This window comes from Aythya ferina, assembly GCF_964211825.1.
Source record: "Aythya ferina genome assembly, chromosome: Z".
In the NCBI taxonomy this organism is placed as follows: Eukaryota; Metazoa; Chordata; class Aves; order Anseriformes; family Anatidae; genus Aythya; species Aythya ferina.
This window is the reverse complement of record NC_140299.1, coordinates 5366346-5471345: the sequence shown is the minus strand read 5'-3', so window position 1 is coordinate 5471345 and position 105000 is coordinate 5366346. Positions and strand designations below refer to the sequence as shown.

General features: G+C 37.4%; 1 protein-coding gene across 2 annotated transcripts; it reads left to right on the top strand.

Annotated features, from left to right (window-relative positions):
• The first annotated feature begins 4539 nt into the window (after positions 1–4539).
• PIK3C3 (phosphatidylinositol 3-kinase catalytic subunit type 3) lies at positions 4540–76350 on the top strand. Of its 2 annotated transcripts, XM_084504286.1 has the most exons (26): positions 4540–4813; positions 6649–6837; positions 7369–7512; positions 9597–9726; positions 12577–12663; positions 14069–14164; positions 21856–21927; positions 22387–22476; positions 23065–23169; positions 23621–23713; positions 24379–24564; positions 25818–25972; positions 27206–27293; positions 28458–28525; positions 32053–32158; positions 32972–33088; positions 34076–34207; positions 36306–36434; positions 36759–36828; positions 37467–37531; positions 42719–42803; positions 44944–45018; positions 55909–56077; positions 59899–59989; positions 72409–72534; positions 75554–76350. In XM_084504286.1, the coding sequence occupies exons 1-26, from the start codon at positions 4746–4748 to the stop codon at positions 75566–75568; spliced, it is 2751 nt and encodes a 916-aa protein (XP_084360412.1). In that variant the 5' UTR covers positions 4540–4745; the 3' UTR covers positions 75569–76350. The 2 variants fall into 2 exon arrangements, with proteins under 2 accessions (XP_084360412.1, XP_084360413.1); XM_084504287.1 differs by lacking the exon at positions 22387–22476.
• Positions 76351–105000: the final 28650 nt, after the last annotated feature.

The following is a 105000-nucleotide window of genomic DNA, read 5'->3' as shown; positions in this document are numbered from 1 at the left end:
CTTGTCTCAACCCTTGAGCCCTTTTCACATATTTTCTCCCCATTCCTCTTTGAGGAGGGGGAGTGAGAGAGCGGCTGTGGTGGAGCTCGGCTGCCCACTCGAGCGGAACCATGACAGATGTTTACTCCCTGCTCTATATGTTCTAGATCTAAAGTTTTATTAGCACATTAAAGGGGAACTTTTGTTCCAAGGCTAGAATTGTGAGAAGGGTAATTTTTTTCTGGACCAAAATGATGCTCCAATAAGTATCTCTGATAATGATACCTATTTTGTAACACTTAACTATTTTTCTACATGGGTATTTACAATTCTTAAATATCTACAGTGTATGAATTGATGGCACTTTCACGCATCTATAAATAAACATAAAACATACATTTGAGGAAAGGAAAGGTCTTTTCTTAAACCTGCTTCTTATCCGTTTTTAAAGGACATATGATAATCACTCCTGTGTTTCCAAAGACCTGCCCATCATTGTGGTTTTCAAACAGCAGAAATTCTCTTAGTTGTATATTCAGTATGTAAAGTCTTTCTCAGGATATTACTAGAGGGAAAAAGGCTGTTGCCTATTCAGTTTTGTTACAGTTCATTAGTGACTGAAAGTCATTACCATCTGACTGATGTATAAAGGGTTATATATAGTTTTCAGTCCTGTTTCTAGTGGACAGATGTCCACACTCAGAAAGAAAGAAATACAGCAAGTCTGTCAACTCAGCTACCTTCAGCAACTTTGCTGAAAGTCTTTGCCAAGAATGTGAGACCTGGCTGAACACCCAAAATGATCAATTGCCCTGCTTATCATGGTAGTCCCACTAGCAAAAGATAGATGGCATATGAGGAAGCATGCTGTTCTCTTGCAGATGGTATGTATTTCTTACCAGGACTGAGAGATGACATATTTATCTGCGGCTATCAATAGAATATGGACTGCAAGTGACACTTTTGCTTCAAAGCAAGGAAATAGCTGCATTCCCTCCAAAGAGCATCATGTCAGCAGCAGTGCTCTCTACTGCTCCCATTGTTTTCTTGATGCTTCACGTCATCAGGCCTCAGGGACCTCTCAGGGAAACATCAAACTGAGAAACAGAAAAACAAAGGAGGAACATTTTAATGCATGAGCAAAGTAATGAAGAGCGCCCATGGTTTTGCATCGCTTACTACAGGTTTTCCAGTGACAGGAAAGACACAGCAGCAGTAGGTAACTAAATCTAGGCATCACTAGACAGTTCCTTATACTCTTCATGAGAGGAACAGAATAGGTTTCTCTTTATTTACCTTTATTCAAAAAATGTGTACATGCTTCCATGCATAAATTGGTGTTTCAAGACAAAAGCACTTGGGTAAACCTAGCTGTTGCAGAAAGCCAGGGCCTATCCCACCACCCTGGCCAGTGAGCAGGCCAGGCCAGAGGGCAGCCAGAGCAGCCACAGGCATTAGGCACCCCCTTTGGGATGGGCCAAGGCCAGGCCAAGACACCAGTCCATGAGTCCATGACCTCATTTAATGAAGCCCATGGCTCAGCCATGGACAAGCCGACATCTACGAAGGGGTGTCCTGGGCCATTGGCAGGGGAAACTGGTGACCATTAAGGCCTTTTTGTCCCTCAGGCCTATAGTTTCACCAGAGGTCTAGAAGTAATTGATGCCTTTTTTTCTGTTTTCTGTTGGCATGATGAAAGTCAGAGTTTGCTACACATTGTGCTTAGGACACTGAAAATCTTGATCCTCCAGTTTACCTCCAGAACTTGATCATGCTATCACTTATATGCATATATACATTTCCCTGAACAATATATATGTTCATGTGGAAACCCCAGTAGAATTGCCAGGATAGTTTGCTTATGGGTGTACTGTAGAGTAAAAAGATGTGCCATGTTTGATACCTAGTGTTTGGAAAAATCCTACACTATTGTAGTAGGACACAAATACTTAAATACCACAGTATTTCTTCATGCCATGCCCTAGATGTCGTGCTATAAAAACAACCTTCCTGTATGCTGCAAAACAGTTCTTACACTACATTAGGCACTTTGAGCTGAAAAAACACATACAGAAATAATTATGTCTTTTGGCCACAAGAGTGGCCATCAAAACCTAGAGAGACAGGCCAAATATTATTGCATTTGGGATACCGATGGTCCAGTCTGCAGGGGTCAGGTCAAGATAGGGTAGATATGAGCCCCATGTGCTAGCTGATGCAAAGGCAACAGCCTACAGTAACTGTTTTCAGCAGCACAGACATTGCCATCAAAGCTGAGAGCCCTGAAGGATCCACAAAAGTAGCAGCAGAATGTAAACGGGATAATGTCCTTATCTAGCTCTGCATCTGCTCAATACCAAATGGATATGTTCAGCTTTACTGTGTTACCCCAGTTGTAGCAGTATGTATAGACACTGTAGACACTGCACCAGCTTAGATACATGTATGTCATCTCTGGCAAGCTATGTTTCAGTGGTGTAGACAGTGATGCACAGATATGCATGGTATGTTCATTTCTGCATCTTTATAGTCTTTTAAGATCCTTCAAGATGAAAAATACTCTTTCTGTCAGCCTCTATGTCATAATCCCCATCATAGCAGTATTTGAGAACTTCTAAATCTAAGGTTATTAATATGAGAAAGTAGTATAAAATGACACTTTTGATTGAAATTGCATCTTTCCACAATTTTACTGTCAAAAATGTCTTTCCTAAACATTTTTCTCTTCTCTTGCCTCCCACAGACCTAATTTACTTTCTTACTTAGACACACCAGGATCTGAGAAAACTGGGTAATACACCACTTTGAAAACTTTTTTTAAAACACGTGCCAGTTTCAGAGGTCTTCTATATTTTTCCCTATTTCTAAGAAACAAAAAAGAACTTGAATAATGACCTAAAAATGTTTCTGTAATGGTGAAATCGATGGTGGGATTATTTAACTGATATTACTAATCCAGTTAATTGAAAATGGATCCTTTTTTTAAAAAAAAAAAAAAATGTTAGTTTAATATAATCTGTTTAAAGGAATTTGTTAATTTAATTGAGTTTAAATTATGTTTTTCACTCATGACACACACCAGCTTGGCAGTGCTGGAAAGCAAAGGCTTCATTTTAGTGATACATGGTTTTGGGCCACAGCCTTCTCCAATTTGCTAGATATTTTGGAGAAAAAGATAACAACAAACAAAACAAACAAACAAAAATAAAACTCCTGGTTACACCCTCTGAGGGGGGAAAAAAAAAAAAAAAATGGTGTTGAGGTGAAATGGCCCTTTTTCCTTAAAGAGGCCTCCTTTCCCTTTGTAGTTAACTAGCAAGAGGACAGGACTAGTTGATGAATGCCCTTCCATACCTTCTAGTTAATGGTTCTTGTTGTGAAAATAGAGTAGAACGTGCCGGTGGTTTGTTTGTTTGTTTGTTTTGTTTGTTTGTTTGTTTTTGTCTTTGTTTTGTTTTGTAGTATAAGCAGCACAGACTAGGAGAGTTCACCTGTCTTGATGCTCCCTCAGTACTAGTGCTGCTGTGTGCCATCACTCCAGTCAGCTACACCAAAATAGCACTTTCATACTTGCATTCAGCAGTTTTGAGAAGTTTGGAGTGTCTGTGATCAGAAAACACCAACCTCCTCTCTAATCACCTACTTGCTGCTTTGCCTAGATAGAAAGAATTGGCATACAATAGTAATGACACGCATATTTATGTTGCTTGAAGTACCCGCAATCCTTATAGCCCTCAAAATACTAAGAATTTTTCCACAACCATATTTTTATTACAAAACATAAGTTCTGTGTGATTTTTGGTTGGCTGTAAGGCTCATTTATAGAGTCATTCTGCAAATATATTTTTGTTGTTGCTGTTAGGTGATGACTGCTGATCAACTACAGATTCTAGCTGCTGAGGCTTTGGAAAAAAAATAATAAAAAAGAACACACACACACAAAAAAAAAATACTGTCAAATGAAGTGTAGTGAGACTCATGATAAAATCGTTACAGTAAATACAGCCTTCAACCTGCAATTTCCGCATCGTGGCTGGTACTGTTTTGTTGTTTTGTGGGAGAATACAACTGCCATTTTTGCTTGGCCTTCTTTAGAGGTGTCAGTAATCTGAAATAAAAAGGATTGACTATAGAATTAAATAGCATGTGACAGGTGCTAGAAATGCACATGTACACCATGCACATCATCCCTTTGCTCCATGAGAAAGCATTATCTCTGGGGGCACAGAAGGGTTTCAGTCAGGACAGACTTTGTTGTAACTGCCTCAGCTGTGCTGCAGCATGGAGAATAACAAGCAGAGGGAGAGAGAAGGGGGAAAATGCAGATGTTGCTGGGGACTCCTGCTAGAAAATGGGGCAGGAGTCACCTCCTTGACGCCCTCAGTCTCAGCTGTAGCGTGCCCTGGCCCTGTGCTCTCCGCACAGGCGGCCATCTCGCCTCCACCCGGGGTTAACGTAAGTGAAGGAGCCGCCATCTTGCGCGCCGTACACCTGGGGGCAGCCATGTTGGTGAGCGCGCTGTGGGCGCAGCCATCTTAGGTCCGCCCCCTCGGCAGGGGCAGGCTGGCGGCCATCTTAGAGAAGGGCAGTTGTGAGGGGAAGGGGTGTCCGTGCTCCTTCCGCCCTTAACTAAGATGTCGGCGCCGCTCGGCCCTGCCGGCCGTTACGCTGCAGGGCTAGGGCGCCGCTGAGGCGGCAGGCGGGCGGCGGCGGCGGCGGCAGCAGCATCATCATCATCATCATCAGCAGCAGCAGCAGCAGCCGCCATGGGCGAGGCTGAGAAGCTTTATTATGTGTATAGCTGTGACCTTGACATCAACGTGCAGCTGAAGATGTGAGTGAGAGGGGCACGGACTTCAGCCTCCGCCAGCTCCGGGGGTGGCTGAGGAGGGGCCCGGCCGTGCTGGCGGCTGGGGAGCGCAGCTGGGAACCCCGGGCATCCCGCAGCGGTGCTTTTTGGGGGGCTCCAGGGCCGGGTCGGTGCTGCTGTGCCCTCCCTTCTGGGGGCTATGAGCTCCCCTGCAGCCCAGCAGCTTGGTTTTGCCCCGGCCGCGTTAGAAGCGCTCGCGGCCTCAAGTTGTGTGGGGCAGGGCAGTGCTGTAAGGCACAGGTTGATTGAGCTGAGTCCTCATGCCTCTGATAACCTGTCACCAGCCGGTGTTGCAGCTCCTCAGTGATAAAGGCAGGAGATAATCTGAAGACACTTCTTTCGCTTACTTGTTTGCGTGCTTCTTTGAAAGCACGTTTCTGTTAGGTTCTCTATTATAGGCAGAGATACAGCTTGTAAGTACGTGTTTAGCTGATTATATGCAAGCACTCCTGTTGAACCTAGTGTTTGCAAGTACTGATGTATTTTCTGGTTCATATTTTATTACAGTTTCTTTTCCTGCATCACAGGGACGCTTAAATTCTTGTAGAGTAAACGTAGGTGATTCTGAAATGTATCCCTAATGTAGTTACATTGAGCTATACTTCTCTTTTGTGAAAAACTGACTTGAGGAAGCTTAATTAAGGCCTAAATAGTTTCATCTGAATAGAAAATAGGAACTAAAGTGAGATGTACGTGTCCTCTTTGCTAATTGGTACTGCCTATCAAAAACTCTGATTTTGTTTGTGCATCAGAGTGTGTGTCTTCCTGGAATGTACTGTGCTTGTTTCTTGCAAGAAACTTGTTTATCTACTCTGACTATTTTATGGTACTGAAAGATTATTGTTTCCTGGAAGATACATCTTACTCATTTCCACACCAACACCAAAATTGTAATCATTTGGTGTGAATAGTTTGCTTAGCTGACCTTTGATTTGTTAGTGAATGGGTTAGAAGTGAATGGCATCCAAAGTCAGTCATACATTTCAAATTTCATATGGCTTTAAAATAAGGTTTGCTCTTTTTTCTAAGTTGTACTTGGAGCAAGTTTATGCTGATACTTACTGATGTAATTTTCATTTTGGATGATAGTAGTATATATCATCTCATTGTTGCCCTGCTTGAGGGTACAGTCTAAGAATCTACAAGGTGTATTAGAAGTTACCTCAATTGAAAAGGAAAACAAGTAATTATTCCATTTGTTAGTATTCCTCTTCCCCTAAATTGCAATGAATTCTGTACTTTTTTCATCACTTCTAATCATAGAACGGCTTGGGTTGGAAAGGACCTTAAAAATCATTTAATTCTAACCCTCCTGCTATGGGTAGAGATGCCACCCACTAAACCTTGTTGCCCAGGGCCTCATCCAGCTTCTAGGGATGGAGCATCCACAGCTTTTCTGGGCAAGCCATGCCAGGGCCTCACCACCCTCTGAGTGAAGAATTTCCTCCTAACATCTAACCGAACTCTCCTCTCTTTGAGTCTAAAGCCATTTCCCCTTGTCCTGTCATTGTCTGCATGAGTAAAAAGTTGCTCTCCATCTCTTCTATAAGCCCCTTTTAAGTATTGGAAGGCTGCAATGAGGTCTCCCTGGAGCCTTCTCTTCTTCAGGGTGAACAAATGTAGAGTTTCTCTCAGGTATTTAGATTTCACTGCTTGCTAGTAATTCAGAACAAATATAGCTGCCATAATGAGTAGTCTAAATATACCTTATGGAAATACAGTAGAATTTTTAGCATGCACAAAGTAAACTGTGGTTTATTTCTTTTTTTCCTCTTTCTCTTACCTCCTTTTTTCTATAGAGGAAGTCTAGAGGGAAAAAGAGAACAGAAGAGTTACAAAGCTCTCTTGGAAGACCCCATGCTGAAGTTCTCAGGACTGTACCAAGAAACTTGCTCTGATTTGTATGTAACTTGTCAGGTGTTTGCAGAAGGGAAGCCTCTTGCTCTTCCAGTTAGAACTTCCTATAAAGCTTTTAGCACTAGATGGAAGTAAGTGACTGCCTTTTGTTTCATATATCTTAGTTACTGGGACATCATATTCTATAAGTAATTGTGCGGGTTTTGTTTGTCAGAAAAAAATATATTTTTTTTTGTCTTTTTCAAGTAACTTATGTTTCAAGTCTCTATATAGTTATTAGCTGTTGCCCTGACAACAAAAGCAATTTTTTTTGTGTGTAATGGGTAAAAAAAAATTAAGTTGTGTATTTGGGCATGGTTCATTAATGTAATAACTTTCTTGAGGCCTGGACTAGCACACTCTACGCTGTTTACTGGATAGACTGATCTTGGGCACTTAGCTGTAAAGTTCAGGAACTTTTCCTTTGGTTGATGGCCTTTTAATCATACGTGAACGTAGTGACTCAAGACAACACTTAAGTGTTTGAATAACTAAAGCCCATGGGTAAATTGTCAGTCTGTCATTAGAAGTTCATAGTCTGAGGAGAATTTGTATTCTGTAAACTACTGTAGGGTAACTTGAATTCTGAGGTTTTATGACTAATAAAAACTGTTTCTCTGCAGCTGGAATGAATGGCTGAAACTTCCTGTGAAGTATCCAGACTTACCTCGCAATGCACAGGTGGCTCTAACCATCTGGGATGTATATGGACCTGGTAAAGCAGTTCCTGTGGGAGGAACAACAGTCTCGCTCTTTGGGAAATATGGGTAAAATATATATATGCTTTATATATATATCTGTGTGTGTGTATAAAATCAGATTTACTCTATTCCTTCTTCCTTCCCTCCACTGTAGCTTCATATGTGCTATGGTTTTGAAAAAATAGTTTCTCATGTAAAAAGCCAAAGCTTAGGCTTTTTAAAAATACCACTTTGTATATATTTTTAATGAATTAATTCCAGTTCTGATTACTTGACATGATTTGTTTAATTGCCTTATGATTTGTCTGTTAATGCAGCTGTTAATTATCTATAAGAAACAACATGTAATGCAGGAAATAAGGAATTTTCAAAATTAATAATCTGTATGATTTCGTAGAGAGCAAGGTTGGTACATTTGCAGATAATATGCAGCTGGAAAGGATTACAAGTACACTGGAAAGTGGCAGGACACCAAAAGGATCTCGACTAAGTACAAAGGGGACTGAAAAATATAGGATACAGTTTAAGGATACTGTGTGCAATTGATATCAATTAAGGATACATTGTGTAATTAATTGTATTCAAATGCGGAGTAGAGAAAATAGAGAGTACCTACAAAGAAAACTGGAAAAAAATGTGTTTTAGAGTGTATCTTTAATTTACACGATTCATTCATGATGTTGTGAAATATGCAACAATATTAAATATATAAACAGTTCACAAGTATGCACATCAGGGACAAGGTTATATCCTTCTGCTTCTTATTTGTCTCCTCTGTGGGAATGTGTCCAGTTCTATGTAATTTCAGACAAGTTTCTGGCAGCTGGGAGCCCAAGGGAGTCCATATCACTGGACATATAGGAAATAAGTGTAATGGAGGAGGAGTAAGGACAGGTGGGGCTGAAGAAAAGTCTGGGAACGCTTTGCTACTGTGTAGGTAGTGTTGGAAAAGGGGGAGAAGTAACCTTGGTGTCTTGTGCATGGGTAAGGAGTAATGAAGCTAAGCTGAGCAAGGGCAAGTTTAGGTTGGTGATAGGAAATGGTTGGCACTAAGAAGACTGTCCTAGTGGTAGTGAATGTAGAAAATCTCTGTAGAGGGAGGTTGCATCTCTGTCATTGAAGATTTTCCTTTGACAAAAAAATTGGCATTGTCTTAGGGCAGAAAATTAAACTGGATCAATTGGACTGTGGCCTGAAGATTGCTGGTAGTTTTTTAAAATATTAAAGCGTAATCCCTGAAAAAGATAGTATTTTATAAATTACATTTATTTCCAGAGCGTGGGGGATGGACAGAAATAACTATTTCATTTTTTTTATTGGATTGTAAATGGTAACCCCTGCAGTAGTATTCAACAATGTGCGAATTTAAGGTGAGATGGTCCTTCTAGTCAGTGTTTCTTAATAATTTTTAATCTATGATGATTCAAAGTGGTATATCCCTGAAGATGTTAGTCAGTTTATGAGCTCTTATTTAAAAAATATTGCACCCAATTTGTTGGGGCACCTTTTATAGGTGAATTGGTACAAATGTGCAAGGGAAACAGGGTTTTGAATAGAAGAGGTGTGGTGAATTTCCATGCAAAGTTCTGCTCACTGCACAATTTCAATTATCAATTCAATTTCAGGCATAGATGGAGAAAATGGTATGGTGAGGGTTGTGTTGTGTTTTTTTTTTTTTTTTTTTTTCAGCTGAGAAAGCTGCTTTTTATCAGTTGACCTTCAGATGAAACTTACATTTTATAGTTTAATTTTTTTAGGTGGACCTAAAGTCAATATTGTAATTTGCAAGTCAAGAGGAATTCTTTCTGCTTCATTACAAATAATAAAACTATGAAGGTCAGGCTCTCTCTTCAGTTCAGGTTTGTACCACCCCATTGACTTTGGGAATTATCCATTTTTCTTCCACTTGCCAAATAAGTTACCTCAGATTTACTCATTTTCTTTCAAACTTCATGTGCCAATAAAAATGAAGGCCACAGAGGGGATAAGGTGCTAGGCACTTCTACAGTTCAGTTAACTTATGCATGGTAATACATGTTTGTAGGTTTGGCAGAGGAATCCTATTCATTTTTGTGCAGCTGCCACTGTACTTTGATTCCTGACAGTTGTGTTTTCAATTTGCTGAAGTGATCCCACATTTTTCTTTGCAGTATGTTTCGTCAAGGAATGCATGATCTGAAAGTCTGGCCCAACGTAGAAGCTGATGGCTCAGAGCCCACCAGAACTCCTGGGAGAACCAGCAGCACAGTTTCTGAGGATCAAATGAGCCGCTTGGCAAAGGTAGTAGAATAGCAACCTTTAAGATGTACATGGAAAGTTTGAACTATCATTGGAGCAAAATTAGACTATAATAACGATAAACTTCTTGTGTTTTCTCACATGAAAATTACCTTACTTTGATTTAGGTATTTTATAGGGTTTACACAAATGGATAAAGTCCCTTGCTACAAGGATTCCTTAAATTAACACATAAATACATTGAACAGCATAAGAAACTTGTGATATATGTAGCATTCTGTTGTAGCGACTTAAAATCCTTATTCTTTGTGAAAAATTAAAATATCAATGCACCTTGAAAATGCTCAGAAACAGAACTCTATCCAGTTCAAGAGGAGTAGCTCCTGAGAGTAGCTTGTGAGGACACTAAAGTTTCCTTCAGTGGCTGTCTGGTGTACTGTTCAGGCATGTTATGATGTACCTTTGCATTAGGAAAAAAAAAAAAAAAAGGTAGACCTGCAAAAATTAACCAAAGTTGCATTAATTTAAGATTATGCATATGTGTGCATATTAATATTTCTATTCACAGCTTGTTGGCAAACTCTATTTTTGCCATCAAAGCTACCTCTGGAATTCATAATGTTAGCTGTTGAACTTTACTAGCTGATCTCTCATTCTTCAGGTGAACTTACCTGAAGCTTGCCGGATGTCTCAGCCCTTCTTATTTAGTGTATGTACTTGCATCTTAATCTTGGCTGCCTAGTTTTCATCCTCGCCTTTGTTCAGCTCCAGGTGAAAGAAAGGTCCAGTGCCATAAATACATCAATTTGTCATCTAGAGTTCTGTCACAGAAATACACTTTGATTTACAGTCTATTTAATTAGTCTTGCTCACCTCGAATTTATAATGGAGAGCTCATAAATGTTTTCTGACTTGTAGGTAGTAGGTCACTATCATGAAGAAGGTTTGTTTGTTTCAACAGTGGCTTTACAAGAACACTGAGATGCAAATATTTTTCTTCGGGAGATACAGAAGTGATGTAATTGGGTAACTTAATAGTGATTTTTTGTTGCGAGTTCCTATTAACATTGTATAGCATTCTAAAGAAAGCATGGGATGTGCAAACCTGCTTTATTCAGTAGAAGCTCAGGTGTGAGCATACGTTTCTTGAAAAGAACAACTGTAGGCTTTGGTTTGGAAAGAGGAGCAGGAAAATATGCCAGGAGGCTTTTATATACCTGACAGAGGACAAACTTACCTTTTTCTTGGGTTAGTGTAGTTGTATATTCCTGTTCTGCTTAAGTGCATCTACTTCAAGCTTTCTACCAGCCATGGTGTCCCATTTCTTGATCCTAGCAGATTAAATCCCATCTAGCCCATGGAAGCTCTGTAGACAGACACTGAGTATCTGGACTGTTTTTGTAGTTTGTTGCATGGTTATGTGATGGCGGTGATGGGTCTCTGAGAAAGGTATTAATGTAGATCTTCATTTTCATGTTAGGTTTGTTGCAAACGTGATCACACCCTATCAGCGCTTTTCTTCCCCATCACTCCTTTCTGCTCCCTACTCAAACACAAATAACTAGGTATTGCAATCTCAAAATACATGGGTCTGTTCTAGCCTGTTCTTTTGAAGATGGGAAATGAGGGCCCAAAGCATTTCAGGAAGATGGGTTTCTTTCACATCCCAAATAAGTGTTCTAATGAATAGCTACTAACATAGCTGACACCATCTTCTCTTTTGAAAGCTGTTTTTTCAAGATACTAATTTCTGAAAGATATTACTGTTTTCTTCACTGGTATTTTGTTGTGTTTCTTTGTAAAGGCATTTTATCGATAGATGCTGCTGGCTAGCAAAGCAAATAGGGTTTCTGAGTAGTGTCTGTGTAAGCTTTCATCTGTATAGCTGTTTCCATAGCAGACTAGGTTCTTGTGGTGTGTCGTTCCTAAATAGCCATTGTTTGAATACAGCCAGCTTCAGATTTTCCTTTGGCTCATCAGTTGCTGGATGCCTATTAATGCTACTGTGTGTAAAGGTGTCCGTGCAAACTGAAACACAGAACTTTTTTAAAATGTAAGTGTGGTTAAACACTGTTATAGCAGATTGCTGGGAAAGGTTTTGGAGTCCCTGTCCGTGTGTAGTTAAAACCTGACTGCACAATGTCCTGTGCAATGTGCAGTAACCCTGCTTTGAGACTAGGTAATTTCCAGAGTCCTTCCAACAGCATTCTTTGGCTTTCAAATAGAAGGCTGTGGCAGGTGAGGGTGTGCTGAGCAAAGCAGGGAGGTGGAATATTGGTGACATGCTGCTTTCCTTCTGAGTGGCAGCTTCTGTGTACTTTGGGAAATAGCAACTAAGCAGAGACCTTTCCTGTCCAGATACTATTGGGCTTTCTGATAGGCTGCTTTCAGATGCCTAAAAAGAAAAGGAGAACAAACTCTGATTTGCTGTAAGTCTTCATTGATCTTTTTCAATGTGTAAGTTGCAATCTGAGACCTTGCTTTTGTAAGGCTTATAAAGGTAGAATTATTCAGTTGGGATAATTTCTCAAATACCTCCTTTTTGTGTTTGACCTGGTAAGTTATGCTGTATGAAAATCAGTAACTCAGTCAAGTGTTTTTATTATGTGACTGCTTAAAAAATAGGTTACTGTTTTAATGTTTCACGCATTCAAAGATCGTGTGCTTGTTGAGTGGTTTTGATATTTTGCCATGATATTTTGAGATATTAGAAGTATTGCTAAGGCACAGCTTAACTGTTTATGAGGATCTGCTGTATGTATAATTTACAGGCTTTTTTCTACAGTTTTTTTCCTCCTTATATCCTATGTTAATGTATCTGTAAAATTGAGTTTGATATTCTTTTTCTTACTTGAAACAATTTAAATGTTATCATTGTGATTTTGTATGCAGCTCACGAAGTCTCATCGGCAAGGCCACATGGTGAAAGTGGACTGGCTGGACAGGCTGACCTTTAGAGAAATAGAAATGATAAACGAGGTAGGTCATCCTCGATCAGATTTGTAATTTTCTTTTTGAATCTTGCTAATGTGGAACTCTCACATGTGTGGGAAACTAACTGGTCCTATTTTTCTTCAGTCACTGATGTATACAATTAAAGGAAAAATAATTCTTTAAGCTTCCCATCTGGACTTGACTTGGGCAATTATGGGAATAGAAAGCTCTTTTATCAACTTTTAAGTGACTTGGTATAGTGATTTGGTAAGTGATTTGGTGTAGCTTGGAGCAAATGTTGTTAGATATAACTGAATAACCTCTAGGATTTAGATCATGATGGGAAGTTTTTTGGCCATATAGACTTTCTTTGGCTTCAGACCTGTTTAACTTTATTGGTTTTGATTTTTGGGTGTTGAAGAAAAACATAAGATTTGAGTGAATTAAACAAACTACACAAACCACAACCTAACACCTGTATGAGGTGTTAAGCCTCACTGAGAAAAATGACTGCAGACTTACTAACTGATTATACTTATCTTGCACAACAGAACTCCTTTGTATTCTGCTTTGTATTCTGAGATTTTTTTTAATCTTACTTTAATTAGAGCTAATTAGAGGTCTGGGATTTTATGTTTATATTTGTGTTTTAATAACCTCTCAAGTCTTCTTGAGAACTCAGCCTATCCTGTGTTGGAAATGGGTATTTTTGTCGTCTTCCTGGTTTTTATAAAACTACATAAAATTCAACATCTCTGATTCCTAGAGCTGTGTCTTAAATGCAAAATTGCATTGTTTCTGCTGGCAAGTTGAATCCATTACGAACGTATGAAATGAGCTTGATTTGCTTGCTATCAAAGGGCATGATTTTTTTTATTAAATGTTCCCGATAGTGGTTTTATGTATAACTTCTTTGTTACCCGTCTGGATTTCAAAAATCTTAAAATTCTAAACACTTTTACTAATAAATCATTTAAAAAACACATACACAAGCAAATCTTCCTCTGAAAGTCTAAAAGCTGCAAGTCTAATTTTGGTCTAGGCTTAATTTGTCTCTTTCATTGTTTCATCTAAAGCAGTCATTTTTCATGTCTTCTGGGTTTTGACTGATGTGCATAATTACATGTAATCATTTAAAACAAAAGTCAACTGGTTATTCTTCATTGCTTCTTTGCAGGCTTTTGAATCATAATTGCAAACTACTGATTAAAACAATATGATTTTGTTACATGTGGATGTTTATTGTGAGTTGGCAATGTAAGTTAAGGAAGAATGTCAGGAAAAAGGTCTCAAGTAGTGCTATGAAATGATTAACTGAATAATTGCTTCAGCAAGTGATAATCTAATTAATCAGTTACAGCACAAAGGAAGTAGAGTAATTGCTGTACTGTGAATGCTAAAGATCGATGTTCTTTAATATGTGATACACATCTGGTGGTTCTCTTCTCAGAGGGAAAAACGAAGTTCTAATTTTATGTACCTGATGATTGAATTCCGTTGTGTCAAGTGTGATGATAAAGAATACGGAATAGTTTACTACGAAAAGGTATGTGCCTTGCAGACTTTATGGTCTTCTTTAAAAAGCAGTGTGTGCATCTGAAATAGATAATTTTTTCTGCTGAGGTGAAATATTCTGCTGCAGGATAGTAGCAGGCAGCTGTCAGTAGCAGCTGTTTATGTACATACAAATCAAATGGTATGGATGCGATGAAATTACAGAAGTTATTCATTCATGTAACAGTTCAAGATTATAGAATTTTTAAGTGAGTGATTAAAAACTTTTTTGATATATTGTTCCTCCAGTTGCCCAATGGTACTTTTAGAGTAGCTGTATGTAAAATTGTCTCATCAAGAAGAAGTGTACCTGTATTGATTTGTGATTTTATAAAATACAAGCTTTTAAAACTTCGCACAGGTGCTCAGCTTGTGAACGTTCTCTAAAATCAACAAATAAAAGTTTATACTTCGATGTTGAAAATGTTATGAAAATTAATTTAGGAGAAGACTTTTGATCAGAGTGTCTTCCATCTTTTCTTCCTGTTTACAGGAAATGTATCTCCAAAGCAATATATGAAGCTAGTAACTATTTTAATGTTCTTGCACAGAAAGCGTGTATGTAGGAATCGCTACTAAGAGGGATATCCTGCTGTCATTTTTCAGCGTCTGCAATAGGGCTTGCCAATTTGTATGTATGCATGCAAAACTTAATTGTTAAAACACCACAACTCAAGCTTCTGGAACAGCTTATTAATTTTGTTCTTCTGAAGTATCCAGAAAAATGCAATCTTTAAAAGTGGATTTCGAAACCAAAAAGATCAAGTTGTAAAGTCGTAAAAAAGTCAAGTAAAGTCATAAAAAGATCAAGTCGTAAATGTTGTGAAACATTTAAGCAGTGACATCAGTATTGTGACTTAAAATTTTTTGAAACAAAGGATTAACAGTGAGCTTTACAGGCAGTATTGTGTCCTTGGCAGGCATTATCAATGCTTCTATGGACCTGTGCATTGTAGAAAGATCCACTGAGATAGAGATGACAGCATCTCTATCACTTGGCTTCAGAAAAAAAAGAAAACTCAACAGAAATTACCTTTTAAAGTTTTCAGTATGTTTCTATTAATAAGAATTCGGAAAATTAGTGAATAAGGCAGCTGTATGGAAAAGAGAAAGTAGATGATGATAGACTGGAGTCCTGTTAAGCTTGGAGACACTATAAGTAGCATCTATTCTGAGAATTTAAAGAATGTGATTCAATATAGAAAATTATAATATGATGGAAGATAGGTTAGAATTATTTTCATGGCAGCATTACCAACTGGTCTGAAAGGTAGCACTGTGATCTAGGTAAGGTACCAGAAGGCAGTGAGAAATACAGCAATAAATTGCAAAAAAAACAGCATTAAAAACAAACAAACAAAAAACACCTGAGAAAACACAAATCACAATCAGCTTAAGTTTTATTCTGTTGGAAATTAGTTATTTAAATTACTACATTTAATTAATTTTAAAAATTATCTTTTCCTGTTGTCATACCAAAAATGAGCATCTGATTAAGAAATTTTGCAAACCCTTGTAAAAGTTCAGTCTTGCAGACAGGATATAGAACTAAAGCAGGTGGATGCTATGTTCTGTCCCATGTAGTGGTGGCTGTCTCTGTAGCGCTTCCGGAGGCAACAGTGGTTCAACTTGGCTCTTACCAAATTCTCCAGTACACTAAAGCAAATCTGATGACCAAGCAGTGGGTTGGTGCAACTCTGAAGCTGGTTTGCAGATAAGATCAGGCTGTCTGTAGGGCCACAGACAACAAGAGGCTCAGAATGAACTTGGAGACCTTAACCAGATAAGAGGGAACACTGCTGGGTTTGGGGATGAGTACTCCATTGCAGAGCTATCTTTTATGTTTTCATGTCTTTTATTTTTTATGTCTTCTATGTTTTAAGGTGTTCTGGGTTCCAAGTAGAGAGGTGCCTTCTAAAAATGGCATCTAGAATCTTGTCCCACTGTTGTGTTTCTTGTCACAGAACCAGCAGTTAGACTTGAGTCTTCACAATTCCCTGTTTTTGATGACAGAGCTGATGTCTTAAGGCAGAAGTTATTTGTGCTTTCCTGGTGCACCTCTGGTGCTTAGAGGAAATATGATTGATATACTGAATATACTTCTGCATCAAATACTCCAGTCTCTGGTTATGTCTCAAAGTTTTGAAGTATTTGTCCTATTTGAATGGGTCACTTGTGAATGAGCGCTTATTGACCAGAGGGAGCGTTAAGTGTTAGGTGCTTTGTTATGGCTGTGTCTGTTTCTAAAGCATTGCAGAAGAATTTAAGGCTAACATTTTAAATGAGCAAAGCTCGTGTAAAGTCCAGAAGTATCCTGTGGAGTTGAAAAAGATAAAATGTTGATACTCTGTGCCTTAGGCAGGTGTCTAGGTTAAAAACCTGCTCAGCTTACCTGCTTACTGCTTGAGAGTCCAAGCGTTTGTTTAGCATTTGTTCTAGCAGACTGTATTTGAAAATGGGACCCATCTTCCCGAGTCTTTTTTTTTTGCCTTTTAGAATAGCTTGTTTGGTAGTGTTTCTGTAGATTTCTCTTAGAACCAGCTGTTTTAGAGGATCTTACTGTGACAAAATTCCATGGTGTTACAAAACACAAGGCAACTTAGTATGTGTCAAATTCTTCTTCAAAACCAAATAGTTATTTACTTCTTTGTGAATCAAGGAAGTATTTTTTTGGAGAGCATAATGGAACATGGTCAAAACACAAACATTTTACTAAGAATTGTTAACAAGTTTACTCTGCAGTAGGGTAAAAGCTTAAATTAAAGGAATGTGTTGTATGTGTCACAGGTGCAAACTAATGAGCATGGCTAACATGCAGCTTTGTATTGTCTTGACACTTTATATAGTTGTATGCAATATTCCTAAAACTGGTTTCTTTCCTCAACCTCCAGAAACCTACCATTATAGATGAGTTATACCTGATTTGCACACACAATTTTTTCCAGTCGTCATTATAGTCTTAAAGATATAAAAAGTGAGGGAAAGAAGACTCAGACTTGAAACATACATCTATTTCTTGACAGATTTTACTGAGGCATATTAAAAATGCATGGAACAAAATAACTATAAATTGTCTGCTCTTGTGGTGATAAAGTAATTGAATGTGTAATAGTACATATTAAAACTCAAGCTGCAGTTAGTTATAGGGGTTTGTTGTTATGAAGTAGCTTTTCAGCAAGTTCTTGACCCTTTTCTGGCAGCAGTAGGAAACTACATAAATTAATGCCTATCTTCTCAGTATTTTCATGCTTTCAATTACAGTGTACAGTATACATACCCAGGATATTGAAACTAGGTTCTGTTGTCACCTGTCTGTGACCGATAGGTGAAGAGAAGATTACTTGTCACAGTTTGGGTGATAAATTTGTTTTCAAGTGTTTACAAAGAACTAGCCTGTTAAAGAATCTCAAATTCTATCAGCTACTGCTTGATTCAGCCTTCAATTACAATGACGTAAAGTGGCAGTGGCTCTTTCCATGTTCTCTGTTAATTTTAATACAACATTCATGATGTGAAGGATAGCAGCCTTCTAGTGACAAGAGCATCATTTCTGATTCATTCAGGCAAAAGTTCCCTGTGATTTTCCAAGTGCAAATAACATCAGTATTTTTCATTAATGTGTATTCTTGCAAAGGTTCCAAATGAAACCTTTGAATAAATTGATTGCACTTCTGCATTTGGTTTAAAAGTGACACATTCCCAGAGAACCTCTTTCATGTCTTGGAAGAAAGTAGTAAAGAATAAGATAAATAGAACTTCCTTATTTATTTATACTGTGAAATTAATTTTCAGGTAAGAACTTTGTGGGTTTACAAAGCTGCAAATTTTGTTGACTTTATATAAACATTATAAACTATTTAAAGTTCTTCACTGACCTTAATGTATTGAAGTACTTCTAAAATTCTTAAGATTAATTTAAAGCAAGTGAATGCTTTTCAGTATTGTCATTGCTTTTGTTTCCTAGTTGGAAAACAACAGGTCATCTCTCCAGCTCTGGCAGTGTTAGCACATAAGTCAGTAAATAGAAGCAGATTTCCCATGAGGAAATGGTTGCTGAAGGCCTAATGTCTGCATTGGATTCTCTTACTTGAGTCTAGTTTTCCTCAAGTCTCCCAAGTTGAATGACTCTTAGCAGTTGGAGGGTATTTTTAAAACTTGAGTGTTGTAAATCAATTCTTATTACATGGGGATAATCAGGAGAGATATTTCAAAAGCATGCACCTGACCAAACTCAAAATGCAAATTGAAATTTGACTCTCAGACCTTGGTGTGGTTTAATAAGTTTATATGGTCAGGGTCACGGTGGTCCATGTGATATTCTCCAAGTATGACACAGAATTAGAGCTATGCACTAATCTAATTGGAAGGTGAGTAAAACAGCTGACTTCCTTCACAGGCAAACTATTCACAATGACCTTCTTTAAGGATTTCATAAAATAGTCAGTTTTTAACATGTTTGTAACTGCTGACAGTAATTTGACATATATGCTTTGGCAAAACTTGGCTTCCCAGCAAGTTTTGGTTGAAGCTTCTGGTTTTGTTTTCTAAAATGTAACAAAACACTAGGAAACAAAGTTTTCCTAGTACTTGAGCTTAATAGCCAGAACTTTCTAGGTTGGCTCTTCAGCATTATAAAACTGCATTTGAGCATTTGAGTAAAGGTGGATAAAGAAGACCTTATTTCTTTCAAAAGCTTACACAGGTGTATTACCAATGAGCTTGGAAATAATTATTTTTTAATACTAGTCTTGCATTTAGAGGGCACTATAAACATTTTGACACTAGTCACTGGAAAGCTTGGTGTCTTTCTAACTTTTGTATTTTTTTGTTTAAGCAGATTTCAGGCACTTAATAATTTTCATCCTAATAAGCTCTGAATTGGCAATCTCTGTCATAGGTTTTTGATTGTGGTGCTCCATTTTACAAGTCTAAAACCTTTGTCAGAATTTTTCCTTCTTTCAGCTGCCTACTTTATCTGAGTGTATTTACTGAGGGAAAGATGTAGTATCATTACTGCCTATCCCTAGAGACTCTACATGGGATATGGATGTTAAAAATGCTTCAATATGGGTTTTGAACATCTATTAGTTGTTATTGATTCCACTGCTGTGTCAAGTTTTTCCTACAGTGCTGTCGTGGGAAGGGCCCAAACTGAGGGGAAGCACTGTTTGTCTCTGGGGCATTTGTAATCCTCCACTGCTTTTAAAGGCCACATTGGATTGAAGCCTTATTACAGTTTTGATTAGGAAGATAACTAGTTACTTGATGAAACTTGGTCTGTCATCCTTTGTCACTAAATTTATTTCTTGGACAGTTTTTCCTGCCAAAACACGATTCCTTAATATTTCATTGTTTTTATGTAATTCGACTTAGTAATATTAATACTAATGTCATGATTTGAAAGCTGCTTGCAGTGAGGTCACAGAAGTGTTAGTACAATGTGATCACTGATGTGCCTATCTCCTACTTTATTCAGTCTACTGTTTATATCAGTGCAGTAGTAGTTTTGCTATAATAGAACTACTTCAGAATTAGTATTTCTATAGAGTTAGGTTAATGTGAAGTGTCCTCTTCAGTGTGCATTTGCATACATTTTTTTGCATACATTTGGAAGAGCAGTACTGCTTATTTTGGGACTGCCATCAGCCACAGAGTGTGTGTGTATATACATACGAAACATTTAACTAGGATGGATAGATGTGTAGTTGTTGCCATTATTTTGACCATAGAGTTGTACTTAAGAAAGACATGAGAAACTAATATGGAGTTGTCTTCTTGAACATGCTTTTTTAATATTAAGAAATCTTTTACTGTAGTCAGCAACACAGAATATACATAAGTTAATAAAATACCCTTCTCCTGAAATGGTGAAGGCATTATTAATTCCTGTTTCTTGTTGTTGATAATTATTTCCTTTTTCCTCCTTGATACAAGTTCCTCAATTCTTTGAAAGTTACCTCTGAAAAATATAAAAGGAAAAGCATCCCAAGAAGCATTTGGGACTGAAAAATGAAAGAAAAAAAAAAAAAAAAAAGGGGCTGGGCAGAAGCAAACTAAAACAAATTACCTCAAAGCATTACTGACAGAAGAGTTATGTTTAAAAAAAAAAAAAAAATTATTTTAGTGGAAATGTCTGTTTCCCTTATAATGAAGCTGCTGAAGGCCTTAGCTTTTACCTTTGTAATGTGTATTATACTCTAAAATTAAATAAAACTAGAATAGATTCGTGTGAAATGAAGGTTTGATATTTTTGTGTGTTTAATATGTGTACATTCATAAAAAAACAAAACCAAAACACATATATACAGTGTGCATAAATATAAAAATATAGAAAATCAAAATATAAGAAACTATTTTATTTGTGATTTGAATAGATTATATGGAACATCTTTTGGCCATTAACTTTTAGTTGTTTTTTTTTTTTTTTTTTTTTTTTTTTTTAACTAAGGCTGCATACTTCATTGAGATCTAGCAATTCTTTCCCTTCCCCATGCATCCTATTGAAACTGTGGAGAGGCAACACATTGCAGATGAAAAATAAATTAAGCTTGCTGAAGTCAGTGGGAAGATTCAGTGTTAGCGGTTGTCTTTTCGATTAAACCCTCAGGGCTTAGTTTTTGAAGGTAAAATATACATTGTGATTGAGATAATAATTCCAGTAGGCACCTTATTTGCATCTTTAGTCCCTGCTTACATTTGGAAATTGGGCTACATGTTCAATTCAGCCTTTAGAATTTTTGCCATTACTTCTGTCCTGTTTGACAATGCTGGCATCAAATCTTTTCATTAGGATTCATGCCTGAAAATTATTCTGAAATAAATGAGAACAAACTTAGTTAAGTATAGTACAGCATGTATTATGCTAGTGGCTTCGTGTTTTTTTTTTTGATGACTTTTCTATTTTACTGTTTTATATTGTCTTTTAAATATTCTGTAGATCATGTCAATTAATGCTTGGTTGCATTTCTAAAATAAAACAAAACCAGTCTTCTGGATGTGACTGAAAAGCAGGGAAATGATGTTGCTGGATCTTGTCTTGTGGTGGCAGACTTTATTTTTTCTTTCTGCCAGATTCAAACAAGAAAAATTTTGCTTCTCCACTGAAACCAGCAACACCTTAGTCTTCTAAATGAAAAAATTATCAGGCATCTGCCTTACGGCTCCAGAGTAGCATGTACAGCATGAACTTCCAGAGAAGACCATACCACACTGTATGTGGAACCTGTGATAGATGGGCACAGACCTTCCTACATTGGGCTGTTTCAGAGGACCTTTATTTTTGAACTGTTTTGAAATGCTTTCTGCCATGTTGCTGCTGTTTCTAGGAAACTCTTTGTTTTTAGTGAAAGTACGGACCCTGATTTAGTTTTTCGTTGCGCTTCCAGAGGACATGAGTAATGATAACAGCAATTTTTTCCACTTGCTTGTTTGCTTCCATGGTAGTGAGTTGCCAAGATGCATCTCCTCAGATGAATTTCCATCTCTATTGTGATCTTATTTATCATCTAGCGAAAACTAACCAAAAAATCCATTTTTTCTTTTCCCCTTTATACCCACAAAACTCTGCAAGGTGTGGCTGCAAAATTTTTTACTTCAGTATGTTATATAATGCTTTAATATGACATGCTATTTTATTTTAAGAATTGGAAATATTAAGTATGCTTTTAACTTTCTGTCATTCAGGATGGTGATGAGTCTTCTCCAATTTTGACGAGCTCTGAAATTGTTAAGATTCCAGATCCACAAATGTCTATGGTAAGCATTGTGTGTAAAGCGTCCATGTAAAGCAATGTGTATAAGAGTACTTTGCTGAGAAGTTTTCAGAAGTGGAGTTAAGTTTGTCATATCACTCATATCACTTCTAGTTTGTAGTAGTTCAAAATTCTGTTGCAAAGATGTATTTGACCAGTTGAAAAGTATGTTGGTGTGACTTTTTTTTTTTTATTGCTGCTTCTGGTAGATTTAAAATACCAGAAGTGATTTAATGCTGGTGATGCTTCTCTTCCTTTCCATACCTAATGTGCTTGCTTCTGAAGTATAGAAAAGCAAAATAGGGGGATTGTTGGTAAAAGAGGGGAGAGGGTGGGAATATAACGTAAGAAGGAGCTGAAGAAGAGAGAAATCAAGTATAGAAGAAAGTATAGTAACTCTTGGTCACTTCATCTGTTAAAATATTTTCTCCCTACGCTCTCTTGTATGTTGTCTTTCATGTAGACAGTGCCTAAATACAGTTCTAGAAAAGATTTCCATTATTGTGGATGCCAATTCAGTGGGACTGGTATTGGCAGCTTTGGGAACCTTAATGTAAGTGGGCTTCTACTGGCAACACTGTTTGAGCACTGTTTAATCTAACACTGCAAGAGCAAGTCTGACAATGCTGAAAACTGCCTTGGCTGCTGAAATCTTGTTGACACTGTGGCTCCTATTGTGGCTCCTACTGTTGCTAACATGTTATTAACAGTGGGAAAACTTTTTGAGAATGTTTTTCTTGCATACAAAGCTTTATACTGCAAACATCCTAAAAATGTTTTCAAAGCGGCTAGCACGTTTGAGTGCTGTCTAAATCACAGATGCCTTGACTGGAACACTTGCATTCTGCAGCAATTCACCAAAAGGCAACATAGGGCTTGTAAGTCAAGTGAAGTTAAATAAACTAAAACCCCAACAACCCTTACTTTTAATGAGTAAAAGAGCATATTGTTGAAGGATATCTTGTTAAACAGCAATGATGAAAAATAAACAATCCAGAAGATGCTGTAGTTTTAGATGTGAATTTTAATTGTCATGCATTATTTAAGATCCTGGTGAGTTTTTGCTAGGTGTTTTCACTTCAGTAGTAACTTTATCTCGAGTTTAAATATTTATAAATATTGACTTACCCTCTGCATTTAGGAGAACTTAGTAGAAAGCAAACATCACAAGCTTGCTCGAAGTTTAAGAAGTGGACCTTCTGATCATGATCTGAAGCCTAATGCAGCTACACGAGATCAGCTTAATGTAAGTCATTCATCTGACGACTAAACTTGAAGTTACTAGGTAGCTTGGTATTAATACGTAGTGACAACTTCAGGGAAATGTTTCACCACAATTTAAAGAAAATCATTAATAAAGAACATTTTTTTCTTACATAGTTATATCGGTCCAACTCAGGAATGAGGAGAATGTACTTTTTTAACTATTGCTGCAGTTCTGTTTGGATAAGAACATATACCTATATGTTGGTGTTGATGGTAGTCTTAAAACTAACTGCATACGTTTTCCTACACAGCCAGTTCATTCAACATAACTGAGGAGCATCGCCACAATGGCACGAGAAATTTGTGTTGTTGGAAAGCTTTTTTATAGCTGTTTTTGTCTCATCAGTGTTTTGTCACAGTATAGTCTGTTAACTCAGTGATTATGCCTGCCTGTGTGTTTTAAACTCACTTTCTGACTGTGTGTCTAATAGATCATAGTGAGTTATCCACCAACAAAGCAGCTGACATACGAGGAACAGGATCTAGTTTGGAAATTCAGATATTACCTTACTAATCAGGAGAAGGTAAGTTGAATTATTTGAGAGGATTTATTAATGCAAGAAGCATTTCATCTGGCACTGATTTTTTTACAGTGTTTTGTTCTTGCAGATACAGAGTTTGTCTTAGTTATTCAAGATTATTTTAACTTTTTCTATAGTCGTACTGATTTAAAAATTAAAGACCATAGTTCTCCTTTTCAAATCCTAGTAACTGGCTATTATTGCAGCAGTCTTTCTGCAAAACCCAAGTGACAGCTTAATATACTAGTGATGCTAATTCTCCTGAAGCAAAGTAAAATGCTTAAAAACTAGTTGTTCATCCCTTTTCTAAAAGGGTTAATGCTACCAAAATACGTAGCAGAACACCAAAAGCCCAAGGTATATCAAAATATATAAAGTAATCACCCAGCAGTAAATATTTCTGTATAGTTGCAATGGTGGTTGAGCAGTAATCGCTGACTTTACATTTTGCTTAAATATCACTCTACAATTTCAAAAGATGAAATACTTCATTATTAAAATACTATTAAAATACTTCAAATTGTATTGTCACTTACGTCAGTAAAGCTTCATAGGTCTGTGCTTATGTAAAGATAGTTTTGATCTAGTTTTGCCTTAACTTTTGATTTCTGAAATCTATTTGTTTGTCCCAGGTCTCAGTTGTTGAATTGTCCCATCTTTCATTTTAGGCCTTGACAAAATTTTTGAAGTGTGTCAATTGGGACCTACCTCAAGAGGCAAAGCAAGCACTGGAGCTACTGGGCAAATGGAAGCCAATGGATGTGGAAGATTCTCTAGAACTTCTGTCATCTCACTTCACTAATCCAACAGTTCGACGATACGCTGTTGCTAGGCTTCAGCAGGCTGATGATGAGGTATTCACTGTTTCATGAGCACATGTGGAAGTTAGCTCCAAGTTGGGCTTGGAGCAGAGAGGATTTTTTACTCTTACCAAGTACTTCAAATGTTTGCTACATTTAAGTGATAACAGCAATGGAGAAGTTTAAAACAAAAATTCACAATGATGCTCTTTAATAAAAACTCTTTATGGAGGGAAGGTTACAATATTAATTGCTATTATTGAATATTCATTGATAATTGTCTTAGCTTGAACAGTCAGTGACAGCACTTTTTTGTGAAGTTGAAAGAATCCTATGTTCTCCCTGCAAACCAGTGATAAATTTTCTCTGTTAACCTGTTAACTATGCTGAACTAAGAATATTCACTACAAGATTTCCAAACAGAACTGTCTGGTAGATTGAAGCAGTATATCATCACAAACTTTCTGAAGAAAACGAGTAGAAAAATGTATGTGGGAATAAGGTATTTCTGATTGTATACTGATTAGAATGTGATGAGATGTGATTTGTGAGTAGAGCCCACTTAATAGTTGCTAATCTTCAGTATTTTAATTATGTATTTTCTTTTCTTTTGACAGTAGAAAAAAAAAAAACACAAAACTGAATGTATTGCCATAGCTCTTGAATCTTTGATAATCAATTCAGATTAAAATAGGGAGCATAAATTTCTCTAATTTTAGCAAACCCTCTTCAATAGCCAAGGTCATACTGCTTTGTCTGTATAGAGTACCTTTTACAAAACATTTAAAGCCAGCTGAGCAAGTTGAATAGTAGAGGAAATTAATTCATTATAACCAGCAAGTGATTAAAATTCTATTATTCAGTCTTAAATAGATCAGATGCACTGGTTCATTACTAAGGATAAAAATAAATACTGTACAGAAGAGAGGAGGAAAGAAAGTGAATTCCTGGTACCACAGTCCACGTTTTGTGCTCAAGTTTCATTCTCAGAAGCCCTAAACTGGAAAGTTTATTTCGTGGATGCCAGAAGCAAGTAGGGCTTAAAGGTGTATTTTAAAGATGCATTTTCACTAAAATCCTTAACTAGTACTTAATAAATTTGAGTGAACTAGTGATGTGATAAGTTGCTGTCTTTGGGAGTCAAACTTCATCCTAGATCAGTTTTTTTCTGTTGTATATTTGTTTCTGATGAGACTCTCTTCCAGTTCCTTATAGTCAATAAATTCTGACCAAGTTTTTCTGAGATTAAGAAATTGTGCAGCTTTGATCCTCATGATTAATTTTCCTTTTTTTTTCCCCTCCATAAGGATTTGCTGATGTATCTGCTACAACTAGTCCAGGCATTGAAATATGAAAACTTTGATGACATAAAGAATGGACTGGAACCTAGCAAGAGAGATAGTCAAGGTTCAGTGTCAGAAAGCATGACAACATCTGGAGCTAATGGTACAGAAATAGACAGGTAAGAAGCTAAGATTTCTTGTAGAAAAACAGAAATGTGTAACAAGTCTTCAAATTCTTTCCCCTTTTTAGGGACTGTTGCATATTCAGTGTTCTTATCTAATCTGAAGTGGTGACATGTTAATTTAAATAAACAAAAATCCTAACCTTTCACAGAATGTATTTACTGAGTAGAGATAGTTTACAGAACTAACACACTCAATCTAGAAGTTGTGGCCTTTGACATTATTGTGCAGAAGGAAGGTAACTTCAGGAGGAGCAATGACATTGCTTCCTTCTGTCCTTACAGAAGGTAGGTTGCTTCCCATGAAGCAGTTTCATGAGACTCCATTTCTGAATTTCATCAAAGAATATGAATCTAAACATCTGATCAGTCTGAAATGGAAATAAATTTCTTCCTGCTCCTTCAAAAGAACATGTAGCGATAATCCTGTGAATATGAAGGAGCTGCTGGCGGCATACTTTCTATTACTTGGAATCCCAAACAAATGCTGAAATACCTGATTAATACCTGATTAAGGTGCAAACAAACTTGGTTAACAGAAGTCTCCTTCTGAGCTTTATGTGAATATGTATAACAGGTTTCCAAATTTCTAGTATTAAGCATCACTATCTAATCACTTGTGCCACTCATATGTACTCTTTATGTTACAAGGTTTCCACTGGTCTTACCACTAAGCTATAGATTAGGTGTCCTGGAATGCATGATGCAATGACACTTTGACGTCGATAGATCTGTTTGATCACATAGTAAATTTACCTGAAAGTAAAAATTTTGCATAGCAAGCATTGGATTTGTCTACTCTGGTATGTGTGATTGTATTCCAGATCTGAGTGCTTGCAGGTGTTGTGTGTAGGTAATTTAATTGGAAATGTGTTTTTAAAACAAAAACTTATACTGAAAATGTGGATTTGCTAAATTCCCGTGAATGTTTGTTTATTTTTTATGCAAGCTGGAACAAAATACTAAGATTGATGTAACCCAATGTCTTTTACAACCATAAGCTGTGTAACTAACCAGACACAGCGATCAAAGCTGTTGTTCATGCAGTTTGTTCCAAGACAGAATTGAGAGAGAGAGGAGGGTTGAGGGTGTTTTTTAAAGATACTTACCTTACAGTTTTCTGAATTTATTATGCTGTGGAAGTGAAATGCATTGCTGTTTTCTTGTATGTGCCCCGTCCTCCAAGCAAGAACTTAGAATCATGCCAGTTATATGCTCTCCTTTATGTAGTTCCCAGATCATGACTCCTATGCCATCTGTTTCCTCGCCACCTCTTACCTCTAAAACAAAGGAGCCTGCAGACAATGAGAACCTTGATGTAAGTTGAATGTTTTAACTTGCATTTGTGATATTTGAGACCTCCGGGACTTAATACTATTTTTACATTTTTATACATGGTTGAATTTTTATACTATATTTTGCTGAATACTTGAAGTGCTCTAAGAACATGCATGTTATTTAAATGCTTGAGAAAATAGCAATAGGTTATCTGATTTTCTCTTACAGGCTGTCTATTTATCTTCTTGGTCCCATTACCAAAAACTGGGGGACTAGGCATTGATTTTTTTGTAATACCTGTCTTTTAAAGTAGAAAATTACTGAGAAGATGATCACGTACTGGTTAGATACTGACAACTACATGAATTTGAGGTGTTTTAAAGCCACCCTTTTTTAAATAGAAAACAGTTATCCAAGTATTTTTTTAATACCTGCAATGTGTTCTTCCTGTGCCCAGATTCTTCGGCATTTGTGCCATCATTATAGACCTTAAAGACGCTGTGACTTATATCTGCCAAGGATTTTACTCTTCTTTTAGTAGAAATTGCAGGAGGGAAAATTGCAAGGTAAAGACAATTTGGGGGAGTCTGTTTTTAATCTGATGTACAGTTGTACAGTTAATTGGTCTTTGAACAAAAGATCCATTGTCTTTGTAAATCTTCCTGTTTGGGTCTCAGGACTGCATGGAAATTAAGGCTCAAAAGGAATATCTAGGTAAAGATGTTCATATTTTTTTAGTTGGACTGTTACACCTTGGAAAAGCAGCTAAATGTTGTATATACTCTACAAATTTGTTTTTTATATTAAGATGTAAACCATCTTAATGAGTTTCAGCTCTTTTGGATGTAAAACAGGTAGCAAATCCCTTTCAGGGTTGATTCGCACACTTGGGTAATTGCATAGGAGAAAAGTAAGGTATTGTAAATAAAAGGCTAACATCGAAGGTTTATAGTTGGATAACATCATGTACTTGTGGTATATTAGCAAATACGCAACCATGATATACTTTACTTAGTGTTGCTGCTGGAAATGTTTGAAGTAAAAATAAAAATAGGAGTTCAGTCATAGGTTGGATCGGATTCAGCCTTTACAAAGGAACATCTCTCAAACCTTCATGCATTTGTGTTTTTTCCTTATCTTCATCTCTATGATGTGCTCAGACTTATGTTACAATGTAATTTTGCTTTTCTTAAATCTCTTTCAGCAAGACCTTTGCACTTTCTTGATATCACGAGCATGCAAAAATTCCACATTGGCAAACTACTTATACTGGTATGTTAGAAACTATTTATTCATTCTGTATCAATATGTAATTGAAATCAAAGCTATAATGCCCAGAAGGATGCAAAGCAATAGAGAATTTGAGAATCTCAATTTCAGCCAGGATAAAGTAGTATTTTTATAACACACAGCAGAACAGAATAATCACTAAAAAGAGGACACTGATTTTTAAAGCATAAAAAGGTGTTTCTTTGTTAGACAAAGGAAGGTGATCTGTAGGGCATTAAGTATGGTGTTTGGGGGGAGAGGGGCTGATTGTATAGTTTTTATTGTATAGTCATTCACTTTGTTTCTGGTATTGAGTAGGAAATCAAGTTCATTTTCTGCACTACTTTTGTTTGCTTTGTGTTTATACTTTTGGCAGTGTTGACTAGAATATTAAAGTTACTTAAATAAGTCAAGAGCATACTTTATAAACATTCATAAAGTCGTTAATCAGCTTGTGCTAATCTAATTGGTTTTTTAGATTCAATTTGTGGCTGTGTTATAAGCACAGTCATTGCAGATGTGTGCTTTCTTTAGGGGGAACTTTACTTATGAATAGTTCATGTAGGTGGTGAAGAGGTAAGATGTTGTCTCATGTAATTTACGAATTAAATGCCTAAACTAGTCATCTGTATGCCTTCTGTACTTAATGAAATAAGTATTTTCAGATATGATCTCACTATAGGAAAGCTGAGGTGACTAGAGCTGTACTCCATGAAATGTACTCCCTGTCTGCGTGTATATGCATATAAACACACATGAGCATATACTTGTATATGTGCATGTTTTTTATAATGAACAGCTTAGGTACCTTTCATATGGTTAAAAATGACTTGATACGTATGATAATCGTTTGATTTCTTTTAGATGCATATAATAATTTAAAATATCCATATGCATTAGTACATGCTTATTAGGTGAATTGGCTGTTTTAGGTGGTATAAACTTAAATTGTTCCTGTTTAAATTTAAGAACCTGTCTTGAGAGTGACCCAGTCTGTAATTTTCTTCATCAATTCTGTTGCTTTTTCAGAAATTTGAGACGTGTAATTCAGTAATTTAAATGAAAGACAATTCAAGTGCATTACTTAAATAGGGAACATTACTTACAAGGAAACTTTTGTAGGGGAAAATATGATGTTTGGCTTCAGAATAAAGATGTTAATAAATGTAGATGATTAAAATAATTGCAGGCTAAATTGGAGTGTGTAGAAGCCAAATGTTTGACTTAACTAAACTTTCTTTATAATGTTAATAAATGTTAGTGGATTATATCAACATAATAAAAATGAGCTAAGCTCTGCAACTTGTCAGAATCTACAGAATATTTAAAAGTTTCCAGAACTCCAAAGTTTGTCTTCCAACTGCAGAAGCAAACAATAGACCAATAATAAAAACAAAACAACAACAACAAAAAAAACACCACCACAGAAGAGTCAATTCATTCATTGTTTTCTTTCCAGACATCTTAATCTCAGTGACAAAATACAAATGTTGTAGCCACTGTTTGAGCTGACAAAGCCATAAATCCTTGTGGCTGCTGATCAGTTGCTTGTTTCATCTATCAAGACACAATGTGCACCAAAATAATCAATGGAAAAGTACAATATCCCTTGAAAATCAAACCTCCCTGCTCATTCACTTGTCATTGTAAAGTTCTCCTATTCTTATACTTTAACAGTACCTGCAGAAATCACTGCTACTGCTTTTAACTTCACCCCCATCTGGATGTATGAGACACCTGTGTGTGTGGAGTGTTACTTCCTCCTTGTTTTAAGGTGGTTTTGAGAAACTGCCCAAATTTTTAACAAATGAAAAAGACGTGTTTCAATTAATGACACCCTTTTTTCCCCAGAAGTTTTAGTGCACAGATTTTTTTAAAATGTTTGTTTATTTTCGCTCATATTACAGCAATCTAACTCTATCACTTTAGTAAGGTAACAGTGTATAGAAAAAAGTATCAGCCAATATTTTGAAGTAATTTCTGGTTATAGATTTTCTTGAGATAATATGAATAAAATACTTTATGTGTACCTTAATGTATATAATGCACGTTTGTAAATGAAATTAGTCAAATTTGACACAAAGTTAATTTTGAATCACTTCTAGTAGACTTCTTATATCAATGTGAAAAAGAAAATTCAGATTTTTTTACATCCAAAACTTTAAATAAATAAATCATTTAGTCAGAAGTACACTAAAGCTGCAGTGAAATTTTCCAGGATATCTGTCTGTAACTTTCCGAACAGTCCAGGGATGTGCAGGTCTGTAGCTATTTACTTTCAGATGGATGTGCCTTTCTTACTTTGCCCTTTCTTTTCAGGAGGAAGGAGGTTTGAGTTATAGAGCAAGGGAGTTGTTTTTAACTTAAGCTATTGACAAGTGATTTCCTTAGTGCTCCCTTTTTATGATAGCAATTTCTGGATTATCAGCTAATATTGGAACCCAGGGTATTTTGGCATTCATTTCTTAACATATAAAGCTGATGTGAAATCAGTTTAAAACTAAAATGTAACAGCCACCACCACCAAGTTAATCTATGTAGTGTTCATTTGATTCTCATCTGCTGTCAGCATTCTTTAGCACTAGCTGAAGTTATAGAAGACCCCAGATATGACGTTATTGATTGTTTACAGAAAGGCTTCTATCCATGTGAAAAGTGATCTGTAAAGGAGAAGAAACATCATTTTTTCAGCTGCAATCAAGACCTATAATCTTGTCCTATAATCATTCACCTGCAAAGAAGTTACAAGTCCAAAAAAAAGAAAAAATTAATCGCTATTGTGAAGTGTGAGCATGTTTATTGAATATGTAGAGCCACTTCTGAATCCAAATTCAGTGTTTGAAAACAGTTGCTAATCTCTACCTTTTTTTTTTTTTTTTTTAAAGTGGGGTTGTTTAGCCTGGGTAAAGCTATGAAATATATTGGTAAACAGAAGGAAGATCTGTGCACAGCTACTTTTTGTTTTTCAGTGCTGTGAACAGAAATAAGCACAAAAGTGTTTCCAAACTGCTAATTAGCACATCAAAATAAATTGACAGTAACTGTCTGGAAGATTCTAGAAATGAAAACTAGATTTGAAATGTAGCCTTTGCAGAGCTATTTCAGGATCAGTACAGTTTCTTCCACTGTTGCTAATGGCAAAATAAGGAACAAGTAGGATAGGATTTTTTTTTTTAAGGTGTACTTGAATAGCAAGTTTGCAGCAACAATTTTATCTCTGGGCTGTAGAGGGTAGTAGTGGAGTACTCGCTGTCCCTGTTTGGAGTGTTCTTGTGATTCAGACTTCTGTCCTGTCTAAGTGATGTTTGACTGCTTCAAGTGAAGCACCTCAAACTTTTATAGGCTGCCCTATCCAAATGGGTATTTAAGACTAAGCGATTTTGAAGAGCTCAGCTAGTATTATTCAAAGAACAACTTTATTTTGAACAACTTTATTTTTAGCTCCAAGTGTATAATACGGGACTGCAGTATTTCACTCAGATTACACAGCGCCAGAGTACAATATAACTTGAATTGTTTCTGTGCTGCAGGTATGTAATAGTGGAATGTGAAGACCAAGACACTCAGCAGAGGGACCCAAAGACTCATGAAATGTACTTAAATGTGATGAGAAGATTTAGTCAGGCTTTGCTAAAGGTAATGCCTCTGTGTAAGGAAAATACTTGGTGATTCTTTTCTTTCAAAAAGACACAAGTGTCTAGATAGAGGACAGCTTGTCATATCATGTATTGAAATTTAGAAAGCTTCTACTTCAGTTTGTATTTTCAGTGATTGTGGTAAAGCAAAGAAAAACAATCAAGAACATTTTTCTCTGTCTTATTTATTGCTCCCGTTAACATGCTGATTCTGAAATCCTATGCCTTGTATGATCAGCCTAGTTCATTTTTAATTTCTTTATTAGAAATCTACCAGTGCAAATTTAGACAAGAGGCCTGTCTTTTGAATCCAAAAGCTGTGTTGCTCTGTATGCCAACAGCAAAGGGTGCTGTAGTAACAGGAGAAAAAAAGCAAAAACAGACTGAAATTCATAAAAGCTTTTTTATTTTATAATTTTATAGTAGATGCACTAAAATCAAGCAAGACTGTGAATCTTATACTTCACATTAATTCCCATTTTAGGAAAGCTACTCAACACTTTTTATAAAGTATTTCATGTGCTTGTTGTTGTTACTTTATTTTGGTTGTGTGAGCATTTTTTTTTTCCTGCATGAATGTTCATATTTGAAATTGTTGAATCAAATTGAAGTGAACTGATAGGTCAGATAATTGATTGTCAGCTCCAATGATTCTGACTGCGCTTTACAGAAAACATCTTTTGAATTGGGAGGAAATAGATCTTTATTCACGTACAATTTAAAAGCCCAAAGATGTTAGAATAAAGAATAAAATATTTATAAGTAAAATAATTATGGAACAAATAACTAATTTTGTTTCTTTTAATTCATTTAGGGTGATAAATCTGTCAGGGTGATGCGTTCATTGTTGGCAGCCCAGCAGACGTTTGTAGATCGCTTGGTTCATGTAATGAAAGCAGTGCAGCGTGAAAGCGGGAATCGTAAGAAAAAGGTAAATAAAGCACTGGAACACTTACATTGTCAAATTCTTCCCAGAAATGAATGTTACCCTTTCGCTAAAAATTCTTACTACTTATATGTATAACAGATGTCTGTCTATCCTATAACAATGTTAGTTAATTTTAAAGAACCCTAAGAAGGGATTAGATGGGTTAAAGTTACTAAATGTTCTGAAACTTCAGAAATGGAAAAGGAAAAGAGGCCTTCAGAAATGTCTCAGGGTATTTTTGCTAAAGTAAAGTATAGAAATCATTGAAGAAGTAGTGATTTGAGGGTGAGCAAGTTGCAGAAGATTGGAGAAGGGAGCAGAACTTGTGATATGAGGATCATCACAGAGTCATGTAACAGCTGAAGTTGGAAGGCACTTCTGAAGGTCATTTTGTCCTACCTTCCTGCAAGTCTCCCTACAGCAGCTTGCCCAAGGCTGCTGTCCCGTCACTGGGCACCTTTGTAAAGAGCCTGACTCTACGTTCTTTGCACTCTTCAGTCGCGTATTTATATACATGGATTAAAATCTCCCCTGAGCTTCTCTGGGACTCAGAAATCCCAGCTCTCTCAGCCTTTCTTCCTAGGAAAGGTTCTCCAGTCTACTGATGATTTCTGTTGGACACTCTCCAATATGTCCATGTCTCTTGTACTGAGGAGCCCAGAACTGGACTCAATATGCTAGGCATGGCCTCATCAGTGCTGAGTAGAGAGGAAGGATCACCTCCCTTAACCTGCTGTTGGCCCATGTTTAACTTGGTGTCCACCAGGACCAACCTCAGGTATTCTTATATCTGTGTTCTTATTATATAAAGAGAATATTTATTTCACTGCATTTTAAGAATGAAATCTTGATTCTTTAGAGTAGTAATTGAAGAAGCTGGTGATTTATTAGTAACAGTTATCTGCTGTTAAGTCTGTAACTGTTCATGTATGCCTAATAGTTTTGCTTGTTGGAGGGGGGATAAGACACAAGATTTTCTTTTTCTTTCAGAATGAGAGGCTTCAGGCGTTGTTAGCAGATAATGAAAAGATGAATTTAGCGGATATGGAACTTATTCCACTTCCTCTGGAGCCTCAGGTGAAAATTAAAGGGATAATCCCTGAAAAAGCCACACTCTTCAAGGTAAATAATGTCTGAATAGCTGAAATATAAACAAATCTAATGAGCACCAAGCTTAGCAATACCAGTTGAAAGATTGAAAGAGGCTGATGTAGTCAAGGAGAAATCTAATTGTAATGTGCTCTTAAAGTGATTGTTTTTTCTAAAGCTGATTTCAAATTAATGTACTAAATTCACAGCAGCTTTTATAAGACTGATATACTTTATTAAATAACTATAATCTACTTTTGAAAAAGGTGAAATGTTATCCGCAAATCTTCTTTAGAGTAAGTGGTTCACAAGCCGGAGACAGTCTCCAAGGTAGCTGAATGCTTCCTAGTTCAGAACTTCTCTGAATCTTAGTCTGTGTCCAGAGGGAGCATCACTTATGTTTAAAATCTTACATGTAGCATACCTGTTTTGATTTTTAATCTACATGTTAACATTATTGTACTGCAAAATGAAACTTTATTTCCTAGGGAGTAGGAGGAAATAAGGTGGTCCATTTCATTATGTTGCTGTGGACTGCCATATAGATGATGTATCCCAAGTATAAATAACTCCTTAAATTGAACCAGATCAGTTGCTTGTAATTACATAGCCATTCCTTAATATAGTTATTGGACAGTCAGTATGCTGTTAAAAGGGTTGAATTCTTTTGCTTTATATGCTACTTGGAATGTAAGTAGCCCATGTTCATCATAAATGTAATTTCAAGCCATCTAGTTGACTATTATCCAGTTTTAAGATGACCAAAATGTGTTTTTACCAGTCAGGCCTCTAACCAGGAGGCATTCCCTGCTAGTTTTAAAGAAAAGAGGGGGAGGAAAAAAGTTCAAGCTTCTGTTGCAACAAATGTTAACCATGATTTCTAGTAGGTTGTAAATGTATACCTTCTAGTTTTATGGGAATCACTTGTGAAATGCAATAAATTCTGTTTACTTAAAATAAGAGTTAAACATTTTTGATAGTTTTCTGCCACCTTTGGTTCCCCACCTTTGGCTTGTTTCTTTATATACCTGTTAGTTACGTAGAAGAGGACCCATCTACCATTCCATGCTCTTAAAACTTCTTTTGAAGTCAGAGATGGTTTTGATTGTCCTGATTCTGAATGCTTACTCATTTCCACTTAATCTATAATCCTGTGCTACAGGATAATAGTCAGAGGTGAATGACTAATTTTTGGTGCTCTTGGTTATCACGTGGCAGCTTTTGTAGGACTATTCAAAGAATCATTTTTCTTTTATTTATGAAACTTTTTTGAAACATTTACTGCATGTGAAAATATTAAACCATATTATTGATTTTTTTAATTGTTTTTGCTTTGAGGGAAGTAACTTGGTCAGTTGCAATAGATGAAATTCATGTAGGTAATTGATCCCTTTCAATCCATTTTGTTCAGAGAAAGAGCAAACAAATTGTTCTTCACAAACAGCAATGTAAAAAGGCTTTTTTTCTTTTACTAAATAGATTAAGAAAGTAATTAATTGTTTAAGATGACTTGCCCCTAGCATTTCTTCAATGTTTATCCTGTAATTGTCTCTTTTTGATCTCGTCAGTTACAATTTGTTTTGTTGTGACCTTTTTTACATTGGTTTGAATTGCATGCATGCAAACAAAGTTTGAATCCTTCTGTCCTTTCCTCTTCAGTTGCGTGAGGGATGGGGTGGCATGCAGGGGAAGAATGTATCCTTTGTAATTCTAGTTTGTTTTTTCTTCTCTAAACAGTGGAGAACCTGAGGTGTTTTTTTTGTTGTTGTTGTTGTTTTGTTTAAACATACCTAGATCATAGTGTTGGTAACTGGAAATGACATGGTCTGACTCTATCCTAGACAGTAGGTAACTGCTTCTAGAATTTTAGAATTGCTTATTTACTGCTGTATTTGAGGAACATTAAGCGACTTCTGGTTCTTGCTGTTATGCTATTGGTAACCAATAAGATTATTCTAAACCTTTTTCTAACTGAAATTTATGTCAGTATAGTATGATCTTATTATATGTGAACTAGACAGGAATTAATAATACAGTAAATAAGGATTTGTGTCTCAGGAATCCACTGTAGCAAGATATTAATGTGAACATTGCTGTGAACGAGCTTAGTGGAATAAATTTCCTTTTCCAGAGTGCCTTAATGCCTGCTCAGTTATTCTTCAAGACAGAAGATGGAGGTAAATATCCTGTAATTTTTAAGCATGGTGATGACTTACGTCAAGATCAACTTATTCTTCAGATTATTTCACTCATGGATAAGGTGAGAATTACTTACCCATGTTGTCGTTTTAAGTTCTTGATTCTTTGGGTCAAGAGCAAGACTGGTAGAAAATGTTCATGTGGCTAGCATGGCTGTTGAAGTTGCTAACACATACCAGGGTTTTCAGACTTCACTTGGCTTTTTTTCTTTATAGACAGATATAGATTCTGTATAGATCCAAAAAAAAACCAAAAACTAAAAAAAAAGGCAAACTGGCTTTTGCACATCACTAACTTCAGTGAAGAACTGTGTAGATCAGTGCCTCCTGTTTAAAAAAAAACAAAATGGTTTGTTTCACTTTTTTTTTCTTCTCCCCACTCCCAGCTGTTAAGAAAAGAGAATCTGGATTTGAAGCTGACACCTTACAAAGTGCTGGCAACTAGTACAAAACATGGTATGAATACTTTGGTTTTCTAAAAGTATAGTATTGGGAATAATTTTCTCCTTCAGTTCTTAGATTGTTGTGACATAGTATTTTCATGACAGATGTTTTGCTTAAGACAGTATTCTAAAGAAGAGCTTGTGTTAGAAAATCCTGTCCCACTGTAAGTTGTGGAAGTAAACAAGTTGAGTGGCTGTGGTATTGCACAGGTGACTCAAATATCTTCATAAAATAAACCTGTTATTAACTTCTGAAATGCGTGACAGTCATTTAGACTATTTACAGCATTATCTTTAGTGCAAGCTTGCAGTGTGATCTTGGGCAAATCATGTTAATACTCTAATTGACCTTTGCAGGAAGATGGGGGGGAAAAAAGACCAAAACAAAATGAAACTTAAATGCTTTTAGATGCATTGTGGATAAACATTTAGAAAATGACTGGTTTATTTCCTTTTTCAAGAAAATTTGGACAACTTGCAGTTAAAACTGGTTGTTAAAGAACTACTGAATTTTGGAGAAAAATTGGGGGATTTTTTTTACTATAGAGAAGCAGTTGAATGAAACCATGTGTTAGTGGTGGCCTTTAATAAAAAGGCTCTGGAGTAGCTTCAAACTTGTATGCACTGGAGATTTTTTGGTTTGTATCACAGGTTTCATGCAGTTTATTCAGTCAGTGCCAGTTGCAGAAGTTCTTGCTACTGAGGAAAGTATACAGGTATGTGATGGTATGTTCTTTAAGTCTTCTACTGATAACACAGTATGAATTGCAGCCTTAAATCTCACACATCAGTCTTTACAGTCTTTCAAATGATCTTTACCTACTGTTTAGAAGACAGATTCAAACTTGAAACAAATCAGATTTTTTGCTTTAGAAAACACTTAAATCATCCTATGACCTATCATCTTATTACCTAACAGTAATATCATTGAAATAAAGTGTAGCTCATTTATGATATTGAATCACAGAATCACAGAATCACAGAATTTCTAGGTTGGAAGAGACCTCAAGGTCATCGAGTCCAACCTCCAACCTAACGCTAACAGCCCTCCACTAAACCATATCCCTAAGCTCTACATCTAAACGTCTTTTGAAGACTTCCAGGGATGGTGACTCCACCACTTCCCTGGGCAGCCTGTTCCAGTGCCTCACAACCCTTTCAGTGAGGAAGTTCTTCCTAACATCTAACCTAAAACTCCCCTGGCTCAACTTAAGCCCATTCCCCCTCGTCCTGTCACCAGGCACGTGGGAGAACAGGCCAACCCCCACCTCGTTACAGCCTCCCTTGAGGTACCAAAAAAGAGCGATAAGGTCACCCCTGAGCCTCCTCTTCTCCAGGCTGAACAAGCCCAGCTCCCTCAGCCGCTCCTCGTAGGACTTGTTCTCCAGGCCCCTCACCAGCTTCGTCGCCCTTCTCTGCACCCGCTCAAGCACCTCGATGTCCTTCTTGTAGCGAGGGGCCCAAAACTGAACACAGTACTCGAGGTGCGGCCTCACCAGAGCTGAGTACAGGGGGACGATCACCTCCCTAGCCCTGCTGGTCACACTGTTCCTGATACAAGCCAGGATGCTGTTGGCCTTCTTGGCCACCTGAGCACACTGCTGGCTCATATTCAGCCGACTATCCACCATCACTCCCAGGTCCTTCTCTGCCTGGCAGCTTTCCAACCATTCCTCTCCCAGCCTGTAGCTCTGCTTGGGGTTATTGCGCCCCAGGTGCAGGACCCGGCACTTGGCCTTGTTGAACTTCATGCAGTTGACCTCAGCCCATCGGTGCAGCCTATCCAGATCCTCCTGCAGAGCTTTCCTACCCTCAAGCAGATCGACACACGCACCTAACTTAGTGTCATCTGCGAACTTACTGAGGGTGCACTCGATGCCCTCGTCCAGATCATCGATGAAGATATTAAAGAGGACCAGCCCCAGCACCGAGCCCTGGGGGAAAGGTTCTGGCTTTCCCCTGGGCAACTTAGGATAAGAGGAAATTGTTGCTTGGGAGAAGAGACTGACCCCACCCTGCCTACAGGCTCCTTTGAGGTAGTTGTAGAGCATTGTAAGGTCTCCCCTGAGCCTCCTCTTCAGGCTAAACAACCCCAGCTCCCTCAGCCACTGCTTGTAAGCCTTGTTCTGCAGACTCCTCACCAACTTCAATGCCCTTCTTCGGACATGCTCCAGCACCTCAGTATCCTCCTTGTAAAGGGCCCAAAACTGAACACTTCTTGAGGTGCAGCCTCACCAGCACTAAGTACAGAGGGACAATCACATCCCTGGTCCTGCTGGCCACTCTATTTCAGATGCAAACCAGGATGCTGTTTGTTTATTGGCCACTTGAGCACACTGCAGACTTGTGTTCAGCTGGCTATTGACCCATACCCCTTGGTCCCTTTCCATCAGGCAGCTTTCCAGCCGTTCTTCCTCCATCGTGTAGTGTTTCAGGGGGTTGTTGTGCCCCAGATGCAGGACCTGGCACTTTGCGTTGTTGAACTTCATACAGTTGGCCTCAGCTCACTGGTGCAGCCTATCCAGATCCTCCTGCAGAGCCTTCCTACCCTCAAACAGATCAACACTTGTGCCTAACTTGGTGTTGTCTGAAAACTTACTGAGGGTGCACTCAATCCCCTTGTCCAGATCACTGATAAAGATATGGTAGAACTGGCCCCAGTACTGAGCCCTACGGCACAACGCTAGTGACCAGCTGCTAACTGGATGTACCTTCATTCATCCCAACTCTTCAGGCCTAGCTACTCAAACAGGTTTTTTTACCTAGCGAAGCATACACCTAGACAAGCCATGAACAGTCAGTTTCTCCAGGAGAATGCTGTGGGAAATGGTGTCAAAAGCCTTACTGAAGTCAAGGTAGACCACATCCACAGCCTTTCCCTCATCCACTAAGTGCGTCACTTTGTCATAGAAGGAGATCAGATTGATCAAGCAGGACTGGGCTTTCATAAGCCCATGCAGACTGGACCTGATCACCTGGTTGTCCTGTATGTGCTGTGTGATGGCACTCAAGATGATCTGCTCCGTGAGCTTCCCTGGCACCAAAGTCAGACTGACAGGCCTGTAGTTTCCTTCTGGCCTTTTTTGTAGATGGGTGTGACATTTGCTAGCTGCCACTAGGCTTGACACCTTGTCAAAGCAAACATGTATTAATGCTTTCTGGTTTAAACAACTAAATAGCTCATCTGTGTAACATCAGAAATCTGTTTCCATGTGTGGTCGATGTGTGTGATTGATTTGGAGCAAGCTTTCTTTGATTATAATAGGATTGAGTAGGGATATGTAATTGAATAATGACACATACAACTCCTGATAGCTTCAAGCACAGCACCAGTTAGGTTACAGAGCTCACTTAGTTGGTCAGGATAAATACAGCTAAATAAAATATACCAAGCTTCCATATAAGATACATAGACACAAATAGTAACAGACCACTGAAATAAGCTGCCAAGAGAGCCTGTGGAGTCTCCTTGGAGATCTTCAAGAGCTGACTGGATGTGAACCTGAGCACTGTGCTCTGGGTATTCTGCTACAGCAGGGGAGTTGGACCAGGTAACCTCCAGATGTCTGGGTCAACATTACCCGTTTTGTGACAGTACGTTCTGAATGAAAACACAGTGTATTTATATTGCATTTAGTTCATTACATTACCTTTTTTCATACCTTTTTTCAATTTTTATAGCTAATACTGAAGCTTGCATTTAGTCATAATGCAGTAACTGCGAGTCAAAATAAATACTTACACCCTTCTGTTAACTATACATTTGAAAATATGGAGATACAAAAAAAAAAAAAAAACAAACAACACTACTCTGTCCAGTTGGACAGTGACCAACATAAAGTTGCACACTTTTCTTCTCACTTGTGTGAAGATTGTGATAAGCTACAATTATACCTCTTTTCAGTGGTTTGCAGGGACAGGACAAGGAGTAATGGTTACAAGATAGAGCACAGGAAGCTCCACACCAACATACGAAAGAATTTCTTCATGGTGAGCGTGACAGAGCACTGGAACAGGCTGCCCAGGGAGGTTGTGGAGTCTCCTTCTCTAGAGATATTTAAGACCCGTCAGGATGCCTACCTGGGCAGCCTGCTCTAAGGAACCTACTTTGGCAGGGGGGTTGGACCCAATGATCTTTCGAGGTCCCTTCCAACCCCTTCGATTCTCTGATTACACTGTCAGTCATCATACAGTTTCTGAAGTGCTTTCTTCTCTGCAGTCCTTTGTGATCTTAGAATCCTACTATCTATATTCTATTCCATATTTTCATAGAATAATGCATTTAGAAATGAACGTGAAATTGTTATTTTGCAATTATAACATCCTATTCCAACCTAAGATAGGTGCCTCACTGTTGATTGCTCTGCAGACATATGGAGCAATTCTTCCTTTGAGGAACCACTGATCTAAATAGACAAGACAACAAAAAGAAATGTAATCTGAGATTACTTCGCAGAGTAATTACAAAGTACATTACAGAACCCAGATTTCCTGTGCTGTGAAGCATGATAAAATAGCTGTGCATTGTAGGCCAAGGAGTAAAAATTAAACGAGCACTGAGTGTGGTGAAAGTTTATTCTGTTGTTTTTGTAAATGTTTGTTTGCATCACAGGTGTTTTAATAAAAATTGACAGTATGTGAAAATGAAAAAAAAAAGTATTTTGAAGTTTCAAAGCAAGTAATTTAATATGGACTGATAATACAGATCTGCAGGAAAGAAAAAAAAAAACAACAAACATTTTGATGTTTGAATGTTACTTAACTTACATTAATAATCTTGATTTTAGTTTTGTGTTTTTGAGGGTTTGTGTTCCACTCCGCACAGCTTGCCGTTTGGATTCTCTGAAGTTGTTTTTTAACATACAGTGTCCAAAGTTTTGGAGCACTGAAGCTAGAATTTTCTACTACGCTATTAAACAGTTAAAATTTTTGTTCCACATTGCTTTTATGGGTTTCATTTATAAGAATCATAGAGTATCCAAAGGGAAGGGATGCACAGGTATCATTGAATCCAGCTCCTAACTCTGTATAGGCAACAGAATCTTTCTACTTTCAGCTTCTTGAACATGTCTTTGAAGTGCTTGCTCCTGTGTAAACAAAGGCAATTAAAGCTTTTTCCATTTATAACAAGGCTGCTTTTCATGCAAAACTTTCTTAAATAGTCAGAAGGTACCTGCTTTCAGCACCTCTTTATTTTGTGAAATTCATTTCAGTGTTTCATTAGGGCAGTTATTTGTTGTGTAGATACATAGAAAGCTCCTCTTCTAGTGCTTGCTTAGCTTTTGTGCCTGTACTTTCGTTCAGTGGAATAATCTTAGGTTTAGGCTTAGATATAATTTACATATCTTTTTATCTTGGTCAAGAAAAACAGTCTTTTTAAGTAGTGGGAAGGACTGTTTTGGCCTCAACCACGTACCATTTAGTGATTTAGATCTTACTTTTAAACTCAGTTGTATAGAAGAATATAGAGGCATATCGTGTTAAACCTTATAAGTTAGAATGTGTGTCCCAAACATAGTTACTGATCTGAACTTAGTCCTGTATGTTTTCCGTAATCTCATATAAGCTTGCCTGTTCCTGTGGAAGTATTTTTGTATTCATATTTATTAATAAGTAAATCTTGAATGTATTACTAATCTTCTAAGGCTGTTTTAAAGAAGTACATTTCAATTTGAATTTCAGATCTTTTCCTGCTGAGTGTAATATGATGATTAAGATAATATTAAAGATAGCAATATAGAAGTAAATTTAGATCTCACTGGGTTTGCTGGGGATGATTCTTAGTTTAACAGTTTACACTACTGGGCATTTGTGGTCTTGTTTTAAATCTTTGATCACTAGGTATAAGAATCACATTTGAGATCATGTGTAGTAACTAAATATGTTGATGACTTTTCCTCCAGAACTTCTTCAGAAAGCACGCACCGAGTGAGACTGGGCCTCATGGAATAAGTGCAGAGGTGATGGACACGTATGTTAAGAGCTGTGGTAAGTTAAACTCCTACAACTGATAACTTCATATATGAATTACAAGGGATGGGATCAGTGAGCTATTGAGACACTTAAGATGAAATGATAGCAAGTACCTGCATAGTTCCTTACCTACAGTCAGAATACCTGTTGTAGATCTTATTAATGTCGCTATTGAGCTCTAACACTTATTCAGCAGACCAGTCATGTTCAGTGTCAGCATTAGGGTAGGTTTGAATTGGTCAAGATTCGACTAAGCGTCAGATATTTCTCAACTGACTGTAATAGCAATTTATGTTTGATATTTAGATGGCTATATGTTTACTTTGTGCCTTAATCTGGAGATGAATCCTTCTTGTTATTACTATTAAATTTTCATTTCTAGTTGTCAGATTCTAATAAGTGAAAAGCTAATCTTTCATTTGTCATGACTTCAACAACGTACCAGTTCATGTTTCTTGTAGGTTTCAGGGTGGAATTAGAGGTCATAATTTTTCCTGGTCATTAGCATCCATGCATAGATTTTTGTGATAAAGGAACATGAGAGCTAGGATTTTCTTTCCATTTAGTGCCTTTTGTGAGCATTGTAAAATTATTTTGCTTATGTTTTCCGTTGTGCTCAAGGAGTCTTCATAGCCCTTGAAAGGGAATGGCATTGTCTAGTGAAAAGAGTACTTTTGAGTCAGACATGTGACACACTATTTCTTTCGTCAGACCTCTTTCCTTCTCCTTGAAGGTTATTATAAGTTAAGGACATTCTTCTTTCTAGCAAAAAAAATAAATCCTACCTTTGTTTCCTCCACGTCATGGGATATTCATCATCCGGGGAGATGTAAAGTAATGAATCATCAGTATTTGAAGTAGAAAAGTTCAATTCGTTTTTGTAAAAAGTCATCTTTTTCATGGAGGTTGTAGTCGTGTGTTTCTTCAGTAAACTGATGCTGACGTTAAAACATTGCATTTGCTGTCCATTAAATTAAAAAGCTTTATCCTATCAAAAAGTCATTCAGTTGTTGCTGTACCACATTTTCTGCTTTGCTTTTCTTTCTGACAGTGCAATCCTTAAAACTTATTTAAACCTTTCTGGTTAGTGGGTGAAAGAAATGTAACAGTTTGCATTAGTTTTAACTTACCACCTTCTGCCTTACTGCTTAGCTTGTAAATACATACCCATTCAAATTCACATCGATGTCTAACGCTTGTTCATGAGTTTTGTAAGTATCTAGTGTTCAAAATGTGTATGTTAGCATGGCATTGTTAGTCGGTTGAGGGAAGTGATTGTCCCTCTACTCTGCACTGGTGCGGCCTCACCTCGAGTACTGTGTGCACCACAGTACAAAAAGGACATTAAACTGTTGGAGAGCCTCCAGAGGAGGGTGATGAAGATGGTGAAGGGCCTAGGGGGGAAGACATGCGAGGAGCGGCTGAGGTCACTTGTCCAGTTCAGCCTGGAGAAGAGGAGTCTGAGAGGAGACCTCATTGTGGTCCACAGCTTCCTCATGATGGGGAGTGGAGGGGCAGGCGCTGACCTATTCTCCTTAATCACCAGTGATGGGACCTGCGGGAATGGTGTCAAGCTGAGGCAGGGGAGGTTTAGGCTGGACCTCAGGTAGATGTTCTTCACCAAGAGGGTGGTCGCACACTGGAACAGGCTCCCAAGGGACGTATTCACGGCACCAAGCCTGTCTGAATTTAAGAAGCGTTTGGACTGTGCACTTAGTCATATGGTCTAAGCTTCTGGGCAAACCTGTGTGGTGCCAGGAGTTGGACTTGATGATCCTTATAGGTCCCCTCCAACTCGGGATATTTTATGATTCTATGATTTATTTTGATCAAAATACCTCATCTTACTTTGAAGTAGCTTAATCCTAATATTGAACAGAAGTGTTTTTTATATTCCTGTTAGGTGTATAATAGGGTAGTAAAAGCTGAATCTAGGCAGTACCAAATATATTCCAGAGTTTTAATTTATGATGAACGCAAAGTAATACTGCTGATAATCTTGATTATTCATTCCCACTTTCCCAGCCTCTGTGGCATACTTATTACTTGTGAACAAGAATTAAGATAACATTATATGCTGTTGTTAATTGTGTGGAACTTGTTGCTCTTTCCAGGAAAGGTACTTGTATTGATGTTTACAATTTACTTGTTACAGCTGGTTATTGTGTAATTACTTACATCCTTGGAGTTGGAGACAGACATCTGGATAATCTTTTGCTAACAAAAACAGGTAATTATTTTTAGCAGTATAATTTTATAACAGCAGTTGTTTAATTTCAAGTGTGTCGGTAACATTCAAATGTGTTGGCTCCATTTTGCTTGCAGATACAGCCCATTGAGTACTGTAGAATATTCTTGTATTCTAAATGTAAAGATATATTGGCTCATCTGAGGTAATATTTGATTCAGTGAATCAAAGTTTAGATTTAAACTGTTAGTAGTGTGAAATGGTAGTTGAAGAATAAGAAAGCAAGTAGATAAAGTGCACTATAATCAAATGGGGCAAGAGATAACACAACCAATATGTGGTATTGATGTCTGTGTAACAGCCATTTATGCATCTGTAGGTAATGGAAGTCCTAAGTTTACCTAAACTCAGGAATGTTTATAAGCACTGGATTTTTGTGTAGGTTTCACTTGGCTTATTTTACAGCCATGTGTTCTACTGTCACACTTCTTAGATGCATGAAAGCTGGACTTGCAAGTTATTTTTGTTAAGCACAAGTTTTTTTCTTGAGTGATGCTGACCTTTTTTGAAAGTGTTACAGACATACTACAGGGTAAAATTTGACTGCGTTTCCTTAAGATCATGAAACCTGTCACTGTCATCTGAAACTTCGGTAAAAATCATTCTTTCTGGGTTGTTTTTTTTTTCAGAACTTGTTGAAAGCTGGAAAAAGGATGCCATAATAAGTATTTGTAAAGTAATAAGTCCAAGTTTCCTAATTTTATTTATCAAACAATTTTCTAAATTGTTACATTCCTATTTAGTTGTTTTTCTAACATGGTGTCAGAAAGCAATTTCAAGATCTATTAAGTGGAAGTATTTTAATAATTTTAGGTACACTGTTCAAAATACAGTAGATATTTAGACAAGTATTGTTAGTAGTCCTATGGAATTGGGTATAATCTTGATGACTTCAGTGAGAGTTCCTTGCTAATTTCTGTCTCAGACTGGACTTTCTTTTAACAAAATTGATTCTGTGAGCTTTCCAGGTCTGCATGTTTTTCTAAAAAATTACAAATATGATGCATCCCAAAACTGGGAATGCCACTTAAGACCTGTCAGAACAAGGTTCAGTTTGGCATTTTCTCCTACTTGTGTATTTTGTGTTTTTGATGAAACCAAGCCACTATACAACAAAAATCCAAGTGTTTCATCAGCCTGATGGACTAGACTGTTCTGCTCAAGCAGAATTATTTTATTTTTTTCTCTCCAGCTTTCTGTAAAATGATAGGAACTAGACAGAGTGCTCTACTTATTACAAATTCATGGTTGAAGGAGTGAAAATAAAAAAGGTTGCCATTTATTCAAATGTCCTTTGTAGCAAACCTTATGTATCTCAAAAATTGAAAATAGGAGGTAAGTGTTTTGATTCTCCCTCCCTACCTTGTTTAACTTTTTAATGCCATTTTTGTTGCATTATGTGTATTAAAAATGGACCAGGTAGAATGAATAATTATAGTAATTCTAAATCAATAACTTAGTTTAAAAAATATTTTAATACATTTTTTCTAGCTAACATAATTCAACAACTCAGAAGGAATTCTGTGCTTATTTGAAGTTGAATTGTGCTTTGTGTGTTTTTTTAAGTATAAAAAAATGTTTAATTTGAAGTTAAACGTTTCATTTTTCAGAGAGTGGGAGAGGTTTAAACAAAAACAAAACAAAAAAACAGTAAAAAAAAACAACAAAAAATGAAATGTTCGATCTATAAGGAAACTTTTCCATGAAAGCAATTAGCAGCTTAATTGCAAGTGACAATGAAACCATTTAGACAATCAGCATCTATTTTCTTACAGCTTTTTGTTTATAATATACTTGGCAGTTAGGAATGTTTGTTTTCCTGAGGAGTGAAATAAAAATGCTGGACATCATAGATTGTTTGGCAGGTGGAATTCTAGCTAACTTGGCTTCATTTATCAGGTCATCTTCTAGAATTCCTCTAATTGAACACTGGGAGTATTGAGAAAAAGTCTTGGATGACTTGTATCAATTGAACATCAAGCTATAATGCCTTGGGTTAAAGAGAAATTAAAATAATTATTGTTTCTAGCTGGATAAAGTCCAGAAACTCTTAGCAAATATTTTGGATACTTGTGTAGGTGTTATGACACCTTGAATACCTTAATTTCCTCATGAAGAAGAGTTAGAAATTGCTTTTATAATACAGTAAATAATTTCTTGAAGGAAAAATGTGTAAATAACAAAAATCTTATTTGTGGAAAAGAGAAACATAATATTTTGTTAGTTTACAGTAGGCCTGAAGTATGTATTAATGTGAGTCATGTATTAATGTGAGTCAGCATTCTATGTAAGGAATAGGTGAAAATTAAACATCTGGCCTTCATTCCAGTGGAAGATCTTGATCTAAACTCGTGGGGGAACAAACACCTAAATCAAATGTATTTCTCCTTATCTGCTTGGGATTGTCCAAGTGGACATTTAAAAATATCTCTTGAGAGGTCCCTATTACTTGTCAAAGGATAATATAAAGCATTTTCTCTAGCAGGCACTGTTTGGATACTCAGAGTTGTAATTAGTCTGTTAGTTTGAGGGAATGTGTATATTGTGTTTAAAAAGTAACCAAACCATGGCTGTTTGGCATTGTTGAAAAATTTAAACAGAACAGCAGAGGGCAGCACACATCCACGGTAAATTCTAAGTATGACATCCTTTTCATCTGCTACCTACGTTCTGTAACATACCAAGAGAGGTTTATGTTGGTCATATTTTAAGAGACTTTGTTAAGCTACCAAGAGAAATTCATATGTTTCAACCACTGCATAGACTTGTTACCAAGGTTTCTGTTTCTTGCTACTGAAAATTTCATTGAGTTATAATGAAAAAGTTAATTTATCTAGAAGAATCTAAGCTAGAAGAACTTTCTTAATGAATGATAGGATTCATATATGTGGTCATTTCTTAACTACGCTTAAAAAATTGAAGTTTCTAAGAGTAAAAGACAGAGTCCCAGTTTGGGGTTCACATAATTTTTGTTTAATAAAGTATATCATTACATTTGTTGTACCTACCTGTTTGTCTGAGTTTCAGTTTGGTTGTTGTATCTGTATGTGTTGGACTCATTCCAGTAAAATTGTTGCATCATCTTTTATTATGTAGGTGGTTATGTTTATAACAGATATGGTATAATTTAAATATTGAGCAACAGATACTGAAGTTCATAAAAACAAATTATTCCCCACTCAAACTCTTTTGCACTGAAGGGTGAGAATGTCTGTCACCTAATTGAAAAAAATTCCATCATCTTTTATGACTCCTTGCCTCTGATTCTAGAAATATGATGGCTTTTTCATATCAATTAAAAAAAAAAAGTATTAAGATTTGTAGATGCTGGGCCATTTTACTTCACAGGCAGCAGTAGTATTTAGTTTGGAAAGAGATGCTTCTCTTCTAGAAAGAAGGCAAAACATCCTTATCTGTGAGTAATGTTTAAAATAAAAAGTTAAATCTCAGAAAGAGTTGCAAGGTAAGACAGCGAACATCTGAACATTTCCATATGCAAGATAGTGCACTCAGTGCTTTTCAGATAATAACATCTGTGCAGAAGCAGGTTTGAAGATGACAACAATGAAAAAAAAAAAAAGGAGTCAAACACTCCTTCAGCATTAATTTTTAGATAAGTACTTTGCTAAATACCTTTATTAATGTCACCAACTCCAATAGCATGTAAAAAGCAATTAAATTTTTAAATATGAATATAAATATTGGTGATCTTCATAGGGGATCATCTTTTTTAAAAAAAAGCAGAACACTAAGACATAATATTATTCTTTAGATTTCTCTGTGTAACACCCATTTCTGTGATGCGTTCTAAAGAGAATATATATTTACCCGTTGAACTGCTGATTTTTTTCCACTTAAAGGTATTACCTATATAAAAATATATACCTGATATCTTCTCTGTATGTAGGCATAGCATAAGAATATATTTTGATAATGGACAGCTTAGGGGAAGGATATTAAAATGCTTAGCACAAGCTGTGCCCTTATCCATTATATGGATGATGATAATAAAGTTTATCTACAACTTGCTTTTCTACCAGCATATTGAGTTAAAATCTGTATCCTAAATAAGTCCTTAACAGCTCATACTATTTTCTCCTATTTTTGCACAGTTTTAGAAAAGTTAGAAGATGTGATTACTAATGAAAAATTATGCATTCTGGTATTTTTTTCACTATGGCATTGCTCTATTAGTGAAGGAGATATTTTGATGGTGACACCAGAAATTGCTGGGAAATCCAGGAAATAACCCTGTCTCCCCAACTATTTCCATCAGAGGTGTTTTTATCCTGTTCGTATTTAAAATAGGAATTCAGTTAAAGTAGTCACTAAATGGTATTTTTTCTGCATGAACCACATTAAAATAATAATGATGGCTGTTTACAGAAAGTACACTGAAATTCAGAACTTGATTTCTCTTTCCCAGTAGTGGGAACAGATAATTTTGGGATAACTTGAGGCTTGCTTGCCTGTTAAAATAGAATAAGACTGGTGGCAGTTTTTAATAGTTGCGTCTAATTTGCTTTGCCTTTTGTTTAAGGATTTTGGAGTTGTGTGCAGGCTGTTAGTAGCTTTTCCTAATAGTACTCCAGAGAAATAAAACAATTTCTGTGCTGCTATATAGGAACTTTTTCCTGCATTAGAGTCTAGATATTAGCAGTAAAAGATGGAAAAAACAGCTTTCCCAGCTGCAGTCCGATTTTTTTATTGCCTAATGCAAGCACCAGGTATCAATTTTTAGTCTCCATAAGTTCACGTTTCACTTAATCAAAGTTCTCTTCAGTCTCAAGGCTGGAAGGAACTAAAACTGACTTTCAGATCTCTTATGGCCTGACTGCTGGTCAGGGGATCATTATATGTTTGCCATTCCCTTGAGCTCCCCAAGGGCCTGTCCTCCATTTTTCTACCGAACACCTGGTACTGAACATATGGAAAAGACAGTCAACCTTGTAAAATTAAAAAAAAAAAAAAAAAAAAAAAAAGTTTAAAATATACAACTATATTAGCTCTTAAGTTTTGAACTCAATTTTGTCTGTGCAGTTATAATTGCATATTTCTGGAAATATCAGATTCTTTTCCAATCAGTAACTGCCTTTTCTTGCTTTTTACTTGAGTTTTTGCAGTAAAAGTAAAAATCCTTGAGCAGGGGAGTGGAGAATGGTTAGGGCACTATTTTTTAAGATCTGAGTTTACTTGAAGTTGTTCCACAGTCTTTCCCACTTCTAAAAGGATGCTAATGTTGTCCTTAAGACTTCTGACAAGTGAGACGCTTTCAAAGTCAGAAATGTTTGCACAAAGCTGTGTAACTTGACTATATGTAGACTATATGTAGGTACCTACATGTACTCCTGCTTCTAACCTCAAAATATGGCAGGAATTAAAATACAGCAAGAATTTCAGGCGTACTTCTCTCTTAATGCGTTTCCTAAATCCGTATGTGTAGTTTTCTCAAGTGCCTAAAGTCCTGTATTTTTTAAAGGAACTCAAATTTCTAAATAGCTTTCAGTATATAGATACTAGAAATACACGGCCTTTATATCTAGATGTACAAAAACGAAAGTGACTCAGGACCAAATGTTTCATTCATTTTCTTAAATTATTTCTGTTTAAAAAAAAAAAAAATCACTCAGGTAGGGGGGTTGGGTTTTAGAAGTTACTCAGGAACAGTAGTAAATTAGTATTTGTAATCTGTTTTTGTCTTTAATTATAAGCATGGCTAATAATTTAAAGCCTTCTCAAATTAAGATGTAATAACTCTGAAGAAGATGGATTATAAGCCAGAGTAAAAACATGATGATAAAAGATCGAGGTGTACGTGTGTTATGGCACTAACTGTAAATTGAAGGAGGAAAATGTTTGGTTTTGAAACATGGAATTTAAAAGCCTTCAGAAAAGCAATGTGTTGCACAGATTTCACAACTGGGCTAATACTGGCAAGATTTATGATAACTGTATATAAATACATGTGGTGTGAAATCTTGCGGTATGAAATAGTGAGGGGGACGAGAGCCCTAGTACAGGCTACACAGTGGAGTCTTCATCCTTTGACATATTCAGAAGTCATCTGGACATGATCCTGGACAGGCAGCTCTAGGTGGACCTGCAGTAGAATTGGACCAGGTGGCCTCCACAAGATCCTTTCCAACCTTAACCATTCAGTGAAATACAATTTTAAGAATAATCCTCTAAATTCAGATGAGAAAAGTTGGTTGGTAAGAAACCATATATGTAACTTTAAAGAACCTTCAGTTGAAGATGTCATAAATTTTGTTGTGTGACATTTGATAATCAAAAAACTTCACTCAATAGTTGCCTAGATATGATGCTGATTTCTCCTGTAGAATTTTTTTCCAGATGTGATTACTTGCAATATTTTTATTTTTATTTTATTTTATTTCTTTTTTTAAGAAAAAGTTGTCACATCTGAGGCTGACAAATCTTGAATGTTGAATGTTGTGTTTTTGAGGAGATCAGATCTTGGAGAAGGATCATGACTAAGCTGACAAACTAAGTTACTAGTAGCTTTTGCATCCTTCATTGCAGGTGTGTAACAGGAATGACATGTATGTTACAGGTCCATCCTCCAGGAGCAAACTACTCCAGCATGGGCAGCAGCTGCCCAGCCCCCCTGCTCCTGCATGGGTTCCTCTCCACGGGCTGCAGCGTGGAGATCTGCTCCATGGGACCCATGGGCTGCAGGAGCACAGCCTGCTCCACCAGAGGCCTTTCCACAGGCCGCAGGGGAACTGCTGCTGCGTGCCTGGAGCACCTCTCCCCCTCCTTCTTGGTGTCTTCTTGACCTTGGCGCCTGTAAGGCTGTTTCTCACTTCTCTCACTCAACCAGCTCCTGTGTGGCGCAGCCTTTTTTTCCCCTGTCTTAAATATGCTCTCAAAGAGGCAAACAACATCACTTACTGGCTCAGCTCTGGCCAACAGTAGGGCCCTTACCTTACATGGGGCAGCTTCTAGATCCTTCTCACAGAAGCCACACCTATGTCCCCTGCTACCAAAACCTTGCCATGCAAACCAACTACGGTGATATTTTGTTTGAAGCTCGCACGAAGCTGCTGTTCCAGATTATGTACAGCTGGAGAGTTCAAGTTCCTGTTTTTGTCCTTCTCTTCCTGTTGCTATTTATTATTTTAGCAGGTTTTGGTTAAATCTGCACTCTTTGTTTTGGTTTCCGATTTATTTTTTATTGCATCTTTACCTGATATGTTCTTTGCTGTCTGTATAATACAAGGAAGTAGCATCTCCCACACACTGTATTTTCATAACATGTTTTTGTATAGGTCACCTTTATGAGATATAACAAGTGACATTTTCAGTAGAGTGCCATAGGAAAAAACACTATCCTCAACATCATCAACTTGGGATTAAAAAATGCTAAAAATATCCAAGAATGCAGCTGAGCTATCTCAATCATTAATCATCTTGAAAGTGAGATGCTGGTTGTCATGCCCTGATACAAATTTTGCTTTAGATGATCACTTGAGATACTTGCAACCTTTTATCTTAGTATTAAAAAAATCAAGTCATTAAAAGTATCTTGATAAGTTTATTATTTATTAACATTAATAATGTAAGTTCCACCTAATTTTCAATATTATATTATACTACCAATTTAATTTGTTCAAAATGAGATTGTTCTTCATTTGTTCCAATTTTAGTTATGTCCTCAAGGACAGCATAAGTCAAGTTTCTTTGTAGAAAGCCCTGAAACAGCAGTGTTCCCTCCAGCTGGCTGGTCAGTCTTTTCTTTAGCATAGTAGCAGCTTCAGGCTAATATCAAGGGAGCATTCTGTCTTTATTTTGTAATTTGGTATGATGATTTAATTGATCTTGAACTTTCCAAATGAAAATGAATAGTGTCTGTGTTTAGTACATGCATTTGAAAAGTATTAAATATATTTACTGTATTCAAGTTAAAGCGTTTGACATATGTTTTGAGTCAGCCTAAAAATCCGCTAAATTTTGAGTATAGCTAGGGAAGCTGTAATGTTAAATGAGGATGGTCCCACCTTATAGTTTGCTTACTCGTTTTTAGGACTGAGATATAAAAAAGTATTTGATAACTAATGTATGTTTATGTATATCACTCAAGTATTATTGTTCTAGAATGATTTAGATACATTTTAGTTACCAGGCTACATTATTAATTATTCTTTATCTCTAGAGCAAACTAGAAAAAAATACTGCCACGAAAGTTATTGTTTTATTCAAATGTTCTCCTTTGATTCTTCATGATGACAGGTTTGAATAAGTTACAGACCCCTCCCCAAACTTTTTAATTAAACACCTTTTATCATCTAATTTGTCTGTATATATCAATGTCTACTTCAAAATACTTAGTTTACAAAAGTGAACTCTAAGAGTAACCAGCAACAGCTTGAAAAAAAATTACTGAAGGAAATTCTTTAGCACAATTAGATATGCAACAAGTAATGATTGTATTTATCAACTAGTGAATAATTAGTCTGCTTATTGAGCATCCTTGTGATCTCTCTTAGAAAATTGACTGTGATGGAGTTTGTTTCTTGGCTTGAAGAGTGCTTATGACAGATTTCAAGCAAGCTTCTCCAATGAAAGAACATCTATTATTCAATGAAATGGACAGAGAGATGACTAATTGAAAAATACTACGTTCCAATTTTTTTTCCAAGAGTGATGAGTGTCTAAACTTATGAAAATATTAAAATGAATATAGACAGTGCAAGTTAAAACATCTGAAGGGAAACAAACCTCTGTTTATAATGCAGTTCAGTTCCATAATGATGAAGCAAGACTTGGTATGTTCTGTGGTATTTGGGAATAGATAGGTCATGATAACCATTTTCTAGTTATTATTTAGAAGTTTCTCAGTTTTTTTATATCCACATTTAATTTTATCCACGTCATTTTCTTCTATGAATTAGTCATCTAAAAATAAATTTATTAATGTTACTGCAGAGCTCTGCTTTGGATGCAAAATTCAACTTACCTCACATTTCAAATGCACATCACTTGTTTGCACTTATTTCCTAATCCTTCTTAATGTGGTCTTCAGGAACGTGTTTCCTTTGTCTAAAGGCAATCACTTGCCTTCAGACAGCAGAAGTAGGGAAGTCAATGTCCCCTTGTACATAGCACTGGTAAGACTGCACCTTGAATATTATGTTCAGTTTTGGGCCCCCCACTAGAAGAAGGATATTGAGTGGCTCAAGTGTGTGCAGAGAAGGGCAGTGAAGCTGCTGAAGAGACGAGAAAACAAGATAGGGGAGTGACTGAGGGAATTGGGGTTGTTTAGTTTAGAGAGCAGGAGGTGTAGGGAAGATCTCCTCACTCTCTGCAACCTACCTGAAAGGAGGTTGCATCAATGGGGGTGTCTTTTCCTCAGTTGGCAAGTGATAAGATATGAGGAAACAGTAACAGGTTGAGCCAGGGGAAAGACATCAAGAAGAATTTCTGTCATGGAGAGGGTGGCCAAGAATTGGAACAGGTTGCCCATGCAAGTGGTGGAGTTCCTGTCCCTGGAGATAAATATTTAAGATATGGTCATGATAGTAAGGGACATGGTTAAGTGATGGGACTCAGTAGGGTCAGACTGACGGTTGGATACAATGATTTAGAAGGTCTTCTCCAAGCTAGGTGGTTCTATGAAATTTCGTTTATGTACCTTCTATATGCACATTTGGACATTGGCAGAACTGAATTCTTTTTTTAATTCAGCTTTATTATTGTTTAAATTCTGCAGTTCAAAAGCTTAGTATCAAACTGAAAATTTGATTGCAAAACACATTCACAAACACCTTTTTTTCTCTGTATGGTCAGTATTTTCAATTTAGTAAGTCAAGAATATTCCTAAAAACTGGCTTCGTAGGGTTTGTGAATTGAACCACTTAGGCTTTTGATGACTGTTTCTGTTTGCATGTTCATATAATACTTAATCTTTATCATATGAATATATTGTAGTGGTTTTTTTTGTTTTGTTTTGTTTTTTGGAAATTGCTGTTTCAATTTTTTATTTTGCTCCATGTTGCATCTCACGTAAGATTTGGCACTAGTAAAAAGGAACACAGTGAACATGTTCCAAAGAAGTATGGACAATCTTGCAAATACACAAACTCTTTATAGGAACAAAAGTTGCCTTGTGCATTTGAAATGAGATGTATGTAAGTTTTTGTCAAGTTAATGACAGGAACATTACAAACATAGTTGCTCTGAGAAGGGAAAAGTAGAGATCAAGTGGTGTAACTCATGCATTTTTGTACAAATGGAGTATGTTGAGACATTGCATTCAAAATACAATTGAAATACATGTTTCTAGAAATATTTCAGAGGTGTTAAATTTTGTATGTACTCGGACAACTCTTAAAGGATTTTAAGATCATGATTCTTATTTTCCCTTTGGTTAATATAATGTATTACTAAAATAACTTATTGTATACTGGGGCAGCCAAATGGGATACTAGGAAAAAAAGCAATATGTGCATTAACACTTTGATTTGTTAAGAAGTTCTTAAGAAGGAGCAAAGAAGTAGTAGTATCTATAACATGACTAAGCACTTAATGTCTATTTGATGTCTACTTATTTTGAACATTGGTTCAGTCTTTATGAATATATTCCATATGTTTAAAAAGTAAACAAAATCCTTACCTTATTTGTTAGTACTCTTGAGTGAATTTGAAATCAGCTTTATTTAAGTCTATAATTTCAAGTTTATATCTGAAAACATGAATTATAGTTATAAGCCTCATAGAAAATAGTGAATAGTATTTCTTGAGAGCAATTTAGCATCTTCAGGAAACTGTACTTAATTTTTTTTTTTTTTTGAGTATTTTTGCAATTTGATATGTGAAATAATGAGGTAAATGTTTGCCTTTCATCTGTAGGTAAACTGTTTCACATTGACTTTGGTTACATTCTGGGTCGGGACCCTAAGCCTCTACCTCCCCCAATGAAGCTGAATAAGGAGATGGTGGAAGGTATGGGAGGCACACAGAGTGAGCAGTACCAGGAGTTCCGTAAGCAGTGCTACACAGCTTTTCTCCATCTCCGCAGGTAACAAAACTATTTGGATAAGTTAATAGAGCCTCAGTAAAATAGAATATTGAATATATCAGGGAAGATATTCCTGTTAAAAATTCAAAACTTGTGTATATGTTCAGAATTCAAACAAGAGTTTGTACAAAACAAAGGAAGGAAACCATTAAAACACTGGTATAATGCGGAGCTTGAATATAATTGCCTTTTAAGTTAAGGTTCTCAGTTTTACTTGTTTAATAACATACCTTTTTCATAAATTCTGTGGGGGTATTAAATTGTTTTTTTGGACGTGTTTTTGCCCTTAAGCAAGTTCTCTGATTACTGGTGATCAAGTAAACTGGTATCCTTTTAACCCTAAATCATTATTAATTTGCTGCTTTACCCTCCTCCAATTTAGACGAGTGATGATCAAAATCAAATTCTTTGCCTTGAAGATGGTATATATAAGCTTAGTTGGATGCAGGTCCCACAGAACAAATACTAGCTGCTGCGTGTGGTCGTCAAGTATGTTAGCAGCTTTTGTAGATAGACAGAACAATGGCAGCTAAAGCCTCTTTAGATTTCTGTTTATGGAGGAATTGATCACACCTTCAGATTTTGAAGCAGTTTCATTCCTTTATAGTGACCATATAATTTTCCATCAGCTTTCTGAGCTGTGTAGCTCATCTTTCTGTTTGAACATAGAATGCATGTAAACACTCTTGGTGTGTACTGTGACTGATTTAGTACATTTTCCCCGGAGATGAAAGAACGTCATTTTAGATCACACGATGTAAACCTTCAAATATATGAAATAAAACAGAAATATTAAAAGAATGTGAAAATACCTATATGAAAAGTACATAGCCAATGATATTAAATGATAACAGAAAAAGTCACAGGTGGTTTCTCCCTTGTTAAAAGAAGAAAAAGAATACGGCATTGTTTTATAGACTTACTAAAAGCATTTCAGTAGAATGAAAAAGCAATAGCATGTTAGTGGCAAAGATTGTTTGACTTCAGAGAAGTCTAATAGGAAGGCCAATATATATTCAGTGTTCTGAATTTTTCTCAAAACTTCACAAATCAGAAATACAGTATTATAAAAGTAATACTTTTTTTGTTTTTTAAACTTAGTTTTTTTCAGTGAACAGGTCTGTTATGTCAGTGAAGGATTATCCATTGCATTAACTAGTTTACATAATGTTTTGCTACAGAGGTGATATTCAAGTGTGGAGTGCAGCAGTCATTTTGGTATAAAACTGAACTGTAAATCAAGATAACTTCATTTTTAATTCTGGGACTATAGTTGTAATTATGTCTCCAATATTTGTTCAGGTTTATAGGAAAACATTTTTAAATGGTTTTGGATCTCTCTTTAAGGCATAGGATAGCAGAGGAGGCATAGGATAATACTGGTATTACAATAACTATTACTTTAAGCAGCTAAAATTAAAAATGATCAAGATTACTTGTTTATTGAGTCAGGAAAAAAAAAAAAGGAGGAATGTCTTAGCTCTAACGGTTCTGCACATTGATGCCAACCTGTTCACAGATACTTCTGGCTAAGTACAGTGAAATCATAACTTCTAATTGCTAAATCGAAATGCAAATTCCCTATTTGTTATCTCTATCAGTTCCTGTTTTGTTCTTCATTTCCCTGGGGTATAGACAGTGTTCTGCATGTTTCAAATGCTGAATCTGCCTTTCAGGGTTCCTGGTAGAATACTGTTGCAAAGCAAAACCAAAAACAATTTCCAACTTATAAGTGGAAAAAGTTTGTTCATAGTTTTAGATGAAAGAAATTTTGCATATGATCATTGCTGAGGGACTTTTGTGGTTGGTGTGTTGTTTTTGTTTTTTCCCCTGGGGAGAGATGACTTTCCACTTTTTTGAACACCGCTGATCAGTTGTATGTGTTTGTCAGCAATGCTGTAATGAAGGAGCAGCCCACGTGTGCTGAATGTGCTGCAGGGCAGGTTGTAGCTGTATCCTCACTTGTGGCATAGCAGCATTTTACACCTTTTTTATACATGTTGAGCTTACTTAAAAACGCTCAAGTCCTATTGTGTGTCAGCTTTCCGTCCCTTTTGAATTCCCAGTTTACAACTCTTCAGCAGGATCTGTCAGAAAAGAATCTAGAATCAACACCTGAAGATATTTTTCCAACAAAATGTCTAATGTTAGGGTGAATTTGGGTTGTTTGTGGACCAGCTGTGAGCATCTTGACACCCTGTGTCTCAGGTGCCAGTATGCACCAGTATGCATACACCCTTGCTTCTGGCTCTTGGTTCTATTTTTTTTGGTTCTATTTTTTTTTTTTTGCCTGTCCATGGCATACCATGCACCTGCATAAGACCTTATCGAGAGTTAGCATCAGTCTCTGCACTCTTGCCCTTTGTCTATCACACCCTGTTACACATCTTGTTCAGTCTCTGGTTTGTCCAGCCCTTCTCTTTCTGCCCAATTTCTCGCTACATAATTCAGGTTGCTTACATCTGAATGCTATTATTAGGAGCATGAAAAGTGAAGAAAGTAGTCTGTCCTTGGCAATTGCTATTGCTATCGACTGCCAGAGTTTGTAGCCAGATTTGAAACAAAATAGTAGTGTAATTTTTATCGTCTAAAAAAATGTCTAAAAGACATTTTCCAGATTCCAGCCCCTTGCCCTTGGGAAAGTGAAGCAGAACAGCTGAAACAAATTAGACAAAAGATTTCTGTCCAAACAGTTTAAAATAGTTGTGTTCTAAAGAGTTGGATCTTACACTGAAATGTTCTAGGTAGTGCTAGTTCCTGTTACTAGGTGTCAATAGTTTTTGGTAGAATTAAGCTTTCCAAGAGAGATTTTTGTTGAGAAATATTTGTAGAGTATGGCTAAGAGTCATTTTCTGTAGTTAAAATATTTCATGCTATTATGATTGCCAATTTATATGCATTTACAAGTTTGCTAATAAATTTTACTACTAAGAATTCTTTTTCTATCATCAAAGAAGCTCCTGCGGGTCTTCGAAAAGCAGTATTTCAGATTTTGAAGCTGGTTGCTTACTTTGTCTCTAAAAGAAAACCGTCTCTCTTTTAAGGGAGTAAGGGAAGTTTCAGTTTATGTTGAACAGCTTGGAAATTATCCTTTCAAATAGCAACTTAGAGCTAATTTCCTGCAAGGGTAAAATTATGTTCTTTAAAAGATTTGCAAGTACTACCAACACCATATTAAAACTTAAAACTACTCTGTCTTTTCTCTTTAAATGGTTATAACTGACGTCTGTACTACCAAAGTTACTGCAGCTTAACTGAGCAACTGCAGACTTAGATCTGGTTGAACCACTCATAGTCAACCTGTTATGGCAAAAGCCCTCACAGCAACATGAAAAATAATTCTAATTGTGAAGACTTCATTTGTTTGAATGCTAATATATATAATATCGCTATATAACTGTTACCCAATTAATAAAGTTAACCTTTGAATCAATATCCAAGCTTATGCTTGGTCTCCTAGGAGTGGGAGAAGGCATTAAATCTTACAGTATTTGAAACTGTTTATATTTGGTGTGTCTGTGGATAAACATTGTTCTAAAATATGTGCTATTTTTATAAGATTGTTTAAAAAACAACAAAAAAAAATCCAACATAAAAAAAAAGCATGGTCTGTGTTCAGTGTTGGCAGTTCAAGACAAGGCTTAAACTGTCATTCATATTACTGGATATCTTAAATATGTCCAAATAAAGTGGTGTGTATGCATCTCCTCTGAAACATTACCAACTCAAGTTGATCTTATTTCTTATATGAAGTTGTTCACAAAACGTTGTCTTTCGTACATTTTACAAAGTGTATTTATCTAATATGCTCTTCTACTCAGGTATTCCAACTTGATCTTGAACTTATTCTCCCTCATGGTGGATGCCAACATTCCAGATATTGCTCTTGAACCTGACAAGACTGTAAAAAAGGTAACAGGAAAGCTTTCCTTGTCTTTAATTAACCAAAACCATCATATTATGAAATCTTCAGTCACTTCTGATGACTTGTGTGTAACCAATGACCTGAGGAGGCTTGCATTTGTTCTATGAGGTCTAAGTGATTTCTAGAATCACTGAGGTTAAAGGCGGGAATATACATTTGAAGTTGCCTAGTATGTGTGCTCATCCATATATGCAGAATTGATCTTGATCACCCATGGAGTCCATGCCTAGTCTGCCCTAGCACTCTGTTCCAAGTGATATTTCAACATTCTGCTAAGAACGGTGATCATACTTTAATGAAAAGCTTTTGATGGGTGAAGCAGTCAACGCTAATTGTATCATGAAAGATTGCAGGATTATAAACTAGGTGGAACAGTCACATATAGTTTTATAAAACAGTAACTGAGACTGTTTTTACTTCTTCACTAGGAAATCTTTGTTGTGAAAACAAACTAACAGGTGTCCCCTAATTCTGATTTTGTCTTGTTGCTCCAGCCTGAATCATTCTTCTCTATTTGGTGTTTCACCTACTGTTGACGTTGAAAATACCGGGTAAATGTTCCCATAAATTTCATTGCACTTACGTTTTAGGCAAATGTTGGCTTTTTTTATAACCTGATTTCTAGCGAAGGGCTATCTCTTTTAATTCCACAAAAGACTTTGTGGAGCCTGTGAATCCAATGAAAATCAGTTCAGTTCACTTCTGATTCAAGCTCTGTACTTTCTCTAAAGATCAACCTGATCTTTAGTGTTTTCAATAAGCTATGAATGCAAAGATCCACAATTATTTAAATTAATACTTCACATTCTAATGCAATTCTCTTGAAGGTAAGTGAATTGACTCCAACGAAGCTTTTCTTTTAGCATGTAAGAATATACATCTATGTTTAGCGTTTCCTAATTTCAAATTGATATAGAAGAGCTCATATAATCATTGTTTCATTTCTGCAAATGATGACATAGTGTGTTTTTTTTGTCTGTTTTGTTTTGTAATCAAATTCGGTCTCCTTGTTTTCCATTGCCAATTAACATACGTTTTTCTTCTTAGTATCTTGGCATCACATTTTATCTTGGACAACACTCCTGTGAATTATACCAGGAGCAGATTTTTTTTGTAGCAAATGATAGTAGGATGTCAAATTCTCTAAAATATTTTTAAAGGGTGCTTTTACTGTAGTAATGTCTGAGTGTTTCAGATGCTTATAAAATTCGTACTTAATAGAAGTTTCCTCCCTTGTTTTGAAATATTAATTCATATAAAATATTAAATTAAGATAGAGAATTGAAAGCCAACAAGTCTTTTCTTCAGCTGAGAAGTATGTTACAGTTCACTGATATACAGTAGCTAAAATCACGTTTATCTCAAGCCTGATTATAGTATATCCAATCAGAGATAATACACCTACGTGTATTGTAGAAGAAAGAAGCAAAATCTGAAGGGAAGTTCATAGGCATATGAATTAGATCAATGTACTTACCTCTATATTTCATTACTAAGTATAAATAATAGTCCCCTTTTTGATGAAAGTAGTGTATGTTTATTTGCTGTCTGGTAGGTCACTTAGGTCAGATACAACAGAGTTGTTGTCATACTGAGCTCTGGCAATGCTGCAACTTTGAGATCTGCAGTTTTTACCCTGATGAAATTTATTCTCATCTTAGAGGCTTGAAAATGTTGAGAGCTAGACCTGAGTCAGTGAGTCAAGTATTTGTTATACGGAATGCAGATTGCTTTCACGCTTTAAAATGTTGTTTAGTTGGGGAAGAGTGAAGACCTTCAAATTTCATGCAAAATAATTATAAATGGGTAGAGATAATATACTGAGAGAACAGATTTCGCTGTCACAACTTCTGTAAATTCATTTAGAGTGTGCTTGTTCCTTAAAAAAGGAAAACAGAATAAAACAAACACAATACGGTATTATCAGAAAGATAACTGTTTGGCTTGTTCATAAATGTTTTTTTACTTCATAGTCTTCTCAATCCTTTGCCCCAAGTATAATTATTTTAATAAACTAATTTTTTGACAGGACAGCAATTTATAATCCCAAATGAGAGGTTCAGGTTTGGACCTTTTGGTTTAAGAATTGTAGAATAAATAAACTTCTGGAATTTCTGCAAAAATGATACATTATGGTGAGATCTTGAAAGAGCAGGTGAATAGAGGACTCTCTTATAAAGCAAGTGTTGTTATTATGATCTACTGGATGAAAACAACTATGTTCAAAGCAACTGAAAATATTTTGGTTTTGGTTTATTTCTTTTTTTACTTTAAAGAAAAACATCAGGTAAACAGCTATAAAATGGCAAAATCATCTTAATTCTATGTAGAAGAGTGAAGAGGTCACCTTTTAGATAGTGATAGAAGTTTTGTTTTTAATGTCCATTAGCCTGTCTCAAATCAGTTCTGAGCTTTGTTAGTACCAATAAGAAAAGAGAAACAAGGTGTCTTGTACTTCTTGGGCTGAGTGGCAAGTTTGTTCAGTCATTTAACAAGATAATACTGTACCTTGTTGTAGGAAAATTGAATAAATGCCTTCAGCATCTCAATTGATTTTTTTTGTTTGCCTTTTTTTAAAGCTTTAAACAAAAAATCCATATATATTTCAACAGACTCAAATTAGCTAAAGATCCATTTTGGACTGACCCGTAAAATTAAATTACCTTTATGTGAGTCAAGTCAATAGCCATTTCAACCATGATATCACTTTCATGGGAAAGAAAGGTGGAGATGTACAAACATTTCTGCATTTCTGTATCTAAGAAGGTATCCTTCTTATAATAGTTATGGTGGAAATTTTTTTTCTTTACTTTCCTTACTGGTGCTGTAGTATCACTCACTCTCTGTTTTGTAGAGCCTTCATTTTTTTTTTTTTTTTTTTTTTTTTTTTTTTTTAGAAGGCCAGTGATCTAGTTAGGCTCTGATCTCACAGGCAGCTGAAGTCAGGTCACTGAGGAAACAGGTTGGGTTATCTTTATTCCAAATCTCTCAGGTATCAGAATATTACTTAGGATGAAACTGTGAGAAAATGTATATAGTACAAATTTTAATTTTCCTTTTTAAAGAAAGGAAAGTTATTGAAGGTGGAACATTATATTTCAATATATTTTGGTGTTCAAACTGTTCAGCATTCCTTGACATTGGAATTTTTTAGTAGGTGCAGCAATCCTATTAAGAGCAGTTATAAAGTATTCTAACTATACTTCCATAGGTATCTCTTAACAGGATCAAGAAAAAAGGCACCTTGTAACATACTTAAATGAATGTATTCTGAGCAAATTCATTTACTGAGCTGTTCTTGCCTCACAGGTTTCTGTTCTCATTGAAACAGGTATGCTAGAGTACAGTCCACGGAGTTGAGGTAGTAAGGGAGATTTTTCTGCAATGGCTACTATTCTGATTTCTCAAAGGGAAAGAATTATGCTTAGGCAGTACATTGGGCTGTGTTCTGAGCAGCTTTGCAAAGAGATGTAATGTGTCATTCTTGCTTCTGAGCAAGAATTAGAGGTACTTTATGCTGCAAGAAATATCTGTCTGCTGATGGACAATATATAAAAATACTCTGACGAGTAAAACATAACATCAGAAATATTTGGTGTTCTTCTTTTCCAAACTTACAGAAAACAGCATGCCTAATTCTTTGAGTATGAATGAGTGCTTAATTTTTATTTTAATTCAAGTAGAGGAAAGAACACTACAGCCATTTTGTATGGCTTCATTTCTTGTACTTTCTTTTGTCACCTGTGGTATGTGTATGTATAACAAGACACTAACTAATGAGTTTGAAAAGGTAATTGGAAGTCTGCCATCTTTTGCCTTAATTTCAGACAAATCAGAAAACAAACCAAGATAATGGAAAAATTATGATGTAGAGCATGCCGTCTTCACTGAGGCTGTGGATGATACAAATTGTTCTTTGTTTTTTAACAGTTTCATTCTGCTATGGTAATAGAAACTTCTTAGAGAAATCTGAATGAGAAGGTACGCCTAAGGAAAATGTTATTAACCTGAGGAAGAAAAAGGAAGGCAGGATCTTTAGTTGTAAGCTGTTTTTGCTGAAGAAACATCTACTTTCCAGTAACACGTTATAGCCCAAGGAGCTAACTGGAAGATCTTAAGCTGATTATAAAATTACATTCTATCAAAAAGCATGTTGTCTGGGTGTCATTTCTGTCCAATGCCTGTGAAATGTCTTTGGGAGAAATATGTATCGAGTCGAGGCAAAATTGAAATAGCAGCTTGTCATGTACAACTTTCTGTAAAATAAGTATAGATTACACCTGTTTGACATGGTTTATGGCACAGGATGGAGTAAGCAGAGTTGGGCTCTCCGTTTATATCATCTTTGAAGGCACTTTCACATTCTTCTTGTTCAAAAGTGAGCAAGCTCTACACAAACTGATTTTGCTTATTGGGGGAGAAGACTGGGTACTTTCTTCTCATTAATGTTAAATGTACCAGAAACTTCTGATGATTACAGCTGGAGTTGTGGATTTGGAACACACTACAATTTTACAGTACCTTCTTACTTGCTTTGTATAAAATCTGTGTTAAACCAATGCTGACCTTAATGATGCTTTCTTACACCTAAAACTGAACTGAAAATGTGAATGTCAGTATTGGCTGGGCTGGAGGAAAGAGGAAAGCTCTTGGTTTCAAGTTTCACCATTATTCTTTGATGTATAGAAAATATTTTTTTAACCATCTCTCCACTTCCAGTGTGTATCACTAGGTAGATCATCTAGTGCCTTTAAACTGAAAGAAAATTTTCCTTTAATGATTTAATTCCCTCAATCCAGTTTCAATCAGTATTTTTCCCAGTAAAAGAAGGGTGAAGAGGGGGATAAAAGGGGTTGCAAATCAAAGCAGAATAGTGGTTGTCAACTATACAGGTTATCTCCATCCCATAAAACCATAGAAATCCTCTTCAGATTCTTGATGTTTTGTTTAACATGAAAACATTTGTCAATTTTTGACCAAGAAAAAGGATCAGCAAAGCTTGAAATTAGTTGTCTTTTTTTAACCTTTCATGTCCTTTTGTCCTCTCCATACTATTCATAAAGAAACCTGGTGGACTAGTGTGCTTCACCTCATGGGTCAGGATACCATCTCCTACTGCTACCCTTTGATTTAGGCTTCTCTGAGAACCCCCTTTGGCTCAAAAATGTTACAAAATGAACTTAAATTGGAAAATAGTGGAAGGTTCTCCCCTGTTTGCCTCTTGCTTTCTCTGACCTCTGAGGTAATTGCCTTTAATTTTCCACTCGTTGCTTATTCTTTTCCAGATCTCAATTTTCAGGAAAAGGACTGGGCTGAAATCTGTTTACATTGACTTGTCAGTGCATAACTGAGGATATAATGCAAATCCCCTCCGCCCCTTTTTTCTGCCACTGCTACTTGCCTTTGTATTTCTCATGCGGCTGCAATGCTAATTGACAATTGTTACTCTTTTGAAGTAATGCTATAATTTTAAACAGTGGTAACTAGAATCTTCAGTCAATTACGCAGGCAGTTTTGTGTAAGGAGGAGTTATGCCATCACTCTTCCAATGTAACAAATGCATTCAGCATTGTCGTCTCTCAACAACAAAAAAAATCTGATTTTTCTGCAGGAAAGCCAGATGGCTTGTGTCTGTCCTTCATAGCAAGTTTGACCTTTAAATTAGAAAACATCAGGGACCGGTGATTCATTGGCACACAAAGAACTCGGCAGGCATTAAAGGACAGTGTTATAATTGACTGAACTGTGTTTCAGATGCCCATTGATTTGAAGGTGCTGCAAAGATGCTGCAACTGTGTCATTTATAGGTGAGCTTAAAGGGATTGTAGATGGAAGGTAACTTTTTTATGAAAGCCCTGTTCAAATTTGATAGCACCTTTGGATTTACACAGGAAAAGGTTAAATTCTCATGATTCAGTGGAGTGGGGAATTTTCTTACAGAATGGACCACTTAGAACACTTTGTGTTTCCAAATCTATGTAACCTTTAACTAGGTCTCACTACACCTGATGAGAAACAAGTGGTAGAAATGTCTGAAAACTGGGAAGAAGAGAAAGCAGGCATGCTTTAATTCTTTTGCATTAAACACATCAAAGTGCAGTAATTTTTGTTTACAGGCAGAAAAGCTGAAACAGAGAAACAATGTGACTTAAGGTGCAGAGAAAGTTTGAGCCAGTTTGTTTCTAATGCTGAGTTAATTTATGAGGTTGTAGTAAAACGCCCTCTCTTCTTTCTCCCTCCTCCCCAGAAGTCAGTCAATGGATAATTGAGAGTTAAGTTCACAAGTCAGTGAAGAGGAAAAGGATTCTCATTTGTTGTCTGATCTGCATTTTTAGACAGCAGTAGATATCTGTCCCTGTTTACCTAACTGAAAATAACAATGTTTTTTGAAAGGTGGAGCTAGGAAACATTTCTGAGGTTTATTAATGTCAAGAGAGTTAGTATTATTTCTCTGTAGGAGAAATAAACTCAGTTTTGCTTGGTAAGTCTGTCTGTTTCTGTATTTATATTTACTTCCTCCTCAGAGGAGGTTTATTCTTTGTAATAGTGTCACATTGACATTGAGCTCATTTTGCCTAGGCAGACGTTCATCTTTCTGTCCATTTGGGTAATGATGCTGCAGCTGCACACCCAGCTTTTCTCTTTCTAGGCTGTTGATTCTGCATGTATACTCATTTTGAAACCCAGAAAGGATGGAATAAACTTCACAGAGTGAAGTGAGAGCAAGAACACCCCAGGTTCCTGGTGCTTTATATCATGCTGTTCATTTGGTCATAATTATTTGGCCAATATGATGAAATTCTGAACAGGAACAGTATGACCTTTGCATATTGCGTCAGCTAAAACCCATATTTTTCTGGAAGCTCAATTAGATCCTCACTAATGGGTTTATTAGCTTCCGTTTTTTGTTTTGTTCTGTTTCTTTTAAACAGAAGTCTGCACAGGCTTGTTTAGAAAGTGCAGTTTGTTCAAATCAAAGCCTGGAAAACAAAAGCTGTTGTCAGAATAGTCCTTCAAATAAAATTGTACATGCAAATAGAGCATCTGAAGAGTTTGTACAGTGAGTTGTTCGGACTGTGTTGTAATCAAGCAGCAAGGAAAGCAGGAAAGACCTTTGCTGAAATAGGTGAAACATGGTAAGGGTTAAGCCAAGAATTTAGTGCTAATTTCTGCTACATGTACGTTGAATGGTGACTGTTGGAACAATCTTACGGCAAAACAGTAAAAATCATGAAAACCTCACTAAACATTACTTGTTTGGCTATCAACTATTTTATTTGAGCTTTAATAGTAGTTGATGCATATTAAGACCCAATCAAAAAGAACACTGAAGCTTCTATTCAATTTGAGTAGCTGACTTTGCAAAGAGCAATCCCATATTAAAGTGATAAAACTACACAATGACTAGCTACTTAGCTAGTTGTTGCAGTAAACAGCAGCAGTGCTGCCTAATGGTGCTGGAAGAATAAGAGTAGAGCAGCCAGCAGTCTTGGAATGGCTGACTTGCAATTAGTCTGAGAAAAATAGGGTGGAGAAAGGGCTTTCATATGTCCATGTGATATTAACTCAAAATATTTTGCTACTTTCCTCAGTAATTATGTCAATCATAGCTGCAAATGTTTGTAAAACATAGATTGGTTAACTACACCAACAGTATTTCTGAACTGAGTTTGAGTATGGTATCTAAATCTCAAGCCTGTCACACATCCAAAAATGCAAAATAGCAAAAGGGAGAAGGACAAACCTGGAGATTTATTTGCTGGAAGAAAACAGAGGCCTGTCCATTATCTTAAACACTTCTACGACTGTTAGGTGGTTAGGCTTTTGAGTATAGTCTCCTCTATGCTGTCATCTGGATTTTTATAGTGTACATAGATCTGTGGACATGATGTGGAGTTTTCTCTGAAATGAGCTTCATATAACACATCATTACTGTTTTGAAAATGAGTCTTTTTAGTTTTCTGTGAAGACACATCAAGCAAAAATGAATTATGAATTTACCATCAGATAACTGTCTGTTATTCTGGTTGATATTATCTTCTTTCCATATCAGTTACCTTTGCAATTTCCCTTTTAGTGAGTTGTCACATGAAGTGTAAGTATACCTAACGTTTAATTTTCTTTGAAATTTCATGTATTTGAAATGGGTGTTTGGGTGTGCAGGATTATGTGGTGGGAATTATCAGTATTTTGCATGAAATAGTTTAATTCCTGCTGTAGTCTGATCTCTCATGATGTTCTACTTCCCAGTAACAACGCTTGTGCTGTGGTACTACTTTTAATCTTTTAATTATTCCAGAAGGTAGCTGGTGGGATTCTAGTTTGTTTGCTTTGATCAGGCTGCATCATTATAAGATCCTGGGTTTTCTGCTATGCATGGATAAAGTGACTACTTGATTTTATTTTTTTGGGAGAGTGGGGCAGCATTAATTCTAATTTTAATTCCATTTCTAATGAAATTAAGAATGCTTTCTAATGAAGCACAGGTATTTCTGCAGCAAAAGGGTACTCAGAACTGATGACTGTTTGGTTACCACCCCACGTGCACTAAATGTTTACACCTTTCCATTTGTTTAAACTGTTCTAGAAAGCATAATAATATAAAAGCATAATTATATAGCTGCAAATTGTGACCTGTTTAAAATATGTAAATGCAGTTTTAGACAATAATAAAAGTGCTGTGTGAGTTTATCTTTACACAGAAAAGGAAGACCTTTCATTTAATGCTTTAATCTGCAGTCTCTGCAGATACTGAAAAATTCTCTGCAGAGAGTGGCAGTTAAAGGCTGTGTGAAGACCTTTGATATTTCAGTATCAGTTACCAAACCCTACCAACCAAACATCCTATTTCTGTTACTATATTGTTTGCTACCTGTGCTTGACCTCTAATTTGGGGAAGGTGCAGAGGCTGCTAAGTATCCAGTTCCTCCTCTTGTACTGCTTTTCACTTGAGTTTGCTTCACCAGCAAACTTATCATAGGTGAAAAGCCTGTGATTTTTCATGGGATGATCATGGTGCAAAGTGGTATTTATTCATGGTTACGTTGTAGAACTTTTTCCTTTTTTTTTTTTTTGCTTGTTACTTTGCAAAGTTTCCCTCTTCTTCCATGTGACTGCAGGAAGTGATTGTCAATTTAACTGAACAATAAAATTCCTAGTCACGTAAATTCATATACTATGCACTTCTTTTATTTTACCCTGTATTTAGTACGAAATTATCCACTGTGCAGGTGGATAGATAGTGGGCAATTTGAAACCTTTAGGCTGAATGTCAGTATTTGCATGGGTTCTGTCATTCTTTATACAGCCTTTTCACCCTTAAATGTTCAAGGTTACTGTTGAGACGTGTTTAAAGGAATGTGTTTAAAGTTATTGTGTGCATACAGTATGGGGTTTAAAACTTTCCTTTCTGGAAACAAAAGCTTAACTAGATTCATCAAGTATATTTCTTTCCTCTTTTTGACTAATGCTAATAGCAAGCTAACAAGACTAATATAATTCAATTGCCAAAACAAGAACTCCAGGTAAATAATTCAGGTGGCATGTTTTTGATGCATTCATGGTGACTGTTTTCTTTTGAATGTGTAGAATGATAAATTTTGTTCTTAAATGTGTAGAATGAGATAATTGTATAACTCATCATAACTTGACCCCTAAATTCCCTTCTACCACCATGCAGAAATCTCTTGCTAATTTCACCTCCTCTGTGAGAAGCCACTGTCTTTCACAATATATGGTTTAGTTTGGAGCTGAGAGATTTCAGATAACAATTACTATTGGTTTTGTTACAAGAACCATAAGTCAGTATATATTAATCTTGTTGCTGCTGTTACAGCTCAAGAGGTAATTTGTCATCTTGCCATGTTTCTTCTCAGCTAGGTTGCAGCAGTCATTTTTAATTGCAGTGCTGAAAAACTTCCAGGCAAAGATCTAGTGCTCAGCAGCATTTGATCCTGCTGTTAATTGCAATCTGATTTTAGGGTCTAGCTGTGGCTAAATTTCTTTCCACATATATCAGTATGCCAGTCTGTTCTTGGGGAAGGTGGGAAGTAGTTTAATCCTAAATCCCATAGAGTAAAGCAGCATTTTAACATCAGTAGCTGCAGTTCTGTGAACGGATTAGAAAACAGTTGAAGTGCTCCATTACTAGAGTTTTAAGAGTGTTACTGTTTTTTTTGTTTTTTAAACTGCAGTTAGAAATTTTGTTAAAATCTCATTGCATCACTTTTTCTACAAGCATTTAAAAAGGTGTGACAGATATCTGTGGACTCATTTGGGGAGGTATTTGAGCTTGTGTATAATTGCAGGCATGTGAGTAGTCCAAGTTCAGTTGGATTCTTCTGCATGTTTTATTGACTGTCAAACTTCTAACATATGTGGGAGATAACAAACCTTTTATTATGTTTGTTATGAAAATGAAAGTTGTATAAAATTAGCCTGAAATACCCTTTTAATTTCCTCCCTGTGATCTGCTTCCTGGGGAGTTTGAACATTTTTCAGCTTAATCTAGGCTTTCATACTGATGAAACTTTGAAGTTGCAGAAAAACTCAATTTGTAGCAGTATGTTTGAAGTAAGTTTAGAGTTACAACTGTATTTTGAGTGAAGTGGTGTTGTCTTTCTGTACCTGGTAGGCTAACTTAGGCTTTTATGGTGGCACTGAAGGGCGCTCCCCTGCAATACCTCGCCTTTGGAAAGGATGCAGAGTAATAATTAACTGATATCTCAGAATTTTTCTTATCATAAAGAGGCCGGTTGTCTATGTGGTATCCTTAATGTTGAAAAAGAATGCAAAAGGAGAAGAGAAGGTGGTATTATCGCTCTAATGTCTTTATTAAGAACATTGCTGAAATAATCTGGTATTTCTTTTCAATGTGTAAAGGTAAATGAATGGAAGATATTCAGGAGAGATGTTATTCTGTCTCATAATCTGTTTCTTCAGTCTTAGCCAGGATAAGGTTCAGAAGCAACTTAAATCATTTGATATTTGCCTACGTGAAATATATTTGTGATAGACAGCTCTTTAATGTAAAAAAAAAAAAAATTAATGAGCTCAACTGTTTGAGATGGAAATTGGACAAGTTCAGATAGGAAATAAACCACAATTTTTAAACAAGGCAATTAATCATTGAAACAACCTACCTAGGATGTGATTCATTCCCTCTCACTGTAGAGACTCTGTAAAAGAGATTGTCACAAATAAACTGGAAATTATCAAACAATTTTTGCATCAAGTCTATACTATTTTACCTAGCTCATTATGCAAGAGACTGAGTAGATGGATACGACAGTCTCTAGAAGAGCTCACATCCCTTGAAATTTACCATTATGAACATAAAGGAAGTGATTAGATGGCTGCAACTATCTTCTGCAAGTGTTGGAAATTTGCTGAGGGATTTTTATATTGTGACCAGTGCTACTTTGCAAAAAGAATGCTGGGATCATAGCATCCTTAATTTTATTTAGGGAAATCAGGACTTGCTAGGAGTTCTTAAACAGCACAAATGGCTTTCCAAATTGACCTCCCATAGGTAGCATTGTTACGCAAGAGATTTGTTTTTCCTGGAAAAAAATCTGAACACTCACCATTCCTGTTTGCAAGTCTTGCTTTACAGACATCACCTCATAAAAATTAGAAAATCATGATGTCTTGATATTTTTTATCATTTTACTGAATCTGTGCATCAAATTACATGAACTCACCCAAAATGCTTACTTAAGCATCTGCCTTTTATGTGTTCTGAGCAAAAAGGCATGTCTGCAAAACTAACTTGGCTCCCAAAAAGCAAAATGTTATTTCTTTTTCTGAAACTGCTGAAGCTCTTGCCAGTTCTATGTATGGAGGTTCTGAATATTAAAAGAAAAGTTTGTAGTAATGGTTCTTATGAGATGTTGCCATCTGGAGCAGTCCTGAACAATTGCCATGGAATTAGCTGGAATTCACAAAAAGGCATCCACTGTACCTTTGTAAATATTCATGGGTCAGGGCATTACCAAGGCTGTAATAGAGGAATATAGATCTTGGTATTCTATTCTTAATTACACTGCTTTAATTCTTAGGGAAATTGTAAGTACCAAGCAAGATATGTTATTGGTACAATAATGATAATAGTTAAAATATGTTGTCAAATAAAAAAACAGTGTAGGGGGTAGCAGTGTCTCCAACTGACTGTTCATGGAGGGGAGTTGGGAGGGGTTTCTCACTTATTTAAACACTCATTTTTATGAAAAAGTTAATCAGACATTTTAAATGAAAGTTGTTAATATCCAGTAATCTGCTGTAAAATACATATGAAGTAAAATACAGATTCTTTACTAAATTTTGACAGCTTAAATCATGTCTGCTACTGGGTAAGTCTGATTGAAATCACATTTGTCATCTTTTCTGTCTCCCCAACTCATTCCAGGTGCAGGACAAGTTCCGTTTGGACCTCTCTGATGAAGAAGCTGTCCATTATATGCAGAGTCTAATTGATGAAAGTGTCCATGCCCTTTTTGCAGCTGTGGTGGAACAGATACATAAGTTTGCACAGGTGAGAGAGCTTCTCAATTGGTAGTCTTACTGAAAACTGAGTAAGGTGAGAGGTCCAGAGTGGTAAGTTCAAGACAGGAGCTCATTGTTAATGATGTCATAGTTCATACAAGTTAAGTGTTCTTGCTGCCAGGACTGGAGAGCAAGCTTGCAGTGGTACTAGGAAATTCTTATAAACTTCTTGGCAAACATGCCAATTGGAGTGTAACTCATCATCTTACCAGGGGTAAGAATTGCAAATTGGAAGGATGGGGTTCCATGAGAGGAGGAAAAAAAATCTTACATTGAAAGTTGTTATTCAAATTTCATTTTTGAATTTATAATGCTTCTTCCTCAAAGCTCTCTGGCTAGTTTATTTTTATCAGGCGTTTAAGGTAGTATGCTATTTGCCTTAAGTATTAGGCTCCTGACAAGAAATAGAATTGAAAGAATTCATTCAAAACTGATCAAAATCTGATAAAAACACTTCTCGGTTTCTATGGCTGTCTGTTTTGTTGAAGGTTTTCCAACTAATCTATTCTTTCCTGCAAATCAAATTTTTATTTTTAAGAACTTCACTACAGTGCAGGTTAAAAAGTAAAAACATCTTTTCTGTCTGCATATGTGTTTAACAAGGGTGATCTTTTGCACAGTGTGGGAGAAAAAAAGAGTAATTACACAAAAGTATTGCGAAAATTGTTATTCCTCATGGATTACTTCGGTCATAGGATGTAGGATAGTAATTTCATAAGACCAAATGAAAAAGTCTAGCATCTACCTCACGTTTTTCAGAATAAACAAGACCATTACAAAGATGTAATCTTTTTAAAAGATTAAAATTAAGTGACTCCAGTATGTGCCTAGACCTTGCTTTTATCACATAACGACAGTTTATTTAAGACATCTTTTTACTTCATTGGTTTTAGGTGACTGGCAGTCTGTCCCAGATAATTGTTAATGTATTTCTGAAGCTGTATTAGTAAGTCAAAGTTTATGGATTTGATTTAGGTGACCTTTCCTTTCTCCATTCAGAAGTATACTTGCTTGACCTTTCCTCAACACTTAAGATTGCTTTTAAAATTGCAAGACAGATTTGTTCAGGATATGTAAAGTAACTAAGAATTTGAACCCAAGAATTTTAGATCCAAGGAAGCGTGGTTTAAGTAACAAGCTGTTTTTCATGAGGTTGTGAACTCTATGTGCTGCTGAAGAGTTGACACTTCTGTCCTTTAAGGTGTCCTTTTTCTCTCCTGGGATCACAAGAAATTGCACATTAAAATGTGAACAACAATGTGTTATATTAAATGCTTAAGGCATTTTTAACCTCTTGCGATGTAGGATTCTTGTTTCGGAGTTCTGATTTCTGCCTTCATTCATATTCTGTAAACAGCTACAGTTGCAAGCTTCCCCCTGCAAGAACATTGGGTAGTATCAGCATGAGGAGGACATGAAATTAAGTCATAAATGAATTGGCAGTTGACATGTATTAAGATTCTGAAATGTGTTCGTGTATTAAAAAAAAAAATCACCAAAAATCCATCAAAGTTAAATGTAATAAGTCTATTATCTTTATACTAAAAGTGAGGTAGGACACTTTGTAGTGATATTTAGTACTTCATTAGTCAAAATCATTGCTTTTTTTCTGAGACTGTCTTTGTTAGAAGAATTTGCTGCTGAAGTCTTCAGAGTCTTTAAATCGTTGAACAAATGAACAATTAATGCATAATTGAATTTGCAGTAAAGCGGTCATCTTACACAATGGCCAGTTGGAGCTTTCAATTTGTTCCTGTATAATGCTGCATTGAATTACCTTGCTCTAAATAGTAATAAAAACTGTCTCAAAAAAAAACAACCAAACAACAAAAACAACAAAAAACTATGCGGGTATAATAACACCTGCTTAAATAGCAGATTTGGACCTAAAGCCACACAATTTTTCATTTGAAATGCTCTTAAGCATGTTTTTCTTTAAATTTATCAATAGATATTTATTATCCTGCTGCCTCCAGAATAGGTCTACAGGGAATCTGTGATATCTACTGCAGTAGTTAAGAGCTTTTTAATAAGGTTAGTTATTGTAGTGACCATTGTGTGAGCATTCTGCGTCACTCCCTATGAAAGTGGAGCTCTTCAGTAAAGCACTCTTAGATTTTTTGGCATCATCTTGGTCCTGTTCTTTTGTAACAATATTATAAATTGGGTTCATGTCAAAGCTCTGCTATGAAACCTTAGTTTCTAATGTATCTGTAATTTATTGTCATACTAGATATTTTACAGGCCCTTTTATGTGCTATGTATTTGTTTCCTTCTTATTGGTTATCAACAAACTTGTCTCAAAAGTAAATAAACTTAACATTTAGAACAAGTTAATGGTGTGGTATAATACTGCTCAACTGCTCAAGATGAGAAAAAGCGCATAGTAATTTCACTTGATACTAATGAAGACTGGCTAGCCACTTCTCCCAGGAGAGTCACTTTCATTCTAGCATTATTTATTTCTGCCAAGAAGGGAAACAGTCTCAATTTGAAGTGACTAACTTCACATTTTTTCCTTGTAAATTTACAGCTTAAGTAATTTGCATTGTTAATCAGTGATTTTTGAAGAGTGAAAACTTGAGGGATGAGGGGTGTCCCACCTAAAATATAGTATTGCAATTGAGGTTGTACTAATAGGCAGTTGCTCTTTAAGGAACAAACTCAATTTAAACTGTAAACGTAAAGAGGTTTTATGATATTCAGAAGCTGTGGTCCAAGTGCTGCTGTGGTTCCTTTCACTCATAGTAAGGGTTCTGTTTTTCTCCTTTTGGAGAAGCCTGTCTTGCATGCTGAAAATAAAACAAGTGGAAAATCTACCACCAGGACTGTGCATATTGGATGAAGCTGTTTGTCCAGTGTCAGACAGTGTTGGTTTCCAAATGGTCTGGTCTCCTGAAGGATTGTGTTCAATGTTTTTTAAACCCAGTTCAATTTACACATAACTTTTGGTCCCTGAGAATAAGCCAGGTTAAATAAATTCCGTTCTGTTTTTTCTTCCCTTGTAGTATTGGAGAAAATAAGCCCATCACCTTCCTGTGATGGAAACAAGCCTCAGCAAATGCTCAAGAAAGAGACTTTCTCAAGCCCTTATGGACTTCACTAAGCAGTTTTGGAAGGCAAAAGCTGCAGATTTGGTAGCATGGAGAACTGAGAACTCGGGAGGCAAAGAAGCTTTTTGAGTCTCATTTCTTTAAAGGTTTAAAAATACCTGTTTTTTTTTAATTAAAAAAAAAAAAAAGGAGAATGTTTATACCGTCCTTCAGGCTCACATACGATGGCATTTCTTTCTAAGGAAAATGTCAGCCTCAAAGGTTGAAGTGAGTATCTTCCCAAGCCAAAGATAACTGGAAGAGGCTGGATTTGATGGTAGATTCTTGTACCTGTTAAAATATTTTCTTATTTAAAAACGGAAATCATTGCTACACTGAATATGTGTATGTACAAAGCACAGCAGTGAGTCTACAGTTTTTCAGTACAGAAAAACATGAAACCATGTTAATCTCCTCTTCTCCCCTCCTACTAACTCTAATCCTTGAGTAAATTTTAAACATGATTCGTGTGTTCCTTTATTTCCCACCTTGGGCAATGTTATCATTTAGAAAGGACGATCATTTTTTCCCTGCTTACAAAAATGTTTTTAAGTGCTGATAAGTTAGTCATCTGTAGGCAGTCAATTAAATCATCACTAACAGGCTCAGCAACAAGAACGCACAGTGAGGCGTTCAGTATTTCACACTTTAAATCTGAATGTTTTCTGTACAGCAATTATATATTCATGACTAATAAACTCTTTGTTGTTGCAGTCCTGAGGTATTCTGTTTTGTCTTTTTCATCTTACCTGCTGAGATGTGGCATGCTAAAGGATTATGTTCATAACTCTTGGCTTTCTGCAAGGATTTTCACTACTGTGTTTGTTTGATTCAGGAATAAGGGTACTAATAAAATGACTTCTGTGCCACATGTTGAGTGCATAATGATTCTGTTTTGAATAATCAACAGTGTAATTAGCTTTTCATGAATGTGTGGATCTTTTCAAAGAGTGCACTTACACTCCTTTTTTTGTTTGTCAGGAGGAGAGCCCTCCCAATTATGAACATAAGAAGGACTGATTTGAATCTGAATCTGGTATTTGTGAATCAAGTCTTGCACTTTACTGCTTCTGCAAACATGAGAAGTGCTTTGATGGAGGAAAATCCAGCAATGGCTGTAATAGGCCCTTAGTTATTTCAGCATATTACCCAAATTAGCTAGTTAAACACAACATTGTTTCAGCTCCTCTTCTCCATATAAGGTGCTACTTAGTAGGATCTATATTACCCTTGTTAGTTAATGTTTGTGTTAGCTGGCAAAACTGCTGCAGAGGGGGCACAGCAGTACCTCCAATCTTCAGCTGACTCCTCTTCGGAAGAGCACTAATTATCATTGTGGGGTGTTTTTGTTTTTTAGTCTTGTTTTATCTGTCAGAAATACGGATTTCTCTACTGCTTGTATTTCCCATTGTTTCATCCTACATGCAGAACTTTCTGATATCTTCCTAAGGTATTTCTGAGAGCTTGGGATTTTCGCTACTTTTAGGGAACATTGCACAAAAAAAAAAAAAAAAAAAAAACAACTTTTTAAAAATTTGTTTTGAAGGGGCATCCTATGTGCTCATAAAACTTGTTGATTTCTGTGATGTAGCCGCACTTCATTCATCTCACCTCTTCACTTTGATCCCGTCCTTTGCACTTAATATATTGAAATTTTCCTCCAGTTCTTTTGAAGAAAACTTCAGAAGGAGATGTTTAGCAGTTGAGAGAACTTGCTCCAGGCTTAGCTCTATAGTGTTCACATGCACTGCAGCAATCATCAACCCCGAAATCAGGGACAGTATCCCATTTCTGTTATAGGAGACTTTCACAGAATAACAGAATTGTCTAGGTTGGAAGAGACCTCAGGATCATCGAGTCCAACCTCTGACCTAACACTAACAAGTCCTCCACTAAACCATATCGCTAAGCTCTACATCTAAACGTCTTTTAAAGACCTCCAGGGATGGTGACTCCACCACTTCCCTGGGCAGCCCGTTCCAATGCCTCACAACCCTCTCAGTGAAGAAGTTCTTCCTAATATTCAACCTAAAACACCCCTGACACAACTTTAGCCTGATCCCCCTTGTCATGTCGCCAGGCACGTGGGAGAACAGACCAACCCCCACCTCTCTCAGCCTCCTTTAAAGTACTAATAAAAGAACGATAAGGTTGCCCCTGAGCTTCCTCTTCTCTAGGCTGAACAATCCCAGCTCCCTCAGCCGCTCCTTGTAAGACTTGTTCTTCAGACCCCTCACCAGCTTCATCGCCCTTCTCTGAACCCACTCAAGCATCTCCATGTCCTTCTTGTAGTGAGGGGCCCAAAACTGAACACACTACTCGAGGTGCGGCCTCACCAGAGCCGAGTACAGGGGGACGATCACCTCCCTAGCCCTGCTGGCCACACTGCTTCCGATACAAGCCAGGATGCTGTTGGCCTTCTTGGCCACCTGAGCACACTGCTGGCTCATATTCAGCCGACTATCCACCAATACTCCCAGGTCCTTCTCTGCCTGGCAGCTCTCCAACCACTCATCTCCCAGCCTGTAGCTCTGCTTGGGGTTATTGCGCCCCAGGTGCAGGACCCGGCACTTGGCCTTGTGCTTTATACAGTTGCCCTCAGCCCATTGCTCCAGTCTATCGAGATCCTCCTGCAGAGCCTTCCTGCGCTCAAGCAGATCGACACAAACGCACCTAACTTGGTGTCATCTGCGAACTTACTGAGGGTGCACTCAATCCCCTCACCCAGATCATCGATAAAGATATTACAGAGAACCAGCCCCAGCACCGAGCCCTGGGAGACGCCACTAGTGACTGGCCTCCAACTGGACTTGGCTCCATTCACCACGACTCTTTGGGCCCGGCTATCCAGCCAGTTTCTAACCCAACGAAGCGTGCGCCAGTCCAAGCCAAGAGCAGCCAGTTTCTTGAGGAGAATGCTGTGGGAAACAGTGTCAAAAGCCTTGCTGAAGTCAAGGTAGACACATTCACAGCCTTTCCCTTGTCCACCAAGCGCGACACTTTGTCATAGAAAGAGATCAGGTTTGTCAAGCAGGACCTGCCTTTCATAAACCCATGCTGACTGGGCCTGATAGCCTGCTTGCCCTGCTAGTGCAGCGTGATGACACTCAAGATAAATCTGCTCCATGAGCTTCCCTGGCAGTGAGGTCAGGCCTGTAGTTCCCCGGGTCTACCCTCCAGCCCTTCTTGTAAATGGGCATCACGTTTGCTAGCCGCCAGTCAACTGGGACCTCCCCCGATAGCCAGGACTGCTGATAAATAATGGAAAGTGGCTTGACCAGATCCTCCGTCAGTTCTCTCAGTACCCTTGGGTGGATCCCATCTGGCCCCATCGACTTGTGTACATCCAAGTGCCGTAGTAGGTCACTAAACATTTCCTCATGGATTGTGAGGGCCACAGTCTGCTCCCCATCCCCTTCCACCAGTAAACCACTTTGTCCTTCTCTGTCTTGTGATGAAGATACTTGGCTATTTACTAGGAGTTTATATTCACAGCACTGAGTAATACCATTTTTTAAATTTTACAATCATGTTTTGGGAAGGTCCGTAGTGGTTATGCTTTGATGCATGTTGGTGAATTCATTTCCAGTCCATTAAGCAGTGCAAGAGTTTTCGTTCAGGGTGTCAGTTAAGCTATTTGTGGTATGTGACCTGCTGCACAGAGAACTGGAAGTGCAATTCAGAATAAAAGGTTCTGGGAACCTGCAAGGTGAGAAACATTTGTGATGTATAAAGAAGATTGATGATTCTAGGTTTTTTTCACATATGTCCAAAGGAAAGGGGAGAACGGTTGATGGAGGTCTATTGATTGGAAAGGGTGAAGAGAAAGTGTATGTTTGCAAGTTGCTCGAGGTGCAGGAGTCCTCACAGCTAGGAGAATGCTGTTCATCAAATTGTTCTACTCTGAGATATGGGTGTGCAGCTGGACTTACCTGTGTCATGTCACAAGGCTGTGAGTGCTAGGCAGGGCCAGGCATACACAAAGGGAGTGATGTTGAGACCCTTGTGAAAGAATATTATTAGCACCCTAACACAGATTGTAGACAGCATGGCAGTCATTGCACTTGACTGCAATACCATATCGACCAGCCAGCTGGGCGGTCAGGATCGTCTGTCCTGTGGTCCATCAATATAGCCGTTGTCCTGCTGCACACAGGCATTGAGCATATGAAGGAAAATACTCTCTGACTCAAAATGCAAGCTTCAGTCCAGTGCTAAAAAATAGCAAGCAGCAACAGCCAATGTGCACTCTAGTGTTTGAACCTTCTGGTGTCCCTAGGCTTAGGAATTCTGTAGTGTTGTCATCTTGAGCTTCAGCAGTGAAACTGGGCCACGATTCTCATATGGTGATTGAAATTGATCTGCAGGAAGAGAGAATTAACATTCTGTACTACAGATAGCTACGGAAAAGGTGTTTCAGGGTTGTTTGAGCAGTGTCTGAATGGTACACTTCAACAACCCCTTTGGACTGGGAGTCTGTGCAAAGCCCTGCATAACCTTGAGGATGTGGCTGCTGCAGACCACATGAATTTAAGACTTGCAGGATGGTGTCTGAGAGGAATACACGTACTGAATTTCCTATTTTCCAGCTGGTGATTCACTTGCCAGGTGACAGTTTGATCTCCACTGATCAGTGGATTTGTTGAAGGCTATACTCTACTAGAGATAAAAGCCTCATAGTTATATGAGCCATGTAGTAATTACTACATGTAGTAATAAGTAACTACATTACTCCAAGTGTTGATCATTGTTATTCAACTCTACTCCAAGTGTTGATCTTGTTGTTCTCCCTGCATAACAGTAATTATGAAAACATGTAGGCTTGAGGCAGGCTGTACCACTTGACCAGGCAGGCCAAGGATGACTCCTTATTATTAACCCAGAAGGCATCATCAGCCTGACTATACAGCACTTTTCAAGTGTATTTATAAAGTGTTAAATATAACTTTTATATAAACACTACAAACATATAGAATAGAGGGTTTTCACTATTTCATCTAGTTTAAAGTGAATATAATGACTTGTTTGTATGCTGGACTGTGCAGCAACCTATAAACACCGTACATTAACTCAGTTATAAATGTCAGCACGTGAATCCAAAATGAGATCTAAGTATGATATGCAAGGCTTAGGAAGACACTGATTTCACAATAAATCACATTATGAATGAAGAATCTATGTAGCAGAAATAAAAAGGTTGTGTGAGTCAGTGAAAGAGAAGCAACTAGTATCTTTATCTGTTTCTACTTGTCAATTAACCACACATTTTTTCAGTATATTTTCCTAACAATTTGATAAACACCAGCTGAGTGCTAAGAAATTGTCCGGGTGTGTCTCTGATCTAAGAAATGACTGTCTTCAGGCTGACTGCTACAATATACTAGTTGTAGGTAAGTTCATTAAAAACATCAAATATCATTGAAAATTGTACTTAGAAGTATATAAATCAATATAGTTGTTTTTAGTAGATATATTTCAAATCATGATACACAAAATAAGTTCTTGATTTCAACTTGGTTTTGTAAAATCTAACAGCTATCAGCATTTTATGCAGCATTATTTAAAGCAAAACAAAAGTAGAATTTGGAAGGAATTATCTATTTTATATTAAATGAGGAGTTATCTTTCAGTATGTTAGTCTGAAACCTTGTCTAACAGGAATAAAAAATGCTTAGTTTAACATGTTTTCTATCATGGCTCTATGTAATCTAGTACTGTGAGCATGTGTTATGTGTCTGTCTCCAAAAAATTCTGAATCCCTTGAATAACTACTGCCAATTTTGACTTGAGGGATGCTGCGAGTCTTAAAGGTGAAATCCCTACATGTTTCACAAAGGTACATCATAGAAGAAGGCTCCCAGGGGAATGTCAGACAGCAGTATCACCCTGAACAAGTATTTGTACATATACATGGAGAGAGCGTGTTTGAATACGCACAAAATTTTACATAGAGTCAGGATGTGAGCTCCATCATATATATCAAAGCATGAAGCAGTAGTTGGTAGAAAACCAGGCTGTGCCAGCTGAGTCACAGAGTAACCTGTCAAAAATCATCCTGTTAAATCTCTCCAGGAAGCATTACAGAGAAAAATAAATACAACAGGCAGAAAATAGTTTTGCTAAGGTCTTGTTTTACCCTGCATTTGTATTTTGTATAACTAAAAAAAAAATAAAGCATTAGAAAGCCAGCTTGTGAGTTCTTTATTTGCCTACTGGCATGCATGCCTTTCATGGTCTCACCCTCATTTTATTTTTTCCTGCAGTCTGGTCTTTCTGTTGGGTTTGAAAGTGAAGGAAGCAAAATAAATAGTTCCTTTTCCTTTTCCCTCCCCTACCTATGCCCTTTCATCATGGTTGTTTTCAATTGTCAGAGCAGAAAGTGGTGCAAATTTCTCCTTTTTTTTTTTTTTTTTTTTTTTTTTTTTTCTGGGGTGTATGTGTGTCTTCAAGCAGTAATTGCAAATATATATTTCATGGAGAGAAGGAAAAAAAATAAATAAAATAAAAAGGAGGGGCTCTTAGCTTTAATATAAAAGTCATATATTCTTCAGCAGGAGATGTGCCTGTCCTTATAGACAGTTATCTTGCCTTCTTGTGTGCACTTTTGTAAGTCTTTGGGGGAATAATAACTTTGGAAAGGGGAAGGAGGAGCAGAGAATGTGAATCTTAGCACCGCGTCATGATGTCTTTGTAGCAAAGTGGAGTGATGTTTCTAAATGACACTTCTTTTGTAGTCAGCAGAGGTTTTACGTACAAGACCTAGTATCATCAGTGGATGGAAAATACAGCAGTTATTATGAAGTATCTGAAGTACGTACATCTAAGGAGTCTTAAGGGAGTCGTTGAAAACAGATTGCAGGCAGATTGTGTTAAAATAGATTTTTGTAACCCCTTCAGCTGATGTGATGATTCTTTGTAATAGTGAAGCTGCTTAGAGTACAATATTGGTGCCCTCCTGTCCTTCCAAGCTTCCGTGATTTAGAAGGGACTCTTCCTTAAGAGAATAAATTTCTCTTTGGAGAGGAAAATCCCTAATGGCAGTTGTTTCTAGAGTACTGAGCCGTGAAGTGGTTCACCTGTACGGATTCTAACCTGAAACTGCAGGAGTGCTCCTTGGAGAGGAGTTCATAGCTCATCCACGCACCAACGTTAATCAGTTAAGCTGGTGTGTGGGATGATCCTTTCAAAGTGGATTAAGCTTTGCGACAGCAAGGTACTTGCATTCTGAATAAAACCTCTTCACAATTAGAGGTTGTGCAAAACATAACAAAACCAATATGAATTACTTCCCTTCACAGACGTGTTTATCCAAAATTTTTCCCCATCCTCCTCATCAGTGCTGATGGATCGGAAGATGATTTTATAGAGTTGTTCAAGAGGAGGATTTACTATTCATAAACTGTGACAGACAATAAATAAAGTGACAAGGAAGAGAGGATTGAGACAATGTGGGGGTCTCTGGGGAGCTCTGGTATCTGTTCTTCCACGGGCAGGCTGTAGTTTTCTCCAACGTGTACAACAGCTCTTTTCCTATCTTGTTAGGTGTTTAAATATGATTTGGAATATGTAATGGGTAAATCGTACAGATACACTTTCCAAACTAACTGCTGCTTCTGTCCTTGATCAATAAAACAGAGATTATTTTGTGCAGTCATTTCTTCATTGTCTTCTTTTACTTGGAAACAGACTGTGAAGTTAATTGTAACTAAAGGCTTTTCTCTCCCATGTCTGCTTAATGCAGCATTTCTGTCTGATTAGAGACAAAGAACCCACATTGTGAAAGAAAAATGGCTTTTTTTTTTTTTTTTTTTTTTTAATAGATGTCTTTTCTGGCACAGTCATATATAAACAGCTTCCTAACAGAAAATGGAAATGAATTAACAAGTCTAAATGCAAGGTGCTGCACCTGGGCTGGGGCAATCCTGGACATGAGCACAGACTGGGAGAAGAACTCACTGAGAGCAGTGCTGATAGAGACTTGGGGGTTCTGGTGGACAAAAAGCTCAACAAGAGCCAGCAGTGTGTTCTTGCAGCCCAGAAAGCCAACTGCATCCTGGGCTGCATCAACAGAGGGGTGGGCAGCAGGTGGAGGGAGGGGATTGTGCCCCTCTGCTCTGCCCTTGTGAAGCCTCACTTAGTGCTGTGCCCAGGTCAGGGCCCCCAGCACAAGAAAGACAGAGGCCCAGAGGAGGGCTACGAGGATGATCAATGGGCTGATGCATCTTTCCTATGAAGAAAGACAGAGAGCTCGGGATGTTCAGCCTGCAGAAAAGAAGGCTCCAGCAGCCTTTCTTTAGAGGAGATTCTTCACTCAGAACTTCGAGGGTGGTGAGGCACTGGCACATGCTGCTCAGAGAAGCTGTGGATGCCCTATCCCTGGAAGTGTTCAAGGCCAGACTGGATGGGGTTTTGAGCAACCTGGTCTGCTGGGAGGTGTCCCTGCCCATGGTAGGGGTTTGGAAGTAGATAATCTTTAAGGTCCCTTCCAACCCAAGCCGTTTGATGATTCTATGACAAGAGCACACATGACAGGAAGCTTTCTTTAAAGAAGTGATTCAGCTGAGATTTCTGACCAGATTCTGCCAAGGCAGAATTACACTAGGATTTAATTCAGTTTCTTTTTCCAAGGGAGATCACAGCAACAATGCGGACATTAGCAGGAAGAATGAGGCCTTACTAGAGATGAAATATGCAGCAGAGAACTCTCTACCACAAGAGCAGTACTTGTTAAATAATGAATGAGGAAAAAAGTGGTGTTACATAATTTGGAGGTGTTTTGTGTGGCTGGTCTACACAATTTACTAAAATCAGTGCTTGCCATATTGGGCTATATTGCACTTCTGTTTTCCAAGTTGCAAACAAGATGCCATCAACAAGGTGCCGAGTGGCATCTTAATCTACAAATGAGATGACAGATTTAGGCTGCAGTTTTGCTTCAAATTTGACAGGCACTGCTTTTGAAATGAGAGTCGAGAAACTGTGTTACAGTTCTGGCTGTGGCTTTCATTGTCCATTGGCCCTGAAGATCTTTCAAGTTATGAATTTCCATTTCCCTTTGAGCTCTGTAAACTTGGTGGTGCAGACCCATTTCTAACTTCTCACATAAAAACACCATAGCTTGGGGCTCTAATTACAGATGGATCCAGAAAGCGCTATTATAATCTGCCAAGCAGCAGTTCATTTTGATTGTATTTTGCATTCAGCCTTGGTTTGTTGGCTTGTGTTCATCCCATACGTTACAGCTGAAAGATGCCTGAAGAAATGTACTTGCTGGAGCTCATGTTCCTGTCAAACATTCCTTTGCTAGTTCTGTCAATATTAGAAAGCTGTAGTAAAAAGAGGGAGAATTAGAATGTTCCTCTGCTTTCATTAACTAATATATATATTAAAAAAAAAAAAAAAAAAAAAAAAAAAAGTTAACTGAAACACAGCAAAATGTGATGATTGTGTATTCAGCTTAAGCAAGCAATAGCCACAAGGCATATTGTCAGGCCCTTTTTGTCAGGGTCCACATTTTATGCATGAACATCATCAGCTTTATGGGTACCTGATCCTGATGCAATATGCAGCAACAGATAAATTCTTTTATTCAATAATGAGATATAGCCAGAAGGATAGCTTAAAGCTGTACAGATTTTCTAGCTTAGCACTGCATAGATTGTAAATGGGTGTGTTCAAGTACAGCTAAGAACTGAGAGTTCCAACTTTCTCATTTACAGCTAAAGCTTTATAATAAGTGAGCAGTCCAACTCACTTAAGAGTTGTAAATCAGCATACCCACAGTTCAGTCTTACACCTCCATTATGTATGTTTACAAAAGGCTTAGCATATGTTTTCCTGCTATTTCATTATTTTATGCAGCACATGTTAAAATCCCTAGTTGTGTACCAACTAATGCTCCTCAACAGCAGTTTTAGTTTTAAGCCTTTCAAGACATAGGAACTGTTCATTTTGCTCAGTTTTTCATGTACTGAGCTCTAGTGCCTTGTTGTTGTAGCTTGCCATTTCTCAGCCATGGTGTTAGTACCAGCACAAAGGCAGGGACAGGTACGATGGTAGGGTTACCAGTTATCCTAATTTTTTTGCCTGCAGCGTGTTGAACTTGGACAAGAATAACTGAAGATGGCAGCAACACAGTCCAATCACTGAAAGCTGTAGACAAGTATTTGAGCAACATACTGTACTGTAATACAGGAGCATGGAAAAGGAATCTGGGAGCTGTGCAGTCAGTGCCATACAGACACAGTTTGGGGGCAGATAACAAGACAAAAGCTGCTGGTTTTATGCCTGCTCTAATCCTGTGGGCAAGAGCATCTGCAGGATCCTGGTCAGTTCTTTGCTGCCATTGGATAGCTATTAAATGATCTTTTCCTTCCAGTTTGTCTTGTTAGTCAAGCAGATAAGGATCATTATCCCTAGCTTTATATTGTGATATTTGGTTCATACATATAGATGACGATTTTTAAATCGGTTTTGTTAGAAGTAGGTAACAGACTTAGCCAGTATCTCTCGTGGACTCCAGCTGTCACTGCAGAAGACCATGAACCACCTATAGTTTCCATGTTATATTTACCAGCCTGTCATGGAGGTCTTGGCTACCCCCAAACCATTTCAAATGATGGCACTGCATGCTTAGTTATAGCCAAATTGCATCATTGCATATGTGCCTGCTGTAGGATGATCTGATTCTGAAACTACTAGATTTCACTTACTGCACTGAGTAATTTCCATGGATCATGCTGGATTAAGTATGTATCCAACTTACATTTAGGCTTTACTTTGACTGTACAGTCACACATATTGTTTTTTTGAGGATACAGGAATCTTCAGAGAAAGGGCTAATTCTGTCAGGTTTTCATCTAGTTAATCTTTAAAAAAGACCTATTTCCATGAACCCAATTTCTGCAGAAGTCCAGAGCTTCACCTTTAGTAAAGGACTAAGAGTACAGACATTTTTGCTGAACACTGAGATACTTAACCCACATTCAGATGTCCATGAACTTAACTAGCATGGTGTGGTTGAGAGATCTCCCCCTAGAACTGCAGATGATGTTGTCCCAACAAGACAGACCACTTTTACCTAAGTTTATTACTGGATGATGTTGCAGCAGAGGGTGCCACGTTTCTGGAAATGCCATCTTCTCAGAAGCTGGAGAAGAGTCATAAGTGTTTCACACAACTAGGCACATCAGCCAAGTTTATATCTGAGTAGATGACTGCATTGCCCTAGGAGATCAACTGTTATGCCCAGCTTTGGGCTCTAAACCAACACGTAGCATCCAATTTCAATGGTAACAAGGTTTCAGCTGTGCTTGCTCTGATCTCTTGTTTCAGGTGTTTTGTGAAGCTTGCAATAACAAATATGTTTAGATACTGGTATTGGAATGATGCTAAGTGAGTCATAAAGTATTAACTTTAATGATGCAAAATGAATCTGAAGTTAAAGGTGAATTTGTACTGACTGCAGTTTTTGAATGTCTTGAAACTTTCATTGATTATTCCTCTTATTTTGTTTAATCCCTTAAAATCTAGTGTGACTGAGGGTGGGAAGGAAGACTACTTCTTGCTTTTGGTTTTGAGTTTTTGATCAAAATAAATTAGGAATGCTGTACTCGAAAGGAATTTGAAATCACTACAGTGAATTTCTGCTGGCACAATAAAGAAGGGACCTGATCCCAGTGCTCTGTGCATATCATGCAGCTGTTTGCCATTTCATATGTATGAACTTTTTATCCAGTCTCCTTGAAATCCTATATACCTGGCATCAGGGATCCAAGTGGTTCTTATTTTAACTGTTGCATCTGTGTTGTCTTCTCATGACCTTTTAAATTTGTAAGCTCATCTGAGCAAGGATCATACTACACTTGCAAAGTGATTCTCATATGCCTGGAATCTCTGAGCACCCCTGTAATAGAAACAATTATGGAAAGAACTATTAGTCCAAGCTCAAGTCAAAAGGCACATGTAAATAATATGTCTGGGTGTTGCTGGTAAATCTACTGTAAAATGAGAAGGGACCTTTCAAATAACATAGGAGAAGCCCTCTGAAAAAGGTGTATACATTGTGCTAGAAATAATTTACCTCACACACTTTCACTTTGGTCAACCTGTATATATGGGGGAATTGTTTTCAATATCAAAGTGAGAAGGGTATAAGCACCCGATGAAATCCTTTGTCATTCTGCTGCACTGTACCTGATAGCTTATGGTGGAGAAGAAAAAATATATTCAAATATCTCTGCACCCCTTACTCTTATGTGGAGAAGAAATTCCTTCTTAAACTTCAGTCAGAAAAATATTACTGTCAAGATGGTAGAAATATATTCCTGTATGTTTCTGACACTATGCCAAGAAGCTCATGTTGGTTTGCAAAAACAAATAGCTAAGATTTGCCTGTAGAAAAATAGTTGTGTCTTTGACCCTCACTATGTTTTCGGTATTTCTTATCCTTTTGGAATGAAGTCCTACCTCATTCATAATGTGACATACCTCTTCTGTCCCAGAACAGCTCTTTCTTATCAAATCCTGTAGGGTTTAGTCTCACCTTTTTTACTCTTGTCATTTTCTAGACCAGCACGTAGACCAGAATGTGAGTGTAGAAAGCAAAAAGCTATGCTGTAACCATCTTGAAATGAAAATCACTTATAGAATCAATACATTACTTCAATACCACATCTTTACACATTTCCACTCTTTTTATCCTTATCTATTTTTCCTCCTTTTGCTTTCATGTTTTCCTATTGGAAAATAATTGAAAAGGGGCTGAAATGCTAATGTAAAATCAATTTTTTTTTTTTTTTCAATTTTTGAGAAAGCAAAGCAAAAACTGAAGGAAGAATAGAAGGAAACATTCAGAAGTGATTCTAATAATAATAATACCATATGGAAAAATTGGCATTATACAGCCCCATCTGTTAAATGCTCATTCAAGAAAGATGTCTTAGAGTTCAAATACATAGTTTCAGGAAAACATCTTTTCATGCTCAATAGCAGTCAAAGAGCAATAGAAAGTTAGGAATTTTTTAGTAAAGGAATAGGGAGTGTACAGAAAACATCCTCATGCCCACTGCTTGTATACATGTGCATCTCTATGCTGAATGCAAGCAAATCAATGCAGCAAAGGGCTACAAAAATGATCATAGGACTTGTCTGTTTTTCTGACAGTCTAAGACAAGTGGGTTTGTTCAGTCTGGAGAAGACCAGGTTCAGGGAATACATAATGTACATAAATACCTGATGGTAAGAGGGAGCCAGACTCTTCTCAGTAGTGCCCGGTGACAAAACAAGAAGCAATGGACACAAATGAAAACACAGGAAAACTTTATTTATTTATTTATTTATTAATGGGGATAGGTTGCCCATAGAAACTTTAAGGTGTTCACCGGTGGAGGTACCATTCTTGACAATCTGCTTGAGTAGAAGGGTTGGACTAAGTGGTCTCAAGAGCCCTCTCCCATCCTCAGTGATTTTGTGAAAATCCTAACTAATACGTAAAAAAAAAAAAAAAAAAAAAAAAAGTGAAACAGAAAGGATTGTTTGTTCTCTTAATGAACAGATGGTATCAGAAGGAAATTAGCAAGAGAAAGGTTTGAAACAAATAAAAGTGCTTTTTACACAGTGCATAATTGAACTGTGGAACTCATTTTCATAGTGTTTTGTGGATGCTAAATAGCGATTAGATAAATGCACAGAAGAAACATTCATCAAGGTCAGTTAAACACAATAGTATATACAGTCCTTGAATTTCCTGAACCTACAAATCATTGGAAACTGAGAGACTGCAACAGAGGTGTATTAACATATTTCTACCCTTCTCCTTCTTCTTCTTTTGGCTTTTGTCACTGGTCAGTGGTGGAGCTGACCTTGCATAGATGGTCATACATTTAGAAGTACAATAATGTGCAACAAGTGATACTTTTTCATTGAAAATTCTTTAAATAATAATAATAATAATAATAATAATAATAATAATAATAATAATAATAAATCTTACTATAAGACAGAAATGGATGTCTAGTTTAGAGAAGGAAAATATGCCTTGAGTAGAGACAAGGTATTTGCATAGATGCAGATTTGAGCAAGAAAGTTCAATTCCCATGTCTTCTTTTGATTAGTACTCTGTTTCAAGATGTTTAAAATTGAAATTAAATGTATAAAACAGAAAATTCCATATCAAAAAACTTACGGAATTACAAGTGAAAATGTAGCATGCTTTTCAGAGACTTGATATACGTCTGACTTATATAAATATAAATAAAATGACAGAGTCAAATGGAACTTAGGAAATTTGTTCTTTTTGCAAGACATAGAAGTATATGTGTTTACTAGGAGATCAGAGTTTCTCATTTAAAAAAAAAAAAAAAAAAGAATCTTCAGGAAAATCTGGAATATATGATGAAGAAACAGTTTATCACTAATTCATAGGCAAAATAGTAAAGAACTTAATTTGCACAAGACTGAAAACTGGCAATCTCTATAATGGACTAAAACAAAGGAGACTGAGTCCTGGGAATAAATAAATAAAGCAAATCAAAAAGCAGCTATGGTCTTATCATAGTGCAGGGAAGGAAAAGTCTTGATGCATAAGAAAGTTTTCTTATTTCCTTGTGGCTGAAGACCTGCATATTGAAACTGAGAGGAAAACAAGTGAAAGAGACAGGATTTTGTGCAAAGAATGTACAAGGTTGAAAATGTTGAAAAATTAGACAGCATGGGGATTAATTGAAGTCTGGGCAAGAAAGTTCTCTCTTGAAGATGAGAGCAGCTGAAACTGCCTTTGAACTGATGTCAGTGGGACACTGTGATTAAATACATCTTGTTTTTAAAGCACTGCTGTCCCTGTGGAGTGGCGATTAGGAACCCAGGTCAATTATATGTCCGTATTGGTTTTAGACTGTTTTTTTCCTCCTGTTGCCTGAATTGCAAGTTATTGGAATGAGATGTTAAAAAGGAGGAAATCTAGGTTAGTAACTTACCTGGAAAAACTGAGTTTTGTTTGAGTAGAAATACCCTATGGAATATATCATCTATTTCTTCCTCTGAGTGTGTTACGCATAATCCAGCCTTCCCCAACACACGCAGGTCTGCCCTGGGTGGCTACTGACCTGCTGTGCCTGGCAACTGAGTCTGCTGCTTTCTGCAGCTGTCATGAGCTTCATCTGAGAGCTGAACACAGATGTAAGTGGCTAAATCCCTTCATCTATAGTCTGGTTGCTTTGATAATATTTTTCCATCATGTGTGATGACAGAACACTTAAAGCATCAGACACAAAAGAAACATGAGGGAACAGTACTGGATGCAGAAAAAAAGAAAAAAAAAATATCTTAATTTAAGTAGTGAGATCTTAAAAGGGGAAAAAAAAAAAAAAGTGCTTGAAATGTCTTTTAATGAAAATTTAGAATGTCCTTGGTGCTGACACCACCCACTGTGCCATGCAGGACTTTGACATGTCTCTCAGTTGCTGTCTTTGACCTTAAAGTTTGTGCCTCAGGATAAACACAATATTCTGCCTGTTTCACAAGGTTTAAAGAAGACTGAAACTTAAATTAGGAATCGGAAAGCAGGTGATCTCAGTTCATGGCAGGCTCAGTGAGATGGCTTTGCTCTGAGGGAGTGTAATGCCCTTCAGGAAACTCAGACATCACATGGGATCAGTCCAGCCATATCATACCAGTTGCCTGCTACTTATAAAACTTTTCCAGAAAAAAGGTGGGCGAAAGTCAGGGCCATTTTTGGGTGCCAGGCTGCAAACCAGGGACTGAAGCCCTTTTCCAGACCATTAATTCCAGAATTACTCCTGGTTTAGAGCAAGAAGATGGCCAGAATCCTGCTGTCTGCTCCAATCCACCGAGCTGTTGAACTCGTTTATTAGAGCTCCCAAAACAGCTAGTTTTGGTGATTGGTTGATATTAATTGGCTTTAAAGTATAATCTCTCCTGTTCCTGACTAGTCAAATGCTCTGCTGAAAAATGAAGAGAGAAAAGAGGAAAATCAGAACCCATTTCCATATCCATTAGTTGTAGCCTATTGGCTGCTAATTACTAATTGTACCTGAGCTCACATTATCATGCATTGCAGAAAAGGCACGTGAACATTGACTGGTGGAAGATGTTACAGATAGCATTCCTGAAGACAAAGAGCTCTGAAAAACTAGTTTTAATCCATAAGACAGTCTAGCCTATACTCTAGTGAGTCAATGACTCTCATTGGACATTTTGATTGGACGTTTTTCTAAAACTAAGCATATACTGATTTTGTTCTCTTTAATTATTCCCTTCTTCCATGTAGTGACTTGCTATGAAAGCAGACCTGGTTATGCTGACAAATGGGATCATGTTCATTAGGGTTTTCTCCCTTTTCCCAAAGTAGTAAAATCTCTAGATGTATTTGTACATATATATTTAGTTCAATTCAGTTTACAGAACAGTTTTTTCAACTGGTGGAGCTGTATTGTTGAGCAGATTAACTACAGTATACGGAAATACTATTAGCTACAGAAAATAATCCAGCATAAAATAGCTGTACATGAGTCTGCTTTGAAAGGAAGAGTTTCTCCCTGAAGGTCTGTGGAGCTGATTCTGGGATTCCACTGTAAGTTGTGTGTCATTGCCTCTAAGTATGTAAAAGAGACCCCTGCCAAAGGAAATTACTGCCTACAGGTCACCTGGTAAGAGAGACATGAAAAATGATGTGCTGCTTCTAGGGGGGATAATTCAGTGGCTCAGTACCGGGAGCAAAGAAAAAGCTCTTCTTTAATTCTGTTTTTCTTTTTTGTTTTTCTTTTTTTTTTTTTTTTTTTTCTAAAGGATGAGGAAAGCTCACCTGTGCTGTGGCTCAGGGTGCCTATTTCAAATTTTACTTATAGTAAGTTCTACATCACAGCAGCAAAAATCCAGTCTAGGAAAGCATTTTCTTGTCATATTTCTTTCCAAAGGGTCATTCTGTAGTCCCAAAATAATACACCATAACCACTTGTTCTTTGACCAGAGGAACCACTGAAGAACTGGAGATCAGTATGTTATGGAGTAGACTCTTAGCTGAATTTCTGGGGGCTTGCTAAAGTACAAATAGTGATGGTATGGGTTTTTGGTTGTCTTTTTCCTAAAGCTAGGGATTTCATAAAAATATCTGGTGTGGCTTTACTTTTTAATGATTCTTGCTTTCAGACTACAGCCATTTTAAGCACCAGAGAAATTAATAAGTTCTCCCTTCTTGATTAAAGATTCATTTCCATGAAACCCATAAAGTCCTTGAGACCTCGCTGGTTGAAATTGGCTAACAACTTCAACTGTTATACTATTAAGAATGGACAGGTGTATTAAAAGTGATAAGATAAGCCTCCTAGCTTCAGCATAATATCACTAAAAATGCTGTTCTTAGCTTTGATATCTGTCAAATAAAATTAAATTAGCTACTTTTCCCCCTACCCATCTGCAAAATAAGGTGTAATAGGAGCTTGGATTTTATAAAAGACTAATGTATGAGCCTAACTTGGTGACGTGTTGAAACATATTATTTCATTTTGGATCCTGGAAGCAAGCCTTCATCTTTGCTAGGAAACCTTTATCCCTCTTTTCTCATCTGCACTGAACAAGCTGCTTTGTTGCTCCTTTTACTGTAATTAGCGTTAAATTTACATTCATCAATATTATCTATGGAGTTTCAGCTTTTGAGGGTGCCCTTTTGACCGTCCTTCAAAGTTCTGAAGAGCAGGGGGAAAACTTAGCCAGCAGCTAATAGATGTAAATTTTCTGTGCTACCCCTGAATGTCCTGGCCTGCAATTTATTGCAAACAACTTGAGCAATCTGAGCCTAATGAAGGTTTTAAAATCCTGCTATGCAGCTTGAGGAGATTGTCAAGTTTATAGCCAGCCCAAGCAAGGCAAAGAGCTGCACTTTGCTGGGATTAGAACAGAGTTCAATCAAGGTGCAACTGTTATAGCTGTTCTACCCAGCTTTGCAATTCTGGCTCTAAGCATTCCAATAAATTCCTCTTTCCAAAGCCTTGGAGGTCTGTCATTTCACCTCTATCACAGCAGAGCCATTTTTTCCAAGATTCAACATCTGCAGAGGAGCTGAGTGGCTGTATGTGAGACAAGGAGGCAGAGAGTGATCCCTCTGGCTATGGCAGGGACGCAGCTAGGGGAACAATAATCTCTTTCTTGCCAAGAAGCGATGGAAAAGCTCAATAACGGAGCAGAAGTTCCCTGAACTGTACAGATGTCACATTAATGCCGTACCCCGGTGTCCAGTGGCACCTAATTGAGGCAACTGAGCCCAGGATTGGTGCAGTGCAGAAGATGTCAGGCCTGCATAGAGAACCCACGTGTTCTGTGAGAGCTAATTAGGTTGGGGAGTGATGGTGAGGCTTTGACAGGGGAGGCAGGAGGCTTGGGAAGGAGAAAAAGCTAAAGAAAGGAATAATTAAATTAAGGAGTTTGACATGGCAAGGAAAGGGCATACTGCTGGGGAAAATAAATAAATAAATAAATAAATAAATAAATAAATGTAAATAAATCAGTGCGGGGCTCAGTGCAGAGCTGTGGGGCCATCAATAGGATGCGATGAATCTCCCACCATGACGTGCAGGGAGGTCTCCTCCTTATTCTTGGTGCTTAGTGGCGATGTAGACCGACAGCATTTGCAGGTGACTAGATTCCAGCAGAGCCTCTGTGTGTGTGAAAGGCAGTCTGAGGGCTGCTCTGAGGTGCAGCAGGAGTACAGACCTTTGTCAGTGCTGGGTGTGGAGGCTTAGAGACACTGGGAGCTGGGTTTTTCCCATCTCTGGGGCTGATTAGAAGACCAGTGGGGTGGCAGTCTGCAGCATTTTTTTCTCCCTGGATGACAAAGGGAGATCAAAACCCCTAGCTTAGATAACATATCTCAATGTTAGACTTGTCAGCTTCAGGTGAGATGCATCCTGACCCAGGGTGGGACCTCCTTCTAATCCTAATTCAGCAGCTACCCAAAAGCATTGCTGCAGCAGAGTGCTGTTGCTGCAGGAAGATGTAGCATCTTCCTGGCACGCTTGTTTGTAGTCCAGGCTGTCACCCATTATCATTTTCAGCTGTTTTCAGGCTGACTGCTCATTTTGTGAATATTAAGTTATTTTACTGCTTATTCTCACTGACATGATATAACAGCAATGTGAAAATGATGCAAATCTTGAGTTTCCATGGAATTGGGTTTGTTTTGCCACAACCTGTCTGCATTACTGACCATAAAGACTGTAGGCAGGGAGATAGATTGCATCAACAACTATTAACTGATAGTTTTGTCAAGCTGGCTCTAGTATTTAGCATTTTTCAGGCAAACTGATGAAAACACGTGTTGAATCCTACTAATATCTTAGAGGCAGAGAGTAAGCTCTAAAGTAATCAAGTACTATCTATTCTGTAGCAAAAGCTAATGAAGTGCTTTAGTCCTTCATGTGGTGGCTCTTATATAGCTCTTTGTCTTCTTCAAAGAAGATACAAAGAAATCCAAAATGCCTGGGGAGGAGTGATTTTTTTTTTTCTCTGAACAACAGTTTGTGATGAAAGAAATAGGTCTGTAGGGGGTGTGATGGGGCCCAGTGTTTGAGCTGGACTTGTAAGTGATTTCTGACACTGGATGTCAAGAAATACAGTCAGATTTCCATTCATTAGTGGATGGTGGAATGCCTGCAGGTCTGCAAAGTGCTCGGAGCTCAGTATTTTTAGTTTCATAAAAGACCCTGGTGAAGGTGAGTTTGATGGTGTTTTATACACAAATGGTTTTTAAAAAGTAGGATTTCTAACCTGCCTTCTACTTCTGTGTTGGTCAGGGAGACAAGAAATTATTTCTGCTGTTTCCAGATTGTAATTAATTGGGAGTTTATCTAATTCATGGTAATTTTCATGACACGGTGTCTTGGGCCTTTAGATGACTCCATGGACTTCCATTTTTCTTGTATAATTTCCTCTTAGCCTCATTTAGAGTATGTAAAGTCAAAATTAGTTTAGCAATTTAGTTTAAAAAAATCATTTATGTACATTAAGCCAGGGAAAAAAATCACACAACACTTTGGCACTGAGCAAGGTCCCAGCTGCAGTGCAATCACATTGAACTGAATCCATCCTAAAGTTTGTTCTCCCCAGGCAGAATGGGCACACCATTTGACTGAATGGCTCCTCGGGGAGTGCTTACATGCTACATTTTCTTTGGCAGGGAAGCCAACTTGCAAAGTTCCCCGCTCTCCCTTCAGCTGTGTTGATACAGCTGTGTGGGGCTGCAGCATAAAGCAGGTCTCTGAAATTATCTGGGTCAAAACAAGCAATGCAACCTTTTTTTCTCTGATTTATTTTATCATTTTTGGAAATTTTGTTTTGCAGAACAGCACCAGAAACTGTTGTGCTGGTACAGCAGAAGGCAGGGAGGTGCGAGGAAAGGGAACGAAAGGATGTGAGGGAAGGGAAAAAGATGAGGGCAATGGGAAAGTCTTTAGAAAAGAAAACTAAATAAATGTGCATAGCTTCATTCTTGCTTTTTGTATTGTTTGCCTTCTTGATTGGCAAGGGTTTGAGCTGGGTGAATAGGTAACAGTTCACTTTAAAAGGGAAGAAAAAATGACCCCAAGTTAGAAGAAAAGGACCAACATGGGAAGGCTATATATTGTTATTCATTTTCCTGGCACATATGATGGATTCCTTTTTAATACCCCTAGCACTTTGCAATTTGAACTGCTGCCCGCTATTTATTTAAGTTTAATCTATGTCATTTCTCTCTGTTATTTTTTTTTTATCTTCTTTCCCACTGCCCCTCAAGTTTTGTATTTCTAGTCAGACTCCTATAATATTAGGAAGTCTTTTCAGGGTTTGGGACTGGGTTTGTGGGGAGAAAAAAAGCTCAATAAATTATATATGCAATTTGTAACTGTCAGAGTACAAAATACACAGTACTTTAAAAATAAAACAAATGTTTGAATTTACATTCCATACTGGGAACTTATATTTTAAACTGAAACTAAAGCCTTTATCTGAAATGTCAGGGTTATAGATGGTGCCTTTATATATATATAAAGATTTGCATAGTTTTTATCAAAATGATGCACTTAGCTGATTTTACATTCCAACCTTTTATTTAGGAATGGGGGAAAGATAATATTTCAGAAGAATATGAAAAATTCCTCACTTTTATTCAGGCCAGTCCATCAATCTGTCTTGTACTGGTTCACTTGGGACACAGGAGCCTTTTTTGGTGGTTGTTCAGGATATATTCAGGAAGGATTCTGGGTCTGGTCTTGGTTTTCAGACCCCATCCCTTAAGTGTCACACCTCCCACGCTCTTTTTGCACCAGAAGTCCTGCACATGATGGTGAATGCCTCGAGCAGTACTGAAGATTAATTTAGGAATCTCCAGTTGGAGCAGTGAAGGTGTTTTTTGTTTTGTTTTGGTTTGCTTTGCTTTGTTTTGTTTTGCTTCATTTTGTTTTTCGTTGTTTCCTTATGGGCTTTGTTTTCTTTTGAAGCCCCATATTGAGCTCAGGATTGCATCAACTTCAGGTCCCCTTGTGATCAGCTGCAACTTCCCAGTCACTGCGTGCTGTGGGACTTTGCTCCACAGAATGGTGCAAACTGACCGCGGTTCTCCCAGAGCCTGAGTTCATCACTGCCTAACTCAACCTTTCAGAGCTGGCTTCCCCTGTCCCAGTGCTGGTTAGCCATGTGACAACCCAGCTCAGGAAGCAAGCCAACAAAAACCTGATCCATCTCTTTTATAGCATTGGATTTCTTCTGGCTGAACTCCCTGAACTGATTCGCTCAGCAAACTTGGGAACAGGAGGGCTGGTGCAGGTGGGGCAGGGCGCCTGTCTCTGACAGCCCCATTAGAGCTCATCCTGCCGTGGAGCAACACCTTTGAACTGTCTAATGGTTGTTGACAGAATATTTTAGCACTGAAACTGCTTGCTTTAGTCCTTGGTGTTTGGTGTGTGGCAGGTAGTGTAAGCATCTTAACCAGGGAAATGAAATTAATGAGTATCCCATCCAGTGCACTAACGCATAATAGAACTGGATAGAGGGAAGTTTAGATCAAATAAATTCAAATGGAAAAGAATGAATTCTGTCAAGGTGCTTAAGCACACTGTGAGCTTACCAGAGAAGGTGGTAAATTCACAGTGGAGTGTTTATGCCAGGACTGGATGTCTTACTTAACGATAAGCTATAGTTCAGCCACCAGCAAGTTATTGGGCTTGATAGTGTTCAGTTAGGAAGAAAGAAAGAATAATTCCCTCCACTGTGGTGGGTGAAATTCTGTGGCCTGTGTCAAACAGAAGGTCATGCTTGCAGAGGGCTATGATCAATTCTCTTTTGAGATCTATGAATCTCTGCTGGTGGGTGTATGAAGGTTGCTGTTTGCTATGTGTTTTACTGAATATGCGAAAGGAAGTCTCATACCTCACATACATTAAATTGGGTGCAGAATTACTCAGCTCTCAGAATTACCAAGCCTTTGAACACACATCCCTCAGTACAAACAATAAATAACTGCAGCATTGTCTGGCCACTCACAGATTGCCAGAGCCCTAAAATTTGGGTTGTTGTGTCTATGGTTTATATATCCTTTTGCCAAGAAAGTAATGGAAATTGGAAATGGAAAATCTTTCACATTTGGCCCCTTTGGCCCCTGTGACTTGAATGGACCCCATAGGCTTATTACTATGGAACCTGGATTCCCATCTGGGAGAATGCAATCATTGGAAAAGTTTTGTCCAACTCCTATGAACAAAACAGATGGGATCCCACAGTAGTCTGTTAGAGACGTCAGATGACATCCATCCTTTCTGATGAAGGTCTAGCTTTGTGCTCCAAGGGAAAGGAGGAGGAAACAAACACATAAACAAACAAAAATCAAAAGAAAAACAAACCACCCATTATCTCCATTATAAAATTAACTTCTGCTGTCTTCTCTCTTCATTGAAGTCTATACTCTTTGTGAAGCATCTCCAGAAGTTCAATAAAAAGCTAGAATCAGGGTTCAAAAATTCTTCCATCTGCTAGGTGCTGTTGCAATTGTCCCCTGGCTTCACTGGTCCATGGAAAGCAATACTAACCCAGTGGCATGCTGCAGCCTCTATAGTGAATTCTTGGTTTTGTCTCATTAGACCACTAGAGCTTCCAAAGACCTTTAGTAAATTGGAGTGTTTTCTAGACACTATGTTTTCCACAGAAGTGTGACAGAAGTGTTTGTGTTGGGTCTGTCTGAGCTGGAGTCACCTTTTCCCTGCAGCAGCCCACACAGTGCTGTGCTCTGCACTCATAGCTGGAACAGCACTGATATCACTCAAGTGCTGACACAGCATCAGGACTCCTTCCAAGCCCCCAAGAGCCAGCAGGCTGAAGGTGGGCAAGTGATGGGGAGGGGACATTGCCAGGGCAGCTGACCTAAACCAACCAAAGGGATATTCCATATCACCTGATGTCACACTCAGCAATAAAAAGGGGGGCTCTCATGGGGGAGGGGGATGTTCCTCCTGAACAACCACTATGCATTTTGAGGCCCTGCTTCCCAGGATGTGGCTGAACATTGCTCTTTGATGGGAAGTAGAGAATAATTTTTTTCCGTCTCTCCGTGCTTCCACGTGGACTTATTGTTTCTTTTGTTTCATTTTCTCCCCAGTCCCTTTCCCTTTAATTAAACCTGTCTCATCTCAAACCTCAAGTTCTCTGTGTTGTATTTTCTCCCCCTTCCTCTTTGAGGAGAGGGGGAGTGAGAGAGTGGTTGTGGTAGAGCTCGACTGCCCACCTGAGTAAAACCACCACAGTGTTACAGGCTCCCATGCCCTTTGGTTATAAAGCCCTGCCAGCTGGGTTTAGCTTATTCATGTAAGAATCTTTGATTTATTTTTTTGAAGATGAAAATCTCTCTCTCTGTTACAGAGAGTTTACATCTCCATCTGAGAGAGCTGAAAGTTGTAAATCACAACGTTAGATTTTTTTCTTCATTTTTAATATTGATTTCTTAAACATCATCTCAATTTTTGGGGTGTGGAAGGGCAGACTGGTATAGTTATCCTGCCTCTCTCAGAAACCAATACCTCCTACTATTTATTGCTGCTCTGCAGAAAAGTGAGTTTTACTACTTGTTGAGATTATGTGATTCTAAGGCAGTGGAAATTACAATGTGTTATGTGCAGCCTCTGGGCATAGGGCTGCAATTCTAATGTGGGCAAAATCCCCCACTGCTGTCTCTTCCTAAGAAGCAAACATCTCATCCATTTTCCTTGTTTCCTCTCTTTGATGTTCTTACTGAAATTAATCATTTGACAGCAGCAAAGGCTTGCTACTGGCCTCCTGTGACTTAGCTATCTATCATGGATTTTATTTAATATAATAGTACAAAGCCTTCTTGCATTCAAATCTGTTTTGATGTTTGTTTGGGAAGTTCATGAGTTATTATCTCCTTCCCCCCACTGATTCAAGCCATGTAGAGCTTAGGAATTGCTGTTTGTCATTCCATAGCTACAGTAGCCATATGTAGCAGTTGTGGTATTATACTAAGCTTATTCTGTTCCTTAAGCACAGGTTGCCACCTTCTTATCTCCCCCTGGAGATAAAAGGGAATCTCTTTACAGCTTTGTGCAGAGCCTGTGAGATGCACCAAGGCCACAGCAAACCCACAGTGCAAGCACACATTTGTGGCCAGAGATGGCTCTCTTATTTGCATGTTTGTTAGGCTGGGATCTCGCTAAAACAAGAACAGACCCAAACCAAGCCTGGGAGTGAAACTTTCCACTGATAGGGCTGTATTAGCGGGAGATGGGCAGGGAACCAACTTTAACAACCTTAAAAGCTGTGCATTTTGCCACAGCCAGTCATTCAATGCAGAAACAGGCATGTAGCCTTGAAACAGATGTCAAGCAGGAGCACACAGAGCTCATTTGACTGGCTTGGACAATATACTCACCGTAGCTGCAACCTGCGTAATCTACCCAAGTTCACGTAGTAACCTATGTCATGTTGGAGAAAGCTGAAATTCCTTGCCTTAGTATTCCAGTACCTTACCAAGAAATGCTTTGTCTACTCTCTGTCTTCTGTGGGGTTTTAAACTGCTCTGATAACTGAACTAGTGAACATTAAGTGGAGATCATCTGGGGATTTGTCTCAAAATTGTGCTACAGATCCACAACAAATCACTGCAGCTACTGTCAAACTTATACATACATATTTACAGGAATACAGCAAAGGGCCATGTTGCTACTAGAGACAAGCACAGAACAAAACATCAAACCAGTGCTCTGATTTGGGGTTGCAATCTGGGTTTGTCAGTGGAGACTCCCATCTCAAGACCAAAATCTGTCTGATCAACCCAATAACACCATTGTGCAAAGAAACATATGTGTTTTCTGTCTTTAGCAATTGGCTTCCCAAGCCCATTGCCTAACAGTTGAAATATTTTAAGCATTATTCCTGTAGCGTTCAGACAAAAATATTACTTCCACCCATTTTTCTAAAAGTGTTTTAATAACCTATTAAAACAGATAAAATGGATCATTAGTAGGATCAGTAAAAATAACTGGGGAAAATAACATTTAAAATACTAATCAATGTTTTTACCAAAACTATTTCCATAATTTCTCTTAAAATAAAATAAATTGTTTCAGTCAGCTAAGAAAAGAGCAGTTTGGTGCTATTTAGTAATGTCCTTTTTCACATGTTCTGAGATTAGTTCTTTGAGAAGGCTTTGTCACTGTTTAGAGAGCAAAGGCTACCTTCTCAAAGGGCTTTGAGGGTTAGGATTAGAGCTCTAAACTGAAGACAGTTGGAAAGACTGGAATGCTTTTTAAGAATATAGAGATGAGTTTAAAGGATTGGTTACAGAGTTACAGAGTGGTTAAGGTTGGCAGGCATCTCTGGAGGTTGTCTGGTCCAACTCTTGCTCAAGCAGGGACCCCCAGAGCAGGGAGCTCAGGGCCATGTTCAGGTGGTTTTTGAAGATTCTCCAATGAGGAGACTCCACAGCCTCTGGGCAGCCTGGGAGCCTATTTATTGTGCAGGCTCGTCACCTGCACAATAAAGATTTTCTTCATGTTCAGATGATTCTTCCTGTGTTTCAGTTTGTGCCCATTGCCTCTTGTCCAGGCACCACTGAAAAGAGATTGGCCCCCATCTTCTTGACACTCTTCCTTATGATATTTGTTGGCAAGATCGCCTCGCCTCGCCTCGCCTCGCCTCGCCTCTTCCCTCTCCTCTCCTCTCCCCTCCCCTCCCCTCCCCTCCCCCCCCCTCCCCTCCCCCAAAAAAGGCAGATTATTTTAGGAATGGCTAAAAAAGAACCATTAAAAGAAAGTTGAATTGGAAATAATATATTGATCTCATTGATGCATATTTATTTATTTAATTTTTAATCAGAGATGTGGTGTCTGCTGTATTGCCTGAAATATTGACATCATACCTGTCTATCAAAGGCCTTTCATTGCTTTGGGAACATTATCTGCACTAGAGCTGGTGTGGCAGAGACCGGTAACTTGATTCTTTAGTATTCTTCCATGACATAAAACCTTAAAAGTTAACATGTTTTGACTAAAGCACTAGACCATGTGGAGTATTCAGAATACTTGAGTTGATGTGCCTGTTGACTCCAAAGGTAGGGCAAACAAAAATAATCCTTATGAAATCTAACATTTGATGTAAATATGGTTCTCTTGTGCTTTCTTATTGCCAATGGCAGAAACATTAATAAACACAAAACTGTTGCTGTTTTAGGGAGTGGATTCTTCTGTGTAGGAGAGTGGCTGTTATCCCAAAGCCACAATTATATATGGCTAAATCATCAATTCTCTTCTAAGTCCTTAGGGAAATTCTATGTTATGCAAAATTCTATGTTATGCAAAACCAAAGGGTGGTAATTAAGAAGATCTACGGCAATGTGTTAATAGCAATGAGAGCTGAGGAGGGACTGTTAAAACCACCCAACAGGAGTTATTTTTTTCAGTCTAAGTCAAGACTCCTTTATTGTCTGTTGGATTTCTCCCATGAAAAACTGCCAAGAGACTGGCAGAGCCACATATGTAGGTATTTGCTTCCTTTACCTGCTAGGTCAACACCATGTTGGTACATGGTGGGGTCTTACTAAAAGGAAAATATCTCTTTGTTAAATCCAACAAAAGCCAAAGACTATCATACAGTAATTTCATCTGCTATCAACCTCATAATTTGATTTCATTATGTATTGTATTAATGTAGTGATTTGATCATTTTGAGTCTATTGATTTACTGATTTAATTTTAATTGTGACCTCAATTTGACCATTGCGTTGTTCAATCTTTAATTATCCTAGTAAAAATGTAGTATATTAGCTCACTAATAGGTGCTTTTAAGTGAACATTTGCTTGCTCATCCTTTTAAATAAATCCATTAAACGTATACAGAACTGTTTTATTCTGTCTGCCTGCAATGTGGGTCACACACTTTGAAGATACAATTAACCTCAAGTGAGAAATTTGCAAGCCACTAAGTTATTGTACTGAAAAGTAAAACCAAGGTCTTTTCACCTTTTAATGTAAGACACTATAAAGCCTTCAGTTTCTTGCTGGAGAGAGAATTCTGGAGCAGAGATGAAAAGATAAGATGAAATGAACAGAAATGCTGAAGTTTGGGGTTTTCTTTTTCCTCTGTTTTCCATTAGGATATCACTCAGGGACTACAGTACCACAAAGGGCCCATCTGGTGGCACTATTAGCTGAAGTCTTTATTTCACAAACAGAAGGACGGATCTTATACAAGAAAAAAAAAAAAAAAAAAAAAAGGAAAAAGACAATTCTCACTAATGGTGCTATTCATGTTGCGGTAGTCAAGTAAAATGCTCAAGGTTCATTTCATGTGACTGTAACATCACCTTCTTTTCAGTCCCATTCTCAAGATTCCTGCAGGTAGGAGTACCAGATTTTTTGATCCTTTTCTTTATTTGCAGTTACAATAAATATCAGAGAATAGAAAAATGTCCCTTGTTAAATAAATGTCTAAATGTGAAATCATCTACAGATATGGGGAAGCAGGGGGAGAGGGGTCGATTTTTTTTTTTTTTTTTTTTTCCCAGTAGCATCAGGAAATTGGTAACACTGAACCTGGTAAACTTATTAACATTCATAAGAAGAAATTTAGAAACTTGAAATGCAGATGTGTGGAGCACATATATATACGGAGGAAATTTTTATCTATTAGTTTATTTTAGATCCTAAGGCATTCAGTATGATCTTACTTGAAATTCTTTATAAAGATACCTTTGTTCTTTCATGCTTTATGTGTTAATGAAAAGCTGATAGTCCTTTTCTTGGACTCAATACACCCCTTTAAAGCCATTGAGATTACTGAATTTTTAGTGGCAGTGACCTTGGGTCACTGATAGATACATTCAGGTGCCTAAACATTGATGTCCAGGGCCATTTTATCTTTCTTTGGGTATCTAAGACATCTCCATTGTGTTTCAGATAATACACACGAAATGGGGAGTGCCCACATCCCTTTGGATACGGGCACCAGGGAGAAGCTGTGTGGTCTCCTCTCACTGAGTGATGTAAGACCTTTGTACACTCAAGATGCCTTAGTCCTCTAGGGAATTAATGCAGAGGGAGTTCATAGAAGTTACCTAGGCCCTGGGGTGCCTCAACCTCCTGATGGCAGTGAAGGTGAGATGTTTGAAATCCTCCCTATTCACATCAGCATTTGTACATGGCTCTAGACTGGAGCTCCATCCACCTTCCCCTCCTGGGTGTTTTCACAGAATCACAGAATCAGTGGCAATTTAACCTGCCACTTGTTTGGTCCTGGCTTTGGCATTCTTAGGACACTTTCATGAACTAATTAATCTCACTAATATGGGAGAAAATATCTTGGGAGAGGGAAGAGTGGGTAGTTTTCTGCTATTTTAATCAATTAAATTAGTTCAGCACAGGGTCCTGCAGCAGCCAGAGTCTGCTCAAGGGACAATGGGTCCTTGTTGCTGTGACAGAGGTATAAGAAAGAGGGAGAGAGACCTTTTCTGACAGCAGAAATCCATTATGACATTTTCCTGCATTTGAAACAGAACAGTATTTCTTGCATCTCCCCTTGGAGTGGCATTTACACTCTCCATTAGGCCAGCTGCCTGTTTTCAGGCCCCATGCCAGCAGCTCTCCCCCACACTTGTCGTGGGAGGATATCTGGCACCTCCCTCAGAACTTCCTATACCACCTGCAGAGCTACTCGCCTGACTTTGTGGTGCTGGGTGAGTTTTGTGTCTTTTGAAAATGGTAATTAGATGCTGTAATTAGAACAGCCACACCCAAAAAAAGCAAGTGGGTACCTCAGAGCTGTTCTGAAAGCAACAGTAAACAGGGCACCTAACTTCAGATGAACACTTGGGA

What these genes read in the sequence shown, in the direction of transcription:
- PIK3C3 (XM_084504286.1), top strand. Translation starts at nt 4,746, where the DNA reads ATGGGCGAGGCTGAGAAGCTTTATTATGTGTATAGCTGTGACCTTGAC. An exon ending in TTATTTCACTCATGGATAAG is followed by an intron (nt 36,435 to 36,758) that starts GTGAGAATTACT and finishes CCCCACTCCCAG; the next exon opens with CTGTTAAGAAAAGAGAATCT. An exon ending in GCTTTTCTCCATCTCCGCAG is followed by an intron (nt 56,078 to 59,898) that starts GTAACAAAACTA and finishes TCTTCTACTCAG; the next exon opens with GTATTCCAACTTGATCTTGA.